We start from the raw sequence: 144,179 nt of genomic DNA, 5'->3' as shown, positions 1-144,179 counted from the left end.
TTGCAATTGAATCCACCATTTTAACCCAAATTTGAGGTTCAGAAAATTATCCCGTTCTTTTAAGGTAGAGAAATATAATTTCAATTCCCTCTTTGAATTGAACCAGCACCAATCAACAAACCATTCTGAAACAAACCAAACTCCCCTCGTTTCCAGAATCCAGACCTACAAACTGAGGTTTCAGAAACAGTGTAACTTTCCTCAATTCCTGAAAAGATCCATAATTTTTCGAAAGAGTCAAATTCCACCACTAAAATCCCATTTCAAGCTAAAGAAACGGAAACCCATTATTCCAGAAAGCAGAAAAGAATCAAAGAGCATCAACTTTCAGAATTCAACTCACGAAAGGAATCAAGAAATACTACAGTCTTCAAGTACGGAGGAAATCTAAATTACTAAAATCTAATTACAAAGATTTACAAGCAGTCTTGTTATAGATAATCTAAAACCGAAGCAAAGTAAAACGAAAGAAAAAAAAAAAAGAGAAAACTGAAAAGAGAAAGAACCTGAGAAGGAAGAGCCAAATCGAAGGATACAGAGATGAAGCGTTGTAGACGGCAAAGCGAAAGAAGGGAGAGAGATCAGATTCCAAAGGAAGACGAATGGATGAAATGTAACTGCGTGTGTGCGACTTTCTCTTTCTTTCTTTCTTTCTTTCTTTCTCTCTCTATTTCAAACAGCTCCTTCGAACAAATTCTTTTTGTGGCTTTCAAGTAAGTAACGTTGTAACTTGTAACCATAGACCAACCCCTCCCCTTAAAGACCTTTCCACCCGACCACCGGCACTGTCGCCGTACTGAACCGGCCGAAAATATTACGTGTCGGTCACGTCGGAATCAGAAATATGAAATGCCATTTATACCCCGTATGCTGTTCTTGGCAGTTGAATAATTATCACCTCCAATTTGCGGGCACCTCTAATTCGGACCCCACCTGGGGCAGGGTTTTCGGGCAGGGGGTAGAATGGTCATTTCCACCTCCATGTGAGGAATTGGAGGGGGCAGTGAATTGGAGGGGACTACGATTCAAAGGTGTTCGGGCAGGGGTAGGGTGGTCATTGCACCCTCCTTGTTAAGGGCACTGGGAACTGGGCCGGAACTGGAGGGGATAAAGATCCCTGTTTGGTAGGGTATGTGTTTCTTTTGGCTTTTAATAATTAGGCTGTGTTTGGTATGCATTTTCGAATGATAAAAACAACTGTTTTTAGTACCCAAGAATGCGAAATCGACTTGGAATGCATACCAAACACTAATTTTCTTGAAAAAGACTAAAAATTTAAAGGGAAAAGATCTCTGTTCGGGAGTGTGGCCTAAGCCAGTATTCCCATGAGTCTATCTCTCTCCTCCCCATATGAAAAGACACCTCTACCCCTTGTTTTAAGGAGGAGAGAGATAGACACATGGCCAGCACTCCCGTCCAGAAAACTGCTTTCCAAATTTAAATTCTCCTTCTTGGACCCTTCTTCAGTGTCTAAACTCTAAACAAAGTTGCAAGTCGGAAAAACTAACAGTTTGGTACTAGTTTCTCTCAATGGTTAGGGTGCCAAACAGTTGGTTTGATTCATTTTCAGCCGATCTTAATCGGGTTTATTGTATGGATCAATATAAACTGAAGCCAAACTATTAAGGTGAGATTCGATTTCAGTATGGTTTGGTTTCAAGTTTTATCAAGTTGATTTAGTAGGCTCTTATTGGTCCATTATCGGATTGTTACCCATTGGTTTTGATTTTTCATATACAAAAAATAATGCTAAATTTTTTTTTTTTTTTTTTTGGATGAATGAAAAATATATTAAAAAAGCAGAAAGAACCTTTCCTACCAAAAGAGAGAAAGAGCAAGAAAGAATACAAGGAGAAAGCTACACAGCAAAACAACCAACTACCCTACAAACAGATCAAACTGAAGGGAGACCACTCAAAGAGGAACAAAAATATTGAATCATAACCAAACAACCAATCACCTATGTAAAAAGTTAACCTTCTTCCCATTAGGATTATAGGGAGGAATGGGAGGAATCACCCACCTCCCACTTAAATTCCTAGAAACTAAGGAAGGACTCTCTCGATCTAGCTCTAAGACGAATTGAATATTTTCACCTCTCTCTCCAGGGGGGTCAGCCAAACATAGAGAGAAATCGCTCTCAGTCGTCTCTCTCACGTCACTTAGGACTTGGTCATTGACCATTGGTCGCTGAGCATTGCAAGAAAGAGGCAGCATGCCACTCTGACAGAGCCCTGCATCACAAGGCTGTTTACTAAGCAAAGAAGTAGGGACAATAGAGCTTTGGAGGACATGAGAAGCACGATCATTTCCGATAGGAGTGCCCAAGATGGAAGAGTCCACGTCGATGCTAACATCTGCATCATCCGCATCTAAATCCCTCGCCAAGGATATCGCCGAACGATTAGATCCACGAGCAACAGACCCAAGAGATAATCTTTCCACCTCATTGTCAATTTCCAAGACCACTTGAATGTCTCCACCTTTGGTGCACGGTAAGAGCGTAGAAGAGGGAACAATAGACTTCTTTTTTTTTCTATTACACTTCATAATTTTCTTTTTCCCATGATTCTTAGAAAACTTTGAATGAGACTTACTACCACTATTCCGTTGAGAAGAGTTCTCGAGCACATCTTGGGAGAGAGGTGAAGAGGGAAAAATCTGATAAAAAACCATTGGTACACCAGTAGGGACCACCTCAGAGATACAATCATCTGACATCAACGCCAAAGCGGAGGAACAATTAGAATAAAAAATGGGCTGCACGACAAGGCCTTGAATATCATTAGAAGCTGAACTTACACCAAAGAGGGAAGGGTCACTTTGTCTGGTCATATCACTAAAGACAAGGTGGTCTAGTGGAACAGGGTTGGTGAGGTTGATATCAAGGGATTGAGGGATGCAAGTAATTGGAGGGCCATCAGTTTGGGCTACGGTAGAACCATTCAAAACAATCTCCAACCAACTAAGGCCCTCAGAGATATTTGCATTGCCATTGGACGTGGCTTGACGAGGGAGCTCCATGGTATTCTCAGATAATATGGCAAACCTGTTAGTGGACACACAACATGTAGCATCGGGCAGAGGGGTATTATCATTGATATGGTAAGTATTGGTTTCCTCAACCTACAAGGAGCTCAAAATACTGGAAGGCTGCAATGTCTGAGGGGTGTGTGATGTCCCAGGAAAGGTGGAAAGCATGGATTGGGCAACGACCAAAGTGGTAGATAACACGTCAGAGGAGGGACCCACCCTCATATCTGAGTGGATCGTAGTTGAGGCAGGAACAGCAGCGGCTGTCTTCTCTGGCACCGATCTATGAGGAGCAATCTGAGAAGTCTGCAAAGGGTCCTTACCCTTCGTAGGAAAATCACGCTGAGGCACACTAGAGCTGGCATTTGTGGAGAACATACACTTTTTAGTGACATGTCCGAAAACCATGCAGTGATCACAACGAGGAGGAAGCCACTCATAAATAATCTCTTGCATGAAACAAACACCATTATCAAAGGTGATTTTGATTTCTCGAGGAGTGATCGAGGAAGCTGGGAGCTCAATACAAACCCTTGCAAAAGATAACCTATCCTTTGCCATGGTGCGCCGATTTGAGAATAAAGGTTTTCCCATGACAGTAGCGATGGTACTAAGGCATTCGCTGGACCAAAAATGGAAAGGGAGATCTACTAGTCGAACCCACATAGGGATAGAAGTAAGTTCCACTCTCTTGAGGGGCGTATCTGGACTCCAACGATGCAGAATAAGGTGGCTGCAAGAGAGGACCCAAGGACCTCCTTCAATAACTCGCAGCAAATCTTCTTCAAGGTGGAATCGGAACACAAACATACCATTCTTAAGCATAATCACTTCCAAATGACCAGAAGGCTTCCAGAGCCTCTCCTCAGAGGTTTTTACAGTGACAAAGCTTGGTCTACGCCCAATGAATTGTCCGATGCACGTGAACTTCCAAAGGGCCAGCTCTTCCTCAAGCACTGCTGAAGGGCAGTGAGCAATTGCTTGTCCCTCCACTCGCAAGGGTTCAAAAAACCGTAGTGCAAGACCTTCATCCTTGGAATGACCGGAACAGAAGAGAGAGGACCACGTAACCCCCTTCGAAGCAGGGGGAGCATCCAAAGAACCCAAATCCAGTGCTCCATCAACAGTAGTAGAGCACCAATGGTCTTTCAGAGGAGCCAAATTAGTACCGCAAAGGGAAGGGAAAACGGAGTCGATCAAGTTTGCATCAGACCCCACATCAGAAGGCGACAAGGTGGTAGGAGCTGAAGCAGGGTTAGGCAAACGATGTGCTCTCGAGCTAGAGGAAGATCCAGGGAAGGTAGAACCACGACCTTGAGAGCTGGGAGGGATCCCAACAGAAGAGAATCCTCGACCACCCATCTGATTTGGCCGGGGATCGTTAGTTTCTCATGGATCTTTTACATCTCGTTCAACAAAGTGGCAGTTAAATCTTGTTGGTTTAACTTAAACTTAGAAATGCAATCGCTAAAAAAAACAAAGAAAAAAAAAAGAAAAAAAAGATGGGTGGTCTATCTATGAGAAGATTTGACTGTAGTTTCTCATGGATCCCCGGCCAAATCAGCACTGGCTAAAAAAAAATTTAATCAGCTTTAATCATTGGGTGTAGTTCATTTTGATTTTGGTCTATCTAATCAATTTCGATTTCTACCATATGGTTTTTTGGGTTGGAATTTCACACTCCCAACCTGAATTTTTATCCTCCTGTTATAGCACAGTGCTGTACTGCATCGTGCGGCGGCTACAGAGGCCATGTGCACCATATGGGGCCTGCTGTGCCACATGGCCTCTGCAGCGCCGCACGATGCAATACAATACCGTGCTGTAACAGGAGAGGATAACGATTCCTCCCAACCCATGGTGAAGAGATCTAACCTTTTGATTGTGCTAGAGAAGGATATTTCAGACTTTAAAAAATAGGGACTGAAGTTAATGATGACATCCACTCTTCCCATACTCCAATTACTGTTAAGAAAAACAAAATCTAACAGTGAAAGATCATTTGAAAAACGTTGTGATTTTTTTGATAGATGTAAACAACTCATCTTGGTGAAGACTTCTTGTGGGGATTAGAAATTGATGAAATAAATAAGGCAAAAAGTTCATTGAGACACTAGGGTACGGTACGTTGTCACCTTGGGTGTCTGTTTCTCTCCTCTTAATATGAAACGACTTCACTTCCCTCCTATGTGCAATGCTATTTTGTCTCACCTCATTGGTTCACTCCCATATGCCGTTTGCTTATAGAACCCTTTCCCCTTGAATAAGAAGTTGTAATTTTACTTTGGGGTAGAGTGCTCTGTGGGGGAGCATGGTTCCTACATGTGCAAAGGGGCCGATGAGAGTATGCACGGATGCATCAACGGGGTGGCAATTATTGCCTTTCATAGGGGGTGGGACAGTCATTTCGCTCTCTCTGTGTCTAAGTGGAGAGCGCACATTCCCCATAGAAAACTTTGTTCATTTTATTTTTTAGCCCTTTAAGAAGACACTTTTTTTTTCCCAGCAAGAGTAGATCTTCTCATTTTACATCTACATTAAATACTGGATTATATAACTCTCAACTTTTTGAAAAGACCTTTTTTTTTTTTTTTTTTAATCCTTTCAACTTTGTGACAACAAATTGCACCCAAATTTAAATAACCAATTGAAGATTGTGACAACACAAATGCTTTACCATATCTTTCTTTACATATGTTTTTTCATATTTGGAGTTTTGGACTATTATTGGTTGGCAAGAACACTTCAATCTTCAATGCAACCCAAAATATTTCTATTGGAGTTGGATAAGGAAGGATTTAAGAGAGGCATGGAAAGTGCTAGGGGAGATTAGTGAATGCCTCCGTCCGAACATATAGATAAGGTTGCATCTTGTTGTCACCAAAATAGCAAATTGAGAATTGTTATATTCTTTTTATTGTCCCTTGTTTTATTTTTAAAAATAATTTAATATAAGGTAAAAAAAAAGGTTTTCAAAATAGTTTGAAACTTGTCATTATTAAAAACTGCATATTTTTCAAGTACACATGAAATAATATGATTTCTCCTTGTTGAAAAAGTAATCTTAAACATTTTTTTTTTCCCACAAGCTTTGGTTACATGTTACAACAAGGTTTTCTCCATAAATAAAAGAATTTTCTTATTGACACCCCTTAATATGTCAAATAGTTCGTAGCCTTAGTTTTTGGTTTTTAGTATAACACACTTTTTTTAATGAAGGTAAATATTATCATTTCACATATATAATAAAAAAATGTACAAAGACAATGATAATTTTTTATAATGATAAGTCATTTTCAAATTATTTAAAAAAATATTTTTTACAACAAGACAATGAGCAATAGAAAAAAATGAAAAATGTTATTAATTCTAAATAGACCTATAAAGGTGTCATTTAGATTTTAGACAATTCTATAGTTAAATACCACCTGTATTAAAAAAGATAAGTAAAAAATTGTGGTATTCAACTTGGAAGGTTTTTGCACCCCAAAAAAATAAAAAATTGGAAGGTTTGAAAAGGGGAAGAAAGTCATGTTTTGGCTAATCAAGTCATTTGTAGTTTTAAATGCAGATTTGTCCTTTCGTGGTTCATATTTACAAATGACAAATGACAATTGACAAATACTGAAGTAGACTACATTAAGTCATTAATTATTGGGTTTGTATTTCTCTGAAACGGGTCAAATCCTACATTTACTTTTGGTTGGGGGTGGGGAGATGCAAGCGTATTTAGAATTTAGATTATGGATTCAAGAATCGGGATTGAATCGGCCGAATTAGGATTAGAATTGGCCGGAGTTTCGACCAATTCACATTCCAAAACTAGGGTTAGGGGGTTGATTTCGATGAAATTATAATTTTACTATTTTGCCCTTTTGTTTTATTTTCAAAAATATTTAATGTAACAGGAGAGTTGATCCCATGACTTTCTGGATCTGCTATCTACCAGTAAGGATACAACCAAATGTATTAACAAAGTGAATACACATTTAACTATTTAAGCCACGGTTTGAGTAATCAGGATTGGATCGAACAGATCAGTCGATTTGGATTGAAATTGGTCATGGTCAATCCCAATTTTAACCGATCCATAATGGTATGGAAGCCAATGATAGGATGACTTGTGACCGATTTATAGAGTTTCCTTTACCGAGTCAGCCCAATTATTGGAAACAGAATTGATCGGAATCGGGTGGGGGGGGGGGATCAATTCATGTCCTGACTCCAAAAGTCTTTGATTCCTGACTCAAGCAGACACAAAAGGCCAAGATAACCACAAGTGGACCAAGATCCTCTGCAGTACCAGCGGGGCAGCAATGCACATACGATGGCACAGCAGAGGCCAGGTGGCACACATGGCACACATGGCCTCTGCTGTGCCATTTGATGTGCATTGCCACCCCGCTAGTGCTGCAGAAGATTTTAATACCAAGTAAAGTCAGCGGTGACGTGGTCACAAGTGGATCTTTTGAAATCCGTTTTTTGGTGGTTTGTGCGTGTTCGTGAAGAATTTCCATTTAAAAAAAAAAAAGAAAAAAAAAGAAGGAAAAGGCCATTGCAGATTCTTCTAGAACGGGTGATTCGACATTGATACAGCGGGGCCCAGCAGCGGTGAAATAATCTCGTTCATATCTTGAATGAATGAATGGGTAGGAATCGATCAAGGTCAGCTCCAAGGCCCACGGTACTAGATTACATCTCCATGAGCCTGGCCCAATTATTGATGAGCTCTAAACAGGTTCGGCCCAGTGACCCAATTAATGGGCTGGGTTCGGATATAAGGTCACAAGACCATGGGCTTGTGCACTCCTCCAAAGTCCAAACTCACTTTAGCTCAGATCGAATCCGGCTTCACTGTATTTATGCCATTATAGCCAGCCCTGCGCAAGCCCAGTTTTTCATGGCGAAGTTTGGGTTGTTTGTGTTTACCACCACTAAGGACAAACTTGAAATGTTGAAAAGTATGCTTAACGAGGGCAAGCTAGTGTTTACAATAAATATTTTAGTTTTAAGGTTGGTGTGAGAGAAACCTACACAGAACCCAAACATCTGCCATCCCAAATTGAACTCAAGCTCCAGGGTGCAGCTGGACCAGGACAGGCCCAGGTCCTTAAAGTCCCAAGCCCATCCCTGGGTAACTTAGCCTTGGCCTGGCCCAAACTCGGGTTGGGTCTTCTGGGTATGAGCCAGCTCAGGGTGATTCAGGCTGGGCCAAGCAAGAGCTTATAAAAAAAAAGGCTGGGCCAAGCAAGGCCCAAGTAAATGAAGATGTGCAGATTGAGTAGGAGGAGGTAGCTCGGAAGGGATACTTTGTGTAGTGTCTCTGAGCTTGAGTTCGTAGTGTCCAATTTGCCTCTTTTTTCTATTGGAAACAAATGCAAAACCATGAGGAAGAAACCAACCAAACAAGCAATCACACTCGATACAAGGAATTTAACGTGGTTCTCCATGAATGCCTACCTCCACTCGAGAGAATAAGAGAATTTTTCACTAACCAGAAAAAAGCTCTACACCATTCTCTACTTTACAATGTGTTCTTCCTTGCTTGTGTTTAGGATTTTCCCCGCATAGACAAATATATAACAAACCTAAAAACCCTAATCCCAACACAATTATAATTTTACCCATGTATATATAATGGACCTTAAAACTTGACCCAAACATATACAAACTCAATACTAATTAGGATTAAGTTTTCCTCCACCCATAGAGAACGGTTCACCCACCATCCTAGGGTTCACAAACCCTCCTATGGTTTAGTATGTTCCCAAAATGCCCTCCTGACACCTTTTTCTGTCGTCTCCTATCCCTCGGTGAATGGGAACCCATTCACAATGGGTGGAGGAAAACTCGATTCTAATAATTATGTGGACCACTACATAATACAAGACATAAAACCCAACACTTCCTCCTTACCTTTGTGTAAAAACTAAGACAGAAACCCAACTTCGGGGTTAACTAGTCATTAGTCTGTACTTTTCTTTTTAAACAAGCAAAGGAGATAAATTCTTCCCTCTCCATGGGTGAATTTTAACTTAATCATTTTAATGTAAAAATAAACAAAGCTGGAGATCCCTTCACATCTCTTAATGGAGCCACCCGGGCCAGAGTGTGTCAATAAAAATCTAGAGAGTTCACAGAAAGAAAGAAAGGGCTCTCTGAGCTATACCATGAGCACATCTCTTAGGACTAAGTCTATATCTACAGGGTCAAAATAGGGGAGTTGGGATCCAAAATAGCAAAGCACAATCGCTGCTTTAGTGAATAATTTAATTGTTCTCTTTTATATATTGATAGCTTATAGTTTGTCTATACTTGGACAGACGAGGAAAAAAGGTTGCTTATGATATCACAATTATTATTTTACCCAGGTTGGACTCCTGGGATAGAGAGTTTCATTATTAATTCTTACTCTCTATTTTGAAAATTTAAAGACATTTTCTGTTCGACTTCAAATCTCATGACTAAAGAGATTCTCCTTTCACTGTGTTGAAGGAAACTTGGTCCAAGTTTTATTGACTTCATTTATGATCAAAAGATTGGACCCAAAGTTGAGCCACAGGAAAGAAAAGTGTAACGATTCTTACATTAGATTTAAAGAATGATTTAATTAGTCTTAAATTATATTCAAATATAATCATATACTTTATTGACATGCACTCTCTTAATACTTTGGGCACCCTTTCTATGCGTTGGATTTTAAGAGTAATGATTTCCTACATGGTACACTTAAGAAGGGCTTCTCATGCGGCTAAAGATCTACCATATGACAGATCAGATGAAACCCAAATTTTGTGAATAGATAAAAAACCAAGGTTCTCTATGCCCCTAACAATTTTCATGCCATAAAGTAAAATCTTTAAAAATCCAAGACAATGAAGACTGTGTGTACTAATACAAGAATAGACTTCAATATGCATGAGAGGTTATTTGATTATGTTAAGCTCTAAAGCTTGATGTTATCATTTCTCATACCAAAATAGGAAAAAAAATATTTTCATTCCATGTTGGGAATTGTTCTTATAAGACATATGTGCATGTGAAGAGAGCAGTTTATATTTTACTAAGAAAAAAAAAGAAGAACAAAACAGTTTATATTGTATACAATCATGTGTCAAATGTGAGTATGTTTTAACATTATATAGTAAGGAAGGCCGATACTGGTATATATTAAAAACTCAGCTTGATAGGCTGGCCCATTTAGTAGAACCTAAGTGGAGCCCCCTTTTAAAAATGATATCCTCTAGAGTCCTTATAATGTTGAGGATTGATGTCTTGACTTCCGATGACTGGACTGTTGTGTGGAACCTCTATTGGAAAATTTTTAAGGACTATATGGGTATTTCGATAAATTTTCTATATAGGGTATCGGTATAAATTTGTAGCGAGAGTTCTTTCTCTGTAACGAAAATCTGAGAGAGGTGTGAGGACGAGCGATTATAACCCTATTTTCCATTGATAGTGAAACAGATTTCATCTCACCATGGACGTAGGCAACCTTATCGAACCACATAAATCCTTGTGCGTATTGTGTGATTGTTGTTTTGCGTTTTTTCCATTCTTCTCTTTATCGTGTTAGGTTTTGCATATAAGACTACCTTAAATATCTATCAAAGTAAATTTAGTTAATTGGAATATCTTGTTGTAATAAAGGTTGGGTACAAAAAGATTGTAACCTTATTTTGTTGTAATCAAGGTTGACATCTGTTCTTCGAGCTATTGAAGATAGTTTGGACCATTTAATTGTTGAATCTGTCAATAAAGTATTGATTTATCTTCTTATCGAAGAGCTATCCGACCGATCAAGCTAGTTTAGTGTTCCCTATCATCCATGATATCACTTATTTGGCATCGAGTTTAGAATCATGTACTTTTGCTTTCATCCCAAGGGAGAAAAACAGTTTGATCAACTCCCTTGCCAGGAAGGCCCAATCCTTGACATGTAGGACTGATTGACCATCGTCCACTCCATGACTTTTAGAAGGTTGGAATTCAGAATGACAGAATCCATGTATACTACACGTTCTTATAAGTAAGGCTTTGTTTACCAAAAAAAAAGGTTGGTTACAACAAGATTTTAATCTTAATTTTTTCGTTCTTTCCAAAAAGAAAAAATCTTATTTTAATATATATAACACATTTTTTTAATAAGGGTAAATTTTGTTATTCCACATATATATAAAAGACTATATTAAATAACTTTCAACTTTTTAAAAACTTTTTTTTATCCTATATTAAATATTGTATAAAATAACTTTAGAAATAAGACAAAGAACAATTAAATGCTGTATACATATTGCCTACATTACTATCTATACATATGGTGAGTTTCAATCCACATAGGTTTTCAACCGACAAAACAAAGCTTTTATAGATGATTGAAAATTCAATTTGGATATCATTAATTAATAGTTAAAAATATAAGGAGAAAATGTCAATACATGATGATTTTGAATCCTCTCACAAAATTAGAAAGTTCCCATGAGAGAAAGCAGGGGAAGAGGGGGTGTGGGTAGGGATGTAAATGTATAACTGGAATTCGTTTCCGTATCCGTTTAGCACTATCCGAATCTGTCCGAAAGCTAAACGGATATGGATAGGCTATAGCTATCCGAAAAGCTATATTTATATGTAAATTAATAAAATATTCGATCCGTATCCATATTCGTATCCATTTAGCACTATCCGAATTCGTCCGAAAGGTAATTGGATGTGGATGCAGATATAGCCCTATCCGAGCCAAATCCAATCCATTTACATCCCTAGGTGTAAGGCATTTTGAATGACTACAGCTCTTCTTTTGTTTCTTTTATTTGAGTTGTCTATAAAAGAAAGACCAACATTCAAAAATTCTTCAATATCAACGACGATTCTATTCTATTCTTCTTCTTCTTCTTTTTCCGTTCTTATCAAGTGACATTATCTATTTATTATTGTTTATATAAATAAATAAATAGCAATAGTAACCCTCGTAGGAATAAATGGAATAGTATACTCAATTATTTGTACCAATGCCTGTATAGAAATAAAATATTAATAATGGCTTCCTAATAATGGGATAATGGGAGAAAGAGAAACAAAAATTTTTTAAAAAATAATTTTTATTTATTTATCTTATCCAACTTGTTGTAGAAATATAATGGATCAACATTTGAATGAGGAGGACGAGAAAGTAGAGATCAGAGATGTCGTGCCCATGCAATGGAATGCCATATTTATTAAAACGAGATTCAAACTTAAAATGTGACTTTTTTTAAGATACATAAAATATGGCTAATTCACATTAAATGGTCCTTCACGTATCTCAATATGGTAGACTTGAATGAATCACAATTTCTCTTTTCAAAATAAGAATAGATTTTTCTTTAGTGTGGATGAGGCCTTATTTTTTTTTCCCTTTTAATTTATTAATACTTTTTAAAGCTTACCCTCTTGTTTGATCAATAACTTTGGTTTTGCCTTATTAAAATGAAAATGGAAAACTTTTATGGGTTAATAGAGAGAGGCTGATTGTTCATTTAGCTTTTATGAGTTAATTAATCCATTTAGCTTTTAGTGGTTAATAGAGAGAGAGAGGCTAATTCTTCATTTAGCTTAGAGATCCTATGTACTTGAGACACGACACTCCAAGCTCCTCTCTCTCTCTCTCTCTCTCGCCCGTGCGCATGTGTGTGCATGCACATGTAAAGAGACCCAATGAAAGGACCTGGTGCATTGTATTGGGAGTTTAGTCTCACATCGATTACTAATTAGCTCTCAACCCCCCTTATACACATGGGAGTTTCTCCACCTATCGATCAGTTCAAACTTTTGAGATGAGAAATTTTACATGGCTTCAGTGTAGGTTTACACTGTATCTACGTGTCTGCAGTACATACTACTACACGTGTAGAAGAATGTTGAGAATTTAATCTCACATCGCTACTAATTAGCCTAATCCCCTTGTACACTTGAGAGTCCCTCTACCTATCGATTCGAACTTTCGAGATGAAAACTTTACACATTGAGCACTAATAAACCCTGACACTCTCTTCATTAGTAATCCACACAATGCAAGTATATAGTACCTTCATTTGAGGACAACCCCACGAGTCCATGACACATATATGACCAACAGACCAAGGCAAGCCAGACATCTCCCAAGTCCCACTAGTATTGAGATTATTTTAGGCCAACAAGCGAGGTGGGCAAGTGGCTGGTGCCCATCTTACATTGATCACCTCTATTAAAGTTTGGTATCCTCTTCCAAGTAGCTTTAATTTGCCAATCTGGTTGCATGGCCTGAACTAGTAAGGTCATATGCATGGGACAGTTGAACTAGCTATCTTCCTTATGGACCCATTTTGATTCCAATGTCCAATCATACTTTACTCTTCACTGAGATCACCTTTAATTACTCATGGTTGAGCTACTGTTTTGTTCTAAAACTAGAAAAACCTAGTTTGAAGTATCTGTTGGGTTCATGATCTACTTCTTCCTCTCAAGGAAGGCCATATTAGATCTAGTATTCTATTCTAACTAGGGAGTGTTTCAAAACCTTTTTATTTTTCCTCTTTTAGTTTATCCAAGTTGCATTCAAGAGACAAGATGAATTAATCTGACAATTTATATATTTAAATTCACATGTTAAATGCTTTATTGATTACTATTTACTTGATCGCACATGCACAAAGAGAGATCACATGTACCTTCATACAAATATATGGTTAATTAGAAAATATTTGTACTTCTCATATGCCGTGTTTGAATTGCCTTTGTTAAGTAATCTTCCAAATGAAATCATCTATACATGAACCATTGCATTTAAAGATAGATGATATGTCCAATCATTTCTTATTTTCAAGCTGACTCTCTTCCAACCTACAGTTCTTGGCATTGGATGCTATGGAGGATTAAGATGTAGTGATAACTAACCCGAGGGGTAGCAGAATTGGCATGGGTGCTGGTCTAAATTGACAGGTGACTTGTGTTCGACTCCTCGTACTTGCTTGGGCCACTCACCTTGGATTTAATTGATTTTTCACTTAAATCCTTGAATGATCCGGATTTTTTCAAATTTTACAAAGCATATATTTTGTCATGTGGACAAATGATATGTCCATTCTAACCGTTGAAATAGAGAGGAAAGTGGTCTAGATTGGTCATGTGTCAAATTTTAGAGTCTAATTAATTCAATCAAATATCCTCTTTTGTATTGACACACATCTCGTATATGTCCATGTACGTGTATCGGCACTCTAGACATTACTGTACACTCTCCCAACTCTTAGTGGGAATAAACGATTTAAATTAAAAAAATATATAAAAAAATGAATGATTTAAATTTGTCTTATAATTTTCGCAAACATCTTCCGTTTTGTTACCAACTCTGGTTATACAAAGCAAGACCTTTTTAGAGCTTGAAGATGATTAAATTGGCATGCATTAGGAAGAGATTATGCAAAGGCAAACCAGTGGTGATCTTCACACCAAGTGGTTTTTTCTCTTTTGTTTTTTTATACTTTTGGTACAGTAACCCCAGTGTCGATGAGAAGTGTGAAAACTGAATCAAAAATCATTTGGCAACCGCGGTTCGGTATTAGGTGGGCCATGAAATTTCAATCCTTATATTTAAATGGGTTTTTGTCAAATGCTCCCCTGGAAATGCCCATTTCTGGAGACTATACGGAGAGTTCTTCAAGGGTTACATTTATTTCTGATGCAAGTCTTCAAGAACTATGAATGTGAAGTTAGAATACAACCTTAACAAAACCTATAGATGTGAATCAATGTATTGAAAGTCACCGTGTTTGGGACTTGCAGAAACTCAAACAATTGCAGCAAGCATTTGGAAATCATTCAAAAAATAGATGTAAAGTTTGGATTTGATCCCATTTTTCTTCGATTTTTCGATTTGCAAAAGAAATTACGATTGGAATGATGGGTGATTATAGGGTTTGATTTTAGGGTTCATCTTCCCCAAATAGTTTAGGGTTTGATTTTCAATTTCAAACTCTAAACCATTTGGGGAAGATGAGGGCAATTTGATCACTTTACTTTTTAATTTTCATTGGTTATTGTCACAAGGGCATTTTGATCATTACACTCCCTAAAACTAACGTCTATCGTCCCAAATTAACTAACTGGACAAAAATGCTATAATTTATTGAAAATAAAGGGGACTTTATAATTAGAAAAGTTGTAAGAGGGTATTTGACAAAAACCCAATTTAAATTATAAGAGTACTATCCGAAAAGGAGGACGGAGGACGGTTTAGAATGTAGGACCCACCATACACGGCTACAAAACGGTATAATGATAATGAATAAGACCTAACGGTAAAGGACTAGAAGACGATAGACCACTTTGGGATTTGGGACTCACTGGACGACGATAGACCACTTTAACTGTAAGCCAACCGACTTATCTTACGGTCTATAAAGCTCTGAACTCTGAAAACGGATTTTTTTACCATACCAAAAAAAATTAAAAAATAAAAATAAAAAAATCTTATAATGAATCAATCACGTTTGGAATGTGGGCGGATCCGTAAAAATGGAACAAAAAAGGAAGTTTGGAAGTGACGTACGTGTCCTTCTTTACCACTCTTTTTGGGTAGAATCCTTCTTTACCATTCACTTGATTTAAAAAGAAAAACACGACCCCCGCTTTCCCCCAACCCTTTGGTCGGATGGATTCACTTGGGTGCAAATTTTTTTAGGAGAAATTAAAATCGAATCATTTAATAAATGATTTCATATCAAAATCATTTATAAATGATTTTAGTTTAATTACTTTTAAATAGTTTTATAATGTTTTATTCAAAAGGTTATTTTTTATTAATTTTTTTATTGAAATGGAATTATGAATTAAATTTTTTTATATTATTTAAATAACTCTTTATTTGTACCATTACATATTTACTAATTATTGATTATTACCATTAATACATAATGTTGCAATTACATATTATTAATATATGTTTTGGTTTAAATGATTTTTTTAAAACAATTTATCATGGATTTAAACAATATTGTTTAAACGGTTCAACTAAACGGTCTCAATTTAACAAACTATTTATTAAATGATTTTACAATTTAAAGTAAAGAATTTTGACACCCTTATACCCAACCCGAATTTGTTCTAGATGATGACGAAGGCCCTCATCATCTCCTACCTTCATTTCATTTATTAATTTACATTAATTACCTAGACCCACAAAGGGAGATATGCCTACGGTCTACCCCACTCCCTGTGAAATAAAAAAATATTACCCCTCTTGAGTGCCCCCTATGCACTCTCATTGGCCCCACACTGATGCAAGTGTCAGGGAACCTTGTAGTGATCTTCCTCCCATATAATAATTAAAAAAAGAAAAAAATTTAGGCAAACCATTAGACATGTGCAAAACCAAATCCCACTAGAGACTCTGTTCCACTACATAACTAAATGACTAAATTGACCCTCACTTGATAAGAAACGCTTTAATCATTATATTAGATTTGGCTCAACTGATGCTAACCGACCTAGGGTCAATAGAATAAGGAATGTCAACGCATAAATGGGTGAAGCTAGAAGATTTGGATGGGTTTTTAGTTATTTTCTGTTTCGTTACTCTCTATATTGGCGTCCTTCGTATTTTCACATCACGGTTTTACATCAATTATACTTCCAACTAAATACCAAGCTGGATCCTCTACTGTCGAGTTGTTCGGTAGGATTGTGCTGCTCAGACACGATGTTTCGTGTAATGTCTGTCTTACCTTTGTTCAAATGCCTTGTCCAAGAGGGGGTAAGGCGATCATTAAACACAATATCATGTCTGGGCAGCACGGTCCTACCGGGTAGCTTGACAATAAAGGATCTGAATCCACCAAATACCTTAATAAAAATTTCTTTTGTAATTTTCTTTATATTTCATTCTCCTTTACTTTGCTAAGAAAATTTTATTTTACTTCATTTTTTTTTTCCAACAAAATAATTAGATTATTATTGAAAGGGGAAGGGTTTCCTATGAAGACAATGTAAGAAGGAATCTACATGCTACACCAATAAGAGATAGAAAAATAATATCATTCATATGGTGTCTATATAGGGCTCATATGATCATAATAGGAGAGAGTGTCCATGTGAGCCTAATTGTTTATTGGGGCGATGTTCTCTGTGCTGCAGCGCAGCTTGCGCCTAGGCACATGGGGGTGCAATGACCACCCTGCCCCCTTGCATAGGCTGCCCATGTGCCTGGGCGTAGGTTGCGCTGCGGCACAGAGAACATTCTCCCTTGTTTATTATGTGAGAAGGATATAAAGGAATCTGTATAAGAAGTAGAAGTCCGTTTAGCCAAAATGTGAACCTCTACATTAAAGTATCGGGAAACAAAACAGAAACACGACATGAGAAAATCCACAAGTAAGAGTAAGGGTGTTAAACGGTCTGATTTCGGTTAAACGGTTCGATTTTAATTGCTTGAGGGTAGAAACTGTAACCAGACCGTTTAACTAAACGGTCTCATAATCAAAACTTGGACCGTTTGATAAACAGTTTCAGTTAAATGGTTCTATACGATTTTATACGGTTTTGGTTAGACAGTTCTATATACATTTTCTAAGTTATTAGTTTTTTTTTTTAGGAAAAAGAAAATCATTAATGAAGAAACATGATTGCTTAGTACTTGTTAGGTTTTGACTTTTGTTTATAAAAAAAAAAATTTATTAAGTTTTTAAACGGTTTGTTTATAATCGATTTTAATTGGATTACATGATTTGAAACCGTTGGATTAATCGGCCTAAACCTAACCAAATCAATTAAATAAATGGTATCATTTCTAAAATCATAATCGGAGCATTTAACTAAACGGTTTATTGATTTTGGTTTAAACGGTTTCGGTTTAGTTTTGACACCCTTAAGTAAGAGGTAGTATGTCCTCAATGAATGAGAAAATAGTGAGATGTCCTATTTGTAAACTTTGAGTAAGAGGTAATCTGTCCCGAATCGCCTCCACTTCCATGAATGCAGTAGAGAAGCTCCTACAATGTTTGCATTTTGCCGCCACAAGACCATCTTTATGATCTTTTATCATAACACCCTTGTCATCAAATGAAGACGTAGATTTCCAAGCACCATGGAGAGCTTGGAATCGAAGTATTTAGATCAACTGAATAGTTGAAGGTCTGCATGTATTTTATTCTTCACATGTAACCAAACAGAGCATTAACAATATGTTGTGAACATGTCCAAATAGAACCTTACGGGTAGGCATGACCTGATTTGACCGGTTGAAACCTGAGATTGACTCGATTGATTACTAAATGTTTTGGGCTCAAGAACCAATCGATTAATAATTGGGTGGTCCTAGTGCAATCTAGTGCCCCGATGGTCACTCGACTTTATAGTCCAATTAACCCATTTAAGTCTATTTATCCTCGATTATAGTCTGTTTAAGAACTTTTTATAGTCCATTTATTCAATTAGCCCGATTATAGTTGGTTTAATTCAATTGGCTTGAGCCTGATTATGAACTGAAAATCAACTGGCGAATAGACAAGTGTCTATGCCCTAACTTACAAGGCCCAATTAACTAAAGGGGCAGAATCGATGTGGGGCCTTAAATTTGTGGAGAATGATATGATGAAGCCCAACCGAAATAGACCGGGTGGACCGATTCACAACCCTAGTCTACACCCCTAGTATTTCATGGTACCGAAAATGTCACTTACAATCTAAAAAACTTTGAACTCTGAAAATAAATCAAATCACGTTTGGAATGTGGGCGGATCTGTAAAAATATATTTCTTGTTTTTTTGGAAAATGACATTTCCTTTCACTTGATCCAAAAAGACACACACCATGCGTTATCAGGTTCTCCCCACCCTCACTTGGTTAATTTAGCCGGTTTTGTTTGGATGGTCCCCAATCTAAAACTCTCATTTAATTAATTAATTAATGGAAAAAAGAATGTTGTCGGATACTATAGCGCTTGCACTTAGACACATGAGCGGGTGAAAGCCGCCTTATCTCTATAAAATAAAAAATCGCATCCATGTTGACGTTATTACATGCACCTCATTAGCCTCATGCTGATGAAACAGTGCACGACCAGACAACAAGCTCTTACCCTATGTCGGCATTTGAATGAGAGTGCAAAACTAGACAAAGCCCTACGTCAAACCATACACCACCAAAGAGTATGTCGCAACACACCTCTAAATGACCAAATTGACCCTCTCTTCTAGATAAGAAATGGACCAGGATTCTCTACAGTACCGGTGGGGCGACAGTGCACATTTGACGGCACAGCAAAGGCCAAGTGGCACACATGGCAAACATGGCCTCTGTTGTGCCGCTGGATGTGCACCGCCACCCCGCCGATACTGCAAAAGATTTTAATACATAAGAAACACTTCAATTGAGTACTTGTCTACCAGACGTGGTCTAAATCTAAATACTTGGACCACTATATTGGAATTTGGGTCAAATTGGAATGCCAAACCGGTCTAATATGTCAATTAAATAAGGATTAATGCCAACGCATAAGTTAGGCGAAACAACTTAGCTTCTATATATGGGTTTTCGGTAATCGAGTGTGGGGGGTTATATTTATATACTTTTTTTAAAAAAAAGAAAAAGGTGGTTGGACCAATTCCATTCGTCCGGATACTTTAGATTTGAACCAGGTCAAAGGTAAAAACATTGATTTTGTTAGTTTAATTAAGATTGGTCGGGAGATATATCACGGCAAATACCATTTGCATGGCATGAATATGATATGATGATGATGATGATCAATGGGAATTCGAATAAAGCTAAGTGGAGGAAAAACGTTTCTGACGTTTTTTCTTTGCCTTTTGAATTACGACTTTGATTTTTGATCTTTGATCTTTGACCTTTGATTCCTTTACTTTCTATTTTTGACTAATACAAACACAGATTAACAAGAACTTGTCCATGATTCTCTATAATTGTTCCTAAAATTTCCAACCATTATTAGAAGTTAAAAGTATAAATAGAACTTGCGATCGAGTCTTTATTTTTATTTTTTCCAGCTAGGTTTGGAAATAATCTCTTTCAATGGTATTTATCCATCCAAAAATGCTTTCCACGATGTTAACTACATCAGCTCTTGCGTAAGATTCATAGAAATAATTTTCAAAAAGAATTTCTCAGTTACCATGGAAATCTAGTAGGACACACACGTCATTTAAAATGAAATCCAAGTCATAATTGTCACTTAAAAGCCCACACCTGACTGCAAAACAGTTAAAGTAGAGAAAAAGGAAACAACAAAGAAACAACAAGTTATAAAGAATTAAAATAAAAAAAAGAGAACAGAAGATAAGGAAAAAACATGCACAAGTGAAAGAAAGTTGATGAACTCGTTTCTTATAGTCAAATTCCGACATTCTTGAATCCCCCACCCCCCTCTTCTATCTATAAATACCCTTTTGTTTTCCTCAATATGATCAATCAACTCTGAAGTTGCACTTGCACATACAGAGATCAAAGAGAGAGAGAGAGAGAGAGAGATAGTAGAGACTATGGGGTTTTTTCAGTTCTTGCTAGCTCTTGGCTTAGGCATGGCAGCTCTTCTCATCTTTAAATGTTGGCTTTCGCCTATTCGAGCATATAAAAAGCTCCGAAAGAATGGTTTTGGAGGTCCAAATCCAAGTTTTCCTTTGGGAAACATCGATGAAATGAGAAAAAAAGAGAAGAGTGATTCTCCTTTGGGGGGTTCTGTAAATGTCACCCATAATATCCATTCAACTGTTTTCTCTTACTTTGCTCGGTGGAAGAAATTACATGGTAAGTAAAGTTTATAAGTTTCATTACAGCTTAATGGATTGATTGTGTTCTTGCTGCAAATATTTCTAACTGGAAATGGGTTTACAATGTTTTAATTTGCAGGAAAAGTATTTGTTTACTGGCTTGGCATAGAGCCTTTCTTATATGTTGCAGATCCTGAGTTTCTTAAACAGATGTCTTCAGGAGTGATGGCCAAGAGCTGGGGAAAGCCTAATGTGTTTAAATATGACAGAAAACCAATGTTTGGGAAAGGTCTAATAATGGTAGAAGGAGATAACTGGGTTCACCATCGTAATATCATTGCACCTGCACTTTCACCACCAAATCTCAAGGTCGATCTCCTTCTCTCTTTCTCTAATAGTTTTCATAACCGTTAGTTTTTTAAAGATGAGTTCTACCCGATCAAATTCCTAACAATTGATATCAAAGCAAAAGTTCCTTTATTCTTTACCACCCAACGCGTGTGGGTGAAAAGGAAGCAATGATTCTTCATCATCACTGAATCAAATGTGTGAACAATAATAGATCACATATTTAATATTTTTAATGTTTGTTTGGTACTCATGGCACGCACTGAACTGTACTTTACTTTTTTTGAACAAACAGGCCATGGCAAACTCAATGGTGGAATCTGCCAATAAGATGTTAGACCAGTGGGCTAACCTCATTGCTTTCAATGAGCCCACAATCGAAGTTGAGAGAGACATTACGAGTACCGCTGCAGAGATAATTGCAAAGACTGTGTTTGGCATTAACGATGAGTATGGCCGGAAAGTGTTTGAGAAATTGCGAGACATGCAGCTCTCACTATTCAAGTCTAATCGTTTGGTTGGTGTACCCTTCAGCAAGCTCATGTGCTTGAAGCAAACCTTAGAATCGAGAAGGTTAGGAGAAGAGATCGATGAACTCCTCTTATTGATCATAGCTTCTCGGAAGAGAAGGAATAACAGTTGTGGAGAAGACCAACATGACTTGCTAGGGTTTATGCTTTCAGATGAAGGGCAAGAAGAGAATAAGAAGAAGCTCACAGAGCATGAGCTGGTGGATGAGTGCAAGACTTTCTTCTTTGGTGGTCATGAGACCACAGCATTGGCTATTACTTGGACGTTATTGCTCTTGGCCTTGCACCCTGAATGGCAAAACTATCTCAGGGAAGAGATTAAAGAAGTGATTGGGGATGGGCCTTTAGATCCCACCATGCTTGCTAGACTAAAGAAGGTAAGGACTTCTTCTCTACGCTTCCATTGTTCTTGAATGTGATTCTTGTTGTCATGAATAGTGCAACGATAAAGATGATAGGGTAAGTGACAATTTGGAGTGAGTTGAGATCCCTACATGTATGTTCATCTACACGTACACTTTAGGTGTCAACACCTGTCTCATTTATTGCCATTTAAAGGCTGAAGAAGGGTATTTATGAAAACAAAAGGGACAGGTGTTGGCGTGTATAGTGAATATTCAGGTGAACATATGTGCCGAGGATCTGAACTCAACGATGAAGACTTTACAAGGGCAAGGGTGCGAGAATAATTCTCGTACGAGAACCTGAGCCAGCCTCAAAGCCATGTATTATGATTTTTACCCTTCTAACAAGGGGAAAAAATTTTGCTGCTATATTCTTGCTACAAGGTTAGCAACCAATGAAATGGAATAATTCATTTCCCTTTTGGGTTCATAAATACCCTCTTAGGTTTTAGTATTTTCTAAATTACCCTTTAAGATCTCATTTAGTTGGCTGCCAGCCTTGTAGCTGGAACATTCCTGCTACTAGTGTAGTAGCAAAATTTCATATCTAACAAGAAGGATACAATGACCACCCTATCCCTGACCCCACCCTCCCTTGTTATAGGGACTAAAGAACTGGGCCGGACAGAGACTGGAAGAGATAATTTTCCACGTGAAGCCTTCACATACAGGGAGTCAAGGACTTATCCGGGCTCAGCCCTTGGTGGCAGGTCAGGGTACCGCAGCCATTCGTTGACAATAGAGAATGAGTTTAGAGACTTTTTAACTTGAAATATTTTCCAATGCTCAAAAGGTCTACGCTATAAATCAACCACGAGCTCATGTCTCATGTTGAATATCTCAGTGGGCTCAGTCAAAGCAGTCAAAACTCCTCCTTGGTGATGTGATGATCTATGGGATTGTCTTAAAAAACAGTCAAACGAAGACAATAACCGGTTAAACCGGTAGATCAGATGGTCTAAGCCCCGCTGGATTGAGCAATCGGGCTGAACCCTAGAAAAAACCCGACTTCGAACCGTGATCTTACTTCCTTGCTAATTGCTACAATAGTACACTAACAAGTTTTTTTTTTGGCTTGTGTGACAGATGGGATGGGTGATGAACGAGGTGTTACGGTTATACCCGTCTGCACCGAATGCCCAGAGACAAGCAAGAGAAGACATTCGGGTCGGACAAACAGTCGTACCCAAGGGGACTAACATTTGGATCGATACAGTTGGAATACATCATGACCCGACTATATGGGGTGATGAAGTCCATGAGTTTAAACCCGAGAGGTTCAAGGAAGACCCGAATGGAGGATGTAAGCATCGGATGGGATATTTGCCTTTCGGGTTTGGAGGTAGAATCTGCGTTGGTAGGAACTTGACCATGATGGAATACAAGATTGTGTTAACCCTAATTCTTAGGAGGTTTTCTTTTTCTCTCTCTCCAAACTATTGTCATTCTCCTACCATTTTGCTCTCCTTAAGACCTAACCATGGTTTGCCCCTTGTATTTCAAACCCTTTAGAGAGAAGATTCTTTAAATATCATACCCAATATCTCATATTGTAAGTTGTAACATGGAAGAAATCAATTCATATAATAAAAAAAAAATAGCAATTTATTTTTGTTTTTGATTATAAGCATGGTTTCAAATATCAATATCTGATTGGCCGTATTGGCAGATCTGTAAGTATCGACTGATACTGACATCGACACTAAAACTTTTTTTTTTTCGGGTGAATGCAATACTGAAACTTGGCATAGGTTACACTCCCAGATAGAAAACTAATTCCCTTAATTTAATTATAAAAGATTTCAAAGTTTTCAATATGCCAATTTTTTAAAATAAACCTCCCTGCAAAAGTTGTCACTTTCCTAAGGACAGAGTTCCCTTCACCCTCTAGTGAAAAGAGACCTTCTTAATCCATGAAATATGATACTCATATTCAATTAAGAAAAGGTACTTCAAACCTTTGTAGATAGAGGACCAAAGTTAACATAGCATTCATTATTATAAGAGTTCAATCAAAACGTCAAATCTATTTGGATGAAGAAGCTCTCTTTTCATTCCTTGACACACGAACAATTGAAAGGTGTGATCATAATATGAAATGAAGGGCCCTGGCTCCAAATTCTTTCAACATAATGGCATTGAATTTCCCGACCCTTTCTCTGGATTAGTCAATTCTATATCTTGAATGGGGCAGAAAAAGGTATTGAGAAGTATAGAATGATCAAATCAATGTTCCACATGACAAAAATAGCTTCCAATAATGGAAACTTTTATTCAATACCCATCGAAGGAAATGATGATTCAGGTACACCAATTAGAGTAGTTATAAAGCAAATAAAAGTAGGAGTCCCTATTAAAAGATAAAAAAGGGTAGTGATAAAAGCATCGTGGGGACCTATTAGGCCATTTATCAACACTAGTGACATACTGACATGTGATCAATTTTCAATTTCTATAAGGTAGGGAGATCTATAAAGGCCTTGAGACACAAGTGATCAAGTCAAGACCTTTTTTGTTGTTTTTTTGGACAAGAGATCACTATTTGCTTGCATAATTCCTGCATCAGCATGGAGTCAATGAGAGTTCATGTAAAAACATTAATATGGATGTGATTTTTTTTTTCTTGGAGACAAAACAGATAATTTACTCTGCTCTTATGTTTGAGCACAAGGGCTATGCGACTAGACATCGTTTTTTCCCCTTTGTTATTGATACCTTATGTATTCTTTTTGTGTCTATGGAAAGTCATATTCCTAAATGATACATAAGAAAATGTTCTCTAAGCTGGTGGTGGAGGTTATTCCATCAATTTCTTTTTTCTCTTGACACACTCTTTCTTCTCTACTCTTTTTTTACAAACTTTCGCCCTTCTTATTGATAGGCAACCAGCTCTAAGTCAAGAATCATATCGAATAAAATATTTAAAAGAATTTTCATTCTTATTATTACGTGTTCCATATCTAGGGGTGTCAACCCGTCAGCCCTAGTCAATTTTTGTTGGGCCAAATCAATACCCATCAATTGTGTGGATAAATGATATCTTCACTTATCATTAATGAAATGAATTACAATATATATAGAGATTGTACAGAAGGCTATGTGAGCAGATGTGTACAGGTAAGGTTCTAGAACCGTATAGATACTGATAGTGACATGTAACAATAGGTCCTAATAGTCTAACTAACATTGGCACTCTTCTCCTTAACACGCCCCCGCAAGCGTAGCGGGTCTGTGACCGCAAGCTTGTCTCGAAGAGCGAAGAAGCGTGTGCGTTGGAGACATTTAGTTAGGATGTTAGCTACTTGATCAATAGTGGGCACATAGCGAACTGTAAGACGGCCAGCAGCCACCAATTCACGCACATAATGGAAGTCGATCTCAATGTGTTTGGTGTGAGAGTGAAAAATAGGGTTGGCAGTGAGGTATGTCGCGCCAACGTTGTCGCACCACAGTGTAGGAGGCTGAGAGAGAAATACCCCCAGCTCACCCAATAAGGATTGTATCCATACTAGTTCAGTGGCTGTACTAGCAACAGCCCGATACTCCGCCTCCATAGAGGAACGGGAAACAGTGCGTTGTTTACGAGCACCCCAAGAAATAAGGTGGGTGCCGAAGAAGATACCAAAGCCAGTAGTAGATCTCCGATCATCCGGGCAGCCAGCCCAATCCGCATCGGAGTATGCTGTGAGTGAAACAGAGGACTTTGAACCAAAGAATAAGCCCAAAGAGGGCGTGCCACATAGGTAACGTAAAATAAGTTTTACAGCGGACCAATGCACATCGGTTGGCGCATGCATGAACTGTGCTACACAGCTTATGGAGTAACCAATATCTGGTCTCGTAACCGCTAGATACTGTAGAGATCCAACCGTCTTTCGATAGAGTGTGCCATCGGATAAGGCTGTGCCATGAGTGATGGACAGTGTATCAGAGCCCAATGGAGTGGAGATGGGCTTGGCTGTAGACATGTTGGTTTCCTTGAGCAAGTCCATGATGTACTTTTGTTGAGACAAATGCATTCCTGTGGCCGTGCGTTGGACCTCAACACCAAGAAAAAAATGCAAGTCCCCAAGATCCTTGAGTGCAAAGGACCGAGATAGGGCTTGGATTAAAGCTGTGATGGCAGCATTGTTGTTCCCGGTGACCAATATATCGTTGATGTAGATAAGGAAGTATAAGACCAACGAGGCAGACCGATAGATGAAAAGAGATGTATCTGTTCGAGACGCCACGGAACCATGTGACAAGACAAAAGAACTAAGCTTGGTGTACCAAGCATGAGGGGCTTGACGTAGCCCATATAAGGATTTCCTGAGGTGGCACACATGCGAAGGAAAGGCAGCATCGACAAAACCCGACGGCTACATCATATACACGGACTCAACAAGGTCCCCGTGTAGAAAGGCATTCGATACATCCAATTGACGTACGGGCCAACCTTGAGTTACCGCAAGGGAAAGCACTATGCGAATCGTGGTTGGCTTAATCACGGGACTAAAAGTTTCATTGAAATCAAAGCCCGGACGTTGGTGAAAGCCTTTGGCCACTATACGGGCCTTGTAGCGTTCAATGGAGCCGTCGGGGCGCCGTTTGATTCGAAAGACCCATTTGCAGCCGATGACATTTTGGTGAGTGGTTGGTGGTACAAGGACCCATGTGCCATTTTTTATTAAGGCATTTGCTCATCGGCCATCGCAAAGCGCCAATGGGAAGATTTAGTAGCCTGACTGTAGCAAGTGGGAACATCATCTGAGGAGTCCACCACAGTAACTAAATTAAGTCGATTGGGTGCCTTTAGAGTACCAGTACAAGAGCGAGTCACCATGGGATGAGACCAGGAAGGCCTATGAGTAACAGAGGGCCCAACACCACAAGTATCTGCAATAGAAAGCCCATTAGGAGAAACATCATCATGATTAGACAAAGATATGTCATTGGCAACAGCTTGATCCAGCCCAGTAACAGGCTCAGAAGCAATGTCCAGCCCAGTAGGAGAATGAGAAGTAGAGCCATTGGCAGGCCCAGTAGTGTCAAGACAATATCCAACAGCAGGCTCATTTGGAGACCCATTAGCAGGCCCATTGGGAGAACCAGGTGTAGAGCAAGGAAGGATGACTTGGTCAGGTGGCAATGGAAACCAAGAGGAGTAGGATGGATATGCAGGCTGAGAGGAGATCAAGGAGACATAGGGAAAGACATGTTCATAAAAAATGACATGGAGCAAAATAAAAATTTTCTGACTCATTGAATCAAAACAGCGATAGCCCTTATGGGAAGGGGAGTACCCCAAAAAGACACAAGGCTTGGAATGAGGAGAGAGTTTTTGTGGAGAGTAAGGCCAAAGCCATGGGTAACACAAACAACCAAATACTCTCAAAGAGGAGTAATCTGGTGAGGTGCCAAAGAGGCATTCCCACTGAGAAATGTTCCCCAGAGAGGGAAGTGGAAGCCTATTAATCAGGTAAACACTTGTTTGAACAGCTGCTGTCCAAAACAGGGCCGGCATACCAGCCTGAAACAGAAGTGATAAGGCTGATTCGACAATATGTCGATGCTTTCGTTTAGCAAGGCCATTTTGGGCCTGGGTGTGAGGACATGAAAATCTATGTGAAATCCCATGAGTAGAGAGAAATGATGTAAGTTTGATGTACTCCCCACCCCCATCAGATTGAAAAACTTTAATAGAAGATTGAAAGTAATTTTCAACAAGGCATTTAAATTTGTAAAACACAGAAACAATGTCCAACTTATTAAAGATAGGATAAAGCCAACAATATCTGGTAAAATCATCTATGAAAATGATATAGTATCTAAGTTTGTCAAAGGAGACAACAGGGGCTGGGCCTCAAACATCACTGTGTATAAGCTGCAATGGTGCAGAAGTAGTAGATGTAGATGAAACAAAAGGCAATCTGTGTGACTTGGAGCAACTACAAGCATCACAGAATGGTACAGTACTAGAACTAGCATGTGGTAGCAAAGAAGTAGGTAAAATACGAGGCAACCGCTGAGCAGAGGGATGCCCCAATCGCCTTTGCCAATCAGTGGCACTCAAAGCAGAGCAGGAAACAGGTAGCTGAACAGAGGAGTTGGCGTGCACGGAGGGCAGTAACTGAAGCCAGAACAGCCCGTTGTCACTCAGGCCTTGAGACAGAATCTGATGAGTCTTGCAGTCCTTAATATAAAAGGAAGAGGCATAGAACTCAACGTAAACAACATTGTCATCACAGAATCGAGAAATAGAGAGCAAGTTACAATGTATGGTACGAACAACAAGAACATTTGTTAAACGAAATAAAGCATCAGAAGAAGACACAGTAGCAGAACCATGATAAGAAATATGCAAACCTTGGCCATTGCCAACAATGATGCTGTCAGATCCAGAATATGAGTCACAAATGGCTAAATTGGACATGTCTGCGGTAATGTGGTTGTTAGAACCACCATCAAGAAGCCAAAGATTGGGTGAAAATGAAGAGCCAAGTATAGCAGAGGAGCTAAACTTACCCAAATAAGCATGATTGAATTGTTGGGGACATTGTCCAGCAACATGACCCTCCATACGACAAATCTGACAGGTAGTGTGAGGAGAATTGAGAAAGGATGGCTCACCTGAAGCAGCAGAACCATTGGAGCCTTTGGAATTGCCTCTGTAACCAGTGTAAGGGCGATAACCATCAGAGGTACTAGAAGTCGAGCTTCGGTTATTGAAACCATTGCCTTTACTGGCAGGATAAGAACGATAACCATTGCCAGAGCCCCTGGGAGAATATTGGCGACCATTATTGCCATCATTGCGCCCTTGATTTGAGTAATACTATCGGCGACCGCGGAAGCGAGAATTACGATCATTATGTCCAGGACGATCAGATCCAAGATTGCAATCAGAACCGGTGGCAACATTTGCCGTCAAGATCCGGGCAGTTGCAGCGACTGCTGAAGAAGATAAGTAGAGTTCCTGAGTCACGAGAGGGCCACATAGATCTAGGAAGGTGATCGGTTAAGCACGGATGCGCACAGAAGTGGCAAAGTCACGAAAATCATCGCCAAGACCGCGCAAGGTTGCAAGAACCAGATCCTCATCGGATACTGGATTATTAATAACGGCAAGAGCATCAGCCACTGATCGTACTTCGAGAAGGAACTCAGGAACTGTAGAAGTGCCTTTCTGAAGGCACAAGAGTCGATTCTTGAGATCCATAACACGAGATCTGGAAGCTGGGGTGAAAACTCGATTGAGCGTATTCCATGCCTCAAACGAGGTTCTCGCACAGATGATGTGTGGCAAGGTCTCATCAGATAGTGAAGATATGATCCAGCTTAATATTAGCTGATCTTGGTGATCCCAGAGCTGTGACGAGTCTGCAATCGAGGAATTAGGTCTTGGAAATGTGCCATCGACATATCCAAGAAGGTTGTGACCTTGCAAGAGCGGAAGAAACTGAGCTCGCCAAAGTAAATAGTTGGCTGCCGTGAGTTTGAGTGGAATTGCAGTGGTGGCATTCAAGAAAACCAGCGAAGGCACGATGGTGGTGGCGCTGGGCGACAGATCGCCGAAGATTTCAGAGGACATTTTAAGAAGAAAGCAAAGTCACAATAGAGAAACTAACACTCGTAGGAGCATAAAATGCTTTGATACCATGTGGATAAATGATATCTTCACTTATCATTAATGAAATGAATTATAGTATATATAGAGATTGTACAAAAGGCTATATGAGCAGATGTGTACAGGTAAGGTTCTAGAACCATATAGATACTGATAGTGACATGTAAAAATAGATCCTAATAGTCTAACTAACATTGGCACTCTTCTCCTTAACAAATTGAACCTTATAAGCCGTGGATGCGCTTCTATTTAGTCAATGGAGTGTCATATCATCAAAATTAATGCATTTAATGAGATTGTTTGATAATTTTATCATCACTTTTATGATAGTCTACGAGGAACAAATACAAATTTTCCATCCTATTTTTCTCCATCAAACAGACAAGGTCTCGATGGGATGTCCATTTCCTCCACGGTCTACACAAGGTGAAGGAAAACTTTTTCCTAAGCCACGTGCATATTAATAAACATTTTGATGAGGGTAAAATAGTCATTGAGCACTTTTAAAATGGAAAAACAAACATAAAACATTTCTTCCCCATTGTGATGTACCGAGGGAAGAGGGGAAGAAATCACCGCTGCCGACACTGACCTTGCCGGAGATCACTCATTGCAACGCCAACCTCGACTGAGAACGTCGGAAAAAGATATGGATCTCCTCTATCTTAACTCCTATCTTCCCTCTCGTCTCTCTCAGATCTCAGTTGCGCCCACCACACTGGACAACCACTGGAGAATGCATCTCAATATCTTATTCGCTGTGAGTTACATGATGTATCATTTTGACACTACCTTATTGACACCAACACCTAAAAGTAAGAATGTTAATCGGTTCAGTTCCCATTTGGTTTAAGTGTTTAATGTATGAATTATGAAAAGTATAACTTAGTATCGATCCATTTAGTCATCGCTTCTAACATTCCAAATAGAAACTAGTTAATAAACATTTACAATTAAAAGGATTTATCAGTTTTAGTTTCGGCTTTGTTGTCAATTCAAGTTACCAATTTTAGGCTTATTTGGGAATGAATCTATTTTTACTGGTCTTGAATCAGGACATCTAGTCTCAAATTGTGACTTAAGAAATGGAAAAGAAAAAAAAAAAAAAAGATTAAAATAATGGGAAGTAGTTTTCTATTCGGGAGTGTGGCCTATATGCCAGCACTCCCATGTGTCTATCTCTCTCCTCCTCAAAACAAGAGGGTAGAGGTGTCTTTTCAAATTGGGAGGAGAGAGACAGACTCATGGGAGTGCTGGCATAGGCACACTCTCCAGACAAAGAACTTTCTCCCTAAAATAATTCACAAAGTGTAAATAAGTTAAGGGAGAATGTTCTCTACGCCGCAGCGTAGGCTGCGCCCAGGCACATGGGTGATGGGCCTCCCACTTAGGGGGGCAAGGTGGTCATTGTGCCCACCCCCATGTGCCTGGACGCAGCCTGTGTTGCGGCACAGAGAACAACGCTCCATAAGTAAATCCAATAGAAAACATATGTAAAATGTATGGACTAATCGGTTTAGTATGAATAATCATTTAAATAGTATATTAGTTCCAATCGTTTTAATCCATTTGAAACCAACAGTTTATCAATTTAAAACGAAACCAAATTGTTTAATAAATGGTTTATAATATGGGAGAATGTTCTCTGTGCTGCAGCGCAGGCTGCGCTCGGGCACATGGGCCTGCCACTCAGGGGGGCAGGATGGTCATTGCACCCACCCCATGTGCCTGGCGTAGCTTGCGCTATGACACAAAGAACACCGCCCCATATTTTTAATCCAAAATCAAACCTATAATATTAAATGAGAAAGAACACTATCCAGCTACATAGCGTACGCTAACACCTCCTCTCTCTCTCTCTCTCTCTCTCTCTCTCTCCTCCACATTGAGGGAAAGATATGTTGTTTCATAAGACTACAGGAGGGAAGAGAGATGGAAAACCACGCAGCCTAGTTGCGCTCTTTCTCCCTAAAATGATATGAATTCAATTTAAATGGTTTGATTCAATTTCGATTTACAATTGACACACTGGCGTAATTTTACTTCCCCAGTTCTCACCGGAAAGCCGTGATTCCAAGTCACGGTTTCATGCTGGTGTGCTCGTTCCCTTTTTGAGAAAACCATTTTCCCCAAAGGATAAATAGGTCTCTCGAACACCGCCCAGTTCCTCCCTTGTTCGTTGCTTTACAAAGCTGTTAGCTCCCACTGTCTGTGATAAACTAGTGCACATATGGATCCCAAAACCGACAAGCTGGTGAGAATATCTACAGTGGTTGCCACTATAACTGCTTCCTATTTTCTCCTCACTGCGGATTACGGTCCTGAACCAAACGTTCTCGATCCTGTAAGTATTCATTTGGGATTTTTCTTTTTTGAATCCCAACTTTGAATGGGAAGAAGAGGAACGATCAGTTTGCTTATTTATGATTGTTTTTTTTTTTTTTTAATAGTTTATTGGGATTTCTCATAATATGCCCCTTTGGAATTGCAGAAGAGGATAAGTTAGTTGGATTCGATTTCTCATCTCTTTCGATTTTGTGGTTCTCTTATGGGCGGTCTTCATTATTTCTGTCAATTAATCTTTTATTGGTTAGTTCTTATTTATTAGCTTCTTTCCTGAAAGTTTTCTTAAACATAGACTATATCTGTTCCTTCCAAGTTGCAGAGGTTTCCTCTAAAATTTCATTTAAGAAAAATAAAATTGCTCAGAGTTATGGAACATTACATTCATTAACCTAAAATTCCAATCATTAGAGAGTTTGGGTTGCTATCCTAGAGAGGCAAGGCAGACAAGAACGACAAAACTGAACTACAAATTTTTTTCTCTCTAATGTTCTAATAAAATGAAGCTTTTTAATGGCAGATCAAGAAGTCATTAAAATCAGCAGAACGTTCCATGAATAGGTTTTTCTTCGGCTCGGAGAAGGAATTTGAAGACAAACACAACTCCAATTCCGCAAAGGAACAGAAGCCATAGTACTTCGGATCACAAGAAGGATATATCAGGGCTCCTCCGTTCTTTAATGGATTTTGACCCTCCCCCCCCCCCCCAAAAAAAAAAAAAAAGATGAGTTAAGAGTTGTAAATCAAGCATATGTACTCAAGAACTTGAATACGGAGGCTTTCTAGCTCCTTTAGATTCCTTCAAATCCGAAATTATGTGGAATTTTTATGTGAGCATTGGAATTTCTGACAGCTTCACTGTTTTAAAATGTCAAAATCTGTAGCAGGCTTCAGCTCTTAAATCTGGTGTTAATTGGTTAACGATTAGTAGAAGCATTTTCACTCATTTGTTCTGGATGATCTTGTATACCATTGCTTCTCCATGGTGAAACTGTTAAATCTCTCTGCCCTTCCAGAAACACTTAAAATAAAAAGCAGTTTCACAGTCCACTGATTGAGTTTGGCTTCTCAAACTCAAAAGTGTCAACCCAAAAAAATGCAGAAAGAGATTATTCACATCAATTATTGGAACAGAAAGGATTTGATTGAACATTGCTGAGCTCCATGTGAATATTCAGGTCTGCCTCCGGTCACTCATACCGGTCACTCATATCGAGACCACAGTAGAAGATCCCCAATGGCAGCATGGTTTTGGGTATTGGTATCGTATTCGTATTGGTGTTGGCTGTGACCAATATCGATATCTGAGCGATACAGATTGGCTGGTACTGAATAGGCATCTATTTTTTGGTTGAAAAAAAGGATGTTTTGAACCCATATTGGTTCACTACGGCCAATAAGGATCAGTTTCACCGGCAATCGATACCGAGATGCTTACAGAAGTTCTTACTATTTTAAAATTCTTGTTGGCCGTGGAACTGTTTAAGTTATGCATGATATTCAGTTGTGTAGTTCTAGGCTTGAAAACTTTGTTATTAAAAAGTGACAGGTAAGTTGTGGAGTTTACTCACAATTTATCTACGAGAGGTAGGGTAGAAAGATGGAGGTATTAGGTGTCGCAGATTGTTTATGAATTTATATGTTCAGTAAGTTAAAATTTTTTTTTTTTTTTTTAATAAAAAAAAAAAAATTGAAACTTGTGAATAATGAAAAAACTTACTATCACTCTCTCAGTGGTAGATCGCATCACACGTATGGATATGTTTTTATAGGGTTTAATATTTTCTGTCCTCTAAACTTGACTTGTGCACTCAATTTGGACAGCACCTTGAGTCAAGTACTCGAATTCTGATCACAACTTCAATATAAACTTTTGAAGGGAAAAGCCCCGCAAATGAACTAAATCTCCATCGAAACTGATCAAAATCTTGGACAGCACCTTGAGTCAAGTTCTCGAATTCTAATCACAACTTCAATATAAACTTTTGAAGGGAAAAGCCCCACAAATGGAATTAAATCTCCATCGAAACTGATCAAAATCTCCAAATTGTCTAAGTTTCAAGCCCTGGTTGGAACAAAACTAAAAGAGATCCAGAGTCGAAACCGTTTTCAACCTGACCAAAACTGGTCTAGAAACCAAGATATAGAACCTTGCCCATAACCGTAGTGTTGGGAGAATCCATTAAGACCCACATGTTCAAGTTAAAGATGAGACGAAGATAAGCTGAGTTCACATACACATGGTAAAGAGATCAATATAAACTATAAACCATGAACTAATTAGCTAAATCTGAACCCCAAATGGGTAGTAGCTCAGTTGAAAGGACCTATACCTCACAATTAAGATACCGCAAGTTCAACTCTTCTTGGGGCCTACCTAACCCCAACCCCCCACCCAAATATTAAAAAAAAAGGGGGGCTAACTATGCACTGAAACTCAAAAACACGTCGAGCTCCCCAACTACCAGGAAAGAACATACAAGTGTGTGAATAGCTGTACAAAAAAAACACAACCTTTGAACAATAAAACCAACTAGCTGTACAAACTACAAACCATTGCTCCACTTTCTACACCGCATTGTTAGAAGTAGGCAAAGGATCTTCAGTTTTTGCCTTACCAAATGATTTCTGTGTTTGCAAGACGGGGATGTAAGGTGCAGTTATCTTCTTAAAAATATCGCTGTCCGGTTTCTCTGACTCACGGGGAGTAACCAGTTTTTTCTCAACATCTTCGAACTTCGCTGTGGCCCATGGTGCAGTGCCCACATTTCCAACTACACTTGCTGCTTCTATGGTCAGTGTAGAGACTTCATCTCGGAAAGCAAACCATGTGTTACCGCATGCAATACATTGCAACTGATGAGCAATAAAAAAGAATCATGGCCAGGATACAAAATCACAAGCAACATAAATAACCAGTTAGAAATCTATAATACTTCCATATTACAGGGGAATTGGAGAGAGCTTCAACTTCTCTTTCCACAGGACTACATTGGTACGTTTTAAATCCCATGAGAGCAGCATATCCAAGTAAATCAGCAAAACAGGATACCATACGAAATTACGAATTATTTGTTTATTGGACTTGGTTCTAGTTGATCTGTTAGAATGGACCAGTGTGGTTTTCTGGGATAAAAAACTGAAACCCCCCCCCCCCCCCAAGAAAATAATAATAATAATAATAATAAAAGACCAAAAATGCCAGCAGCAGTGTCTTTATTTTATTTTATTTTATTTTCTTTTCTGGGCAATAAGTGTCATTACGAGTGGCATTGTACAAATTCTGACCCAAAGATAATACAAACAGAAACTAAGACAAAGATGCAATAGAAAGTTTGACAACCTGATAGCGGTCACCACGTGCTCCTCGTATAATGTCTGTTAGACCCACTTTCTTCTCCATGCATCTTTTACATCGAGCATCTGTCATCTATTCCACATGCAAAGAGATATGCAAAGGCTACAGTTAATCTTTAAGAATCTAATGCACAAGTATATAATCTTTCTGGGCAAAGTTTATCTGGTTTCAGCCCAAAATATCTGCCATGTTGCATGTTGGATGGGGCCCAAATTTTGTTGTCAAATGTCAAATTCCAGCTGAATCGTACTTGGCAATGTGCAAAATAAAGCTTTTAAAATATAGGAATACAAACAAGGTGCACACCAAGTTATAGACAACGGGGACGGTGCATACCAATTGCCAATAAAATTATGCATTCCTAGACATGAGAGGGTATACAATTGATTGAGTCTAAAACTTGGCGTATGGTCCAGACAATGCCTTATCTAATGGTTGGCATTGCCCACATCATGTTATGTGGCACAACTAGGTGGACCGTAAGGAGAGTGGCCTTCTCTTGATAGGACCATATTTTGGCAGTTTCCAGTTTTTTTTTTTAAATAAAAAGACGGAAAAATTATGACCTGCATGCGTTCGGATTCTTCAGGCTCCTCCTTAGGAGTTTCTTCTTCTGTAAGAGCATCCTGAAATTTAGCAAATTAGGTAGGATTAGTTTCTTTCATACAACAGGGAAAAGAAGCATCAATCAGTGAAACCCCCAAAGTTCCCTCAAATGTATTATTATTCCAACATTCATAGTCTTGCCACTTATCCATCTGAGCATCCTAATCTCAGCTATACCCATTTTATGCATGTTTTGTTCCTTTGTTGCCCACATTTAGCACATACAGCATTGCTGGCATTACAGCCATCTCACAAAATTCACTTGTCAGTTTTAATGGGATGCATCATTCACACAACACTCCAGAAGCTCCACCTTACTCATTAGTTATATAAAGAGTATCAATCGCTCAAAAGTTTGAATATCTCCCTTGCTGTTCCGGGGATGGGTGATGAGATGGTAATCTGTTGTATGGTGGGTCTTTTGGGTCTTCATTTTGTCTAGGTTCCCCAACTCCTTGCTGGGGGTCTTCTTGTCGTATCATTACATTTTAACCTTTTAGCTAATATTAATTTTTGCTTATCAAAAGCTATAGAAGAGACCTGATGCTGGCCTGTAGGTTACAAACATGTTATAAAAGGACATCACATTCAAGAAGTTTTCGACCGTTGTGTAAGATTAACATATTTGTCTTGATAGTCATTAGTACTAATTTAAACAACTGGCTAACTGAGATCAGAAAGAAACAAAAGACTGGCATTGGAGGCTCATTGATGACTTCAACCATGAATCAAGCCACAAAAATCCAGGTTAATCTATTCTAGAAACACAGTGGATTTCCATGAGCAACAAAGAAATTCAGAAAAATGCAAAGGAAGGTATATTAACAGAACAGACAGCCAGGACATAATATTCCATACCTTTAGTTCATTAGGTGACATGTTAAGAATTCTTGAAGGTTCCAACTCTCTTTTTACTAGACGTCTGGCTAGCATCGCATTGCTCTGTTACAAGTTATTCAATACTAAAAATCTTTAGGACAGGTGTCATACTACTTTTAAAAGGAACAAAGATAGCAATTGCTAAAACGTCAGCAACATGGTAGTTGTCAAACAAGATGACATCCATTTACAGTTTAAAAATTTCTAATACAGAAAAGCACATTTTGTTCACTAACTAGTCTTTCTTTTCCAAGCATAGTTGTCATGGCGCCTACATAATCCAAATTGGTGGCAGGGCACCATGACGCCTAGGCAGGTACCTAGATGTCGCCTAGTCGAGCAAAGCAGTTGTATGTGTGCCTGTCTTACATAATAATTTCCCAAATAAAATAAACTTCCTAAAATCCTACTAGACCCAAGACTCAAACTGAACCCGGTTTATCTTAATCTGGATACCCAACTAGGTTTGGGTAGATCCAAGGTAGTGCACCTGCAACAATTCACAATTCCCCCGGTGTTGAGGAAAACTCGCACTCGAATTTTGTACAATGAGAGAATCAGCATCACTCGATCAGCATCCACAAACATCGTCTTTGATGGACCGAAGATCCAGCGCATCTCATGATCAACCATCACGATCTTCTGATGGTCGTTAGAAAACGACATCTCTTTGATGGGAATCTAATCGCGGGGTTTCACAACTGAAATCAGACCATCGATCAATTCTTCAACTTCAATCCTGATCGGAACGTGTACTTCAGTTTGATCGTCCCTTTCATTGTCCGCATTTTCTTCCACATCTGATCCGCCTTTTGAAGATTGTATCATGCTTGACATCTTATTATAGAAATTGTGGTTAATATTGGCAAGCTCCTAAAAACCTGTCGTCAAATTAGAAAGTTATGTTTGCAATTTATGGAACCCATTGCTAATCGAAAGGAGTAAATCGTGGCGATCAACCTCCATGATGTAGTGGGTTTATGATACTAATGGCAGAATCGTAATTTTTTGGACTGCAAACTAAAGAGAAGAAAAAGAATGGTGGTATAACGTATTGACGAGGAAAGGGTAAATGTGGAAACTAATAAAACAAAAAGACTTGATAAAAATAGGAGGGGCAATTATGGAAAAAATGTGACACTGAAAAGCAGTATAGGATGAGAGGATGGGGGTAAGATGGGAATAATTGGGTTTTACAAAAGAGAACTTATCTCGTTGGCAAAGTCTGGGTTGTATTCGACCTTTAGATACGAGAATGGCATTGGAAGAGTTCGACTCCTACAACGGGTGGAGGAGTTCGACTGGGACTTGAAAATCGGCGAGGATGGACCAGGTACGTCCGATTGCTCTACTTCCTTTTTCTATTTTTTATTTTTCCTGTCTCTCACTATCTCTTCTGTTCTCGCATTTCTCTCTCTTTTATTTATTTATTTATTTTTTGTGTGGAAGCAGAACCTTAAAGGGTTGTCTGCGAAACAAGGTAGAGGGGTATCGAGAAGGTTACGGAGGGAATGGGAGGAGATGGGTGAGGATTTTGATACAACTTCTCTGTCTTGCAACAAAGACGGTTTTTATTTTTTTGGATTGGTAGAAATAGGAAGATGGGGGATGTTGCAACATTCGGATGGATGGGTTTTAGCGGATGGTGTGGGTTGTTGTTCGTTGTGAAAGAACAGTAACACAGTAAAGATATAGGGGGGGGGGGAGCTTATTAGAAGGAAGAAATCGATGGGTAAGGATGTGGATCCTTCGGTTCTGATACCAAATTGGTGGATGGCCGGTAGGGAGTGGGAAGAAATCTGAGAGGGGCCTCAGAGTTGCAGGAGAGGAGAGAAAATCGCGTAGGAAGAAGAAGAGAGGGGGGGGGGGGGGGAAGAAGAGTGCACAGTCACAGTCACATTGGCTTCAAACCATAACTCAACTGTTCCATAATCAATCTGTTCTCACGTTGGTTAGAATGCAAGTATTTAAAGGAGAAAACAAAGACAAAAACAAAATACTCAACAACTCCTAGTTAGACTCTAAAACTGAAACTGAAATAACTTGCTCTCTCTCTCTCTCTCTCTCTCCTGTACCCTACCCAAATTAAAAGATTATATAATACTTTCCCAAATAAAATAAACAATCCTACTAGACCCAAGACTCAAACTGGACCCGGTTTATCTCCATCTGGATACCCAACTAGGTTTGGGTCGATCCAAGGTAGTGCACCTGCATCACTTAATTAATTGCCTATTAGAGAAGGTGCATGACCCAAGACTTCTAAAATCCTACTAGACCCAAGACTTTATTTTTATTTTTATTTCCTCCCTCTCTCTCTCTCTCTCCCTCTCCCCCTCTAACAGTCATTTTCGCTCGGAAAGAATTCAGGCGAGATCAGGGCTTTAGGTGACCTCCTCGCTCACTTTGAAGGCCCACACCACTACTGTTCCCCTTCGATTATCCCACCAGCAGGTTCTAGCCAGGTCTACGAAGCCTGGGTTTACGGTGAAAACCTTGTACGAAGGTCCTACTCCGGTCTACGAAAACACCACACCAGCTTTCGTGAACCTCCCGCCTACTCACGGTCCCTGAAAACACGCAGAAAAACAGAGATTGAAGGTGCTGAATCCTTCGATTATATCGTTATCCTTCGAAAGTGCAGAAAAAAAAGAGGGGGGGTTTACCGAATTCATACCTTCTAAGTCACCTACACCTCCAGCCCCAAGTTACCACTACCCTCCCCCTTCTAAAGCAACCACCACGACCAGTGGCCTGCAAGAGTGGCTGCGGTCTGACTTGCACAGCTCAACAGTAAAATACTCAAGCATACTGGTCGGCTCCACCTTGCCACTCTGGTAAACCACACTTGACTCTGTACTAGTTGAACTCTGGTAACTGCTGGCCCTGTTACAGCTGTGAAGGGTTCCTGTTTTCCTGCCGTGTTAATGCAAGAGACGACCTCGAACCAGTGAGAGATCGATTGCAGCCAGGATCAACATGATAAGGATCTATTAATGGTGTGCAACAGCAGCAACCTTGAAGATAATTGGAAATTGAATTTAGTCTTCAAAGGGTATCTTCACAATAGTTTATTGCAGTCACAGAAACAGCACAGCAGTGTATGTTGAACAGGAAAAGGAGAAGAAGATAAAGAAGAGAACCGGGGTAGGGGAATGACTCTCTGAGCCTGGGTCTCTCACCCACAGCTATGAGCTATCCCAGCTGTTGAAGCATGGAATTTCTCCCATAAGATAGCAACAAGGCCTGAAAATTCTTTTCTCCAAATCTGATCATTCCTTACAATAGGGGGCCTATTAATAGCTTAGGCAAGCTTACAAAATAGAAGGAAGAAAATAAAAACTAATGAAAAATAGAAACTAGATGAAAATAGAAACTACTAAGGCTTTATAGGCCTTCAAAACAAGCAAGGAAACAAAAATAGAAACTAATAGATTTAGTACCTAGGTACTACTAAGAGAATAGTAACAAAATAAAATCAGATCTTCACACCAGCTGTCCATATCAGCCCCCAAATTACTGTTCACGCGAACAGTAATTCGGATACTGTTCATGTGAACAGTAACTTTTTTTAAAAATTTCTATCTTGGTCTCTTTTCTTCTTCTTCATGCTTCTCTCTGGGCTGGGGCTGCCTTAGGTGATGCTCCATCAAACCAACGAAAACTTAACCACATCATCAGACCAGGCTGCTTCTCACAGCAGTCGAATCCACAACCTTGCTGGGCTGGTTTTGGGGCTTGTTCCTGCGGGTACATATGGACTTGTGATCTACATCACGTGTATTGCTCTATTATACCGTTTTGCTGTTTTTTGTTCTAATATACTGTTTATTCTATTACTCTGTTGCCTTACCTCTTCCCTCCTTGCTTGCTGCACCTTTGTATTACCTCGTCACTTCTTGCCTTATCTTACTTATTGTTAGAGCATTATTATTGACTTATTGTGTATTGCTCTATTATCAATGCTTGACCTGTATATAGCCTCATCATTGCTTGCTTTTATTGTGTTTGGCTGCCATACATTGCTCTAATATCATTGCCTGACCCTGTTTTATTGCGTATTGTTAGTGCATTATATTCTAACACACTGCTTGCTTTTTATTCCTTATTGTTAGTACATTATGTGCTTTTTATGTACCTTTATATTGCTTTTTTAGTATCAGCGTAGTAGTGCTTTCATTTGTTTCATTTTGTTGTGCTTGACCTATTGTGGGTCTGCTTGCATTATATATTTCATCTGTTTTATTTTTGCATTCATTTGTTTTATTATTTTTTCCATCTGTTTCATTTGTCATTTTGCCGGGCTGTTCTGTTAGCTGCTTTCTGAGTTACCTGCCTGGAAGTTTTGATATATCCTTCAGTTTTTTTGTCTTGTACTATGTGTGTGGCTTCCATTATCTGATGCCTAACATTTTGTTTGGTTGCGTAAATTGCTGGAGGCCTACATTGATTCAGATGTTACATCTATAGATCAGAGTATCTGTGGATTTGAAATTCTGACAGAATAACTGTTTGGTTACTCTGATTCTGAAACCTGAATCTACCTAAAAAACTGAAGCGGCAATGGCGGTTTGCAAGAGTGACGTTCAAGGAGCTAAGGCAGATCCGGTGAGGTTTGGAGAAATATCAATGGGGATTGGGTATAGGGATATAGTTTCCATTGAAGATAGCCTTCGAATAAGGCTATGAAATGAACTATATTGCAATGAAAGCAGGTACAGGGATGGTGTTGTATCAATATTCCATTTCAGTAGCAAGATGAATCTAACATTAAAAGAGAAAATAATACACCAAAATGATATTCCCAGAAGCTGTTTATAGCTTGTTCAGACAAAAGTTCATCAATCAAATTCAAGAATCTAAAAATAAAATATAAAATCTCATGGCATCAGGAAAAGAAAATTGTAAAAATATTTATAGGGGTGGGGATCATGATTCCTAAAATGGATTATGGAGATTAAAAAAAAACTTGGAGATGCTTACCATTAAATCTGCAATGATAACCAATCGGGATTATAGGAGCAAGGAAGTGAGTTTTCTTTTCTTTGAATCCGAGTCATTCGAATACACAATGAGAAGTCTTGAAGATCCTTCTCCTCTTGCTTGCTGGATTCCTTTCAATCTTCAAGAAAACCCCCGAAAATAGGATCAGGATTACCGATCAAATCAAAAGAAAAATCCTTTTTTTTCGTTCTTGCTCTTTCCCCCTCTTTTTTTAATTTTCTCTCCCCTTTCCCATTTCCCAAACCGTGGATCGGGATTACCGATCAAATCAAAAGATAAAACCTCCCTGATTTCTCTCCCATTCCTTCTAATCTTGACGAATTTTCTCTCTTCCCTTCTGAGAAGTCTCCAAAAAATCTAGAACCAAAACCCCAAATCTCACTCGTGATTTGCAGAGGAGCGCCAGCGAGGATGGAGCTCCGCGATTTGTAGAGGAGCGCCAGCAGATCCAGCGAGGATGGAGCTCCGCGATTTGCAGAGAAGCGTCGACGATATTATAGGTACTCGAAGCGGCAATGACGGTTTTTCGATGGAGCTCTGCGATTTGGTCTCCCCTCTCTCGATAATATGTGAATCTCAAGAAACGAAAAAACGTAAATCTCTGGATTTTACCTCATGAGGTAAAATCTTGAGATTCAGCCTTTTAGGCTAAAATATTGAATCTTAAGATTTGGTGAATCTTAGGATGTCAATCCGTTTTTCCAACCAAACGGTTAAAAAAGTTGAGATTCATGCATCCATAGATGTAAAACCCACAGATTTACGCAACCAAACGCAATGTAAGTGATTCTATTGGTTTTAGTCTTAACCCTATATCTAATGCTTGGAAACTCATTTTTTATACTTTTCTATTAATTAAACCTATTTCCTATAGTGGTGCATTAGGTTGGCAGCCGGCACTTGCTATATTCGGCCAATCACCTTTGCATGGATCCTTTAGTTTTTCTGATCTTTTTCTTGATCTCATGTCTTTCCGGACTCTTTCTTCTAGGACATCCCCTGTACGCGATATGTCGCATCGTCGCCCGGATGCGATGATAAGTAGGTAAGGGCAAGTGAGAGGAACTTTGCCAGCCCAGAATCGTAGGATTAGATTAGCTTCCTAGAATATTGGATCCTTAACGGGTAAGAGCCTGGAGTTGATAGATGTTATGAGGAGACGAAGGATTAATATAGGTTGTATCCAAGAGACAAGATGGAAGGGTAACAAAGCTAAAGTGTTAGACGACTTCAAACTTTGGTATGTGGGAGACCAAAGTAATAGAAACGGAATGGGGAAAATTGTGAATAAAGGTCTAAAGAATGATGTAGTGGAGGACAAAAGAATGGGTGATTGGATTAAATCCATTAAACTAGTGTTGGAGAAAGAGGTTGTCAATATTGTTTGCGCTTATGCACCCCAGATAGGATTGGATGAAAGCAGTAAGAGCCAATTTTGGGACCGTATGGATGATTTATTGCATGGTTTTGGTCAGGATGAATCAATTATTATTGGAGGTAACCTGAACGGCCACATTGGGAGAGATTGTAGAGGCTATGAAGGTGTCAATGGAGGCTTTGGGGCATAGCCACATAGTTCAAGATCTTGGCGAGATCTCGCTTTTATCTCAATTTCATAGCATCTCGAGTCAAGATTACAGGCTATATAGAATTAATACCATATCTCGACCTACATCACAGTATCTCGCCGAGATCTCAGGCTATTTTTTGTTTCGGTTCGACTCGGTCGAACCAGACCTTATTAAAGCTCATAAAACACCATAACTCGATGAGATCTCGACTCTCTCTCGCCTGTCTCGCCTCTGTGAAGGGGAAACTCCATTTTTGGGTGTTTTTTTTTATTTCTTTTGGCAAATCACACCTCCAACACCTCATCAAAGCTTGATTCATTGAAGATTGAAGTTGTTAATCTCCGCCAAACTGCATCTCAAGAACCTAAGGTAACTATTCATCTCAAAAACTATATTTTTCATAGAAACATGATCTAAAATTGTTTGTTGACTATGAATTTATTATATATTATACATTGTCCACCGATCTATGGAATGACGAAGGCGAATTTTTTTTTTTGTTTTTAAATTATTTATTTATTTATTTGTAAAATTAAATGATTTTCTTGTACAAAATTTGAAAAAAATATGGTTTATAATCATTGTTTGGAACTCAATTAAATATATGTTGGACACCGTTGGACAATCTATGGCTTCTCGGTGTCACTTTTTTTTCAGCTAGTAAATTAATTATTTTAATTTCTGAAATGTCTCTTGGGTCTGGCGGAAGATTTTAGCCACTCGTCCCCTTGTTCAAGGAGCTATATGCTCCCGCATTGGTGATGGTTCTACTACTTCCCTCTGGCTGGATTATTGGCATCCTATGGGCATCCTTCTCCACCTTGTTAGCCCCAGAGTTATCTACAGTTCAGGCATCCCCAGAAATGCTCAGGTGGCTGATATCCTCGACCCCTCTGGTTGGAACTCGCCTCCTTCTTCGCATCAGACTCTCTCCAACATTTGGTCTACTCTTCCAAACATCAATCTTGGGAGAGCTGAATGTGTCATGTGGTCGCCTTCCAAGACGGGTTCCTTCTCCGCCAAAGCTGCCTGGGATCATATTCGCATCAAAAGTTCTCCTACTCCATGGAGAAAGCTTCTTTGGTTCAAGCATTACATCCCCCGTCACTGCTTCACTGCCTGGAGAGCGCTCTCCAACTGCCTTCCAACTCAGTCCTTCTTTCGTCATTGCCAGATTGCTGCTTCTCCTTCATGCTGCCTTTGCTGGAACAATGTGGAAGACACTGAGCACCTTTTCTTTGCTTGCCCCTTCTCCTTAGCTATTTGGGAGGGGATCTTAGCAAAATATTGGCCTAGACGTCGTAGAATTTTGCCGTTCACTAGAGAGTGGCTTTGGATTGTGAAGACTTTTGCTGGTTCTTCTAGTTGCGAAAAGTAGGTAAATTAGCTTTTTGTGCCACAATCAATCACATCTAGATGGAGCGAAACCTAAGGAAATGGACCACCAAATCTCGTACTCAGCAGCAGAATTGGGATTCCATTTCTTTTGAAATCAAAGCTCGTTTATCTTTGCCCCCCCCCTTTCTTTTTGTAATGACAGCCCAAGGAACAGGCTTATTGTTGTCTCCTGGGGTCTGTCCTCTACTTCTCTCCAGCCCTCTCCTGCTTGAGGAGCTGGTTCTTCTTTTCTTTCTTCTCGCTCCCTAAGGGAGCTGCTGTATCTTTTCTCCTTGGTAATGAATTTTTTTATTCACCCAAAAAATATATATATATATTTTAAAAAATTACAGAAAATTCCCAAAAAATAGTGAAAAATATCTATTTTGTTTTGAAAATTATTTAAAATTAATGAAAGCATTGCTAATGCATTTAAATATGGAAAGTGATGATTCTTATTTCATCCATTATAATTTTGTACCATAGTTGTCAAGGCGTCGCCTAGGTGTCCAGGCGCCTTGATCGACTTGGACGCCTTAACTGCCTAGTTGGTGTCACCTTGATTTTTTACCCTCTCCGACGCCTTAGATCGCCTATCCGCCGTGACAACTATGTTTTGTATTACTTACGGTATGATTATTTATGAAAAAAATTACAGAACTTATTTTTAATTAAGAAAAAAATACAAGAGGTAAGGGGGAAATAGGAAATAGCTATATGATTAACTTAGGACTTTGAAATGATGCTGAATACATCAATAATGCATGCATTGTTGATTTAACAGTGTGCCAAGGTTTAAAACTACTGAACAATGGCTGAGGGTGGAGGTGGAGATATAGCATGGTTGCATGAAGAGCCAATGTCAAATGACAAGAAAAAGTCAAGATGTGACTACTGCAGAAAAATTCTGAATTCTGAATTCTGGAGGGGCTATAAGATTAAAGCAGCATTTGGATGGTAGGTATAAGGATGTGGCCACATGCAGACAAGTTCCCAAAGTAGTGCAACAAAACATGTCTAAACTATTGAAGGGAGGAAGATTAAAAAAGGCAGAAAGGCAAAGGGTGGAGGAAGAGTTTCATGAGGCAGTCCTAGAGAGACACCCACAGCCACAAGATGACGCGTACATGGATAGGCGGGATGATTTTGAGACACAGGCAGAGTGGAGAGAGTACCAAAGAGTGTTGGCAGATAGCCGAATGACAGCTGAGATGGAAAGGATTAGGGCTACAGAGATGTGTAGAGGAGCAAGTGGCTCTCGTTCTAGACCAGCTGTTTCAGATGCGCGATCGGCAAGGGATAGGAGGAAGAAGCAGAGACAGGGGGATTTGCCTTTTAGGAGAACCCAGAGTGTGAGGGGAGCTGCATCCCCATCCCCACCCCCACCCTTCAATCCTGATGATCCCATTGAGATTCTTTCAAAGGATCCTTATATACAGACAGCAGGACACCAAACAAAGAACTATAAAGCAATCATGGGGTTGTTGGAAAGCGAAAGTTGGTGATGCAATGTCCAAGTTTTTCTTCTATCATAGCATCCCAGCTAATGCTGCTCAGGGAACATATTATCAGGCTATGATTGACACTACTGAAAGGGCTGGCAAGGGAGTGAAGGGGCCCACTCCATGGGAAATGATGAATGTTCATTTGCCTAAGCAAAAGTAATGTAGTCCTAGAATAGGTGATAATCCTACTAGGAGCCAATTGGAATCAAGCTTTGATCAAGCCTGCTGTTTAGGGTTGATTTGGGGCTGTTTTAGGGCAAAATTAGGGTTTAGGATGGGAATTTGGGAATGGGGTTTATAGGGTTTTAATCTACAGGTTTAGAGGGTCATTATGGTATAAAAATATCTGAATTTGAATCAGTTTTAATTTCCTGCAGAAATTAGGGTAAGGGTTTCGGGTTCTAAAACTAAGGAAAATAGCCAAAACTAGGGTTTTTAATGGGGGTTTAGGGCTAGGCTTGGGATCGAGTTTAGGGCACTGTGGGAGGGAGGTCCGATCCTAATATGGGCCTGTTTTGATGGTCCGAAGTGGGAGATCTGTAATTTTAGGGTTTAATGGCTAATGGAACTTTTTACAGAAATTAGGGTTGGAGTGATGGGAAAGGGCAGCAACTTGGGTCAAGTAGGGATGGTGTTGAGGGGAGGCTATGGTCAGAATTTGGATGGCTTCTGATAGGTAAGCAGATCTGGGCAGAATGTAGCAGTCTAGGGTTTATGAGAAATAGGACAGAAAAGAAAGGGGATCGATTGGGGAAGGAAAGAAAGGATAAAACAGAAAATTAAAACCCAACCTTACTCTGGATTCCTCCGGCAGCAGCTTGGATTGTTGAAGGATGAAACCACCTTCGAAATAGGGATCCTCCCAGCCGTCACGGCGTAAGGAGTCGCAGGATTCCACCCACCCTTCCACCTTGATAAACTCACAAGGATGCACAGAACCGTACGAGGAGAGAACCTATACACCCTAAGATAAGGTGGTGGAGATTAAAAGCGGAATACCCAAAGACTTTTACTGATAATGTGGTCAAACAAGGAAAGTGGGACTTTGACGGAAACACCAATGCGATGTGGCACGAAATGATGATTTGTAATAAGAGGGTTGCCAAAGATGTGCTAGGGGAAGCAAAGGGTGGTCGTCAGGCCCATAGGGAGACTTGATGGTGGAACATTGAGGTCCAAGCAGCCATTAAGAATAAGAAAGTTTATTTTAAGACATGGCAAAAGACTAACGAAACTAAGGATAAAAAGAGGTATTATGATGCCAAAACAAAGCTAGGAAGATTGTGGGAATGGCTAGGGAGAAGAAGTATGAGAATCTTGATACCAACCTAAACACTAAAGAAGGAGAAAAAGCTATATATAAGATAGCTAAGATGAGAGAAAAGAAGAGTAGAGATTTTGACCAGGTGAGGTGCATCAAGAGTGATGATGGAAGAGTGTTGGTAAGGGAAGAGGACATCATGAAGAGATGGGATGAGTATTGTGACCCACTAAATGGAGATAGGTCGAGTGGAAATGAACTGAACGATTGCTTTATTCGACAAGGCACCACACGCCATAAATATGTAAGAAAAGTTAGTGTGGCAGAAGTTAAAGAAGCCTTGAGAAAGATGAAAGCAGGCAAAACTCCAGGCCCAGATGAGATTCCAATAGAAGTATGGAAAACCCTTGGAGGTTGTGGGATCTATTGGTTAACCAACTTGTTCAACAAGATTATGAACACAAAGAGGATACCAGATGAATGGAGGCGAAGCATTGTTCTCCCGATCTACAAAAATAAAGGTGATATCCAAAGCTGCAATAACTATAGAAGCATAAAGCTAATGAGTCACACTATGAAACTGTGGGAAAAGGTTATTGAAGCACATTTGAGAAGAGAGACTCATATCTCGATAAGAACCAATTTGGCTTTATGCCATGTAAATCCACGACAGAAGCTATCTAATTATTGAGGAGCCTTATGGAAAGATATAGAGATAGCAAGAAGAACCTCCTTATGGTCTTTATTGACCTGAAAAAAGCCTATGACCGAGTCCCTAGAGATCTAAGCCAACATGTTCTAGTGAAGAGGGGGGTGTCAAGTAAATATGTGGATGTCATTAAAGATATGTATGAGGGCGTGGTGACTAGTGTGAGATCTGTGGGAGGTCAGGGCAAGGAATTCCCAATTACTATTGGATTACATCAAGGTTCAGCCTTAAGTCCTTACCTCTTTACGCTTATCATGGACGATATAACCAATAGCATTCAAGACGAGGTCCCATGGTGTATGCTCTTCGCCAATGATATCGTTTTAGTGGATGAGACAAAAGAAGGGATTAACTCTAGGTTAGAGCTTTGGAGGCCAACCTTGGAAACAAGAGGCTTTAAGATTAGTAGAACGAAGACGAAGTATATGATGTGTAATTTTAGTCACACTTTGATGGAGACTGATATGGTGCAAATTGAGGAAAGAGAGATACCGCAAAGTGACTATTTTAGATATCTGGGGTTAATCATAAATAAAGAAGATTACATAGAGGATGATGTTTCATAGAGAATTAAAGTAGGATGGATTTAGTGGAGAGGTGCATCCGGAGTACTGTGTGATCGACGCATTCCTTTAAAGCTTAAAGGAAAGTTCTATATGATTGTTGTTCGACCGGCCATGATGTATGTGGTGGAATGTTGGGCAATTAAGAAGTGTCATATTGATAAGTTTTGTGTAGCAGAGATGAGGATGTTAAGATAGATGCATAGTTGTCATGGCGTCATGGCGATCCAAGTCGGTGGAGGGGTGTCTAATTGATATATCGACACGTCGCCCGCCATGGCGATCATGTCGACCATGGCAGAATTGTAATTAAATCCAAAGTTGAATGGCAAACGAGTAGATAAATCAAGATTTATAAGAGCAATGGCAGAATTGTAATTAATCTGAAGTTGTAAAGGAGTGGCAGAACTGTAATTTAATGGAGTTACAAAGAAAACTGAAGGGGTTAAACAGAATAGAAATAGAGAATATAAGGGGTTTTATATAAATAATATAAATTGTTCTTACTTGCAATTTTAAAGACTTAATGTCTTTTTCAACCTTGCAATAACACGATAGAAAGAGAGGCAGAGAGACGGTGAACTGGAGTAGTTCCAGCAGAGGAAACTCCTTATGAAGATGATTCTCCCTGCAATTTCTGGAACAAATTTGCAGCACCAAAGTCTGCCGATCCCAACGAGAAATAGCCCAAAATTCTACTGGCAACCGAATGGTGAGATCAGAAATCAGATCTGGCGGATGTCTTAGTTGCAGGTTACTAAACCAAGGCTAAAATAGGAGATTTTGGGAAGCAGGGAGTGGGTCTAAGGTTGGGGAAGAAACAAAAAATTAAAGAAGAAGAAATCGAAGAGGGAAAGAGAGACAGGACGCCATGGCGTAGGTCGATATGCACAGACCTCCAGCGCCAGGACGCCATGGCGACGATATAGCGACGCCATGACAACTATGGATGGATGTGTTGAAAAACAAGGATAAAGTACGAAATGAACATATAAGAGCGGACTTGGAGTTGCCCCGATCAGTGATAAGCTTCGAGAGAGTCGTTTACGGTGGTATGGTCATATTCAACAGAGGCCTAGGACGCCGCCCCATTAAGGAGGAGTAATATGATTCCGATTGAAGGAGCTAAAAGAGCCAGGGGCAAATCCAAAATGACATAGGAAAAGTGGTAAGGAAAGACATGCATAGTCTATATCTTGTACCAAGTATGACCTCAGACATAGCCTATTGGAGGGCAAGGATCAATGTCCCAGACCCCATGTAGCTGAGAATCTCCTAACATGTTGGGTTGTGCCTCTTTCCTCTTACTATCTTTCATCTTTCCATTTATATTTTATCTTTCATTAGTCTTTCTCTTTTCTTCATTTCTCACCTCTTTCCCCATCTCTCTTTTCCATACTTTCTTCCCCTTTTAGGTTTGAACTCTGTTTTCCCTACTTTGGTTTATTTGGATCCATGTAGCCGACCCCATTAAGTAGGGATAAGGCTGAGTTTGTTGTTATTGTAGACAAGGTGCATGAAACATTATACTTTTTTTTTCTTGGTAAACGAAGAATCCAAGTGAAACCATAAAGTTTTTATGATGATCTAACCCAGGCCAAATGGTTCAGCCATCTGAGTCAAGCGGTTCACCATAAAAATGGACAGTTTAGATAGCCTGTGATGTAGATCGAAGCACGAAGAAGAAAATTGTGAAAAAATAAAATTCAGAAGTTACTGTTCACGTGAACAGTGCTGTGGCCCACCTTGACAGCTGGCTTAGAGGAGGATTTCTAAGATTCTTTTCAGTCTTCTAATTTGATTAGTTTCTAATTTCAGTTTAGGAAGTAGGCTTAGTTTTTATTTAGAAGTTTCTATTTCAGTCCTTTGTTTCCTTTCAGTTAGATTTAGTTTCTATTTTCGTTTGGTTTCTATTTTGTAATCCTCCCAATAGTCAAAAGGGAGTTACAATTTTGTAACCATGATTTAATTATAAATAAGTGTATGAGGCTGAGCAAAGGAGGACAGAGATTGAAGAGAAAAGAGTTATGGTTGAAGCTGTGAGACGTGGCAACGGTGAGAGGATGATGGGCTGAGAGAGCTGATCCTCTCCCCCCTTCTATATCCCTTTCTTCTTCTTTTTCTTATCCTTCTGTGTTCTCCTTCATATGTAAACAGAACATTAGCAATAAAAAAAAGAGTTTCAGTTTTGTTCCTTTTATTGTACTGATCCAGCTGCAATCGATCTCCCTCTGGTTTCCCTGGTTCGAGATCGAGTTTGCATTAGCCTGTCAATTCTCATAGCTCTTCATGTCAATATGGAAAGTGACTCAAAAGCTCATCCATTGATGGTCTAATCAGTTCAACCATTCATTCTAAAACAGGTTTCAAAACATCAACCGGAAGACATCCAAAGACCAAGTTCTAAAGAAATATGAAAACCCCACCAATTGTAATGTATAATCCTTATGATGGAGACATGGGCAAACGATAAGTATGAACTATGAAGAAGATCATCAGCTACAGTTGCAAATCCCTATGACACTCAACAACTACTTAATAGGATAATCAAGATACGATTAGTGTTCTCTTACGTGTATTTTAATTTGTACAGTATCATAATAAAAAGTCCAACTAATAGAACATTGCAATATGAACGTGCACCATGGCATACATATTCTTTATAAGACTATACTATATCAACAGATCATGACACCAAGTCACCAAGAGTGCAAAGTAAAAGGTAAACATCAAAAACCTTGAGGTTGAATACTAGCTGTCTCATCTTCTGGTTATACTTCGTAAAATCAAAGGCAAGAGTTTCATGTGAGACCCTCTCAAGAGAAGTTACTGCTGCAACAGCAGCATCTGGCCAGTGGATTGCTTCATCACCCTGCGGAATCCAACAAGTTACTACAACAACTAAAACATCATAAAATTTTAAGAAGTTGAAAATTACAAAAAAAATTACAAAGACTGTGTAAACACACAGTTGTGGATTTATACCAATAATATCCCAGATTCATCAAATTTTATATGATCATCCATATTCAACTCCAGGTTTGCATTATGCAATCCATAGTACATAGAACAATGGTACCATATTTGCACTCCGAAACACAACACCTCTTCTATATCAGAATAATATCATAATCATATTTAATTTGTTATTACTACTGCAACTATTGTAGTTTCTATTCTCTTTGATTCTATTGAATACTGATATTTCCAATTCTCTTCTATATCCTAACTTTATAAATCAACTTTAATTGGAGCCAAAATACATTCTTATCCATGACTACCTTCCTCCTTTCTGTCCAGATTCTCCCAAATAAAAAACCCTCTAATCAATTGGAGAGTTTCAATTTACTAGTATCTAACCACTGCCCTAGTTTGCCTACTTCAAATTTAATCCAAATCTCAGAACCCCAACCCAGCTTCTTAGTTTCTTAATAGAAACTTTTATTTCAAACCCTCCTACCAAAACCCTAATCAATCCTTAACCCTTTCACATGTTTCTTCCTAATAGTACAGCCTTAGATCCTCAAAGCCTGAAGCTGTCATAGATAAATATGACACAATAAAGCGAAGACATCTCCACAATTCTGCCCTATAAAAGATTCCTGCTTCATTACTATCCCTATGAAGTCGAACCCCAGTAATTAGTAAGTTGGGATATAAATCTCTTCTCCATAATCTGCACTTAGGTTTCTATTTCCTAAAAAAGCTTATTTGAATCGTTTGATAGTATAATTCATAGTTCGAGGTCTCGGAATTTGTCTCGGTTTCGACAGCTACTGAATCAAAAACACTACCGAAATTGAAAATATACAAAGTTTCAGCTGAAATTTCTGTTTAAATACCCAATCTCGACGAGACTGGGTTGAAATTTTGTCCTGTATCACCCTGGCTTCTCAAAAATTCCAGAATCATTCCCTTATTTATGCCAAACATTGTTTAAGTAATTTTTATATTTGTTATTTCATTTACTTAAGATATTATTCATAAATAAGCAAATACCGCCAATTTGAATCCAATAAAAATAGTTAAAAAAATCAAATTCCAACAAGGTAACAAGCCAACCCCCCTAGTTAAAGAACAAAAACTAGATTTTTGGTCGTAGGGGCGATTTTCAACTTTCAAATGCTGGGTTTTTCTCCAATCTAAAAAATCCATAAATCTTATTGTGATAGAACATTGCTAAAAACCAAAAGAGCGGCAAATAATCCTTTGTTTTGATATCTAAAAATTTATATTCATTCAGAGCAATTTTTAACAACATTCGTGCAAACAAAATAAAGTTTGACCAAAACATAAATCTGTAAACATAATTAGATTTGAACAATTTTACACTCGTTAGAAAACTGGTTTTGTGCTCTACCCAAGCAAATCCAAGATTACTTAAATCTGATTTATTTTGAAGGAATTATGTTCCGGTCAAACCTTGTTTGGTGTGCGCGAATGCTGTTTAAATTGCTTTGAATGGAAATAAAGGTTTAGACCTAAAAACAAAAAGAGATTATTTTGACACTCTTTTGGTTTTTAGTGATGTTCTATCACAATAAGATTTATGGAGGTTTTAGATTGGAGAAAAACCCCAGGCATTTGAAAGTTGAAAATCGCCCCTACCGCCGAAAATCACATTTTTGTTTTTAAACTGGGGGGTTGACTTGTTATCCTATTGGAATTTGTTTTTTTTTTTAACTATTTTTATTGGATTCAAATAAGGGATATTTGCTTATTTATGAATAAAATCATTTACTGAAATGATATTTGACATAAATAAGGGATGATTCTGGAATCTCAGCGAAACTTTGAACTATGACTACCAACCTAGGGTCTGAAGTCAAAATACCATTTTGGTATGATTTAAAAAAAAAAACTTAAGGGTTCCACCATGTTTATAGGGACTAAAATAGGCTGTACTACAAGTTTCATGACCTAATTAGGTCATATGGCCCCTGAAACCAAGGGGCAAAATTTGAAGGAAAAAAATGCATGGTTTCAGCCGAGACAACGCGGTTTTTTGCCTTACTGAAACAATGCCCGAGACCTCAACCTCGAACCATGGTATAACTTTCTCAGCCTACAAGCAAGCTACCCAAATGTTGCCCTACTTATTGAACAACTGTATTCCCAATAAGGATAATCCAATGAAATTGTGAGGCTACTAATTAAATTTGGTTAACGGTTATTTACATGCCCAATCCTTTTGAGTAATGGAACGAGGATTCAAAACTTATACAATGAATGAAGGGAAATGTTCATTGCGCACCTTCATACTCTCTTGACAGCCATTGTTTCCACTTGCAGCACCATCAATGCATGCAGATCCAACTTTATCTTTATCATCAGCCTGCACATAGTCCTTTGAGATGCATGCATACTGAATTGCTTGAAGAAGTCTCCCCAAACATTTGTCACGATATGAATCTCCAGTTAAAGCCTTGAAGTTTGCTAATATTGAATAAAACTCGGAAGCATCATTGGAACCACTTCCTGGTGTTTCTGCTTTTAGATCAGGCCTGGTGGCATCGTCTTCCCTTGACACATCAAGAGGAGATATATTTTTCCTTCTGAGGTAACGCTTATTCTTCAATGTCTCTTCCTGTTCAACAGGAGGATCTTCAGGCTCAATATCTGGAAGTTCTCCTAGACGCTCTCGAGTTTTCTGAACTAGAAGATCAATTTCATGTTGCTTCTTGTCCTCATAATCTTTATCTGTTAATTTCCAAAGTTTTCTCTCTACAGTATCATACACTTTTTGGACAATAAAACCAGGATTCTGTGAGCGTTGTGGAAGCTGCTTCTGTAAAGGGACAAAATGCACTACACATTTGTGCATTACAGATTCTGCTGGAACCTCATCATGGTGGAAACTGTAGAACAGCTCTCTAGTATCATGTGTTTCCCAGCTTCCTCCACCCTTTTTTTCTGCTTCCTCAGGACGATAGAACCACTGCCCAGTAACCATCACACTCCCATCACTGGTTTGTGCAATATCCTGCAAACAAAAAAATCAGAACCTATCCATGAGAAGAATACCCAATTAAACTGTAAGACAAGATTGTTGAGTTATTTGTGTTTGACTGTTTTCCCTTCTACCGGTAGGGATAGTTAGGGGCTTGGTTGTTATGTTTTTAACTGAGGGTATAGTTGTCCTATTTATACTAATATAGGGTAGTTAGTCTTTGCATTTATTTGTTTTTCACCTCATATAATAATATAGTGGCTAACGGTAGGAGGTAATTCCAAACCTAACCGTGAGTCTCCTCCTTTCCCCCATCGTTCTCTTTTTTTCTCTTCTTCCTTCCTTCATCTATTGATTGTTTGAATGACCTAATACTGCTACATGGTAACAGAGAATAAACAATCAATAGTTTCATCCCCACCTTTGTTTTGAGAGTCTTTTTTGTCCATTCTTCCCTATGGTTCACAGAACCTATGCTATTCTTTGATTTGTCTGAAACCCTAATTTATGAAACATGACAACTACTATTTCTAATGCCAATGAAGACTACTACAAGAGTGCATCATCATGCGCATGAAGACTTGTTATTGCTGCTGTCTCCTACAACCTATGCTTACCCTGTTTTTTGGATCTTTGACTGAACCTATCAATCAAGGATATCTCCCTATCAACCCATCAATTGGTTGAGACTTTTTGGGGTCTATTTCTATGGCCAAAGGTCTCCCATTGCTCCAAGCTTGATGCTGATCAGATGAGTTGACTGTTGGTTGTTCTTGCAAAGTTACTAATCCTGAAATTTTATAAGTTTCTATTTTGGTGCACCTGCTAATTATCCACTTCCAGCCACTGGGTTGCCTTCATATTTTTGGCATCTTTTCTATTTGTTGTATCCCCTACTTGATTTGCTGCTAGCAATTTTCCCCCTTGTTGGTGCTTGGTTGCTCTTGTGGTTTTGGTTCTTGGTGGCTGGTTTATCTTTTATTGCGGTGATGTGGCTGTCATCTGGAAGTGATACATGCTGGTTTTGTGATTATGGTGGTTCTCTAACTGGTATTTGCTGAATTGCATTGGTTTGTGCACTCTCCTGAGATCCTTGATTGGTGTTGGCTAGTTTCTCTTATGTTTGCTGCTGTTCTCTATTTTTTTATATCATGGGTAACTAGAAACCTCCTACGGATAGTGTTAATGTCCAGATTACTTCCATTAAGCTCAGTGGAACTTCTAATTACTTGCTTTGGGCCCACGTTATTAAGGTGTACATCCATGTAAAAAAGAAATTGGCATATTTGATTTCCTTTCCACCTTCCTCCACTGATACAATGTTCAATGACTGGATTTGGATGCGAGAAAATAACACACCTTGTGTGGCTATAGAACAGTATGGAGCCAGCCGTTGCTGCCAAAGTTCTGTTCTACACTACAGCCAAAGGTGTGTGGGATGATTTGAAGGAAATCTTTTCCCAAGACAAGAATCTGTCTCGTGTTCATGATTTGTATGAAAAAAAAATTCACTTTTAGACAAGGAGACTAGTCTTTTAGCCAGTGAATATTCGGGCTAAAAAAAAAAAAGTTTGTTTCCATTTCTCACCTTCCGTTTTCTTTACATTTGCTTTATCATTATCTTTCCATACTATATCATCCACATATCATCAAGCGTTGTCTCATCCTGGATGGAAGTCTGCTATGGATGTGAAAATCGATGCCTTGCTTTCTCACCAGAATTGGACTTTGGTAGATCTACCTTTACGTAAGGACCTCATAAAGTGTTTTGGGTTTACACTATTAAGTATAACCTTGATGGTATTGTTGAACGGCTCAAAGCTTGTTTGGTTGCCAAGGGATACACGCATACCTATGATGTGGACTATTTTGTGACCTTTTCACCTATTGCTCATCTCAATTCAGTTTTTGTGCTCATCTCTTTAGCAGTTAATTTTGACTGGCCATTGTATCAGTTGGATATCAAAAATACTTTTTATATGGTGATTTGCATGAGAAAGTGTACATGGAACAACATCGTAGGTATGTTGCTCGGGGGGAGAATGCTTGTAAATTCCGTCGACTTCATAAGGCAATATACGGGTTGAAACAGTCACCTAAAACCTGGTTTGACAAGTTTAGCTTCATTGTTATTCTATCACTCTGTATTTGATTGTCACCTTGATTGTGTTGATTTTAAATGTTGATGACATTGTTATATCTAGTAATGACACACTTGGTATTGCAGAGGTGAAGTCCTATTTACAGCAGCACTTTCAGATGAAAGACTTGGGTCTTCTCAGGTATTTTCTTGGTATTAAGGTTGTTTGTAGTAAGAAAGGGGGTTAGTCTCTCTCAAAGAAAGCATGTGCATGATCTTTTGGCTGGAAACTGATACGTTAGCATCCAAACCTGTTCACCCCTATGAATCCACATCAAAAGTTTGGGGCTAATGACGGTGAAAAAGCTTGCTAAAACATCAGTGCAGGAGGTTGTTAGTAAGCTCATTTATCTTACAGTTACTAGGTGTCTAGACCGAACAGATCTTTTGATGTGGGTGTTATAAGCCAATTTATAGAAGGCTCACTGGGAGGCTTCTTGTCAGATTCTAAGGTATCTTAAGGGTGCTCTAGGAAAGGGAGACGTAATAAGCATATTGAGTTGCTCTAGGAAAGGGTCTTGTTTATAGACCTAATAAGCATATTGAGTTGGTTGGTTATTCAGATGCAGATTGGGCTGGCACTAAAGGTGATAAGAGGTATACTACTGGGTATTGCACATTGGTTGGAAGTAACATTGTTACATGGAGAAGTAAAAAGCAAACTATGTAACAAGGTCTAGTGTTGAGGCCGAGTATAAGGCTATTACTCATATTGCAGCTGAGTTGATGTGGCTAAAATCACTCCAAGAGCTTGGTTTTTTCATTACTAAGCCTATAAATATGTTTTGTGACAATCAAGCTGCCATCTACATTGCCAGTAACCCAGTTTTTGTGAGTGCACAAGGTGGACTGTCATTTTGTACGAGATGCTGTGATGAGCAAATTGATCTCCACTCCGTTAGTTACTTCTGGAAATCAGCTTGGTGATATGTTCACTAAAGCCTTGTTTCATCCGGATTTTCTTGATGGTTGTTTCAAGATGGGAATGGCGATGTGTATGCTCCAGCTTGAGAGGGAGTGTTGAGTTATTAGTGTTTTCCCTCCTACCGAAAGGGGTGTCGTATACATCAATCAGCAGGGATAGTTTGGGGCTTGATTGTTTATGTTTTTAACTAAGGAAACATCAAAGCTTTAGAATCTCGCATGGCTTCCTTCCTTTGGAAAGGGGCTGAAACCACTAGATTCCTCCACCCCACCAGCTGGGCTTCTGTTTGCCTCCCCAAGGAAGAGGGGGGGCTTGGGTCTCCGTCATATTAAAGATGTGAATTCTGCAGGCATCATTAAGCTGATTTGGAAGATAGCCTCTAAAGAAAACAGCATTTGGGTTTACTGGATCTACTCTGGAGTTATTCGGTCTGATTCTATTTGGACAGTCACTTCCTCATCAGATGCTTCTTGGGTTTGGCGCAAAATGCTTTCTCTCAGGCCGACGGCTCTCAAAGCAATTCTTTCCAAGATTGGAGATGATTCCTCTACTGCTCTTTGGTCGGAGCATTGCCACCCTAAGGGTATTCTCATTCACTCGATCAGCAACAGAGCTATTTACAATTGTGGCCTAAGTAGGCAATCTAGGGTTGCTGATATAATATCCAATGGTGACTGGAGCCCTCCCACCACCATCCACCCGGGTCTTATTGAAGTCTAGGATGCTTTGCCCTCTATCCCTAGAAGGCCTTCAGGGAGGTGTGATTATGTATATTGGACTCCTTCCTCGGGTGTGTTTAAATCAAAAGATGCCTAGAACCTAGTTCGGATTAGAAGTGATCTAGCTCCTTGAGAAAGCTTGTCTGGTCCAAAGGCCACATTCCCCGGCATAACTTCACTGTGAGGCGCGTCTTCACCAACTGCCTCCCAACGCAGTCCTTCCTTCGCCTTCGTCAGATCCCAGTTTTCCCTTCTTGTAGTCTTTGCTGGAACGCTACGGAAGATGCAGCCCACCTCTTCTTTAATTGCCCGCTTTCCTCGGCTATTTGGAAGGGAATCCTTGGCAAATGCTGGCCTCGCAAACGAAGAATCCTCCCCTTCTCTAGGGAATGGTTGTGGGTTGATATGACTTTCTTGGGCTCTTCGTTATGCAACACAGTTGGTAAACTAGGTTTTTGTGCTACCATCAACCAGATTTGGATGGAGCATAACATTAGGAAATGGACTTCCAACTCCAGGACTGTTGGCCAGATTTGAGACTCCATCTCCTTCGACATCAAGGCAAAGCTCGTAAATGTAACTTCCCATTGTATTGATTTCCCAAGGAACACGCATATTGTTGTCTCCTGGGATCTCCCCCTCTCCTCCCTCCAACTGACCTCCTCCTCTGTTTGAGGCTGTGTTAGCTTGTATTTTTGTTTCTCTCCCCACCCCTTTTGGGGTCTCTGTTGTTTCTTTCTCTTTGGTAATGAAATTCTTTATTCACCCAAAAAAAAGGGTATACAAGTCCTATTTTAAACTAAATTGGGGTAGTTTAGTATTTTTATTTATTTGTTTTACACCTCGTATAAGAATATAAAGACTCACAGTAGGAGTTAATTCCAAACCTAACCGTGAGTCTCCTTTCCCCGCCCCCCATCGCTCTCCTCTTCTCTTCCTCTTTCTCCTCTCTTTTCTTTTTCCTTCCTTCATCTATTGATTGTTTGATTGATCTAATACAGCTACAATGATCAATTGAAAATAATGTAGAGGGCCAAGAGGAAAAATATAAAAAAGAACTACATAAAAAATTATTCTGCAGGAATCATGCAGTTGTTCATACAGACAAGGCTGATGTGGCTCACCTTGAAACCTTTCTTAACTTTGACCTTGGCTCTTTCTATGCACAGAATAGGCATTTGCATGTGTTTGAATATTACTATCCGGATAGGACAGGATGACCACCAAACTACTTTGGCAGATCAGGCAACTTATGACATGGTTCCATTGAAAAGATTTTTATAAGAGATATGGTTGAGGTTCAAATTTCAATATACTGCTGTCTGACAATAATTTTCATTATAAATATATATTTATCAAAGGTCCAGTACAACTTACTATAGATATGACAGGCATTCAGATGTCCAAAATATCAATTAAGAGTCAAAAACAGAGAATACGAAAAAAATTAGGAACTTATGAAGTATCTGACTGATGTTAAATGAAATAAATAACCCAGTTACCTTGATGATAGCAACATAAGGCTTCTGATCTGGATCCTCAGGTGTTAAAAGTACCGGATCTTCCTGCAGAACAACCATGGCCAAATGCAAACTTATATCAGTTATATGAGAAGTAAATAAGGCTACTAAACGAAACCATTTTTACTAGCAGTAAGTCAAAATTCTAGGCGAAGGAACATATTCTCAAACTCCAGCATCCAAGGACAAGGAAAGGTACCGAATATACCTCAAATCAGGCATCTCAGAGACCCTATGATTGAGACACGTAACTTAGACTCCGAGTCTCATAAATAAAAGAGGATAAAAGAATCCTGTCCAGCTTTCCCCTCTCTTCCACCCTAATACTCTACTTAGAAATGCTAAATTTCAATCATAAATTCAAATACTAATCAGCGAAACAAATGAAGAGAATGTGTCAAGTATATGAACTTCAAGAACACTTGAGTAAAACGATTCAGCCGCACGCGAACACTTTTAAGGAATATTTTCAGCACTTCTAAATGAAAACGTCACACTCCAACAGAAATAGAGTTCAGAAATTACTACATATTTTCGAAACTGAGTATTAAAGAGAAAAATTAACAACAATATCAACTAAAACGAAGAAACATCATGTCTCTACTCAGAAATTATAATGAATTCAGACACTCAAAAATCACATGACGAAAATGTGGACGTAATACCCTAACAAACTTCAACAAGCGCCAAAAAAAAAAATTTGAAGACGAACAAATGGAAAAAGAAAAAACCGAGAACAATCAAAACTAACCAACTCGAATCGATTCCCATCGTACTCGAAAGCATTATGGTGAGTTCGCCGCCCTCTTCCTTTACCAGTAGTCTTGATTACTTCTCCAATCGGCTTCGCGTCCTCTACCACCGCTTCATCTTCGTTTTCACTGCTCTCAGATTCTTCTTCCTCAAGCTTAACCTTCTTTTTCTTGTGATTTTCCGACTGTGAAGAAGAAGAAGAAGGACGCCGTGAAGAAGGACCTGGAACTTCTTCCTCATCTTCTTCGTCGCTGGTTGAAACCTGTTTGAACCTCCTCTTCCCCATTGTTATTTGTTGCTCCGATAAATTGGATTTTGCCCGCCAAGTGCCAGAAGAAACTTGGTCATTATATAGAATTAGGAGAGGTACCGAAAATAGACCACGTTTTTTAAGGTAAATAACATATCTGCCACCGTTCCTTGGCGCGGCTATTTGTCGTTGTGCATCCGTTACACGTATAGATAGTTCACTTCACTCTGTTTTGTTGTTTTCCCTTCTGGAACCTTTACCTCGCATGGTACACATGGCCTTTGTTGTATTGTCGGATCTGTAATGTCTTTTTCGCTCGCTTTAATAGAGTAGCCATTTATATTACCTTTTCGCTGCCAACCTATCGTCTTTTGGTACACGAAGCTATGTGAGGTTCGTTTTCTCACAGCGATGAGTTAGGTGCACGACAGGACTGCCTCACTATTTGTATATAGAAGGACCCACGGAGGAAAGAAAGGAAAAGAAAATGTAGGAGGGCGTGTAAATGATACTGTACCTCATTTTCTCCTAAATTGATAGAGAAAAAGAGACAACATAATAAATAGGAAAAGAATGAGGAAAACACCCCGTTTCGATAAATGTGTGCACTAAGGAGTTCACGATATTAATGATTAAAGAGGAGATAGATTATATTTGAGGGATATATTTTAATGCATGTGTGTCGTTTTTTTTTCTTAATAAAAAATTAATGATAAGATATCGTAGTCTGAAGTCACACTTTGGAAAATAAATAATCACTTCATTCCCTATTGACGGAGTTGATATGCCCTTTTCAAATCTTATTAAATATTGTGATTACTTTTCTTTTTAAAATCGACAGCCAAAGAATCTCTTCCCAATAAAAAAGGAAAAAAAATTCCCCACGTACAAACCAAAATTCAAGAGGAAATATGTACAAACCAAAATCAACTAATTTTCAAAAAATCATACCGAATTTATTCAGTTTATTTTAATGAGTAATGAGGAAAGAGGAATATGTATAAGGGTGCCCACCTATATCTCATCTTCATCAATTTCTCGAGTGGTGGAAATGGTGGTCCATGAACCCCCTTGTATTGCTTGGACTATTTGGGAAGTCAGGATGGTTTCTTTTCCTCTGAGAAAGTTGTTTTAACACAATTAAAGTTTTGAGGTGAGCTCAGCCTAGGACTTCCACTTAACTATAAGGGTGGCAAGAACACTTCTTGTTTCAATAATATTATTGATATTATACTGGGGTAACGGTTATCCAAACTAGTGGTGGAGGAGGAATCTCCTTTGCAACACTAGTACCAAAAAGCAAATAAGTCAAAACTACCCCTTCTATTTGAAATGTCCAAAATGCCATCCACACTCTCGTGATGGTCATTGTCAACACGTTTTAGGTCTGATCCAGTCATGATGAGCCAGTCCTCACGGCAGGTCATTGTAAGCCCTTGGAAGGCAATGTTTAAAGCCAGACCAAATTTAGTGGTGAGTTCCTATCTTACTTTCTCCAGCAAGCCTAAGCCTAGTTGACTTAACGAAGAGTCCTGTCTGGATGATCAACCAGAATTAGACCATGGTATCTTTTAGGATAAATTACACGATATCCCTTGAAAATTGAATGATACTCAACTCACCCCCTTTTTTTTTTGAAAATACTCACCCGTCTCCCTTTATAAGAGCACTATATTATAACTTAATCCTCATCGTTAGTTTTATGCAGTTAAATTATGATGTCAACAAGTTAAATATTTTTAAATCCCTAAAAATAAGAAAAAGTTTTCTTCCACCATGGAAGGTTCACCCACCATCATTGGGTCTTAATTACTTTTCTCACCAAAAGTACGGGATGGAAAATGTCCCTGGGTCCCATTGAGCACCCTCAAGCCACGCAGTGAAAGGAGTACATTTCTTGAATTAGTAAGACTTATCAGTCCACATTATTTCCCTTAAGAGGGTTTCCCCATATCAAGCATTTCCTCATTAGGATGTTATCCACTTGAATATGTGCACTGAATGATTGTGATTGAGGCTCCTTTATGTATGCCATGATATGTAGTTGTCCAGTTTGTGCATAAATTCAATGAACATATTATTCAGTCAGAATGTCATTTTTCTATGAAAAATTGTGTGAAAGAGAGTTGGAATATCAAAGACTGTTGATTTTTCACGGGGAAAATCGAATAACTGTTAGGCCCATACAATTGAGATGGCCCACCAAATCAATACTATACCATTTCTCATGAAAAAGACAAAAAAAAAAAAAAAATCGTTTCTCACATCCTATCTTCCATTTTAGTATTTCTTTCTTCCTTAATGAGACTGTAAAGGAAACCTCTACAGGTGTATTCAAAGCTTGTAATCTTCTTTTGATTGCCCTTGAAGTTCTGCAAGTCAGGATTCTCCTTCATAATAATTTGAAAGTGTCTTATCATTACATCATTATCAAAAGTGGTCATTGTCTTGCACATTTTTCGAGTAGACATGTCATCTTCTTTTCAAATAAAAAACTATACTAAAATGGGCAAAAGAATAAGATCAAAATTTTCTTCTCCTTTATTTTCTCTTGCAATTAGAAAACTGTGGTCCCCAAGACATAACTGCAATATGCTTTACCATTAAAAAAAATAAAACCTGCAATATGAGAAAAGATAACCATAATGCACTACTGAATAAATGCTATTGTGATTGAAACATAGTACCATGAAAAAGTGTTTAAGGGCAAGCCCCTTACAATGCAACAGTGATCATCATACAAATGAACTTTCAAAACAGAGGCAAACTTGCAGGGAAGCGTAAATGCATCCACTGCCTCTCGTAAGATGCCACATGGTCCCAGCCAATTTCATCAAGTAAAGAGAGCTTTGTATCATACAGTTTCTTCTTCAATGGCTCCCCATCATCTTGAATTATTTCATTCAGCACCTGGTCAAATATACGACAATGTTAGCATATAAGATTAATCACACTGCCTAACCTAGTGTGGTTCTACCAGATTGATCTTAATGCCCATTGTCATTACATTTTGGGATTCAGTCACAACCATGGTGTTTGGGCTTATTTCAATCATACAAGTGTAAAGTCATGTTTCAACCCCCGAGTTAATGTCCTGTTATCCAGAGTTTCTACTTCTCAGGCTACATGCCAAAATAAGTGAACCCAAGTAAATGCGTGCATGCACTGTTGGTTACACAGTTGTTGAAGTTAACAAAAAAGAGGCCTACTGCATGGCACCTAAAACTTTCTGTCCACTATGGCAGCTTTTAAGTCAAATTAAGCGAAAAAACTACTTTAAAGCACAGGTAGCGGAAGTAGAACCATGAAAGAACATGAAATAAAGCCTACTCTGTCTCATTTTCAATGTCATGATCTAATGGTGGGCATTGGACTCCACATTGTTCAGAGAGAAATTGGGGGGAGGGGGGAAATCATTTCGACAATGGTTATAGATGCCAGCCTGCATTTCTAATTTTTGTTTTATCTGTTTCAGTAATAAAGGAAACAAAAAGGTGAATTTCTTTGCATCTTGAAACATTTGTAGATCTATTTTTCTCATGACAAAGTCAAGGTTTCGTCAATAATGTGGCAAATAATTAGCCAAATCACAATGGTCAGCAACTGTTGAAACCAAAAGAATCAAATAAGCTGCGATTGAATAAACATGATGAAACAATGCCACAACCCACAGAAATAATGGGTTAGCAGCTCTGATTGAATAAAGATCAAAGGGGGGGTGGGTCTTGCACTTTCATGACTGAATGAGAGAAATGTTAACAGCTTAAAAGCTACACCACAATAGAGAACCTTTAGTACTTCCTCCTCCATTTCACAAGTCAGAGACTAGGCCCTAACTCTGTCTGGGAGGCAAGTTTTGGACAAATACAATTTTCAGATGCTAACCTTGCAAAAACAGCCATAACCATGGCAGTTGGTTACAGCTCAGTGGATATGTTGTCTATGTCATCATTTAGTCACTGTTTAGTTTTCAGACCAATGGGACTTCTTCATGTGTCAATATAATGTTTTGATAGCTGTTCCAAGAATCAAATTTGTTTGGGACTCTGTTAGGACCAAGGGCCAGTGAAAAAACAAAAAAGGAAAGCCCCATAGATGGTGCAACATATGGTCAAGATGGGCCACCAAATTTGACATGCGGCTCTAGAGATTTTCCCATCCACCCTATAATCAGACAACTGCCAGATACTACCACATAGGCAGTTATATCTGTACATGTGGGATTGGTTTCCAACATTGAATGCTCTGGGAGCCTTTTTCGTTTTCTTTTTCCTATTATAAAAAACAACCTAGAAAAGGACCACTCACTGGTTTTAGTGTTTTACTTACTATTCATTTGTAATTTCAATCGCCAATGCGATGCTTGAACCTCTTAATGGATGTGGTTAAGGAGATTACCTTTAATGCTGTCCCAAGCCTTCCAGCAAGTCTTTCACGTACAACTAAAAGTTTTTTGTACTTGGAGGACTTTACATCCATCCATCTCGTAAGTTCTTTGAAGTTCTCTTCAAACAAATCTGGCTGGTTGCCAGAGTCTGCCTCAAATTCCTTCATTGCCTCACCGGAGTCTTCGGTGCTTGCTGTGGTTCCTGGTGGTGCTTTCATACCCTGCCACAAAATTGAAAAGCTTGGAACTCAAAACAACCCTTCAAGACTCATAAACATAGAACATAGTCAAAAAATTCTTATCCAGAAAAAATAAGCTATGAATCAGTAAGCTATTGTCAGGATAGAGAATCAATTGTTATTATTGGCATGACAATTGTTTGTATAGAGAATCTATTGTTGGCATGACACTAAATGTCTTCAGTTGCTTCATTACCCAATGGCCGACCCTTAAATTTGAAACCCCATTATATTCTAAAATCCAAAATGGCCGAACCTGAAATTTGAAACCCCATCATATTCCAAAATCCAAAATTTCACAAACACTGGCATTTCAGTACTTTCTGGAAACAGAGATAAATTGAGGTTCGCAAAAGAATAACAAAATCTAAAACCACTATTACTGGTCAGCAGATTTTTTTAGGTTAAAGGAAACGTGAAATTCCATATCCAACGTATCCTAGTTTCATAAATTATCAGGATGTCAGTATGTTAGTTTGAAAAGAAATTTTCAAGTCTAGCAAATTTTAAAACTGCCTTTGATGTTAAGTATATTTTGCAGGTTAATTGGTAGATGCACGACTCAATCTCAGTTGATGCATTAGATGGTAAGTATATTTTGCAAGTTAGTGGGATAACTGCGCTCATGCAAAGTTCAATATGTTCTACAAGAATGGAATTTCTGTTCTCTGATTTGATATGCTCACTATGAAGCTATCGACTACCACTAAGAAATGCTGTAGCAGCACTAAAGAAGTATATGACAAAACTCAAAAACTGGCTTTCTTACAATGTGGATTTCTGAAGATAGGAAATACAATATTGTGTATATGGAAACTTTGAATTAGATAAAAATTGAAATTTTAATTTCTACAATCTCTCAGACTGAGATGTGGACATTCAACGGCAGTAACATATTGGCTTACCATGTGGTCATACTTAAATACTATAAAGACAAAATTTAAGATTATATCAGCAAAAGAATGAAACTCTGGAAACATAAAAAACATAGAAGGCAGATGAAATAATTCATACCCTGCAATGTTCAATCTCTGCAAGTGCAAATCCCTTTTGGTACAATGCCTCTACTAACTGGTCATGGGTGACCTCCATTTTCTTCTTGATTTTCTACAAAAGAAAAGAAAGAAAATCACAACGTATAAGACATATAGAAATGTGATCTCCCCATAAAATAGCCTAAAATGCAAATCATAAAATAAACTCAAAACTCAGCCTTAGCACCAACTAAATGGGGTCGGCTACATGGATCCTCTTTCGCCAATCAACTCTATTCAATGCCATACTTGTTACCGGTCCTAAGCTGTTGCATGTCTTTCTTCACCTCTTCTCCTATAGTCATTTTAGGCTTACCCCTGGCTCTTTTAATTCCTCCAATCTGAATCATATCACTCCTTATCGGAGCATTTAAAGGTGTTCATTGCACATCATCATACCACCTCAAATAACTCTCTCTCAATTTATCATGTATCGGAGCTACTCCTAAATTAGCTCTAATTCATCCATTCTTTTTTCTCTTTCTAGTTTTAACACTCATCCATCTCTGCTACACTAAGTTTGTTTATATGTTATTTCGTCACTGCTCAACATTCAGCTCCATACATCGACTGTTGAAAAATTTAGGAAAAGAAGATATATAGGGAAAAAACTGCCAAAACCTTAAACAAAAACCTCCCATGTGCTGAAATTCATGGTGCTCCTGAATTTTACCTAAAGTTGGCAGTCATGGCAGGACATCAGAACTCCAAATTCATGGAGTTATGATTGGATAACACGCAGGCCTTCTCAAATAACTTGGGACATATTATTATTATTATTATTAGTATTATTTCCTGTTAAGATAGTAATGGCAATAGATATTCACCTCCCCCTCATCATCTTCAGGATCACTTTTCACTGAAAAATATTTAGCCAGCTCATCTTTGTCAATACTGTCAATCACATCATTCGCTGCTTTAATAACCTGCAAAGTGGCAGTTCACAATTATAACAAGCCTACAAAAAGTTAAATGTGCCTCTATTGAGTGTCAATAAAGCTCAAGTTGGAATTATAAATTACGACAGATTTAACAATATCAAGAAATCCAAAGTACATCCAGACCAGCAAAATTTCCATGGTACAGCAAGAGAAGATACATGCTTTACTAGAAATTAAGAATTTCCAAAAAATTGCAACCTGATTGAAAAAAAAAAAAAATTTATTGGGGGGGGGGGGGTGTTGAGTGAATTTGATGGGTGACGATGTGGATAGGTCACAAAATGGGTTCAATCTGGATCAGATTCATGCTTATCTGGTTATAATGGTGGGGCGTGGGTGGAGGGGGGGGAAGCCATGCCCCCTCCTAAGTTTTGAGGAGTCTATGAAGATAGAGTTATAGGGTTGGCCCTCTCTGTGAATAAAAGGTATGGCACCCCTAAAATTTGGAGATTTTATATTATACATAGTAGTTGAGCCGTAGCATGTGTTCACATTTAAAAGGAATTTTTTTTTTATGTAGTTTATAGATTTTAAGGTGGGCCTCCTCTTGCGAAAGGGTTAAAAAAAAACCTTTTGTTGGCTACTCAAATACTAATATAGCTATCATGCATTAAATATACTGTAGTTTCTCTAGGTGAGCACTTGCCACTTGGATGTTTAGTGGTGTTTAAAGTTTCTTAGTTTTATTTCCACATTGCACAATTTACATGTTAATTTTGAACCAGATTTAGACAATAATTATTTACATAAGGGCAAGGTTCAATACAAAGTGGGTATATGATTGGCTTTGGCTTCAAGATTTGCTACGACTTATCAACAAGGCCTTCGATATATCGAATGGTCAAAACTACCATGCTTCATCCATCAATTAGTTGTAAATACAATAGGAAAGAACCCTCTAGATAGTGGACCATTTGGTCAAGATGGACCAAGACATTTGGCACATGGATAATCTAAGGGGCACTCTTTGAACCAAGGTTCTAAAAATCAGGATCAGATCAGGCGTATCAGCCAATCATATTGGGAATACTGATCACTAATCTAGCTAATAGGCCTAATACTGATTGATAACTAGCTGGATAAGCTGATCCACAACGGGATCACCAATTGCCAATTCGACCTCTAGTACTGTCTTTTACATTCTTCGCTCCATCTTTCCAACGGTCAGATTGGTTACATCAGCCCTTTGAAGGAGAAGAGAACATATTTCAAAATCACAACTAAAGATAACAGCAAACATCGACTCCAATTGAACTCTGAACCAGATATGAATTGGGGTCCTAAACCAATAAAAATCAACGTTGAACCCAACCCCCCCCCCCCCCCCCAACCCCCAAAAAACAACTCCTTGGCTCGTCATTGGTTCTGGACCCAACCTCACACAAGGCAATCCATAACTAGATCCATCTCAGATTTTCTTTTGAACCTACAGCAACTCCAAATTCTAACAGTTCACTATGACAAACTTTAAATTCCCATTGCGGCCGTTGTATCTTTTCCCCATCACATATACCAAGGATCTAATTTGATTCAAGCCTTCAACCACCAGCTCAAACTCATTGTAAGCAAATCAATCATAAGTCTAATTCCAACCCATATTTTAAGTCAAAATTTATTGGCCAAGTTGATTTTAATTTGATTCCCAATTTGAACTTCAATTTGTAGAATGCTTATTGTAAGCTTTTGAAAATTTTGCAAAACACCCTTTCACTTGGGTAAGTAAATAAGATAGAGGGAAAATCAAGATTTCTTTAATTTCACAAAAATGGTAATCAATTGCTGAAATTGCAAGAAGTCAAATTTCAATAATGTTCATGAAAATTCCACATTCTGATTTTTCAATTTTTGAGAAATCAATACAGATAAAGAAAAGCTCCAGACCTGAAAAGTTGAAGCATGCAATTACCTTGAAATCTCAAACTGTGAAACAAGGGTTGGTCAGAGAAAAAAGAAGAGGGAGAAAACCATCTTTCATAACATGATGAATTTTGTCCTGTAGATATGCAGCTTGTATTATGACAGCCAGCTTAGGATAAAAAAAAGAATTTGAACATGGCCTGTTTGAACATAATCTTAGTCCCATTTTTGGATTCACCTAGGGTTCATGCTCCTTTATGGTTCCAATTTAAGTTTAGATGCGTCCTTTACTCCCCAAGGTTTTCAGTACTCCAGGGTAAAATAACCACCAAAAGTGCCTATGTCTACCATTTATTGGCTAACTCAGCCGGATACTGATGACTTGCCCATTTTCCAGACATATTCCCACAGAGAGCCAGAGCTTTTATAATTGCCATTCCAATTAAAACATTTCCATCCTTTCTATCCAAGTTAACTAACTTGACAGTAGATGAACTTGAAAAAAATGAGGATCTGTCGTCCTTGCATATATCCTGATCTCTCTCTCTCTCTCTCTCTCTCTCTCTCCCCAGTACCTGCTGTACCACCAGATCCCCTGGGCTTCTTTCTTAACAGAGGCTGTGGAGGGGAAGAAACAGAAAAAGAAAAGCCAAAATGAAGGCATTCAATTAAGATTCAGGGTGAGAAGAATAGCATCAAACCTCAGATCTGAAGTTTCAAACACTCCAATCCATTCCTTCAATGTGGAAAATTAAGAAAATGCATGGAGACCACATAAGTGGGACAGTTCACTCTATCTCAAAGAAAGAAACAAGTAGGTGAATCGCCTAACCGCAAAACAGTGAAATGGTAGTATGGAACTAGAATATTCAGCTTTCACATTCTCAATGATGAAAAGATAAAAATGCAAAGTCATCCAAACTCTTCAGCCCACCACTTATTAATGACTCCAAAAAATTGTTCCATTGTGAAATATTTCTGAACATGTTCAATTCAAAATCAGATGTTCATGTTTCCGTTTTAAACATGCTCATTTCAAAATTAGATGTTCTTTCCTTTTTATACCCGCTCATTTCAAAATCAGACACACCAAATTAAATGTCTCAAAGAAAAATAGAAAACTACCTCCTCATTAAAGTGAATTTTGTCTGCATCACTACTTTGAGAGACCAAGCTCTCCAAGATTTTGGCAAGCAATGGCGTGTATTTTGGGTATTGATCCTGCAAAATGCAAAATTGAGACGAGTCATTAACTAAAACAGGTTGTGGAGCTCATGCCAAAACCAATGGGAGAAACTTATGGGCCCAAGAGATGTAATTTCAGCCCAGATATTGTCCTTTAAATATAATAAAATCTTAAGACATTTTTTTTGACAGTCAATGGATTATGTAGTAAAAGAAAGAAAAATGAGCACGGTACCCATCAAACATAAAGGGAGCTACAAAACCCAAGAATATGCAGAAAATAAGATACACAACCCTTCGATAATAAAAAAACCCAACATACCCATTAGCATTAGATCCAGCCCCATATAAAATTTCTACAATCCTGATATTACTACCAGTGGTAGTGGACATGGTTCTGTGTTCCTTGGACGTGGTCATGATTCAGGGGGAGGTAGAGGACATGGTGATAGTCGTGGAGGACAATAGTCTGTGTTCCTTGGACTGCACCCACTGTGGCAAACCCAATTATACTATTGACATATGTGGGGTAAAATATGGTACCCCTGAGTGGACATAACAAATGGCTAATTCAGCATTAACTGCTGGAAATTCTGTTTTGGTATCATCTACTAACACCACCCTTGCTTCTTCATCTGGAGCTAGTTCATCATACTCGTTACTATCAGATTTTGAAATGTCTTCAGCAGCCGGAATCTTCCACCAACTCATCCACTGCCACTCTTGATCATACAAGTAATGCTACACGTTTTGCCTCTTTGTCTTCCTCCAGCTGGATCATTGATTCTAGTGCTTTTAGTCATATGACTGGCAAGTCTGATATGTTTTCTTCCTTAAATAAAACTAGTCACTCATCTCGCGTTGTTCTCGTTGATGGTTCCTCCACCCACATAACTAGTCATGGTACAATTTCTCCTCATTATTCTCTTCCTTTGTCCTCTGTTCTTTGTGTACCTAACTTATCTTTAAATCTTTTGTCTGTTAGTTAGATTATTGTCTCTGAATTGTTTTGTATAGTTTTATCCTTCTTGTTGTGTTCTTTAGGATCTTCAGACAAAGAAGAAGATTGGTGGAGGGCGTGAGAAGGATGACTTGTATTATCTTGATGATGCTTTGTCTTTTAGTATTGCAACTAAATCTTCTAATGTTATCTCTCCACTTTGCTGGCATTATCATTTGTGCCACTTATCTTACTCAAAACTTCAAAAAATGGTGTGAAGCTTGTCAAACATCATCGTACTTCCTTCCCGTCTCGTGATGTTTCCAAGAGTCAGTCTTTTGGTTTGTTAGTTCACTCTGATATTTGGGGTCCCTGTTGTGTCATAAGTCAGTCGAGTTTTTCTTATTTTGTTATTTTTGTGGACGATCATTCCCGGTTAAGTTGGTTGTACTTAATGAAAGATTGTTCCGAATTTTTATATGTTTTCCAAAACTTCTAAACAATGAAATAAAAACTCAATTTGGTGCTTGCATTAAAATTTTCCATTTTAATAATACACTTGAGCAAACTCAAAATGCAATTTCCTTGTCTTGTTCTGAGAATGGAATTATTCATCAATCTAGTCTCAATAAAATGGTGTGGTAGAGAGAAAACATCAGCATGTGTTTGAAATTTCTCGTTCAGTAATGTTTTATATGCATGTTCTAAACACTTTGAGAGGATGTTGTTTTAACTGCTTATAACTTATCAATCGGATGTCTTCTACTGTTTTGAATAATTGATCTCCTGTTTCAATCCTTTCCTTCTTCCCCATTGTTCTCTTTGACACCTTGTGTATTTGGTTGTACTTGTTTTGTTCAAATTTTGCATCCAGCCCTTGATAAATTGTCTCCCCGTGTTGTCAAGTGTATTTTTCTTGGATATTTGCCTACTCAACGGGAGTATCATTGCAATGATCACGTTACTACTTACTCATCAGTAAATTTTCAGTGCTGAAGTTACAATTTTTTAGAGCACTTTGTACTTCTCTGTTGAGGGCCGTCCCCTGGCCACGGAGCCAGCCGCATCCCCACCTATTCCTACTCTTCCTCTTGTACATCCTCCTATTATGCGTTCTCTTACGGCACTACAAGTGAATCGTCACCGTCAGAAACCAGCTTCACTGGACGATGACCAACCTCCCTCACTACCATCTCCACCGTCTGATCCTGTGTTTGAAGAACCTACTCCCTCATTGTCACCTCATGAGTTACCTATTGCTCTCTGTAAAGGTACTCATTCTTATACTCACAAGTCCATGGTTGTTTATCTTATTGATAAATTTGTTTCCATTTCACATCTTACTCCTTCACTATATTGCTTTGCAGTGTCTTTGTCCACTCAATCTGTGCATGCTATCTACCATAATGCATTGTTTGACCCTGGTTGGAAATCAGCTATGGATGTGGAAGTGGATGCTCTTCTTTCTTGTCAGACATGGACTCTGGTTGATCTAGCTCCAGGAAAGGTTCTTGTGTGGTGCCATTGGGTGTATACTATCAAGTAGAACCCTAATGGCTCAGTTGAGAGGCTTAAAGCTCGATTGGTGGCCAAGGGGTATAGACCCAAACCTATGGGGTGGATTATTTTGAGACCTTTTCTCTTGTTAATCGTTTAAATTTCAGCTGGGTGCTTATTTCTTTAGCTGTTAATATTAATTGGCCTCTATATCAACTTGATATCAAAATGTTTTTCTATACGGTGACTTGCATGAAGATTTGTATTTGGAGAAACCTCTTGGGTATGTTGCTCTGAGGGAGAATGTACAGAAAGTATATAAACTACACAAGTTTATTTATTGGCTGAAAAATCACCATGAGCTTGATAGGTTAAGTTGCCACTAGCTATGGATTTCTGCAATGTCACTCTAAGCATTCTTTGTTTGTCCGTCGTCAGAATTCAAAGGTGGTTTGTATTAGTTGTTTATGTTGATGATATGATTATCTCTGGTAATGACTTGCCTGGTATTGACCACGACAAGTCCTACCCACACCAACACTATCAGATGAAAGATTTGTGGATTCTCAGATATTTTCTTAGCATTGAAGTTGTTTGAAGCAAGAAGGGTGTTAGCTTGTCTCAAAGGAAATATGTACTTGGTCTTCTGTGTTAGACCGGTATTTTAGGTTGTAAACCAGTTGATATCCCCATGGATCCTCAAGTAAAATTTGGAGTGGGTGATGACAATGACTTTTCTGACAAACTTCGGTATAGGAAATATCTCATTTACAGTTGGGGTTATTAGAAATTCATGGAGAATCCCAAGCAGGTTCACTGAGAGGAAGTGCATCGTATTCTGAAGTATCTCAGAGGTGCTCCAGGAAAAGGACTTGTTTATAATCGTCATGGTCAACTGATGTTGTTGATTATTCTAATGCTGATTGGGCAGGTGCTGATGCTGATCATAGATCTACTAGTAGGTATTGTACATTTGTTGGTGGCTACCTGGTTACATGAAGGAGTAGAAAACAGATTACAGTGGCTAGACCTAGTGTAGAGGCTGAGGCGCTGAGCACCAGGCTACTGCACACACTACAACTGAGTTAATGTGGTTGAAGTTTCTTGTTCAAGAGTTTGATTTTCTTGTCAATAAGCCTATGAAGATGTTTTGTGAAAACAAGGCTGCTATATATATTGCTAATAATCTGGTCTTTCATGAGTAGACTAAACATAAAGAGGTCGACTGTTATTTTATGAGAGATATTGTAATAAAAAAATTCAATCTTTACTCCTTTTGTTCGTTCTAGAGAGAGCGAGTGATAGGTTCACAAAAGCTCAAATTCATCTTGCCTTCCTTGACTTTGTTCCAAACTGGTCATGGGTGGTATTTATGCTCCAGCTGGAGGGGGAGTGTTAAAGTTGTTATAATATTTTTTCTTGTTGTCTATAATATTGCTTTCTTTTAGTCTACCATAGTTCTTACTTAATAGGGGCTTATGTGTAATAACACATAAATCTAGCAGGCCCTTCTTGTAATTACACCACCAAAGAAAAAGGGTGTACCCAATGCACGAGGCTCCCACCACTGCGGGGTTTGCAGAGGGTCATAATGTACGCAGCCTTACCCCTAGCTTTTGCAAAGAGGTTGTTTTCAGAATAAACTGCTGGCTCACGATTTGGAGGCATTCTATTCTCAGTCTTCTCCTCTTCTGCCTCTCTCTCTCTCTCTCTCTCTCTCTCTCTCTCTCGGTTTCTATTCTCTTCTCCTTTCTTCTTTCCTTTCTTTATTGTAGTTGGTGGTTATTGATCTGATATTGTCACATAAGTCAAGGGTCATACTCCACTGCTAATTGCAGAAAGGAAATGAAAACATATAACTCTGTTGGTCCAATGGAGTGTGTGAAATGTTGTTGTCATTGCTGGCAACATATTTGGTCATAGTAGAATTGTGGCAGTAGCTATTGGTGGTTTGGTAGAGCTGGAATGGTCAAACGGGCTTCTACACAAAATCAAGGGCAGTTTGGTCATTTGGCAGAGTTACAGCGGCATCCGAGCATGGAGGATGACTATTGGCAATTTATTGGGTCCCTAAGAAGTGTTTGTCAAAGGCCCGAAGCAACAGGTGAAGGCTTACATCAAAAGCTGCAATTTCATAGGATCGCGCAGTGAGGTCCACTTTGAATCTATTTTTGGAAGTCTTAATGGCCGAGCTGGGCGAAACACTCTTCACAAGAAATGTAGCTCGGTGAATCGTGGTTACAAGTTACAACACAATTTGTTTCACCTCTTTTCGATGTCATACGAAGAAGTTATGGAGGTTTTCGTGCAATCGCGCGAAAATGGAGCGATTTGAGAAAAGGGTTGAATGGCTTTGAACGGATTTGGGGAGTATTCTGTTGTTTATTTATGCAACTGGCCTGTAATCACGTTTTTGTGGTTACAGAGGTCTTTTTCAAATTTGTTTGGGTCGATTTGGGTATAAAATGAGTGCTTTATGAGAAAGATTCCATTTCGTGAGTTCTGGTCGGCCAGAAGGATGGTGTTTAATGTGTTATGGTGTGCACCATATCATTAAACAACGGCTGAGATTAAAACATTCCAGTTAAACAAATTCTGTGAAGCCACACAAAGGCATCCACGTTAGATTCTTGCGCGAGATTTTTAATAGGTGCGGTGCACCGTGCATCACATGGACGCGCTACATGGAAGTAAATTTCTGTTCTGGTGTATGACACATATATGGTACCATAGAGAAATATTCTGTTTTGTTGGCTGCTAGCAAACCCTCTTTGCTTAAGGTGGAATCAACAAGATCTAGTGGTTTTTAATCAACCCGAAAATATAAGCTTATCGGACGGTTTAGAACAGACCCGCTCTATGTTGTGACGCGCGGAACGCCACGCCGCCGCCCTGGTGAGTGACGAACTGTCACGAAACATTTCTGAAATGACTGATATGCCCCCAAATCGCAGGGTTTTAGTAAAACAGAGATATCTCCCTTGTTTTAGATCAGAATTGAGCTCCGTGAAGTGCTGCGCGTTCACAGAGACGAGACATCTTTCTGAAGAATAGAAAACGTGAAAAACCTTTTGCAGAACACAATTTTGCACAGGAGACTTATTTTGGTGGTTTTCTCGATTCGTGTGCACATGGGGATGCGTGCACTGCACTGACCGTGCGTCAAAGATACAGTGGAGTGTGGAAATACCCAAGGAGAGGTATTTTAGAATTGAAAAACCCATGTCTCATGGTGTTGAAGGTTTTTCGTTCTTGAGGAGATTGAATACATTGTTTGAGCGTGTTCAAGGTTGCAAGTGCACGTCAAGCAATTGGTCAACGGCGGGAATACACGGGCAGAGGTATTCCGCAACTGAAAAATCCCTTTATTATTTTTTTTGGGTTTGTTGAATGTTGTGAAACCCTAGGTTGCTGATGTAATGGGAGGGACTTAATCTTTGAATTCATATTGTATTTCCTAGCAAGTTGGGGCATGTCTAGGGTTTGGGGTTGTTGCCCTTGTCTGAGTTGCACCTCAGACTACAGCAAGGATTGGAGTTCCTGGGCTGTTGTTGCAGTCAAAATTTTGAGTAGTGTATCGAACAATATACGAAACCTGGGTAGGGTATTGCTCCGTGGACGTAGGCAATTTGGCCGAACCACGTAAATTTGGTGTCTTCTCTGCTTTACTTTCCATTGCATATATTGGAGAGTGTTTGATCTGCAGAGTGGGGTGCACTATCTGGTAGACCTAGCCACACAGTGGTTGCAAGGTGGACGTGCATGTGTTTTGCGGGATTGGTAATTACGGGATTGCCCTAGCCAATCAGGTTTGCTTGAAGTCTTTTCCATCGACGTCAACACAGGGTTGGGATTTATGGATTATTTTTTAAGAACACTGATTCACCACCCCCCCCCCTCTCAATGACAACCTGGGATCAACAAACTCAGTCAGGATTCTCCCTAGAGCAGAGAAAATTTGGAATCACAAGTAGGAATATGAAAAGAAAAGCATGAAAAAGAGATCCTCCTACACCCAGATATACATGTAAAAATAAAAAATGAGACACATGTATAAAAGTTCCAACAGGTGTTAGAAGTGTTGACATTCCAATTTCAGAAATTATAAACAAAAAATCCCATACAAATCTCAAAGGAATAAACCAGAATCATACTAATAGATGCCTCAGCTTCACATTCATGGCTGGCTGAAAGAACCAATACCTGGAGGGAATTGCATAACCGCTTCCATTCTGTGCGCTCTTCTTCAGTGCCTTGCTTCAGGCTCACCAAAAATTTTATCTTTGCATCTCTAAGCTGATTAGCCAATAACAAATATATACTATGAGTTTCTCAAATGTAGAAGTTTTTTAATTATTATACGCCAGAATGACACATCAAATATGGGCAAGGAACTTGAGATGAACAGGTTATTTACAAATAAATTGAAGGGCCTTCAAAGTACTTCAATCTCAATCAAAACTGGAAATCTTTCTATGGCTTCAAGATTGCAATCCTCATGCTGCAGTCATTGACAATTCTGTTCTGTATTCCTTTTTGGATTTGAACACATTAAATTCACAGTTGGTATTCACTAAATTAACTATTTGCAATACAGCCTGAGAATAAAGGGCATACCCAGTGCACGAGGCTCCCACCATTGCGGGGTATGAGGAGGGTCATAATGTACGCAGCCTTACCCCCACTTCGCGGACAGGCTGTTTCCCGACTCGAACCCGCGACCACTAAATCACAATGGAGCAACCTCACCATTGCGCCAAGGCCCGCCCTCATGCAATATAGCTTGAGCATATCCTTCTTAATTTTACTGGCAATTTTAAGGTGAAAAGGTGGGTTTCTACTGATTCAAGACCACGGGAAATTGTTCTTTCCATAGAGAAGCAAATCACTTGCTGCCTTTCATTCTTTTGTCACCTTATTATTTAAGGCAACCACAAAAGAAAGATTTTATTGATCAGCATAGCTACATGTGGTGGCAATTTATCTGCTATTTGGCAGCTTAATTGGTGCTTAAATTTTGTGTAACAGGTTGTCTCCATCATCCTTGACTCATAAGTTTCAGCAAAAAGCATTACACATACGGCAAAATCAACTTATCAATTTAGGTCAAGATTTGGATGTTTGACGATACCAGGGGGAACGGTTCAGTGCTATAGTTTAAGGTTTAGTGTCATGGTTAAGTTTGGCTTAAAAAATTGATAAATGGCCAAACACACAATCCCCTACTTATTAAACAGTCAGGATTGCCATATCAGCCTTTCATTGGTTTGCCAGCCGAAAATACAAGAGAAAATCCACTAGATCTAGATCATACGGTTGATCCAAAGGGCAATGAAATTTGGCATATAGATGATCCAAGAAATGCTCTATCCTTCCAATGGTTGAATTGGCCATGACACCACTCCACATGGCTGAAATAGCAGTCACCTAGAGGTTCTTATCCAAGTATGGTCACCTAGAGAATCTTTTCCATTATTAATATATTGAAAAGATGTACAAGTATTCTCTTTACATTACAAAAGCAAACCACAACCAAAACTAGAACCCTAATAAATCAAAAGTCCCAATCATTCCAAATAGCCAGCCAATCTATCCACTCAAACCCTTAAGCGAATCTCCTGTTTTGGGAAAAAAGTGCTAGGAAAACTAGAATAGCTCAAATGCATCCAAAATAGGAACAAATTGGTTTGCAAGTTAAATGTAGGTTGTAAGGAGGAACCATCCAAGAAATGAATAGAAATTATTGGATTCTCTAACAATAAAATGCAATTTTACATTGGTTTTTCAAACACAAGCCAAAGTAAACCTTACAGTCAACCACACATGAGCGCCATAGTTTAAGGTTTTAGTGTCACGGTTCTGTATAGCTCTCCCCCCACCTTTCTTTTCCCTCTGTGTATTCCTCCCTTCCCCCCCCCCCCCTCTTTTCCCCTCCCCTTTTCGGGGTTTTGGTAATGAATTATTTATTCACCCAAAAAAAAGAAAAAATAAAGATGTTATTCCCCAGCTCCTTTTGCACTCCACATGCCATCATAATACAGACTAAATGTTCTGAAACTTTAAGACAATAGCAAGTGTGCTTGCAAATGCTTTTAACAAGTAGTGACTCAGGTCCACATGTACATTTTATGAACAAGCAACATAGCCAAGCAATAATGTCCTAACCCCAAATTTCAAAATATGATCACCCAGCTTGGCGGTCAAGGAGGAAGGTATGACCAATTTCCATTTCATAGCCTGGACTCTATTCTATGTGCCCATACAGAAGTTTAGGGCACAATCATACTGGAACCAACTCAGAAGGAGTGAAAATGATTTCCATCCACTGAATATGACAAAAATTAAACAATCACCTTTACAGTTGAAATACTGCAGAAAAAACACCACCTGTATGACCTGGAAACAGAGGCAGCCCATCGAAACCACTACATGTGCTTCATACTAAGCAAAGAGCCCCCAAGCATTTGAACAGCTTCCGAAACAGGGTAGCTCAGATTTAAGCCCAAAATGATACAAAGTTACTAACAGAGTCAGGTAAATATGTAAGGGGAAGGGTTTTGTGTACGATCACTTTCGGAAATCGAAAGCCTCATATACAGGGGGGGTTTGGGTTTTGGTATTGTAAAAGGGGTTTATCCGCATCCAAGGGTTTCAAGTACGACCATGCACCCATGCACGGCTGTACATGAAGGCTTTTGCTAATATATAAAGAGATTCAGAAATATGAATAAGATAGATGCAGTCAAATATAAACAAACCTACCCAACAAACATACTACTAAGAAAAATTATCTTGTATAATCCACAAGGTTCAAGGTCTCGGTATCTTAGCTGATTTCGGTCAGACAAAAAACCGAGTTGTCTCGGTAACTCGGCGAGAACTCGGCCGAGTTGGTGCTTTTTTATGTCAAATTTTGGCCCTTGGTTTCGGTGGCCATATGAGCTTTTTAGGTCATGAAACTTGCAGGACAGCCTATTTTAAGCCCTATAAACATGGCGGAACCCTTAGTTTTAAAGAATCACAACAAAATTTTGACTTAGGACCCTAGGTTGGTAGTGTAGTATATATATATGACCAATTCAACACAAGATTTAGTGTTTGAACACATATAATTCAAGTAAAACAGCTTAAATAAGAAATAGGAATGAAATTTCTATAATTCAAGTAAAACCCTTAGTTTTTTAAAAATCCACTTGTTCCAAGCTTGGTTGTGTAAGATTTGGTCAAAAAATCAGTCCAGGGGGGTGGGGGGTTAGTGCATTCATAGTCGAAACCCAGAGAGACAGACGAGACTGTTCGAAATTTCAACCAAGTCTTATTAAGTTGAGGTTTTTATATCAAGTGGATGGTAACAGTTTCGACCGATATGAGATTTCGGACAGAAATCTCGGCGAGATGCCGAAATTTCTACCAAAACCTTGTTGATTCCCTAACTTGCCTGTGGTTTCGACTCGGTAACACACCAAAAAAAAAAAAAAAGGGGGATAAAAACCGATCTCAGCAAGACCTTAAACCATGATAATCCTAAGTAGCAAATCAAATACCTCTTCTTCCAAACGCTCAGACACACTTTTAGTGCTGACTGAAGAAGAATCCTTTCCTTTTTCCTCATCAACCTACAGCCACAAAAAAAAAAAAAAAAAAGGAATAGTTTAAACATAAGGTCCCCAGAAGTTACAGTGTTAATATGCAACTTAAGGTCCTGAGCAAATTGCTTCAGCACATAGGAACTCAATCACCTAGTTGATGTTGTGTAGGACTAGTATAGTAGAAAGCCAAAAGGTGAAGACACAAATATACCAACCTTATTTGGAGGTACTACATAGGAGATCTGATAGGATACTGGTTGTTTTTTGGGATTTCCTGCATCTTCTTGTACTTCAAGAGAGAGCTTCCCATACGAAATTTTCCCAAGCAACACGGATCCTGCCGGACAATTCTGCACAACATTTGGATAAGTTTACACAAGGTATGCAGTACAAAATAAAATAATGCTTCTTCAAATGGAATACCTTTGGAAGCTTGTCTTTTGTTGGCGGGCCCACATAAAATGCTTCTACGGATCTGTAGTAAGAAAAACACAAGATATGAAATGTATGGCACATGGAACTTAAGAATGATTAGATATTAGATGTATGGCACATGGAACTTTGGCCAAAGAAATGGATAAAAAATAGAGTACAAAGGAAATTTTACATACCCAGGGACTAACACTGAGGGGCTAAAGTTACCATTGCCCATCACAGGCCCATCTGGTTGAGAAAAAAAGCTGAGATGGATAAACTCCTGGAATCATAAAAGTAGATCTTAGTTATCACATTATTGTTTTAGCTGTCCAAAAATATGAAGTCATGACATTTTAAACTTGAATTCCATCATCACTGAAATAGGTGTCATAGATTTAACTTTCATGTTACGAGAACGTAAGAGATAATTATTTTCATAATTTGACAGTCATGATAGATCATCACAAGCTGATGCTACACATTTGATTAGGGGGCCTACTGAATAAAAGAAACTCTAAATTTAAATCTCCACTTGTATCCGAGTATTATTATTACTCTTAGGACTGGATTCAATCTTGTGGTGAAAAGTTAGCTAAAGAAGCCAAATCCAGCTGACTAACTTAAGTTTCCTGCTCCAAATATTATTTTAACATAACAACATTCCCAATCATTTGAGTCCACCATACAATAAGATGAATGTAGGATTACAGCTTCATTAATGAATATCATGTACCAATTAAAGACTTAATAGGCCATCAAACAAATGTAATACACAGAAAGAACATGTTCAGAAAGTGAAGTTTATGCCAGTGAACAAGATGCAGTATTTTTCACTATAAAACCAGTAAAAGGATAGCAAAATCACAAAACTGGGGTCCTTTTTTTTGGTCTGCCTATCTGACTGCCCCATGGGACTTTAACTACAGCTACAAGAGAGAGGGGAGAAGTGGTGGTGGGATGCAGGAAGAAGAAGTGGGTGCCTTAAGGCACAGGTGAAGACTGAAGAGTCAAACCCGTGACCTCCTGGGAGCCTGCATTCTACTGGCAAGGCACTAACCAACTATGCTAGCAGTATAAACCAGGAACCTATTGTGAAAGTAATGTTGCAGAATGATTTAAATGGAGAGTTTGTCAAGCAATCAGGCAGCTATAAAATAATCACAATAATTGCTTCAAATGTGTAAAGAATGCAATGACCAGATCATCATAAGGTTTAGAATGCAGTGATTCAATAAAGGTTCATAAATATTGGTAAATTCTACCATCATGAGAATCAATTCGTCATGGACACTTCAGCTAAATCTATGACTTGAAGGAGCAACTTATGCAGGAAATAGTTAATTCAGTATTACAGAAGATAGAGGTGCACAAGAACCATAGCACCATTTTCTGAATATCTTTAGATTTATTCCTTCTGACATCACTAGACTTCTAGGGCATTACTAGAGAGCTCCTACAAGCAACTATGATTTGAAGAAACATGCAGAGTTTTGGTTTGAGCACGGTTATTCCTTCCAACATCGCTTATTTGTTGTTCATATAGAGATCCTACTGATAAGAAGGGCAATCTTTTGCTCAGGAACGTGCTGATTCAAGGTCTTTCAAGTGTTATAGTGATGGAGAACCACAAATCCTAATCCTAAACAAAGGAATTAGGGCCAAATCAAGGAAATAAAACCAGTGCTAGCGTAGGACAGAGTAAGGAGAAAATTGAATTCTCAATAGGCTAATCTGTTGGCCTCCAAATTAGGGTCAAGTGGCCCTCTAAATATGTTCAATGAGACCCCAAAATATCTTAGAAAACCTCTGAGACCTTAAGGGTTCGATTAAGGTTTTTAATAATCTTAGACAGAACAGGGGTGATTTATGGTAGGCTTTGAAAATAGGTCTGGAGCTAGGATTGATCTGCAGAATTAAAATAGGGCTATCTGCAATGGGGGTGAAATTGATCTGCAGAATTAAAAATTTAAGAACCAATGAACAGGAACAGAGTTGAGGAGAGAGATGTGCAAAAAAACTTTTGAAAAACAGCAACGATTAAGAACAGTTATCAACCAGGCAGTGACCCAGGGTATCTTACCACAAAAACTAATCAATATATATCTTGCAAGCTGCAACCCCTTTAATTCTCATTCATTCAATCAAATGACTGCATTACATTTTTAATAAGACTCCATATTTAAGACTAACTAACCTCAAAACCTTCTATTCTTAGCATTGACACAATTCTGTAGACTTTACAAAATTCCTAGGTGTTAGAGTGCGTCTCTGTTTTGGAGCTCCACCGACCTTGTACCATGGGATCATGTCCAAGTAACTTAGCTAGTTTATGTTTTATCTTTCCTTTTGTAATTAGACTTACTAGGCTTCGTTAAATGCTTTATTTCTATTTAACTTTGGTTGTAATAGGTCTTTGACTCTTAGTAGACTAACTACTAAGAGTTGACTCTGATTAATATAAATAAGAGGCTGGTCACGATAGAGGGTTACTACTTCTTCCGCCTCTCCACTTTAGTGGCATTACCGGTTGGAACATCTTTCTCTTTACAAGCTACAACAGATGGTTCCTAGTTGCAAGAAGATCTCATCTTGAATGTGAAGCATGTGAGCTTGGAAAGTATTAGCGTACCTCGTTCCCGCCTTGTGATGCTTTCCGTAGTTCTTTGTTTTCCTTGGTTCATTCTGATGTGTGGGGTCCGTATCATCTCAAGGGTCAATTAGGATGTCAATTTTGCTGCTTTTGTTGATAATCATTCTCGAATGGTGTGGTTATATCTATTCGATATACCCAACATCAAATATCTGACTTTTGTTCTGCTCACAGTATGATACATCATACATCAAACTAGTCTCTCTTATACTACCCAACAGAATGGTGTTGCTGAACGGAAAAACCGGCACTTGCTAGAGGTTGCTTATTCCTTAATGTTTAACATGCATGTCTCAAATATTCTTGAAGTGTTGCATTTCTTACTACTTGTTAATTTAATAAATCATATGCCATTTGTTGTTCCCAACAATAAATCTACCTTTTCTAGTGTTTCCCTATGCCTTTCTGTTTGGTTTACTCCCACATGTGTTTGGGTGTATATGTTTTGTTCATAACCTTTGCTCTAGCATTGATAAGTTATCCCCATGTTCTACCAAGTGTGTGTTTCTTGGCTATACTTGCATTCAGAAATATTATAAATGTTATGTTCCTATTACACGTCAACACTTTGTCAATGCTGATGTTATCTTCTTTGAAACTACACCATATTTGGCCGTCAGATGCATGTGGATGTTCTGATCTCTTCACCTATCCCTGCTCTTATTCACCAAACTAACTCTCCCATTATTAGTTCTCCACCTAAGCAGTTGCAGGTCTACAAGCGTCGACCTAAGTTAACTTGGAAGGACCAAGCTGCTCGTTCCCCTCTACTTCATCCGACCCTTTGCCTGGAGATCTCCCTTCTCTTGACATGCCAGTTGCTTTTCGTAAAGGTACACGTACTTGTACTCAACAATCTCATAATGCTTATCCTGTTTCTCAATTTTTTACTGTGTCTCATCTTTCACCTTTACTATGCAACTTTGCATTGTCTTTATCTATTTATCCATACCTACCAAGTATCAAGAAGCCTTGTGGCATCCCGGTTGGAAACATGCTATGGATGTTGAGATGGGTACCTTGTTGGATTGTCAGACTTGGTCTCTTACTAACCTACCCTCAGGAAAAGAGCTCGTGAAGTGTCATTGGGCATACACAGTTAAGTACCTTCCAAATGGTTCAGTTCAGCGGTTGAAAGCTCGCTTGGTTGCTAAAGGATTCACTCAGACACATCACACATGGTGTCGACTATTCTGAGACCTCCCCAATGGCCCGGAAAAATCCTATTCATGTTCTTATCTCCTTGACTATGAATCTTGATTGGCCTTTGTTTCAGCTAGATATTAAGAATGCCTTTCTTTATGGTGATTTTAAGGAAGAAGTATATATGGAGCAACCTCCAGGATATGTTGCTCAAGGGGGAGAATGCATCCAAGGTATGTCATCTTCACATGGCAATTTATGGATTGAACCAGCCTCCTCGTGCCTCGTTTGATAAGTTCAGCAAAGTTGTTGGTGGTTATGGATTCATTTAGTGCTTCTCAGACCACTTTGTGTCCATTAACTCCATTCGTCTTCATGGGGACAAGGTTGTCATTCTTATTGTGTAAGTTGATGATATTATAATTTCAAGTAATGATTCTTCTGGCATTGGAGATGTCAAGGTATATATCCAATGGAATTTTCAAATGGACTTAAGGATGCTCAAGTAATTTTTAGGGAATTGAAGTCGTTTGTTGCAAAAAGGTGTCAGTTTGTCTCAGAGGAAATATGTTCTACAAATTCTATCTGAGACTGGTGTGTTGGGTTGTAAGCTTGTTGATAACCTTATGGATCCTAATCTGGAACTCGAGGTATGTGATGACAAAGACTTTGTGGATGAACGTACTGAAGACTCGTTGGAAAACTAATTTATTTGACTGTTACTCGTCCAAATATTTCCTTTTGTTGTTGGAGTTATCAGTCAATTTATAGTGAGTCCCAAACATGCCCACTGGGATGCTGCTTGTTGCATTCTGAGATACCTTATAGGTGCTCCTAGCAAAAGTCTTATTTATCGCCGTCGTACTAACACTGATGTTGTGGGTTGCTCTTATGTTGGTACTGGCAACGATCATAGATCGACTGCTGGACATTTTACGTTTGTTGGTGGTAAACTTGTGTCTTGGAGGAGTAAGAAGCAGACTACTATGGCTTGTATGTAGTGGAGTTGATGTGGTTGAAGTCCCTCCTACAAGAATCAGGGTACTCAATTCCTAAACCAACAAAGATGTATTGTGATAATCAAGTTGCAATTTATATTTCTAGTAATCCAGTTTTTCATGAGAGGACCAAGCATATTGAGGTCGATTGTCACTATGTGAGAAATGCAGTTACGTAAAAGCTTATTTCGACTCCAATTGTCAACTCCGGCAATCAACTCGGTAATATGTTCACAAAGGCGCTATTCTGGCCTGCGTTTCTTAATGGTTGTTCCAAGCTGAGTAAAAAAGGGCATACCAGTACACAAGGCTCCCGCCACTGCGGGATCTGGGGAGGGTCATAGTGTACGCAGCCTTACCCCTGCTTTCACAGAAAGGTTGTTTCCAGACTCAAACCCGTGACCACTTGGTCACAATGGAGCAACCTTACTGTCACAATGGAGCACCCTTTCACAGAGAGGTTGTTCCAAGCTGGGTATAGGAAATACATATACTCCAGCTTGAGGGGGAGTGTTTGAGTGCGTCTCGTCTTGGGGGACCATGGATATCCATGGACCTTGTACCATGGGATCATGCTAAGTTACTAAACTAGTTTATGTTTTATCTTTCCTTTTGTAATTAGACTTACTAGGCTCAGTCAAGTGTTTTGTTTCTATTTAACATTGGTTGTAATAGGTTTTTGACCCTTAGTAGACTAACTACTAAGAGTCGACTCTGATTAATACAAAAAAGGAGCTGGTCATGATAAAGGGTTATTCACTCCATCGTCCAGTCTTCTCCTCCATCGTGATTCTCTCCATCTTCTTCTTCTCTTCTCCTCTTCTTTATCTCTCGTTATTTTAGGCTTTGGTATCATTTCACTAGGCTTGAAGACTAAGTAAAACAGAAAATAGAAACTACTTGGACTGAAAAATGGAAACAAAATAATGACCCAAATCTTCTAAAAAACCAAAAGCAGAAAGTCAAGCTAGCACCTAATCCCGATTCAAATCCCTAGTATTTAGGCTCAAAAAATTGGCCCATTACAATAAATAAATAAAAAAACCCAAGATTGCTTAGCACATAACCCATATAACCCACTGGGGCTTTGAGTTTAGACTTAATCAAGCCCAATCGATTGGATTTGCCTCCTTTGCCTGCATCATATAGAGGTGTGCAACTCAACAGAATTCAAGGACAAAATCCACTCCAGTAGTTTCATGATGGATTTAGTCACCATCAGACTAACCTATTGGCAACTACAGTAGGCCTTTTCTCAGGTGGAACTACTGATTCTGTTAGTGGTGCTGGCATGAGATTGCAGATTCCCCATCCTATGTAGATCCAGTTGTCAGGAATCAGGATATTTGTAGCCCTTCTACCTGTGAATTTTATCAAAACAAACTTTGGCTGATGCTTAATAGAGAATTTGAGTTCATATCATGGTGGCATATTCAAGGAGAACTTATGGACAGTGATTTGGTGCTTATCAGCCTCGGCTTTTGATCGTAACTGTTCTAGAGAGGTAAATTCTTAGTCGTAGTGAATTAGATAATATTTTTTAATACGTAAATAGGTTGAGAGTTGCAGTGATGTACAGCTGTAGACTCGGTCATTCGATTGGGTTCTAAGATGGGCATGTACCTGGCCCATATCCAGGGTATATTCAAACCCATATTGAGCACATATACCATCAAGCTTGCAGATTTTTAAGGAGGATATGTTACAGATTCTTTCCAGGTTTGAGTAGGGCCCATGTCAGCTGGATGAGATCGAGAATGAAATTGAGGACTAATATGCAGCGACCAGCCTTTAGTTTAGGATTAAGTTGTTTCCTTTAATGTTTTGTTTTCTTAACAGCTAATAGGATTTGATTTCCTAGATAATATAGGACTGTTTTAGTTTTTCTTTTATATAATTGGCCTAGGGACACGATTGATGAAGTTTAATGAATTTGGCTTTCATGCCTTTACTGCTGAGAGAATCAGTGATCTGTGAGAGACAGTGAGGGCATGAGAAACTCTGTCCAATTGGATAGAATCTGACCCAGGCCTTTGGTGGGAGATCAAGGTCATATCCCCATTTTTATTGCACTGTTTTAATGCATGTAAGTTTCTGTTAACCTCTAACATCAATTGGCACTGCTGTATTGTGATAGGATCTGTAATTTGATAGATTAATCCTCAAGTTATCAATTGATATTCACAGCAGATCCATAAGTGACTGCCATATATCAGAAACTCTATAAAAATACCCAGCGGATGCTCTGTTTTGGGGCATATGTGAGCAGAATCGATATTCATCACAGAGAGAGATCCACCTATCAGATATGGGAGATATTTTAGGGCAACAAAGTACTGCCCTAGACTGACTTTGGACCAGGGTGTTGAGCAGATCAAAGCTACTGATCTGGTGCTACACAAAATCACTTAAATCTGGAATTTTATTTGTTTAACGCTGAAGATTAAATTATAGTTTCAAATCCAGCCATTGGATTTGTATCAGACTCTGGGATTTGTTTTAAGCTGCTTAAAGGGGAATTCGATTCAAGTCTCAACCAGATCTGATTTTCTGATTGGGATTAATTAGAGGTTCTCTATTTTCTAGGTTTCAATTTCAGAATTCAATATTCTTCTAATTACTTTTAATCTGACCAATCCTATCTTTTGAAGGACTCCTATTCTATATATTGGTGACTGATTCTTAGAATTTGACCTTCATCTGAGAAGCTATTGACTTTTCTATTGACTTTTGGTTAGAGTGTTTTGGGGATCCTGTCTGGGAGGGCTTTAGGGTTCATCCTACCCACCCCCACCCCCATCATGCAGAGGGCAATAATTTTAATTATACTGTTGTTGAAAGTGATGCAAGCAATTTCATAGGATCGGTAGGTAGTGAACAAACAAATTTAATGGCTCTCATCTTAATCAACAATTGCAACCCCCCCCCCCACCTAGAAAGTAGCATCCAAAATGACTGCCTAATAAAGTTGGATGCCAAGACATATTCCCTTGGTGATATATTAGATTGAGGTTTTGGGTCTTTTTTTTGTGACAAGGTACACCTTGAGTCCTTGACCCTCTCAGTTCCTTTTGTTTTTGTCTTGACAGTGTCCGATGGTCTTTTTTAATGCTTCATTGGTACAATTTCCTTAGTTCTTTAGTTGCAATCACCCATAAGAGAGAGAGAGAGAGAGAGACAGAGAGTAGTATTCTACCTTTTCTTCCAAGTTTCTCTCAATGAATAAGACTAACTGCTTCATTTTCTCCAAATACTGTATGTTATCATGCCTGTAAAATAAATAAGTACTGTGAGGAAAAGGAACTCTAACCTGTAAAGGAAAGATAAGGCCATTCTGTTGACATCAAATTCTGAAACCAAGTTTACTCAGTTTCAACTTCAATTGTGGTTCAAATAACATACGAATTAATATCTTTTGAAATGTAGTTGACCACATCAGATTGGATAGACTCAAGATAAGTAGTATAGCCCTATAGGCAGATCTCTTGAGTCATGTTAGGTGGTTTCTTCTATTGTTTAGCTTCTCTGATCCCAAATGGAATTCATAGAGGCAAATCAACATAAGACTGCTTCAAATATGTACTATTAATATTCATAAATATCCTAGAAGTTCAGTAACTTTGAATCGTTAAACAATCAGACAAGGGTAAAGTAGTTTTTTTAAATAATTTACAAAGTATCAAATCATCAATGTCATAAGCATAGCAATCTTAATGCAATAGAATATGGTGAATAAAGACAACTAGTCCTTCATAGCAAAATGATCCATACCTTAAATAGAGCTGTAGAGTGTATTCTCCCTTGGGAAGTTTTATGGAATTTGGATAGACATCTCCCATAGAGTAAACACGCTATAGTTGAAAAAATAAAGGAAAAGAAGAAATAAGCTCATCGGGGTTTATGGGGGAAAAGAATCTCCTCTTGGATTAATTAATACTATTAAGCATGCAAACATCAGATAATCCAAGACAAGCAAACACGAGAAGAGAGAACAAAGAAAACAGAACCAATAAATAATATTTCATTATAAAGAAGTAAACAACCGAAAATATATACAGTGCATGTAATGCAACTATGCAAGAACTGTCCCATGTTCAGTACTTTATCTTGAATCTTTACCTGGAAAAAAAATACATATAGATTTACTTCCGCAAGTTCTGCAAAAAGGGAAGGCCCAACACCACTCACGGTTGCAATGCAGGAAATAAACAAATTGAGGGTCCAAACTTAAATACCTACCAAGTGCATTTGTTTGAGCATATAGGTAGCTTACCTCCAATTGCCACACTAACATACATCTTACAGATAAACAGTTGGCATATAGACCATTGTTTGCATCATCACTGTACACAAAATTTGTCAACTTAACAAATGATTCTATGATAAAGGGTCATAACCTTTAAAGATCCATAGCTACAGGGTCTTCTCCAAATTCTTCCAGCGTTCTATAATGGTAATGGACTTGTCTCAACATACATGAATCATGACTCATGCCTACATAGTCTATAGTATAAAACCTCCACCAAAGTATTCTAATTATCGGTTAAGCCACATGAAACCTGTGCTGCCATTCCACTACGTCTTCCTTTGAATCATAACCATCCATACCTTCCCTCAGTAATTCATCCAAAGCATATCATTCCTTCACCTAGTCCTTTAACCAATATCAGTTTGTACCTAATAATTCCTCTCTAGTGCAGCCACTGGCCTTTGTTGCACATGAACAAACACTCTTAACAAATTCTCAAACCTCCCCATCCCTCAACTCATTTTATAACTGGCCCAGCCTGACACTGCTGAATTCATTCAAAATTTTGTTTGACCTAAGCTATTGGTGTCGATCCATCCATTTAGTTGACCATGTCACTAGGTAAACTTCACGACCGTGGCCTGGCCTTGACACATTGCTCCATAGTTGACATCCCCTTGTGTAGTCAAAAATATTGCTCCAAGCCCATAATTGCCTATGCATTCATTTCAACTTCTGTCCCTTCTAGTCATGCTACTCATCCATCTCAACATATGCATCTCATCTATATGCAATTACGTATGTGTTCTTTCTTGGATGGAAGTTGGAACATTCACTCCACAAAGCATTTCACCTTTGTTTTAGTGCAATGTGCTGATCACAAAGTATTTCAAAAGCAACTCTAATGTAGTTCTAGATAGGGTAAAGCCCTACCAGAAGCCAATTAAACCAGGACCAATAACAAGGAACTAAGGGGCTGTTGGTTCTGCAGTTTCAATAGGACAGAATTGCAGTTTTAGGTCAAATCTAGGGCTTAGGTTAGGATAATGGAAGGGGGGCTTAGGGGGTATGGCTAGGCAGGTTTATAGGAATCTAATAATGTAGGTATTATATAGAGTTTTAAGTGTTTTGAAAATTCTGTAAAACTGGGCAGTAAGTCAGGATCGACTATGGGTTTGGGGGAAATTAATGAAGGATGAGGGGATTACGATTTTGATGGACAAATATGGCTGAGCAACAAGATCTAGAGTTTAATGGAATTAGGGTTTAATGGAATTCAAGCAAAAATAAAGGGGGATCAATTGGGGAAGGGAGTAGAGGATTAGAAGAAGAAATTAATGAACAAGTTGCAGCAGAAATCCACTAGCAGTAGCTTGGACAGAAGTGAAGGATAGAACCACCTTCAAATTGGGATCCTCCCAGCCGTCACGGTGCAAGGAGTCGATCGGATTCCACCAATCCCTTTCCACCTTGATAGAACCACAAGGATGCACACTCACAAGGAGCACAGGAGCAGCAACAATGGCAGCCAACAAGCAAAAGCTTTTTTCATTAATCAAATTCGTATTCAAGGCTTTGCTCCCTTACAACCTTATATAAAAGACTCAAAAATAGACTTCTACTCTAAAAAGGAAAGGCCTAACACAATCCTTAACCTATTAGGTAACTTAAACTGACTAGGAAACTAAAATACTAAAAGAAATAGACTAAAACCTGGCTGGACTTATAGAATTCTAATCCAACCCAACTTACATCACATGACCACTTAAGTTGTCACATGACCACTTAGACAAGTCACATGATCACTTAAGTGATCACATGACCACTAATTACATAAAAATCAAAACTAAGGAATTAAAACAGCTAATCCCGTATGCAACTTAATTACCCATATTTAGGTCCATAAAAGTAGCCTATTACATAGAAAACCGATGGGATTAAAGGCCCAACATACATATAACCCAACCCTAGACTTATTTCTAACGAAATACGCCCATTTCGGTGATGAATCTGCATCAAACTCTCTATTCATCATCCACCATACTAATTCTATAGTCATCTCTCCCTTGTCATGGATGATAGATGGGCATCCTGGGTTATTTCCTAGTCATCAATCTTAACAATTCCCTTGTTTCAACTCCTACTCTTCTAAAATAGCCCTCCATATGTATGTATATATATTTGGTCAAGCTTGTTTTAAAATTGCAATCCATATAAATGAAAACCTCAAAGTGATTTTTTCAGATACCTTAGCTCTATCGTAAATAAAGAAGGTGATATAGAGGATGATGTTTCCCAGAGAATTAAAAAAGAATGGTTTTAGTGGAGAGGGGCAAGTGGCACTCTGTGTGATCGGTGTATTCCTTTAAAGCTGAATTTTATAGGACTGCCATTTAACCAGCCATTATGTATGGTGCGGAATGTTGGGCAGTGAAGAAGTGGCATGTAGATAAAATAAGAGTGACGGAGATGAGGATGTTAAGATGGATGTGTGGCAAGACTAGGAAGGTTAAGGTTAGGAATGACCATATTAGAGCTGAAATGGGAGTAGCCCCTATCAATGAGAAGCTACGAGAGAGTTGTTTGAGGTGGCATGGTCTTGATCAATGGAGGCCTCGGGATGCACCAGTGCGGAGGAGTGACCTGATTCAGATTGAAGGATCTAAAAGAGCTAGGGGCAGGCCTAAAATGGCCCTAGGAGAAGTAGTGAAGAAAGACATGCATAGTTTAGGCCTTGTCTCAAGCATGGCCTCGAATAGAGATGTTGGGAGGACAACGATCCATATTGCCAACCCCATTTAGGTGGGTTTTCCTGAATTTCTGCCGATGTTGTTGTATTTCTTTTTTTTCCTTTTCCCAGTCTTTGCAAGGATCAATGTAGCCGACCCCATTTAGTCGAGATAAGGCTGAGTCGTTGTTTTAAGACCATTAATTGCAAAACATCTTCCATAACCAACTTGGCACTTAGTCCCTTTTTAGTCATAACAACCAAGCATAGTTCAAAAACTCGCCGAGATCTCGAGAAACTTGAGCTGGTCGAGATGAGATAGCATGTGAAATATGAAAATCCAATGTTCCGAAAAACTCGACCGAGATTTCGAATATTTCAAGAATCTCGACCTCCTCAATACTTCTAGAGTCATAGTATTGTATAGTTGGGACTTGGAACTATGTAATATGCATTGTGAACTATGTATTATTCATTGTACTTGGGTTGGGTGTCTATATAGTACGCGTTGTGAACACTTCATTGTATCTTGTTGTTTGTAGACTTGTAGTAGAAACTTTAAGTCTGTAACTATTTCTTAAATAATTATTCAAAATTATGTGTCTTCATCCATTATTGCATAATTTACTTGTTTTACTTGCCAATTATGTCTCATATCATTCAAACAATGTGTAGAATAGGAAATATGACAGTAAGGATTCGGCCTTTACTGCCAACCAAGGGTGCAACTCCAAAACATCAAATTTGGTGTTTTTTTTTTCCCAAGTTGAAGCTGTAAATATGTTTATTAAGACTAAAACAAGCTTCCCTTAAAGTTTCGGAGCCAATTGTGGTCATTTGCCCACCGAAACATAGTTCAGAAAGAAAAAAAAAATACACAACCTCGCCGAGATCTCGAAATTTTAAATGCCTTGGTCGAGATGGCTGTTCGAGACGAGTTTTTGAACCATGCAACCAAGACAATATCATCAGCAAACTAAACCATGGACCATTCCTATATATTTCTAATGAACTCATCTATAACCAAGGAACTAGAACTCGTCTCGAGTACAGGTTTCGACCAGTCAAAAATAGCGAGTTGGGTCAAGATCCCGACGAGTTGGGGTAATTTTTTTTTCCCAACTCGATGGCTGGTTTCGATGGGTTTTAGACCTATTTTGGGGTGAAACTTGGTATTCAGCCTATTTTAGGCCATTTAAACACAGTGGCACTATCAAATTTTGCAAAAACAAAGTCCAAATAGGAGTTTCACTTCGAGCCCTAGGTTGGTAGGCGACGACGTACTAACAGGCCCTAGTCTACACATAATTTAGTAATTAAAAGCAATCAAATGATACAAGTAATATAAAACAACTTAAATAAACATTACAAATGTTAAAGTGTACAATACATTAATCTGTTTAACATATTACATCTATCATCCCATAAAATGTGACCGAATCACTCATTCAGAACGATTCGGACCACATATTCTTCCCATATCATAATGTTGTTGTAGTGTTGCACATAGTTTGCCACAGAACTTATATGAGTGTTGTCATCAACATATTCCAAGCCCCCTATCTTAGAGTATAGAAGAATCGGTTGCCATGAGACATGAGATCCACTTCTATTGTCATACTGAGGCAGGTATGGGTATGGCTGGTTTGGGACTGGGAATATGTCCACAAAACCTGACCCAGTGCTTTGATTGTCAAACTCAAGTGTTGACTGCACAAACTGACCATAGCTACTATATTCGGAACCGGTGCTCTCCTGGTCATAGTCAAAAAAATAGATTTGGGGAAAAATTGTTTACCTTTCCAAAATTCTTCAAATTTGAGATGAAGAATCACAAATATGATCCATATCCTTCAATTTTGTAGCTGAATGTAGTCTCCGGCAGGTTGTACGTTGAAATCCAAGTGCAAAATGAGGCAGTAATAGCTCACAGGGGAAAAAATGGCAGGTCCAGAGAACTCGCAAGATTTGTCGAGTTCTAGAAGTCTTTGAAGGAAAAAGGGGCGAAATCTCGGTCGAGTCGAGATCTCGACTCGACCGAGATTTCACCGGAGATGGTCTATTTTTTCAACTCGTGTCGCATCTCATCTCGACTAATTCAAAAAGCGAGAAACTCGTCGAGATCTCTCGCGAGTTCTTCTTCCATGTGTAAAACTAACGGCCGCTAAAGCATATACATTCCTAAGCGCCCTAGTATAAACTTTCTCAATGGAATCAAATTTAAAACACGATTAGGTGATATTCTCTAACAATGGAACTTTTTTAGGGGGGGTTGGGGGACGTAAAAAAAATTCACATAACAAATCCCAAATTTTGATCATTCCAGCTATGATCACCATAATAAATGCATGAAGTTACTTGTTTATGATCCATTATGGTCAAAAGTTCATTTTGACCAAAAACACCCCATATTGATCACAAGCCCCCATAAACCAATTCTTGTCATTAAAATCCCCCCTTCCAGAAAAGGATATCAATATTTTTTTTATCATTGAGTCGGACTTGTAGAATACGATCTCATGTGTTTCCTTTTAGGCATTGACAGTTCGCCCACCACTTGCATATTGAACATATGAAAACTTCTTTCTCTTTTCCTTATTGAGATGGAACGGCAACTGGGATTAAAATTCATCAGCTAAAACCAATGTAGAAACAGGTTTTTCTAAATGAAGATCAGATCATCAAGCACATTTGTTTTGGTTTAATTATATCTTACTCATTATCCCAACCGATGTCACTAATTAAAAAAGAAGATGATATTAGAAAGTAGAATCGAAGATAATAATTATTGCTCGCAACTATATATCAGGAAGTCTTTAATAAAGGATAGAGAACTGGAAAACAAAACTCGAAGAGAAAGAACAAAAAACAAATAAAAATCTAATGAAAAATGATACAGTTGTTAAAAAACTTGTAGTGAGTTTTAATATTACAATAGAAATATTAAACCTCTAACAAGGCCAACAAACATTACTCAACAAATTGTTAAATTACAACTCACATCACCATCGCTTTTGCAATGCACTTTTTTTTTCATTATCTTGTAAACAGAGTGGAAATATAGAAAATGTGATTTTACAACAGTCAAGGTAATGTAGAGCTGGATCACAAAGGACCAAGCCCCAAGCAGGATCTTCTTGAATAAAGTTTAATGCTGATTTGATCTTCAAAATACTAAGCAACAATTGAAGAGCTTGTAGCAGATCACACAATGAAATTTATTGAAATAGAAACAAAGAAGAAAATAGAAAAGGATAGGATTGGATTGGGTATCCCACTCTCCCAGGTCTCTCACCCACGGCCTCTCACCGTATTTTGGTCTCTAACCAATCGCATCTCACCATACTCTCTCACAGAGCAAAGCACAAGGCTATATTTTTTTTTCTCAATCTCATTAATCAAATTAGCTTACAAGGCTGTAGACCCTTATAAACTTACATAGAAGACTCAAAAACCCACTCAAACACTAAAAAGGAAAGGCAAACACAATCCTTAACTAATAAGGTAACATAAACTGACTAGAAAAATAAAATAACGAAAGAAACAAACTCAGAACAGGACCCTAGCTTAACTGATGAAGTAAATCCCGTTTTCCTACTTTCTACTCATATTTTAGGCTCATTAAATTGGCCAATTACAAAGTAAACCCATGGGATCAAAAGCCCAACACCTACATAACCCAACCCAAAGCTTATTTTCAATAAAATAAGCCCTTTAGGTGACTTATCTGGATCAATTCTCCCTTGTTTGAAAAAAAAAAAAACTCGTCCACGAGTTTGATAGAGATGCTCCATCAAACCAACAAAAACCTGCCACATCATCAGACCAGGCTGCCTCCCACAACAGTACTGGGCTGGTTTTGGGGCCTTGTTCCTGCGACTACACACGGAACTTTGATCTACAACACAAGGTTCCCCCCCCCCACCCTTAGAGAGCAGATACTCAAATCTGATGACCACCCATTACAACAATACAATTATCTATTTACCATTTTTTGGGGAAGGAAAATCAAAGGACAAAAGGTGCGGCAACATAATAAATAGTTTGGAGCCACATGGTGGATGTTGAGGCCAATTCCAACTATTGGAATGGGTAGGGTGTCCCCTGAATTAGTTTTTTTTTTTTTTTTGAGTAAAAACAACCAAGCCATTAGCTTCGTAGGACAGGAAGGCCAGCCTTGTCCTCACGGAGAATGGCCTGAAAGGGACTACCCGGCAAGCTCTCCGGTTGATAAACAATAGAAGTCATCGCAAGACGAGTGCTTGGCCAACCAATCAGCCTCTCTGTTGCTCTCCCGGTAGGCAAAAGTAATGTTGGCCCGAGTACAAGCTAATAATTCATGAATCTCCTTGTAGTGATACCATCCTTCCCATAAGTTACCCCTCCTCTGATTGACTGCTCTAACCGTTGCCTCTGAGTCACAGTTAATCACAACATCCGTGAACCCCAAATCCTTACACAACCTTAGGCCATCCCTCAGCGCCTTGAGTTCCGCCAGAGAGCTGGTACTCGACCCATAAAAATTAGAGAAGGCTGCCAGCGCTTTCCCATTCCGGTCTCTAATGATCCCACCTCCTCCACCCAGGCTAGGGTTACCAGAACAAGCTCCGTCAACGTTCAACTTTACCGAGTAGAAGGGGGGGCACCAGTATACTGGGATGGGCCGTTTGCACTTTACGATGGGAGCTGCAAGACCCAGACACTGTAAGATCAAGGTTTCCCTAGCAGATCCGTGGGTGCCTACCTTGTTCGGGTAGGGCACCTCCCTCACCCAGGCTTTGATGCAAGCAATAATGGAGTTGGCTGTCCGCCTCCTGTCATCATGTCTTCTAGAGTTTCTCTCCCTCCATAGCTCCCAAATGATCAGGGATGGCAGAATCCCAGTAATAACAGCACTAAGACCATGTCCACCTGCTAAACTCTGCCACAGTAAGACACTGCTCCTCGCATCCTGAGTGGGAAGAAGGGTGATGTCAAACAAACTGGAGAAGTGGCCCCACACTCTAGTCGTCGTGCCTCCGGAAATAAGACAGTGGTCCGTAGTCTCCCTCCGAGGCCTACCACAACAACAACATTTCGAGGCAAGTGGAATACCTATTGCCATCAAAGAGTCATCTGTAGGTATCCTTCCATTCAGCAGCAGCCAAGAAAAGAAGCCCATCTTCACCGGGAGTGTGCTATTCCATATCCACTTCGCATAGGAGACTGTTGGCGACTGACCCCGCACCACATCCCACACCGCCTTGGTAGAGAACAAGCCATTACTAGAGAGAGCCCAAACCAGCACATCTTCACCTCCCGACAAAAAAAAAGAACCTGACGAAATATACTCTCTTATGGCCTCTGAATCAATGCTGTCCAACACTTCTTGCTTCCAAGTGCCATCCTCGCAAAAGGCATCCTTCACCCTTAGCCCCATATCAACCCCAAGACCATTGTCTACAGTGTCCATTAGGGGACCAAAACCCGTCCAGTTGTCCAGCCAGAAGAGAATATTACCTGCCCCCAGCAGCCACCTGGAATTCGATAACAGGACCTCCTTGTGCTCCAAAGTGTGCCTCCAAGACTTAGAGCCTGTTCTGTTTGCCTCTGATAGAACAACATGCTGATTTTTAAAGAACCTAACTTTGAAAAAATCACTCCAAATGGAGCGCTCCCCTAGCGCCCTCCACAGGCCTTTGAGCCTAAGCGAGAGTCCAACATCCTCCAGCAGTCTGATCCCTAGCCCTCCCTCCCCAACTGGCCTACAAACTTTATGCCATCCAACCCAATGTTTTCTCTTCCCCCACTCTGAGCAGCCCCATAGAAAGTCAACAAAAATCCCATAGACCCTCCTAGACACCGCCTTGGGTGGTGCCAGTGTCGCAAGAACATGAATTGGAATTGAGGAAAGGATATGCTTTATAAGAGTAATCCTGCCTCCTGCAATAAGCAGCCTTCCTTGCCAACCTGCCACCTTGCATCTAATCTTCTCAATCAACCCATCAAACAAGCAAATCTTCATCCTCCTTGAATGGAGGGGTGCTCCTAGGTAAGTAATAGGGAGAGATTTCCTAGGAAAACCAGTTCTCTCACCAACCAAGCGGCCTCTAGCCGGTGTGGCCAAACCACTCAACACAAAGCAGCTTTTCTGTCTATTAACCAGCTGACCTGAGAAGCCTTCATACCTGCTGAGGAGACCCATGATCTGTTTAAGTGAATCCTTGAGCGCCCTACAGAAGATAATAGTGTCATCTGCAAACAGGTAATGAGAAATCCCCGGACACCCTCTTGGAAGCTTGTAAAAGGAAGCATGCCCTTCCACAAACAAGTTTTTAATTCCCCTGTTCAGCACCTCCTCAGCGATGATAAAAAGAGCTGGAGAGAGGGGGTCACCTTGCCGCACCCCTCTAGAAGATTTGAAAAAGCCCGATTGTTTGCCCCCTAGCATTGTAGAGAACCAACAGTTGTCAACCATTTTCTTAATCAAGCTGATCCAGGCGTCACTAAAACCAAATTTGGTGAGGACCTGCCAGAGAAAGTCCCACTCCAGGCGATCATAAGCCTTCGCCATGTCCAGCTTAAGAATAACATTGCCCCCCCTGGTTTTCCGGTTAATGTCCTGGGCCATTTCTTGCACAATGGATATGGAGTCATGAATACTTCTGCCTTGCACAAACGCTCCTTGCTCCTCTGCAATTAATGAAGGGAGGATACCTGCCAGCCTGGAAGCAAAGATCTTAGCAATAATCTTGTAAGAAAAATTACAGAGGCTAATAGGACGAAGATCCGACATTACCTCGGGGTTGTCCTTCTTAGGGATGAGGACCAGGTTTGCAAAGGTGAAGCTCCTGGGAAGCTCCCCTCCCGCAAAGAAATCTTGGACCGCAGCCCAAACCTCCTCACCCACGATATCCCAGCACGAGGTAAAAAAATAGCCAGTAAAGCCATCTGGACCCGGTGCGCTCTCGCAAGACAGAGAGAAAACAGCCCCCTTAACCTCTTCCTTCGTGGGCCACACAAGGAGACTAGCGTTATCAACCTTAGAGACAGCCTTTGGAACCACAGAGAGCAGTTCAACATCCACCACACAACCTTGAGACGAAAAGATGTCAGAGAAATGCCGCACCGCCTCCGCCTCCGCCTGAATTAGTTACTTTCCAAATTTGGTGGTCCAAGTCAAACAAATGGCTCGCCTTGTTTTGGATTATTTGTGTATTTTCAACGCTGAATTTTTGCTCCTGCCCAAACTTTTAACCATTTTTTACCCTCTTTTTTGCTATGTGGAAGACTTGAGAAAAAAGTTTTTCTTTTTAAAAGATAAATCAATTGGGATGAAATTTTACAGGTGGATGCACCAGGAGAGCTGCCACATGGCAGTTATACTGGCCAGTCGCCAGGCCTGGCACAACAGTTGTTGCGCTATCACCTTTCCATATTAGAAACAAAAAATTGAACTCATTTGCTAAATTCTGAATAAAAACTCTTCTTATAAACAGCATATTTAGATTTTTCCTTTTCTTAACAGTCTTCCAACTTAACCAGAGTGAAGAAAAAAAACACAAAAAATGGCATGAAAATGGGGTGATAGAACAAGGACAGAGAATCACCAACAATAAAGGATACAATTTTAATCCATGAATAACTTTAATCAAGCTGTAGGGATGACTAGTACCTTGTTTGAATCAGAAATCATATAAAACTGGGATTCAAATTTTGTATCATATACGCGATTGTTAAGTAATGGAACTTGAGGCTTTATTGCAGCACTTTCTTCCAATTTGATCTTGTAACTGCAGAACCATGAAGATACTAGTGGAATAAGGCAAGACAGAAGATGAAGTCCAACAAATTGAAGCATGGAAACAACACACGGGCACTAGAACCTACGTTAATGTTAGTGCAAGAATTTGCTTGCCAGAAGGCAATTTGTCACGGCAAGAGAGAGCATTAAGTTTAGCATCAACAGGCCTGTAAGGAATTCTTATCTGCAAAAAACAGCAAAATTTAGAGGGAAAAAGAACTAAATATACAAAACCAAATGACTGCCACCAAATAAAAAGAAAATAAAATTTCCCTTTGAAAGAATTATAATGCCAGGCTTTACCTTATCCAAGATAGCAGCAGGAGCAAGTTTCTCCGATGATAGTAAAGTTTTGGCATCAATTCTGATGGGTGCTTCACTTCCATAAAAAACAATTGACTCCTTATTGATGCTTATCCCATGAAATTCAACCTAAGAAATTTTAGCAAGAAGTCAAGACTTCTCCACCCAAGCATTCAGTAATCATTCCTCCTAAATCTTTGATTTATGAACTACCCTTTTTTTTGTGGGTGGGGAGTGGATATCCACATTGTATGTTATAAAGTCATCAAATGCCAAGAAAACCGGCAACGAAAGCATATCATATCCATAAATGAATTAGATTAAACTGAATTCAGCATGCAGAAATGTTAAGGAACAAGTGAATATAACAGAAAAGTGGTGATTACAAATAAAACAACAAATGTTAGTTATTAAAATATTAAGTGTTAAGTCCGTGTCACAGGGATGTTTTAGTCCTTACAATTTATTTTTTTTATCAATAAACCAAGGGTATATTTGTAATCTCATTATCTCAACAGGTCCTTATTTATTTTAAATACAGTGGCAATCGGTGGGAGAGCTTACACTCTCTTTTTCTCCAAGCCGATAGTCTCCTTCTCTTCTTCTTCTTCTTGCTAGTTTCTTTTATTTTGTGTTGTCACATGGTATCAGAGCAGGTTTAACTTAGTTTAGAGGACCTAATAGGGATTAGCATTTTTTTGTCAAGGACATATTTGGAAGCAAATATAAGACATGGGATAGACACAGAATTATCTAAAAGATAAAGGAAAAAGTGAGTTGATGCAGATTCATCACCAAATAGGGCTTGTTTCATTGGGAATAAGTCTAGGGTTGGGTTACATATATGTTGGGCCTTTGATCCCATGGGTTTCTAATGTAATAGACCACTTTTATGGGCCTAAAATATGGGTATATAGGTTGCATACAGGATTAGCCTAATACTTAGTTTATTTTTATGTTTTTTAATTGAACCGGTTCAAATTGGTTGCATCCAATTGGTTCAATTTAACTGATCATGTGACTTGGTTAAGTGGTCATGTGACAACTTAAGTGGTCATTGTGATGTAAGTTGGGCTGGATTAGGACTCTATAAGTCCAGCCATGTTTTGAGTCTATTTCCTTTAGTATTCTAGTTTCCCAGTCAGTTTAAGTTACCTAATAGGTTAGGGATAGGGCTAGGCCATTCCTTTTTAGTGTCTAAGTCTATTTTTGAGTCTTCTATATAAGTTTGTAAGGGAGGCCAGCATTACAAACGAATTTTTTGATTAATAAAAATTAGCTTTATGCTTGCTGCCATTGCTGCTGCTCTTTGTGAATGTATATCCTTGTTGACTCAAGGTGGTGAAGGGTGGGTGGACTCCTGCGACTCCTTGCACTGTGAAGGTCAGGAGGCTCTATCAATCTTCAAGCTGCTGCCTTATCTCTACATTACAGTAAGTTAACCTGCTGCACTTTGTTTTCTCCTATATAAACCTGATCTATACCCCTTCTCCCATCAACATTCGACCTCCATTAAACCTGCAACTTAATTCTGCCCCCTACAGCAGAATTTGAAAACCTATCCAAACCCTAACCTCTTTACTTCATTAGGATCACCTAAACCTTCATATTAAAACCCTATAAGCCCCTTCCCTAAAATCTGCCCGTAAACCCTAGATCTCACAAACAGTCCATTTTCATAAGGCATCCTACCCGAAACCCTAGATTTCCAACCTCATCCAAATTCGATCCAACTTATACCATTAGACTTCTAGAAACCTGCACTTCAATACCAAATAAACCCTAGTTCGAAACCCTAACCCTAACCCTAGTTTTTGGCCTAATTACTTAAATCTGTCCATTCGGCCAGCCCTATTACATAACCCTGTTTCCCCTAGTTCCTAGTGGGCTTTGTCCTCCCTAGGCTACATTAGGGAAACAAAGTTAGAAATAAAGGTTACTAAAATCGTGAAGTGGGGTGAAGGTTGTCTTCTTCAACCTCACGATACAAACAGAAAACCAGCGATAAAAACAGAGTTGTTTGAGATTAGCTGTTCTCACTCACAACGCCACGGCTTGACCTGAGGTTTCAGATAATGAATCGCAACAATAGGCCTGCTGCTATAAATCCAGCACCAGCAAGCATCAACAACCCAGAATCCGAGATGTTTCAGACCCTGCAACTGGATCTGGTGGTAGGGTAAAAGTTCAGATGCGGGTGAGCGTTCGCCACACTTCAGAAGATGACTAAGGGGAAAAGATTCATACGGTAAGGTTGCATATGGCAGGCCTTCCTTCACTGCAAACCCTAGACTCAATGAACAGCTTGTGAGAGAGTTCAATCGAGTCTCTTACCGTTCAATAGGTTAGACAGCAACAGAGTGAACAGAACCAGGAGTAGCAGCAATGATGTAGAAGGAATAACTAAGAGAGAAGCTAATAAAAGGCCAAGAGAGGGCCTACTGTCACCGCCAGAAACAGAGAAGAAGCAGTAAATCGCTAGGGAGGAAAGAAAGAAGAAGAAAACGAGGAAGGAGGTCACAGGACCATTGATATGTACCAACCGGCACCATAAATAACTCGATCAAATCCCATTCTCAAATCTGCTTCAATTGGTAGTTATACATCTATTTATAAGACTCCTAATTACTAACTAAAACCTAGACTAATAAAAATAGAAACTAAATAAAACTCAAATTGGAAACTTCTCAACATGTCTAATAGCTACCCCAAAATAAAAGATTACATATATTTTCCATATAAAATAATTCCTAAATATCCTACTGAACCTAAAAACCCTCTTGGACCCGGTTCGTCTTCATATGGGTCCCCCAACGGGTTTAACCTGGTCCAAGAAATTGCTCCTGCATCATTAACATTTTAAAAAAATGAAAAAAATGGGGAAATTTTCTGTTTTGGTTTGAAAATCGTGAAATTTACATATCATGTTGTGTTGGACTTCGAGCGCTGCTTCAGGCATACTATAACATGGCCTTTTTTGTGATTTAGTCATAGGAACGATTTTGTCGGCAACAAAAATTTCTACAGGTTTTTGAGGCCCATCCAGAACTCTTATGAAGTACTGACATAGAATCGGAGGATCAGTTGTACTTGGCTACTTGTAAATATACTGTTAAATGGTTTTTTTTTTCATTCATAATGCATACTTGAGTTATTTAATTGAATTTTGTGTGTTCTAGTACTAAATTATGTTTATAATAGGTTATATTAAAGAAAGTATACAGCAGGGTACGGCATACACTAGCAACCTAGGGTAATGTAAGACTAGAACCAGAATAGGCCTAATCCCAGGCAGGATCAAATAGAAAACCCTCCAATAAACAAGAAACCATATGAGGGAACCAAGAGAACAATGGGAACTAAAATTATATGAGGAAACCAAGAGAACAATGGGCACTAAAAGTATATGAGGAAACCAAGAGAACAGTGGGAACTAAAATCATATGAGGGACACTTCCTTGGTTGAAATAACAAATAAAAACCAACAAATTTGTAACCTGTTGAAGCAGCAATGATCTTGATGTAATAATCTTCAAGAAATCAATGTGACAATCAATTGAAAGAAATCCCAGCAGCTTGTAGCACTCTTGAACTCAATTTAACAGAAATTAGGGTTTGGAATCAAGAACCGATGGAAGGGGATGGGGAAGGGAATGGCTATCTCAGCCTGGACATCTCACTGTGGGCATCTCACCCAACCTATCTCAGGATTTTCACAAAAGCTAAAGTCAATATTTCATTATTCAAATTCGTGTACAATGCTGGCCTCCCTTACAAACTTAAATAGAAGACTCAAAAATAGACTTAGACACTCAAAAGGAAAGGCCAAACCCAATCATTAACTAACAAGGTAATCTAAATTGACTAAGAAAGCGAAATAATAAAGAAAACAGACTCAAAATAGGGCTCTTAACTAAACTAATGAAGCAAATCCCGTTTTCCTACTTTCTACCCTTATTTTAGGCTCATTAAATTGGCCAATTACAAAATAAACCCATGGGATCAAAATCCCAATACATATATGACCCAACCCAAAGCTTATTTCCACAAAATAAGCCCCAAGTAACTTATCTACATCATAGGATCCAAAACCAAGCTACCATTTTGAGTACTTTTTTTACAATCTAACGGTTCTAATATGTTTAGAGATGTTTAATTAGGGTTCCCTGAAGTTTCGGGACAAAATATAGCCATTTAATCACCGAAATGGCACATGTTTTGGTCGAAATCTGACTGAAACCCGAAAAATTTTGGTTTCAATTGTCAAAACAGACTTCTCGAACCTTGTTGGAGACTAAGAGATCCCTTTTCTTACAACAAGTGATGCTCCAGACATAGCAACTGAAAATGACAAATCGCAACTCAAATTATAGCCAAATGGAGGCGAGTGATACGTACTGACAAGTCAACACACAAAATTCAAATCCTAAAACAGAATAAGGGAAAACAACTACATAAAAGACCATGACATCCATTAAGAAGAGATGGTTCAGTGTCATCTAAACAAATGAAATTAACCAAAACTATGTGATTAATTGATATATTTCAAGCAAACTGAAAAATGAAGAAAGACAGGCAAACAAGAATAGGAAAAAAAATAAGTCATCTAATCAAATTAGAAAGAGTACCTCAAAATCCACAATGGTGGTTTCATGACTTCCAATGCCACTTGACCAAAACTGAGCAATAGCTAACTCCATTGTCTGTCCACTTTCCACAGGAAAGGAAAAACTTTTGGCAGCAGGAGATGAAAACATCACAACATTCCCCCATTTAATAGGCCTCCTCAACGGGCAAATCTGCATAAAACAAGAATGATAAGCAATGCTGGAAAACATGATGTAGGCTTTTGCAGCATGCTGTACCTGAACAGCGTGAATGAAAAATCTTCTAGCTGTATCAAACCCTGATGTTCGCATGGTTGCCTCAACCCAAGTAGCCCCAAGTGGTACTTCAATAAATCTCCTTTCAATATGACCTAGTCATAGTTATAAAAGATTAAAAAAAAAAACCATAAACAGCAAACTCAAAAAAGTAAACCTCTAACATGTTATACAAGCAGTAATTAATTCTACCAACACGCAGTGTAAATAGATCCTCATAAACAGTGTTATTGAGCTAAGAGAATAGAAACAGTGTAAAGACTAAACCACTAAAAATGTTATCTGAGCAAGCCGTTGTTTCAGAGACAAAGAAGGTACAACAATCAGCTTGAAGCGAAGTAAAAGTTGAAATCAACAAGACAATGCTACTTGACTGTTTATCAATTCTCAAGAATTAAGGTATCGGTCTTTTGTTTTGACGGCCCAGTAACCCCATACACATAAATTATGTAAGCATCAAAAGTACAGATAGAAAAAACTACGGAGGCTCAAGCCTTTAAAGAAAAAAATATCTAACTGAAAGGAAATATAACAAAAACCACCACACCAATACAAATAAGCGTGATCAGAATAAACTTAATCCATCTCAAGACATCTGTCTAAGTACACAAATAATATAATCCCAGACAACTAATCTTATTCATCATGACTCTGCAATCTAACTAGGGAATTTAATCAAGAATGTTCACCCAAAAAAAAATTAATCAAGAACAAATAGTTTTCAATTAAAAAGGTGAACAACTTAGTAACAATGAACATGCTATCAATTAAAAAGGTGAAAGACTTAGTTACAATGAACATGCTACTATTTTCACAAACTTACTACAGTTACTAATCTTAGTCTAAGAAAAAAAACCAACTATCTGCAGTCTTAACCTAAAGTAAAAAAACTACTGTTTGCATTATTATGGAGTTCTTTTTTTTCCTTTTAGTTCAAGCAGGATCTTCTTTCTTTACTTATTTGTATAATCCAGCTTGAGGGGGAGTGTTGAAGTACTGTTCATGTGACACTGTTCACGTGAACAGTGATTTGGTTGATATGTGTATCTTCTATTTTCCTAGTCCTAGTTGGAGTCCTAGGTTCTAATTATGTCAAGTCCTAATTCTACTCTGAGTTGTTAGTCTTAGTTTCAGTTTGAGTTGTTAGTTCTAATTCTTTTCCTATTGTAACTTGGAATCCTATCATGATTAGGAATTCCTAATCTGATTAGGAGTTCCCCTTTCTATTGTAATTTTAGATTATAAATACAAGCATTATGAGGGAGACTGATAAGTTTAACAGTTCTCTCCTCTTCCTCATCTTTTCTTCTCTCTCAAGTTACTGGTTACAGGTCCTAGGTTTTCGACATGGTATCAGAGCTAGGCAACCAGTGATTGATTCTCTCCAAGATTGCCGGTTTGAGAGTCGTTTCAAAGTTCTCCAATTTATGGAGAAACCCTAGTTCATAAAAGAAGGAGAACAAGGGTTTAGTTTCGGTTTCGTTTCAGTTTCGTATTGGCTTCTTCTTCTGATTGTTTCAACACCGCAGACTATCATTCTTGGTCTACATCTACTGCTATTGCTGCTCTGTGCTACCTGCAATAGCCTTATTGACTTGCTGCTATGTTTTAAAACCATCGTCTTCGGCTGGTTCGAAAACCCTTCCTCAACGGCTTTGAAACTTGGAGTCGCTGATGCTTTTGTTTTTTGGAATTTTTCATGGAGTCGTTTTGCTCGATTTCTGTTGCTGCCCTAAGCGATGACTCCATCAATGGCTTCTATTAGGCAGCGATTTGTTCTTGAAGTTCAGTGAGGGTTGAAGAAGATTTCCGCGAGCTAACGTTTCCTGTTGGATGCGTGATTTCCGTGGGATAAAGTTTCGAGAAATTCTTCTTCCTGTATTCTCGGTTGCGAGATTGGTACTTGCTTGGTTCTGCTCCTGCAACTTGGTGCTAGAGATGGCTTGATCTGGAGGTGTTTACAAATAGAATTTCTGCATCTGGTATGTCGTTTTTTTTAATTCCTGAATACCAGCATACCTTTGTTTTTCTATTGTTGAAGGCAACACCGCCAAGAAGGCCTGGTTATCCCCTTGGTTTCGCCTCTGGTTCACGCTGGAGTGATCTGGTTCTGAGCCCTACCGCCAGATTGGAGTTGCAGGATTTTTGTTTCTTTTGCAAATATTGCTGGTTTGGTAGAGTATTAGTTGGGTTTGGAGGGCTGTGAGTTACAAAATTAAATCTGAGACTTTGCGAAGTTTGAATGTGAATCATGGGTGCTGACTCGATCTGAAGAGGCACAACTCCACCGCCTTGGTTCTGGTTTCGTGGAAGGAAGAAGAAGAACTCCTCTTTTCGTTACTTCACCTTTTCTTTCTTATTCCCGATATTACCCCTTTAATTTAAGTATTACTTCATTCATTACCTACCTCCTCTTTACGTACCAACTTTACCCTTTTACCCACTGCTTCTTCAAATTGCCTATATCCCCCTTGAAAATTCTGGTGTATTACCATATTGCCCCTCCTCCCTTAAATTTGGCCTTGCTTATACGTATATATGGATTTCACTTAATTTAGAATTCTGCCATCCTCTTATAAACTTCAACTTAATTGCAATTCTGCCATTCTCCTATTTGACTACCTAATTGACCCTTGAAAGTTCTGATTAATTACCAGTTTGCCCTTTGGCTTGGACTGTATTTAAAAATAGATTTCACCCAATTTACAGCCATGCCATCCTTTTTTCCAATTCCATTCCCTTTCAATAATTCTAATTCCCTTCATATCCCATACCATTGGTATTTGCCCATAACACCTTTGGAAACTTCTAGTAAATTACAATTTTACCATTCCTTCCTTTTTTCATACCCATAGCACTTTTGGAGAATTCTGAAAGTTTATACTTTTGCACTATCTCTAACATAATCTCCGTTATTTGTCCATTTGTACTACTACACGTGAGGGGGGGATTATGTACAATACACCTGCAGACATTGCAGAACACAAAACTTGCAGGAACATTGGTGCAAAACATAATAGATCAATTTTCTCCACCATTGCCATTGGGTATCCTTCATTTTTGGGTTGAGTTTGCCGTAAGGGGGAGATTGAAGTATTGAAGAGTACTGAAGATAATTGGTTGTTGCCTATTTGAGGACTTTCAGTTGGGTTGATACTGTGTTTTTCCGCTGCCTAATTCAGCTCGTTTCCGCTACTTGCTGCTCTAGTTATTGAACTTCAAGATTTTATGTCAATATGACAATCTGAGATTCATCACTGGTTAACTATTGAAGATCGTTAAAAGCTGCCTTTTTTTGGAAGAAATTTTAGTTCCGGTTTGCTGATCATGTCTATCCAGGTTTTGAAGATCAATTATTTCAAGTTCTTGAAGGTTTATTTGGGAGCTACATTCATCTGTCAAGCTGGATTCTGCTGCAACTTAGTTTCTTCTCATTTTGTTCAAGTTGGGCATTAATACCTTGTATGCGCCAACTTGAGGGGGAGTGTTTGCATTATTATGGAGTTCTTTTTTTTCCTTTTAGTTCAAGCTGGATCTTCTTTCTTTACTTATTTGTATAATCCAGCTTGAGGGGGAGTGTTGAAGTACTGTTCATGTGACACTGTTCACGTGAACAGTGATTTGGTTGATATGTGTATCTTTTATTTTCCTAGTCCTAGTTGGAGTCCTAGGTTCTAATTATGTCAAGTCCTAATTCTACTGTGAGTTGTTAGCCTTAGTTTCAGTTTGAGTTGTTAGTTCTAATTCTTTTCCTATTGTAACTTGGAATCCTATCATGATTAGGAATTTCTAATCTGATTAGGAGTTCCCCTTTCTATTGTAATTTTAGATTATAAATACAAGCATTATGAGGGAGACTGATAAGTTTAACAGTTCTCTCCTCTTCCTCATCTTTTCTTCTCTCTCAAGTTACTGGTTACAGGTCCTAGGTTTTCTACAACTACCAACTAGTTTCTGACCACTTCTAGTAAAACTTTCACTCCGACAGCTACACACATACACTTAAGCATCAGAAGCTGTCACTTGTCCTCCTCAGAAAACTGATTATTAAACTTGCAATCTCCATAGGAAGGATAAGGAGCAGAAAGGCAGATAGATCTACGAGTTGGAACAACGGTACTGAAATGAGACTTCATACCAATGTGGAAGTGTAGAAGAAATTAACCGATTCTGTAAAACAAAGAGAGAAGAGAAGACCTGCCCTAAATGGCACTACAGATCAGGTAGGTAAACATTCCACTAACACATATAGTAAGAACTTGGCAGAATATGAAAATAAATGTTTGAGATCTGGGTATGATTTGACAGGCTGGCCTAGAAAACCTACTAAAAGCACTGGGAAGGTCTAGATGTGGTGCTTGTGGGCCAGGCCGGACAACAGATACCTATTGACCCCAGCACAAAATCAGCAAGATATATGAGCTAGGTGTAAAATGACTAACCAGTAGCACGTGGGAAAAACCAGACTTCTTTTATCTTTACATGTTGCTCACCATATAAAAGGACTCACCATGTGCACAGGTTGAAGGACAATTAGTCAAATTGATGGAATACATTGTGAAGTCTCCAAAGATATATGCAGTGGAAAGTACATATGTATGCGAATATGATAACATATAGATGGATGGAAGTTCATTCTTTTAACTAGTCACATATAAAAATCAAATTCATATTGGAAGTAAATCTGAAGCATCTGAAGGTGACACTTAAATCAGATGTTACTGCTTTGGGGATCAGTAGACTGAACTTTGCAGGCAATGGAGATCAGTGAACAGCATGCAAGAGATTTCAAAAATCTGATTGTGGCAAGAAGGGAGCATGTATACTGTATAGAATGAACTGGTGTGGGTTTCTTTGGGGAAAGGAAAACCAATTCTTGTCCTTAATTCCCAATGGAAAATGACATGAAAAAGTAGCAAGGATGTACTCCAAGTCTGCAACAAATGTATGATTTCCCCATTGCATGTCAGAAAGAAAAGGAGAATATGAATAGTGTATACTAAACAGAGACAAGATAGCGGGATGCACCTGTATCCAAAAGAAAAGAGATACAAAATTTGAGGAGAAAATAAGAACAATAATTGAGATGATTGAAAATAAAATTAGAGGAAATAACCTGGAAAACAGAAGCAACAAAGTGGAATAAGATGAACCATGAAATCAAGAAAGTTCATTTTGATATAAAATTCAATTCAAAGAAAGCAAAGAACAGAGAATGATGGAAGAGGATAAGAGAAGACCATCGAGGAGGCAAGTGTAACTTCTGTCTGATGGGTTAGGAGCGACGGAGTCTACAGAAAAACAAGAATAATAATAGCTAATCCATACAATGTTAACAATACCATTTGATGGCAAAATGACAGAAAATTCATAGTTGAACCTGTGGGGGAAAAAAAAGGCATAAATAACACAAATAATTCATAGGACCAATTTCGTGGCAAGACAACCATCAAAACGACAAAACCTACATTTCCTATCAGAAATAATATACCAGTTATGAAATGATTTTATTTGCATAGAGCACCTTGTTAACCTATAAATGATGAGACAGGTATCCAGCAGCATTAACTTCTAAACACACTACTGGTTTGCAATATTCTTTGGATAGATAATAGTAAGTAATACAATTCTCCACGTCATGGAAAAAGTTGGAAAATACACCTGGTAAAAACTGCATCCCTGCAAATGAAGTCAGTGGAGGCGACTGTTTTAAAACCATAGGTTTTGTTATAGTAATCGGCACCCTGAAAAGAGGACCACGCCAAGGAGCTTTGCAATCTATTCCATAGAGCTCATAATAGTGTACACCATCACTGAGTTTGGTGGGGTCCACAACTACACTGGAAAAAAGAAACACACAAGGCAAAGATATTGTTAACAGTGAAGGATAAAAGGTAGTTAATTGTTTACAATTATAGCCATCTCAATATATAGGAGAAATGAAAAGATGGATAAATGGAATAAGCATAACCATCAAAGTTATTTTAGTAGCATAGACAAAATCATGAAAATAACTAAACAGGAAGAAAAAGAACAAGCTAGATATCGGGAGGCAATATCGAGAGGAAATTGGTTTCTTCGGCAAATGGATCAGGCTGAAGCACCATGGTTGCTTTCATGCTTTGCATAGGAATATTCGAGCCATTAACTTCCACTCATAGAAATAACATAATAATGGATTTACAGGGTTTTTTTAGTTTATAGCAATATGATACAATCATACTCTTTCCCCAGAAAAGACAAAATTCATTTGTACATGCTTTGCCCAGAAACTTCAAGCCATTGTTTTTACAGTCACTGAAATGATATGCTAGCACGAGGACCAACTTAAATAAATTATTTTTTGTCATATTCTACAAGTGGAGTTGAGGAAAGATAAATTACAGAATAAACTAATTTGAAGCTATGTTATCAAGGGGCAACTGCGTGCTTAACTATAAAATGATTCATAAGATGAAAAGGATTACTGGAGTTATGCAAACTAACTTGAAGCTACGCCCGTTATGTGTAAGGAGAAGATACTCAGGAGCCCGGACAACTGCATTTTCACTGGTATGTAACTGAATACATTCCTCAAAAGGAACCAATTGTTCTAAGTTACTTGCATCCTCATGGAACTTTGGTTCAACTTCCACAGTCCACTGTTAAGAAGAAATTTGTCAAATAAGCTTCTGAAATTAAAAACACACACACAGAGAATGAGTGAAGGACATTCGAAGGTAGACACAGAAATTGCTAATGCTTCATACCATTGAAAGTGATAAAATCAGAATGCTAATTTATTGCACTGAAAACATACTGGCATATCTTGTACATCAAAAGCAGTTTCTGACTTCCTTTTCCACTTCATGATACAAGTTCATTATGGAAAAGAAAGGGAATTATTGGTACAGTATCCAACAAATACAAAGGACACATCAGCAGGTAAAACTACAAAATCCTTGAATCACCTAGAAAAGGTAAAAAAATCATAAGAGAAAGGGTATCCTAGATTCTCCACCTCCTATTTCTTCAGCTGCTTGAGTTCCAAATGACAAAGTATGACTGTCCACGGATTTTTTCACTAATGCATTGCAACTCCGTCCGCCTCCAAGGACTTTTCAAACTACAACTCTTTGAAGCATTGAGGCAGCAGTAGATTTGGCTAACAAATTCCTAGCTAATTGGTTCTATCTACTAAGTTCTAAGTATCTTAATTCTTAACAGATGAATGCTGTCTAGGCTTCACAAGCTTATTAGTTTTACTTAAATGATTTACCCTTAGGCTTCAGTGCATTAATTTGGAGCCTAGTTTACGGATTCCCTTTTCCTTTAATAAGTCAAGAAAAATATATTTAGCTGCAAATGGGAAAAAAAGGCCCATCATGCTTTACAAGCCTCTAAAAAGAAGAGAAGGGAGGGGGGGAGAAGACAAGCTAGACAAAAGATGATCAGGACCAATACAGAAAACATCTTTCCACGCCTTCAAATATACAAGCCCTATAAACTCCTCGGATCCCTTGTGTCCAAGGCTCAAAAGCAACTTTCTTTAGCTCTTCTTGAAACCATAATATGTAGTTCAGCATTTCCCTTGAAAGCTCTCTTGTTCTTCTGATTCCAGTAACTCCCAGCCATGGCAGCTGGAGTGACATTTCAAATCGGCCTCCCTCTCCCTGGGAATTCTTTCAGTTGATAAAGACTAGATATGTCTTCAGTCATCAGCCAAATCATACCGACCTCCTCAAGAGTCAAAACGCTGCTCCAGACATTAATCACAATAGGGTTATCCACTATGCAAGGTTTTAAGTATCCTACCGTATCTGTCGATACTAACCGATACCTATCATATCTTTAAAGCACCGATACGATACCTAAAAAAAATTGGATCAACAGTATTGGGTTGATTCATGACATGATATGGTTGATAACTAACGATATGCTTGATACATCTCTAATAAATTGCAGAACACGATCCAAGATTGTAGAACACTTGCTGAGAGCTCCTGTAAGACATTCTTCTTCTCCTTTTTTTTCTTTTTTTTTTGGGGGGGGGGGGGGAGAGGAAATCAACTTGACTCCTTACTTCTACTGCAAAAAGTGATTTTAGTAGTACTGACTTCAGTATCATTTGGGGATTAAACAACTTGCAATCAAGGATCAAAACAAGATTTACGTAAGAATAGTTATTTATCAAAACTTTGAATTTTATGCTCAAACATTGATTTTTACTGTCGTTTTTTGCAATAGATCACTAGATAAGTGAAAAGCAACCTAAATGATTGCATCAAACTAGATTTTTTTTTTTTTGGGCAAGATGTGTGTACCTAAACCCTAAATCTTCCCCAAATTGGAAATACTAGTACATGTAAGAAACATCATCCTTTATACATAACCCCTTTTTTTTTTTTTTTAAACCCGAACTTCTCTGGGACCCGGGCCAGCCCCTAAACTTTATTAAGACAAAAAAGAATAAAGAATACAGGGGGGGACGTCCCTCCTAACCCCAGCCCAAAGCAAACCAGCTCACAAGAAACAAACCAAGCCCTAAGCTCTTAGGACCGGCAGGCCCTCTCTATCCTCCCTCACTATACATCGAAAGCTGCCAAGCGGCAAGTTATCCAGCTGAAAGGTTAGGGAGCATTGCGAGGCACAAGCCTGCTTGGCCAGCCAGTCAGCAGCCCTGTTGCTCTCCCTGTAAGCAAAGGCCACAGTCGCCCTAGTCGCTTCAATCAGATGTAGGATCTCATCGAACCAGTACCATCCCTACCACAGGTTACACCTCTTTTGATTTATCTGTCTAACTGTGGTCTCCGAGTCCGAGTGAACAATCACATCCAAGTACCCCAGATCATGGCATAAGCGAAGGCCGTCCCACAAAGCTCTCAGCTCTGCAATAGCATTAGTGCACCTCCCATAGCTGTTGGAAAAAGCTGCCAGGATTGCTTCCTCATTATTCCGGATGACCCCCCCCCTCCCCCTCCATCCCCTGGATTGCCCCGACAGGCTCCATCAACATTTAGCTTGACCGCGACCGGAGGGGGACACCAAAAGACCGGGATAGGGCGAGTGGCCTTGGCCGGAGCAACCACTAGCTCGAACCACTGTTGAATCAGCACATCCCTTGCAGAACCATGTTTGCCAACCTTTGAGGGGAGCGGGAGCTCTTTCACCCACCTTCTAATGCGTTCAATGATTGTGGCAGCAGTACGCCTAGACTCCCCATGCCTCCTGTTATTCCTTTCTTTCCATAGCTCTCACACGATCAGAGCCGACAGAAGCCCAACAATGTAATCACTGATGCACCTGTAGCTCGCCAACCCATGCCAAAGCGCTATCCGACTCCTAACATCCTGACCAGGGTGAGGCACCATGTCAAATAGGCGAGAAAAGAAACCCCACACATTAGCCGCCGTAACACCATCTACTAGGCAGTGATCTGTAGTTTCCCTCTGAGGGCTTCCACAGTAGTAACAACGAGAAGCCAATGGGATCCCTACCGTCATTAAGGTAACTTCTGTAGGTATCTTGCCATTCTACAGTTGCCAAGAGAAGAAAGCCATCTTAGTTGGGAGAGAGGGGTTCCATATCCACTTTGCAAAGGGAGCAACAGGCCCCACCGCCCTGATCTCATTCTAAACTGATTTGGTCGAAAAACAGCCATCACTAGCCGATGTCCACACTAGAACATCTGGCCTATCAGAGATGTGAAATTTTCCAAAGACAATTCCCTGCCGAATGGCCTCATCATCAATGTGATCCAAGATGTCTTGCCTCCAAGAGCCATCCCTCTCAACGGCATCTTTCACCCGCAGGTCTACATCAACCAGGAGGGCATTGTCCACTGCATCAATCAAAGGGCCCGCCCCAGACCAGTTATCCAGCCAAAACAGGACATTCCCAGTGCCAACCAGCCACCGAGACCTCTCCAGGATCAATCCCCTAAACGCCAACGCTTTCCTCCAAGACCTAGAGCTCACCCCCTGTGGCTCTACCAGCACCACATGGAGACCCTTGAAGAACTTGGCCTTGGAAAAGCTGCTCCATAGAGAATGCTCCGTCAGAACACGCCAAAACCAATTGAATGTACTTGTCTTGTCGTACTTTGTTCTCATTTTTATATATGAAATATGTAAAATATGTTACATATTACCTATTTATAGTGTTTTACGCTGCAAAACTGTATTTTGCATGTATCCTAAGCATTTCCATACGTTTCTTGACCATTTCCATGCGTATTTTTAGTATATCTTGTCACTCCGATACAATAAAATACGTCTCTTAAAACCACCCTTCCGATACGATACCCAATATCGATACTTCAATCCTTGCCACTATGAGCCTTTGGATAACAAACCTGTAATCATTTCAGGACTTTCTGTTTCTATGAGAAGTCCAAGCAATTGTATCACACACACCTGCTAATCAGAGCTAAGGGTATAAATTAACAGAAACATAGACCATTCAAACCTAAGTGTGACAGGCAGCCACCCCTTATATCACTGACTAATAACATCATAACCGGTAGCAGTCAATGTGCTAGGAGAATGGTTACCTGGATCAATTACAAAAACATAGAACAGATATGCTCCAACATCAAACTATTAAGCAATTTTTTTAGGAGAAAAGTGAAAAGGGCAAAAGGAAAGCTACAATTGACCAAGGAACTCAGAATGTATAAGAAAAAAACACATTAATGTAATTATGAGTTATGCAAACAGGCTGAGTTGCTTAGACCAAGCCCATTCATCTGGCTTGGGTTGCCAACCCATCTCATCCCATCCTAGGCTGCACCTCTTTAATAATCACCCTCCCATTAATCCAGCCTCCCCCTCACTACGACCTCAACCCACCACTCTTCTGGGCTGCCCTATGTTGTCTCTCAACCCCCCCCCCTTGTGTCTACCGTCGGCACATCATAAGTTCCCCTCCTTATCCCAAGAAGCGGTCCCTCTTGGACTATTCCTTACCCAGCAATGAGAAGAGATTGCCTCTAAGTAGGATATCAGAGGCCATGCCCTTTGCCGAGATAACTTGTTGGGATAAGGTAGGATATCCTGCATTCATTGCAGCTCCTTCAATTCCTGGTTCGTGCACTTTCTTTAAAGATGGGTCTGTTTGTCGAGTTGTGGTTATGCCTTTGCTTGCTGTGGCCTCCTCCCGGTGCGCACCTCTCTAATTTTTGTTTGTTGTGGTTTCTTGGGGTTCTTCCCGTTCTCTTTACAGGCTCATGCTTCTCCCTTTGTAAAGGCAGGGTCTTGTAATTTGTTTGTTGTTTCGTTTGTTCTCCCCTCCCCCCCTCCCCCCTTTCTCTCCTTTGGTAATGAATTTTTTAGTCATCCAAAAAAAAATCATAATGAACAAAACCCACATAATCTCACCTCAGTAGTTTGTTGGCAAGCACTAGCCTCCCTTAAATAAATGCCTCGTGAAGTAGGTTCTGCAACCAATAATACATGATGCAACAGGTACAAGTGAATTTATTGTTCAATATTTCAAAAAGGAACTGAAAACTGCAAAGCTAGAAGATAATGTTAGAGGCCTTATACTGGAGCTTCATATTGCAGATTTACAACCCTTTTTTTCCCTTTTCATTTTTGATAATCATTGCAAAGAAGAATTACACTTCGAAACCCTGAGTTCAGACACGTTCATATAATAAAAAAATTTCAACTCTAAAATGTACTCTCAATGGCATATCCAATTGTGTATTAAGAATATTGAAAGCCTTTTAATAGGGCCCCCCATGAGGAGCAATTTTGGTTGATTGAGGTGTATTTTTCTTTTATGCACTTCTATATCTTGGATAAGATGTGAATAGCCAGGTCAAGTAGCTATATGGTAAAGACAACAAGATACACCTCTGACAGTAAAGAAAATATTAACGGTTAGAAGCTAGTATGGTTCACAAATAAAATAAGTAAGAAGAACAAGAAAAGGAAAAAAAAAAAAAAACATATAGCAATCAAGGACTAGAGCCGCAGTCTAAGATCTATTATGTCTACAAATTCAAAGGAGTTCATGATATTCATCAGCCTTGGATGTAGAATGTAAGTTTTTTCTTTTATCAATCTGTATGATCTGCTTCATTCCAACCAATAATCTTTCTAAAACCTCACCCTTCTGCTGTTGCTCGTCAAACTTTTCAAGAAGCTTTTCTTCGATGCCGATTGATTAAAGAAAAAACTTTCATTCTACAAATTCGTAGTTGTGGATAAATAAAGATTCAATGGTTAGGCAATGGTATGAAATCTTGAATGGCAAAGGTGATGCAAACCCGATAGGGTAAGCAAGCCAAGATCGAATCTGGAAGAGAATAGGGTAGGTGTTGGACAGCTTGGGTCAGATTTGGTTTAGTTCTGGTCCTACTGTGTTGGTGTTTGAATGATGAAGGTAGTAATGGTGCAAATAGTGATGGATGATGAATGCTGAATGTTGAAGATAAATAAGTTATAGATGAAGATAGGTAGGTGGCAGCCTAGAGTCCCACTAGTTGCCCAACCGTCGGAGTCCCACTGAGGTCATGATCGAAGGAGTCCCACCTAGATCCCACTTGAGTCTCACAAGCAAAAGTTCTCAAAGAGAGCAATTTGTTTTCAATTCATGATTACAAACTTTTTACCTTGAAGCCCTGAGGATGGTCTGTCTATTTTGTTGAGATCCTTCCAGATAGACACCAGAATCCCTCTAAAAGGGCTACCAGAAATCCAACATAAGCAAAGCAAGCTTCAATTCCCTCTCCCAAGAAAATATTTGAATGAGATAAAAGGACAGACCAGAAATCCAACGTAGGCAAAGCAAGCTTCAATCGGCATACAAACTTTTTCCCTTGGAGCCCCGAGGATGGTCTGTCTATTTTATTGAGATTTTTCCAGATAGACAACAGAATCCCTCTAAAAGGGCTACCAGAAATCCAACGTAAGCAAAGCAAGCTTCAATTCCCTCTCCCAAGATATATTGACCCATACAAAATTTTTATCTTTGACACTGATGCTTACTTTTGCTTTTGGAATGTTATTGGCATGTCATATGAATATCATATATGAAGTTTTAGAAATTTTTTATCACTGAAGAAAAGAAGGGAAAAATCAGGAGTACTTTAAGATGAACACCAAATATTCATGGTTGTACGAAAAGTTAGATGCTAAGAGACCAAAAATAAAGAGAGAAAAATGTAGATCCTAGCTGCCAAGAACTTACTTGATTTTCCAGCTCGATTAATCTTTATTTTATACCAAACACACGGAAAGTTCTTAGATTTCTGAATATACTCATGTGCTCTGTCAGGTAAACAAATGCCAATAGTTATTTAGACAGTCAACAGGGAATGGTTTATTCTTGCATCTAAAGAACCATGACCAATGCATAATTAGCAAAACTGACTTGTCAACTTGCATAAGCCCTTGTCCAGAGGATAATTTATCTTCTGGAAGACTGCCCACAGAAATTGCTGTATTTTCAATTGCCTTACGCACACTGTATGGACTGACAGGAATACCTTCAGCCTGCAGAGACATAAGGTATGTGCAAAAACCTCTAAGCAATCAACATATACAATCCAGGTGAGACTAAAAGCAAAAGGCGAATGGTTTCACATCACAAGAACCTTCATTGCACTGATAAGTAAAGCAACTCCTCCACAAGCCGATGGAGATGCCATGGAAGTACCATTCATAAGCATGCGACGTTGGAGAGTCCATGTGGGGACAGGAGCGACTGCCCCACCAGGGGCACTTACAGAGACTCCAAGATCCCCATCAGCTGTTGGACCTCGACTAGACCTGCACCACATGTTCCCAAGAATTACTTAATTCATTTGCATAACAGCACAAACACGGACATGCTCACATGTATGGGAAAGAAAAAAGAAGCTGACAGAGGCTTATACAAGAGAGTGCATTTTATGCCAAAATGGAAAGTACTAAAAGAGGCCGTACCCAGTGCACAAGGCTCCCACATTTAGCAGGGTCTGGGGAGGGTCAAATGTACGCAGCCTTACCCCTGTTTCCAGAGAGGCTGTTTCCAGGACTTGAACCCATGACCAACGCACCAAGCACGACCTTCAATAAAAAATTAATAAACCATAAATAGAACATACCAAGTGTATTCTTGCCCTTCAGACGGAGGTTCAACAACACAATGAGCTCCAGCAGCCATGGCAGGAGACACATATGCACCAACTCCTATTATGCTTGAAGTGGTGCCACCAGGTGCGCCTACAGTGCTCAATGCAGGTCCACTGTTGCCAGCACTGCTGATGAATATCAGGCGGTGTTTATCGACCACCTAAATGATAAAACTATAATTCAAGGTCATTGCAATTTTAAACAAAAATAAAATAGTATTTAAACAGCAGATAAGGGAACAGGGAAAAAAAAGAATAAATTTTTTGCAGAAAGCAGAAGCTACAAAGTTTGAAAGACATTACTTCATTAACAAGGTCAACAAAACGCCCATAATCTGGCAACAGTGTAGGCTCTCCATAACTCATGTTGATAAGATCACACTTGTGCTGCGAATAACATGGAAATGGCTTGGTCAGAGCAATTATATACCATAGTGAAACCATGATCTTAGCTTTGGAAATTGTAACTTGTGTCAGAGAGACACAGCCCACTCTTTATTTATAGTAATAAGATATGGAGTACAATGACATTAAAGACCCTAGGGCAACACAAGATAAAACCCTATGGAAAATTATACCCCTGAACCCCATATTACAACACATAAAGAGAAAACACTTTATATATCTATTTTTGGTTGATTCAGTGGATTACATATCCAAAGGATATTTCCTCTTGAGCGTTGTAAAAAAGGAAAAGATGAATCATTCGAGCACCTCTCCTGGTGAGAAGAGAAAAATCAACACTGTTGTAAATGCCCTAAATGGGAATCTCTGTCATGAGAAGTACGGATCCACAAAGTGCAAAACAATCTCCAAAGGTAGAAGACAGGAGGAAATGAGTTCACGTGACAGATATACTGGAAGTAAAGAACAAACTCAACCTGGTAAACTACAAGAATCCTGAAACTTATTGTTTTAACCTAATGCCACACTCCTTAGAAGCCACTGGCTTTACTATCACCCAGCAGCAGTGAGACAAATGCAGACCAGGGAATCCTAACTCAACTAAGATTGAGACTCCAATTTCATTAGATCTAGGGGATCAATTGATTCAATTCCCATTGATGAAAGGACTAGTGCATTACTATACTAACAGGCAACAGTAACACAATTTGGAAAACAAAAATGGAGAAACCCACAGAAGTTAAAATTTTCAGAAAACCATCATCTTGAACGAATGGTAGAAATTCAGTATCTTTCAAATAACTCAGAATGGCCTGATATTATAGCAAGTTCATGGCAGGTCTAAGAACACCTCGCAGCTGTAAGAAGATAGAGGTGCAATTGGTCCAAAAGCTATAGGGCAAGACTTATAGCTTGGGAAGAGTAATGACCACAAAATTTAAAGAGAATAGATAGGTAATAATAATAAGGTAATTGAGTAGTATGCAACAGAACCGAAAGAAAAATCAAAACAGATTTTAAGAGACAATATCTTAATGTGCTGGTCACTCTCTTCCATCAATTTCACTTCCATTGCTACAAGTTCTCTCTTCAAGTTATGCTATTGCAGTTCAGAACCTATCCCCTCTCACAAACATGTCATAACCATAGTTAACAAATTCAGATTCGGGAATAAATTGAAACACAAAAAGTCCTGGCTTAATTTAAACTACAATTTGTAAAAGAAAAAGAAAAAAAAAAACTGAAGAAATTTAGTCTGCAAAATGGATTAGGGAAAAAGGGCTGGATCAGATTAATTCAGGTCTTAACTGTCTATAATTCAGTCCCGGTTATATTCATTTCCTAAATTATTCACAAAAAAAAATTTCTAAGAGCCAGAGTTTTCTGGCATATTAGTTTGTGCGCGGACCTACACGTACAGGTAGCGAGGAGGTCAGGTGTTCAATCCTTGGTATGTGCGACGGGTTTGTGCTGTGTGTTGTTCTCCCCCCTACACCTTGTAACCTCAGTGCCACATACCACACAATTGTGTCACGTGCAGAGCCGTGTGGGGGGGGGTGGGAGGATCCTGCACGAGCTTTGCAGTAAGCAGTTGTAAAAGTTTGTTTCTTGAATTAATCATGAAACCCTAAAAAGACGGGTATTGTCCCAAACCTTTCAGAAATATTTGAATTTGGGCTAATCCAGGGATACTAGGTCCCCTATCGAGCTCTTACTTGGCTCTTCTTCTTTTATTGTTCCCCCTAAGGTGTTTGGCTACTCTCTCTTTTATTATTATAAATAGAGAGCTTGACTGATCTCATCGATCATTCAAGCATTCTCCAATTTTCTGTTTTGTTAACAGGAATATACGAGGCAGAGTGAATAAAGGAAAAGATAATAAGTGGAGGGAAAAACAGGAAAGATAACATAGTTTTCATAGTGAGGGCCTATGGCTTCTACCTCTGCCACGACCCCTTCAGCCTCTGTTCCCAAGGCCCAAACCATTTTACTAAGTTATGAGGTCACCAGGGGACCTAGTATCCCTGGCATTACAAACGCAGCCAAACACCTTGGGGGAACAATAAAAGAAGAAGAGCCAAGTAAGAGCTCGACAAGGGAGTTCGAGTCAAGAACCCGACTGGGCAGCCTACTAATCAAATAGGCTGCAGTGAAGACAGCATCTCCCCAATAAAAGAAAGGAACATTACGATCAAACATAAGGGCTCTAGCCACCTCTAAGAGATGGCGGTTTTTCATCTCAGCCACACCATGTTGGGCTGGAGTATCAACTCAGCTGGTCTGATGTAAGATACCATGGGCAGCAAGGTATCTTTGGAACTGACCTTCCATATACTCTTAATGTAGTCCTAGATAGGTAGGAGACCTACTAGGAGCCAAACAACAGGATCAAATAACAAAAGGGGCTGCTGGTTCGAATGGACAGCACTAGGATTTAGGTCAATTCCTAGGGTTTGGGTTGGATATTGGGAAAGGGATTTATAGGGTATTAATGGGCAGGTCTAGGGGGTCAATATGGTATAAAAAGGTTAGGATTTGGATGAGTTTTGAAATTCTGTAATTTTGGGCAGAATTGAATTTTAGGGTTTTGGGTTTGGGTTTTAATGGAGCAAGGAGATGAAGGGGTTAGAGTGGGAGTTTGGGGCTGAAACTTGGATCGAGTGTCAACAATGATGTAAGGGATGTATGTTGAAAGTTCGGTTTGAAACTGATGGACAGATTTGGAGTTATGGAGGTTTCCTAGTAGACGTAGGAGAGAGGGGTAAAACTGTAATTTCAAACAATCGGCTGGGTGGATGGAGCTGAAATTTGAATCGAGTCTCTCTTAGGGTTTGAGGAAGACTTGATCAAATTTTTAGCAAATTCTAATGGTTAGATTTGGCTGGGCAGAATTCTCACGAAAATCACCTTATATGTGACCTTCTAGAAGGAAGAAGAATAGTTGCAGAATTTCTTACTTGTTGCAGGTCTTCAATGGCAGCAGCTTTGAAGAAACTTGATTGAAGAAGGACCTCCCGATCTACAAGATGCAAGGAGTCGCCGGAGTCCACCAGCCCTAACCCTTGATATGACTCACAAGGGGTCTTGATATGACACACAAGACAGTCTTTGAAGAGAGAAGCAGCAGCAATGGCAGCAAGCATAAAGCTAATTTTTATTAATCAAATTCGTGTTCAATACATGGCCCCTTTAAAACCTTATATAAAAGACTCAAAATTAGACTTAGACACTAAAAAGGAATGGCCTAACCCAATTCTTAACCTATTAGCTAACTTAAACTGACTAGGAAACTGAAATAGACTCAAAATACAGTCCTAATGACTTAAAAACAACTTAAACTACTTAAAATAAAGAAGATTCCCTAGTAGCCAATAGGATATAAGAACCTCTTAGCCAATAGGATCACTTCACTTAAATTAGACCAATTGAACCAATTGGATGCAACCAATTTAAACCGGTTCAATTAAAAACACACAATAAAATCTAAGTATTGGGCTAATCCCGTATGCAACCTATGTACCCCTATTTTAGGCCCAAAAAAGTGGCCTATTACATTAGAAACCCATGGGATCAAAGGCCCAACATGTATGTCACACCCAACCCTAGACTTATTTCTAATGAAACAAGCCCTATTTGGTGATGAATCTGCATCACTCTATCCCATTGTCACTTCTCAAGACCTGGAGAGTGGCATTAAATTGAGTCTGGACCAGCTTGTGAAAATGCTGGAAACAGCAAAAAACTTCATTTTTATTGTGCATGAGGTAGACCCAACTGAATCGTGAATAATAATCTATAAAAGTGACATACCACCGATGGCTAGAGAGAGAAGCTTTTCTATTAGGACCCCACACATCAGTATGAACCAAATGAAATAAGGAAGAAGATCTGTTATTAGAAACCGGATAGTTTGAACGTGTCTGTTTGGCCAAAACACAAGGCTCACAAAAAAAATCTCCCTTAGTACAACTTTTAACTAATGCTGGAAACAAATGAGATAGAGTTCCTAATGGGGGATGTCCTAGTCTAGAATGCCATCGGTGTAATGCAGAGGAGAAAGATGCAGGTTGACAAAGCCGAGAAGGTAATGCTTGTGTAACAAGAGGTTCGCCATCAAGCAGATACAATCCACCATGCACTTTACCCGATCCAATCGTCTTCCCCGAGTCCAGTTCCTGAAAGACACAATGGGTAGGAAAAAATGTCACTTTACAATTCAGATTTTTTGTAATACTACTAATGGAAAGAAGATTAGCAGTAAAATTGGGAATATGCAAACAGAAGACAAGGTAAGAGATGGGGAACAGCTAATGGACCCTTTCCCTGAAATGGAGGAGAGGGATCCATCAGCGATTTTTACTTTGTCCTTGCCAGAAGTAGGGGAATAGGTGTGAAAAAGGCTGGAAGAACCTGTCACGTGATCAATGGCACCGGAGTCTATAATCCATGGAGTGGAGACAACCGATGCACAATGACAAGCAAAGGAGATACCTGAACGGGCAAAGTAGGAATCTGAAGGATTAGAGTAACCGGCAGCAGATGTAGTAGAGGCAGCGGATGTCTGTAATATACGCCGGAGAGCCTGAAATTCTTCCTTGGAAAAAATATTGTCAGCAGTGGGGGCTGGAGCTACACTTTCAGTGTGATTAGCCTTGGTTTTAGTTTTAGCACAACCACGTTTGGCCTCAAAATCAGCGGACTTCCCATGTAATTTCCAGCATTGAGCCTTAGTGTGATAAAGTTTGTTGCAATGTTCACACTTCATAGGGTCTTTTGCTGATGTAGCAGAAGCCGAAACAATACTCTCAGAAGGAGGAATAGGTTTGGAGCCAGTAGCAGCCTGTAAAGCTGACCTCTCAACTGTAGGAGTCAACATCATAGCAGCCCGACGTGTTTCTTCACTGTGAACATAAGAAAAGGTCTCCTCCAAAGTGGGGAAAGGGACCCTACCAAGAACTTGCACACGACTGGGATCATAATCAACATTAAGGCCAGCCAAAAAATCATACACCCGAAACTGGTCCACATAAGTATGATAGGTAGTGATGTCGGCAGCAGTGGAGGGCTGAAATCAAGCATAGTTTATCTAGTTGCTGCCATAAACTTTTGAGGGCAGCAAAATATTTAGTGACAAACAACTCCTTTTGAGTAGTATTTTGGAGTGTTTTCCTTACCTCATAAACATGTGCACCATTACCCGATCGACCATAGGTTCCTTTGACAGCAGTCCATATTTGTGTGGCAGTGTCAAGGAGAAGGTACTGACTAGAGAGGTCAGGTTGCATAGAATTGAGGACGAAGGACATGACCATAGCATCATTGGCATTCCATCAAGCTCTAGAGGGACCCTCTTCAGTTGGCTGTGTAGTGGTGCCAGTAAGATGGCCAGTAAGTCCTCTACCAGCCACAGTTAGAGAAAGTGACCTAGCCCACATGAGATAATTTGATCCATCAAGTTTAATGGCAGCAGCATAGGGGAGGAACTCATCCCGGGACTGATTATCTCCTCCAGAAGTAGTCGTAGTAACTTCAGAGTCCGGCATGATGATGGCAAAAAGTGACAGAAAAATTCAGAAGTAGAAGCTGAATTGTAGGTCTAATAACTCCTCTGGCAGTAGCAACTTGCTTGAAGAAGAAAAGGTAGAAGCAAAACAGCCCTAACCCAAATATCGATAAGGCTCAGGGTTTTGAAGAAAACCCTGAAAGAGGAGATCGATTAGGGTTAGGGGTCTTCAAAAAATTCTAAAAGTGGCTGAAAGTACTGTCGAGTGTTCCTTGAAGTAGAGTGAAGAAGATCTCCAAAGGGCAGCCAAAGCAAAGAGAAGAAAAACCAAAAATCGATAAAAGTCAGGGTTTTGAAAAACCCTGAGGTGAGATCGACAATTGGAATAGCCTTCAAAAAACTTGAAATTCATGTGATAGTAGCTGTTCAATACTGCTATCCAGGATGTCCAATAGAGAAAATCAGCTTCCAATGCAAAAGAGAGCTCGATCTTCAAGAAGGAGAGGACTCCAAAAAAAATTCGTAGAGATGCAAGGCCGCAACTATCGAGAATGATATGTGATTAAACCATGGATTGAAGAGGTTGAATTGAGGGCAGCATCTAGATCGTGGGATCACCTCATTAGTGCTGCCCTAGTGAATGAAGAGGACCAAGAAGAAAAAGAAGGGAGAAAGAGAAGATTGAGTGAAAGGAGGTGGAAGAGAAAACGATGGAGGGGATGGTGTTTTGAAAAACTAGGTCAGAGAATTTGGCTCTGATGCCATGTTAACAAAACAGAAAATTGGAGAATGCTTGAATGATCAAGCTCTCTATTTATAATAATAAAGGAGATTACAATGGTAAACACTGTTCACGACACTGTTCACGTGAACGGTGTCACAGCCCTAATTACATCTCTACCCTTGCTCATAAATACATAAGTAAAGAATAAATAAAACACCAAAAGATCAGAATACCCCCACAATATTCTGGTGTACATTATTCAACAATTCCTTTCTTTTAAAATATGGCGGTAGTTGTAGGAGCCTGCCATAGGGTTCTGTTGGTCATCTGCAGCAATAAAGAAGGGATTCTCTCGGGAAACAGTATATGTCATTGCACTTACTGTAAAGCGTGGTTTAGAGTGTAGTAGTTTCTAAACTCAGGGTTACTTTATCTTATATATCTTTAGATTGTATTAGTTACCTTGTACTTTTTGAATTACTACAATTCTATGTTTCTGATAAAAAAAAATATAAAAACATTTTTATACACTTCAATTTATAGTTATTAGACGAGGAAGGAATTGGTAAAAATTCCTACACCGCTGTTGTGGGAATTCTTTACCAAATTCCCTCTATTCTTTTTCCATGCATAGAAGGTTATTCACTTTCTGACTGCTTAATTGAAGGGGAATACCCTGGATAAGCCACATGCCGAATTTTTCTCAACAACATGGCCCAACATGTTCCCCTTGTTTTCTCAATAGGTCAATAGCACCTTAAAAGGTTCCAAAAGGAATTGACTTCTCCAAACAACTTTGAAAGCATTTAATGACATGGAGAAAAGTCAAACTGGTCAGTAAAGTGAACAAATGATTAGGTGATTACATAAGCAACACATCCACTGAATTTGGGCGCCAACCCAGCTGCCACATAGCAGTTATAGCTGTCATGTGGTACATGATTCCCAAAACCAGTACAGAGAGTATAGTTGTAAGTTTTATAAAACATGTTCATATATGTCCTACCTTGCATCTAAAATGTCTCGGAGAGGCTAAACCTATAGGGAGCCAGGGTCATATATCATAGCCTATAGCCAATAAAGGCAACACGGTATCAGTGCATATACCCCATGAAGTCTAAACTCTAAACAAAATACAAACTCTAGATTTTCAAGATTTGTTTGGATCAAACATGTGGATAACTAGAGTTCTAGATCAAAGAAGTCAGAGTCTCAAACATACCTGAACTGCAGCTATCAAAGCTCGAGTCAAACCAGTTCCTGTTTCCATTGAACCCAAGCGTGAATCTCCAATTTTACAAGATATTAGTTGTGCCCCAGGTGCAACTCCATTTAGCAAAGGTTCCTACATGGTGATAGCGTAGTCCAAAAACTGACTTTTATGTAGCAATAATGCAGCAAAAGGAATATTTTACTCGCAGAGGATATATTTAAAATACCTTCTCATGGAAAGCAGTAGCAATACCGGCAACATGAGTTCCATGGGGGGAGCTATCCGTTACAATACTCAAGATTTTTCCCTCATCATAAACATTTGTAACAAAGGAGCATGCGTCTAGTTTGCTGAATATCCCAAACTTCCGTTCAATCCTGCAGGTATACCCATTTTTTTAAGTTTAATAAATGCTCTTTTTTAATTGGCAGTAACAAAAAGAAGTATAATAATATCAAAAAAGAGATAGAAGCAAAGAAAAAGGAATTGCCAACCCCAACCCGCCCCCCCCCCCCTCACAAAAAAAAAAAAAGCGCCATAAGCCACAATCCAGGCTCCTCCTTCCAGCAAAGAGCCCACATCCAAACCCAATGTCCTCCACTTGTATCCTTGAGTGCTAAGGAGAGTTGGAGATAGGAACCTAAGTCTGGCTGACGAATTCAATGACTATCATAACACTGATGCCATCATAATGTAACTAACAACCAGAGTTCCACTGTGGGAATCCACCTGGCTGTAGAGGATTGCTCTCAGTCAGGCATCAACTGCCTGAGAAATTGTCATGTGATCGTCTGACAGACCCCACAATGGAGAAGGGAAGCGAAGACCACAAAAACATAGAACATGAGTTTGACCTACTGTTTCATGTTACCAGGACAAAAGTGAGCACTGAGATAAGTGTAAACAATCAGGAATGAGCAATGCTTTAGCATATTATCAAGATTCAAGCAATCGAGGGTGGACCTTGGTGCAACAATAAAGGTTGCTCCATTGTGACCAAGTGGTCACGGGTTCGAGTCTGGACGAAAGCAGGGGTAAGGGTGAGTACATTATGACCCTCCCTAGACCCCGCAGTGGCGGGAGCCTCGTGCACTGGATACACCCTTTTTCAAGATTCAAGCAATCAAAAAGAAAAAATAACATACATGCTAAAATGCTAACTTCTACAATGCTGTACCTAAGTCCACTCCCAATTGGTCACATGTACATAAATGTGACTATACACTAGAACGGTAGTGACAACCACCAAGTCACTAACCACATGAAACAATCTGTATACTTCACGAATCACATTTGCTGCCAACACACAAGCAAGGCCATGTCAAGTAAAAGGGATTATCTGTTAGAGTTTATGGAGGAAGGATATTGTCGGTACTTAGTTAAATAAGCTTGTATTTTTACCTCCCTAGGCATTCTTATGTTAGTGTGGGGCCATTGATGTAATCTTACTGGTATTGACAAGTTAGTAAATATAGGGGAGAGAAATCGATTATCTCCCCTAGCACTGTTGTGTTTCTCCTTCCTCTTCGCTTCTCTCATCTTATTTCCTTTTATTACTTTGAACTGGGTATCATAGCAGGTTTGAGAGTCGACCAGCAACTTCTCTCCATTGTGCCACTAGTTTTTTGGAAACCTAAAAGAGTAGAGGGCTCCAACAGAGGCTGCACCATGAAAGAAGAGTTGTTTAAGTTGTTCACCCATCAACTAGAAGACATATTGATGAAGATTTGAAGCTATGAAGACAAGTTAATGAGCAAAGGCAGAAAAATAGGGGTACCGCCAGTCCTGTAGTTCCTGCTCTCTTTCTCTCTCCTCAGGGATCAGTTGAAGTTGGGACCAGGTTCATTGGAGTCTCCCAAGGCCCCATGACCTTGGTAGTAAAGTAGGTGATGATTGAATTGGTCTGCTCTGGGACGGAAGGAGAATAGGGATACCGCCAGCCCTGTAGTTCCTGCTCTCTTTCTCTCTCCTCAGGGATCAGTTGAAGTTGGGACCAGGTTCATTGGAGTCGCCCAAGGCCCCATGTGTAGAGTTATTAGAATTTATGTTCTAAGGGTACTTTAGGAACTACTCTTTTGTCTAGTTGCCTTATAATGTATTTTCCTCTTTTTTATCTTTTTTACCTTTTACATCCCCAGGGAGGTGGATGTATCTTTATTATTATCAATGAAGTAATATAGCTGTGTGGAGAATACTCTCACACACAACACATTACCACCGAAACATCTTCTCTTCTTTCCTCTTGTCTTCTTCTTCCTTTCTTCCTTCCCTCTTCCTCCTTCAACTTCTTCTTTTTCTCTTACTTGTATTCCTAACCTAAAATCCAACTTGGTATCAGAGCCAAGAGGTTTGAGAGTCATATTCATCATCTTGCTCCTATTTTTTTCTTCTCTTTGGAATCCTAGGACACAAGGGATGTCAAGAAGGAGGCTCCTATGTAAAAAACTTGTTGAAGAAGTATGAAATAGGTTCTATATAACCTATGTAGATGTTTGAAGATGATATTTGAGTTGTATTGAATCTCCTTTGAAGGTTTGAAGCTCACCAAGCTACTGCTAAGGTTACCGCCAGCTTCTAGTTGCAGGCCATGTTTCTCTCTCTCTCTCAGCATGTGTTTGAGCTTTGGAATGGGTCAATAGAAACGCCCAAGGGTGCTTATTATGCCCCATATTTTCCTCCTTGTTGATTGAAGAACCTGTTTGAGCATAGCTCATTCTCGTGGGATCTCATTTTTTGCCAAGGTAAAACCGATACTACCTGTTTCCTTTTTTTTCTTGCATTTGGAATGCAATGTGTTACTCCCTTGGTTGAGAAATGATTATGGACAGCTTTGTTTGAGGTCTTTGAGCTTGTTTAAGTTGGTGCTACTCCTTGGAGAGTGTTAGGGTTGAGTTTAGTCAAGTTTGTACTTGTTTTCTTCTTCGCTGGAATTCCTTTCTTGTGTTGGATTCCATATTTGGGTTGAGTGTGTACTCCCCACTTGTTTGGATACCCTTGTTTATGGTCAAATGCCATTTCCCCTACAATATGGTTGATTTAGATGTCTTTCGGCTTGGTTCGCCTGATTCACACCCCACTCCAACAGCCTCTCAGTTTGTTTTTGAGAACCCACATTCACAAATCTCCATTGTGAAGCTTGATAACACCAACTACTTGGACTGGTCTCACTCAGTGAAGCTTTCCCTTAGGAGCAAAGGGAAACTTGGGTATATTAAAGGTACTATTACAGCCCCTAAGCCTGGCTCTCCTGCCTATCCGAAATAGAAGACCGAAAATTCCAGAGTCATGACATGGCTGATTTTCTCCATGAAGCCCGATATTGGGAGAAGGTTTATGCGAAAAGAAACTGCCAAGGCAATGGGACAGTGTCTCCCAGACCATTGACAGGGTGGCTGAATCCTAGTTATAAATTTCATTTTGGTGACCATTTCGGTCCACTAACAAAAATGACGTGCAAAAATATCAGACACACACACACACACAATATATATATATCTATATATAAGGATCAATTCTTTGAGCCTGGCCAAGAGAGAACTTCAAAAAGGGGCTTAGAAAATTAGGATTGCAACCCAGGCCCAAAAAAACCATGACCAAAAATTCACAATTTTCAGAAAACATCGAAATACCCCAAATTTTTTCGTTTTTCAAAAATAAAATGGAGATCCCCCCCCCCCCCCCCATAAACATATTGGTCAGGTGACTGAATAAAATTTTGGGCCAAAATTGAAACAAATTTGACTACTAAGCTTCAAAATCACAAAGCATCATACCCAAGTAGAAATTTCTTCAACAAATAATATCATCCATGGTAAACCATACACACCTATAGTTTGTTAATGGGACAAAGCTAGCCAGTTTTCCACATTCAGGGTCATCCTCCAGACTCTGTGTGTCAAGAGCGACTCTCCAAACTACACCATCATTCCATACAACAGCATCTACGATAGGCCCCTTGTCGTCGTAGCTCTGAAACAATAAGCACGAGTACTTCAAATAAGAACAGAAACAGTTCTTGAAACCTTAAGTAAAGATAAACCACAGTTGCAACTCACATCAGCTTGTTTTTGAAGAAGATCAACTCTACTTTGGAGGTCTTCCCGAGTCTTCTTCAAGTTGACATCTTCCACTTTAATGTGTTTCTGCAAAAAGTCCAGTCATAGCAAATTTAACACAAAACCCATTATCAATAACAGTGCATGCAAGGATATTGTAATAAGATCACCTCTGCAAGACCCTAATGTGGAGCAAGATATACAGAAATATAATATGCATATATATCCGCAAGTGGACTACACTGAGATTAGTAACAGAGGTTCATCACAAGTTGAAAACACATTCCCCAAAACATAATTTGCCCATCCTGAATCAGTGAGTTTTCTGTCGGGAGGATGAGAAGAATGTCAAACACCAATAGTTGATTTCTCATTGGAACTTCCCAATGTTGGTTTGGAGATTGTACTCATTTTCCCTTGACAAACCACCCCCATTACTTGAGATAATGCTTCATTGATCAATTTTCACAAGGCATAAAGTGTTCCAATGAAAAGAGGGGGGGGGGGGATGTAAGCGATTGGGTAAGATCCATTGAGGTTTGAATCCTGTTAAGGTATTCTGAAAGAGTGGAACAGGAAAATATTCAAATATGAAAAATTGGCCATATATATTCGTCTGCAGGGAAATTTCGGAGCTGTTGAAAAAAAAGTGGGATCATATTATTGACGAATTCAAGGACCATCAAAGTGAAAGATTTCAAAAAAATATTTTAACCATTGGAATCTGAAAGTAGTGAATGTTGAACACAGGATACAAAAATAGATATATAACCAATTAACTAAGATGGTGCCAAATAACATCATTAACAACCTGATCAAATTCATTCAGAAGCTTTAAAGCCTCAGCAACTGCTTCCTGGTTTTTCTCATCCCACTTTTTCTTCCTTTCACCCTGTCAAAACATGTTTATAAGCTGGTATATGGTCGCCTCAAGAATTCAAATCCATCAGGAAGTGCAGATGATGGATTGAAAGTAAAATACCTTCAAACGAGAAGTCAAAGTGTCAGTGAAAAGCTCATAAACTAGCTTGCAACCAACATGCCACTCCCCAGAAGGGTTCTTCCATGAAGGATTTACAACCAGTGATGCTCCTAAAAAAAATTTATATTAAACAGGGGATTAATAGAAGAGAAATAAGTAAGCATGGGGTCTGCACAAGAAAAACTAAACATCCTGAAGATAATATTAATGTTCAGCAAGGCAATTTGAACTCAAAGTTTGAAGAGAAAAAGATAAAAGAGGGGGGAAAAAAGGCAAAAGTGGGGTAACAAAAGCGTGTAGGAGTACAGGACTAAGAATGGCAACAGAATGGCTTAAACTGGAGCTTGCCCCAGCACATGGTAAGAACCTAAAACCCTGGGGCCCTGCTCCAGTTGCCTCATAAAATCAGTGAGGCACATGCATGTCCCACGTTGCAGGCGGATTAGGGTTGATAAATATTTTAACAGGACTAGTTATGGTATCAGCAACCCTAACCCCACACAGGTGCCATCCCTACACAGAGCAAATCTAAGATCAGTGTCATGTACTCCAACAGGCATCCATGATTGATGCAGATCGAAGCATGAAGAAGAGAAGGACCAAAATAAAAGTCAGAAAAAGTTACTGTTCACGAGTTATTGTCCATGTGAACAGTACCCAATGTACTATTCATGTGTTACTGTTCACGTGAACAGTACCACAACCATATTCCCTTATTGGGAATGTTACTAGAAGATCCTGTGGGGCCCAAAACCAGATTGCATGGAAGCTTTATTAGAAGATTCAATTTTGTCTATGCGTGGGGGATTTAGGAGTTCAGTTTTGTTTCTGTTTTTAGTTGACTTGGGTAATCTGGGTTCCACTGTTTTGTGGGTAATTATGGGGTTAGTTTACTTGTAAATTAGCTTACATTAATGATCCTTAAAACTATAAATTGTTGAATGTGCCAGCTGGGGAGACACACTGCCTAGCAGAACTCCTCGACAACTCTTAACCATCTGAGTACAGGATTTTCTCTAATTTGTTTCCAATAATTATCCTATATTTTCTGACAGTGACAAAGAGAAGAGGAAATATCTACTAAACTCTTCCTAAGGATATTTTGGAGATTAAAGAAGAAGAACAGCCAATAACTAAATATTGGTTATCTCCCTTCGGACAGACACACTACAGGAACAAAGGCTCTCAAAACAGCAAACATGAAATGCTACAGACACACAGTCATGAATCTTGCACGTCATCACCAGAACAGGACAACCCTTGATTAAATTGTAACAACTGCTTATCCCAAAAGCTCGAGCTGTTAAGGGCCACAACAATGTATATCAACAACAACCCCCCCACACACATATGTAGGCCCACATACACGTGCGCGCACGCATACACACACGGCTCTGCACGTGACACCATCATGTAGTGGCGCCATCACATGGCAGCGAAGGGACAAGGCAAAGGAGCACAACACACAACACAAAGCCCCCGCACATACCAGGGATCAAACACCCGACCTCCTGCCTCCTGACTCTGATACCATGTTACAACCTCTTATGCCAAAAGCTCAAGCTGTTAAGGGCTACAAAAATGTATATCAACATAAACCACATGAAACCAACCATTAAAGAAAGGGAGTTTTGTACAAGGACAACAAACTATTAAATTTCCTTGCAGCAGCAGAAGGGTTCCTCTTATCTTCTTACGCATATCCTACTAATCCTCCAACATTTTTTTTAACCATGGATTTATTGATCGGGATTTGTTAGGTCATAGCATCCAAAATCAGGATCACACATAGTCTGATCTCAGCTGACTCGGTGATCCCACCCCCCAAAACTTGGTTCTATCAGGCCTGGATAAAACCTGTAGTGACAAACTTGGCCAAGTCAAGCAAATATCGGCTGAATTGACATGGACCAGATCAGGATAGGCAGTGGGGGATTCAATACACAAGTCTGCTCCCCAAATCCTTGTTCACATATTTCTTTCTCTTTGCCTTTATTTCCTTCTTCTCTTTTCTTTTTTCTTTTTGTCCCAGATGCCGAATCAAGCATGACCATGGTCTAGAGTGTAGCTTCAGCTTGCATTCAAAGACTCAACTGCTCACAGGATTTGTAGTTTCAACCAATTGTCACATTTAGTGACGTTCTTAAGATTTTGGAAATGGTTTGTAGCCCTAACCACCATAATTGTTATACTACCTGGCAATAGGTAGTTAAAGTTAACAAAGAAACAAAAGAACCAAGAGAAGTTTCTTGCTTTTTTTTTAACTCATTTTATTTTTAAATTCAGAAAATTGTTTGAAAAAAAAAAAAAACAAGGAGCTCCCCTTCGTGAAACGCCAACACAGTGAGAAGTGTTTAACTCTTACAACTTCGTGCAATTTTTATGATTTGGACTACCAAACAATACATATCTTGCCAACCTGAAGCGCCAGTGATATAACCATCTGCATCAGCCTTCACCACTTTTGAGGTATCAATATCTCCACTTCCCGTGCTACAAGAAGGAGAGTTTCTCCAGTTAGGAAAAAATAAAGCCAATAAAAGTTCCTAAGTTATCCACAGTAAAAAAGTCTCCAGCATACCAATCCACAACATCTAGGATTTTTGGTTTGCCATCTGAGGTAACTTGTAAACCAGCAGCAGCCGGGTCTACACCAGAATCTGAAAGTAATAAATTAAGGTTAGAACAACCATGACAAAAAAAAATATTACTGATAGAACCACACCACATTATATTCAAAATAAGCCATGCAATTTCTAGGCTAGGTTTCAGGCAGAAATATTTCATGTTATTACTTTGTCACACATGAAAACTGTCTGTTCAATGAACATACATGCATAGATCTGATCATGATGCATTGACTTGCTTAGTTGCACTCAAACAGATGCATGTACAGGTAACAGGTGAAGTTCATGCATGAAAAAAGGGGAAAAGCATACAGATGTACACAATACTAATGACAACAAACACGTCAACCACCTGAAAGCATCTTTTGTTGGGTGAAAATTGGAAACATAAAATAACTAAGCAGCAAACCTATGTACTGACAATACATGCAATCACTAGGTAGTTGCAATATTTGAATGACTTATAGCGACAGGTCCGGATAGTATACTCAACATTACATTCTACGTGTACTTCTTCACCTCCCTTGAAATGTAGTCCACTTGATCCACCCAAGGATCCATTTGTACTTCTTCACACCCCCTCCCGAACCCAAATCTCTCTGGAACGAAACTGAACTCAACCATAGTCGATCGTGTAGTTCCATAAGCAAGTTGGACTTGTACATAATTGTCTTCAAAGTGGAGTTCCATGTCTGTGAGAGGTCTCCAGAACTTTCCAAGTAGACTATACTATGATCTCTTCTTCCAACGCCCAACTCCCCGAGTGGAAAAGGAAATCTATACATACTGGTGCAGAATTAACTGACCCACCTCCCTTTGAAGCCCATGAATCTGGAGACCCTCTTCTCACTTGATAACCTCATTTGTGCAGCATACAATACCAACAAATTGAAACTAGGAGCATTCAACCTAAAAAATTAAAAGTTAATCACCAAAAAAGATTGGGGGAGGGGCGAAACCATGATTAAGCCTATCAGAGAAACAATGGGGGTAACCCTCCTTAACTGATATGTCCTGGTTGACATCCACATGTCATAGCTTACGAAAGGAACACGAAATCAAAAAGTATAACCAGTTCATCGTCCACTGTTTTACTTAAATCTCCTCCATCAATCAATTTAAAACGAAACTAAACGATTATATAGTAAAAAAAAATTAATTTCAAGGTCGAAATTATTGTCAGTTCCACCAGAATAAAAAACTAACGTATAAAAGAGAAAGCAACATCTTATTGATTACTTAAGACATCATCAAAACCACTAATCGAACCCCTCCGATTTTCCAATCCAAACCACTTTTCAAAAACTAATCAATCATTTCGATGCATATTACTTCCGGACTCCGATTTAACAAATCTCCGAAACAAGAACAGCATACAAATTACCAAAGACACAAGTACCAGAATTTGGATTTTCTCCAGTCAGAGTCAAAACCAATTAGAAATCACTAAATTGACCTTCGAAGAAATAAGGAGTTACCAAAAATCGCAATAATAACACCCCGCCCATCGTACTGTGGATGAGCTTCGACGAATCTATCAGCGCCGATCTCCTTCTTAGGCATCAGAGAAGCTAAGAAAGTAGGCTCGTTCAGTTTGAAAGAACGAAGAGCTCCACTTTCTTCAACAGAAGAAGCGTGAGAAGACAGAGGCATTGCCCTGATTGTGAACTCTCCTCGTCTCCTTCTTCTCCGCTTTTGGGGCTCTAGCGATAGTGTCGAAGTAGCAGAGAGAAATGAAAGATGGATTACTAGTTGTCCACATAGACAAAAAGGTTTAAATAGCGGTCTTAGCATTTCCGATTTATTTTTATTTATCTTTATTTATTTCTTTTTTTTTTTGGGGGGGGAAAACCGAGTTTTTAGTAAGAAATGACTATTCCGGCCGCCGTGTAGCTGGTGGCTTGTCGGGCGTAACTGACTTTCACGGCTAAGTTCAGGCAATGAGTTGGCATCTCCCGAGCGGAGGACGCCACTTAGCCAGAAGCCTGGCGTGTCGTTGCAGTGTAAGCGATTGGTTCTCTTTCTATATGCGTTTTTCCCGTTTCCTCGTGGCTGTTACATTACATGTCGTCCTTGTTCTTCTTCTTTGGATATGCTTATTGGCATTTTTTTGAAAAAAGATTTCCATACCGCCAGTGTACAGTTTTCTTCACACAATCTTTTTTGGGCAATTACCATTACTGCCCTTTATTCAAAGTCTCTATTCTAAATTTCTTTTCTTAATCCCCTTAAACTAAAACGCAAAGTTCCACCTCTCCATCTCCCTGATATTCTAAAATCCTGAGGTTACCTTTCTCTTCTAATAACCGCACTCCCTCTCCTACCATAGACACCTGACACCCACCTTCTTCCCCGACTCCTCTCTAATTCAAGATGTTATGCCCCAGTAAGATTAGCTGCAGAAAATAGAAGTTATATTGAGAGTTTCTAAATGACACATCTATAGTTCCATTTAGAACTTGATACTTTCTTTTAATTGCCCCTTATTATATTTCCAAAAATTCTTTAAGATCATATAGATACTAAATTTTGCTGTCCTAGAGGATCTTCTGGATGATTAGGTGTTATACAAAGCATATACTGTAAGACAAATCAGGTATACAGAAATAGAGAAAATACTTGTTATCGCACAACAGTTGCAGAGTGAAACGAACCAAAAAGGAAGAAGCACAAACAACCGAGTTGAGTCGTATCTGAAAGATACTTTCCTTAAGGATTTAGATGCCCCCTCTTCTGCAACGAGATTGACCTTGCACCGTACCCTCCAAGATAAATACAACTCCTAAACGTATAGGTTGTAGAACCTAATATGAGTACTGTGGATACCAAACGGCTATACAAGCCTCTTATTACTTAAATGAAAATACAGTAAGTACCTGTCTCTGGAACGGACTGTTGCAGAGACAATACGTTTCTGTTGTGTACTCTTACAAGGGAGATGTGACCGTATATATACCTCCACGTATAAGGACGAGGTGTAACTATTCATATACATGTACGAATAGACAAGTATGGTTCAACCGTATAGATGAACCACGAAAGTGCAAAACTCCTATAAGGTTTTGCCCACACCCACACCCACACCCCGACCCCGACTTCGGCCACGGCCCTACCTGGCGAGCGCGCGATTCAAAAGCACTCCAAGGACCCCCCCCACACACTAGAGAGTAGGGTGACCACCTCTCCAAATGGCTCACACCTTAAGGAAACAATCCTATATATATACCCCTCAAATAACTCTCCCACAACCAATGTGGGACTATTCTTGAGCTCAAAATTGTCTCTTGCATACAAGAGAGCATAATGAGTTCCAACAAAATAGTGGAGGGAAATAAAAAGGAGGGAATGAAACAAAACACAAATTTTGAAACTTTGACACATATGAAAAAGTGTTTTTTGAAACAAGTAATTTGACTTTGACTCAAAAAGTACTTTTTATAAAATAATAATACAACATTAGGAATTTTATTTAAAATGAGTGGTGCAAGTGCAGCTTTTAACGATCGTATGGCAAGAAATGACCGTTACGCTTAGAAAATATTTCAGACAATTTAACTTTTTTAGAATTGGCTAAAAATCTTAGAATAGGTCAATTTTATCATTTTAAAAGACCATGTCTATGCTCTAGTATGGATACTACGTCATTTTTGCCACCATATTATCAGAATTAGAGTTTCAAAGAACCCCATGTTTGAGCACAATTTTGACCCTGTTCTTAAAAAAATCGACAGCATATCTTTGTATCATTGAATAGCACTCAAAAAAATCTTTCTAACGATACATGAATTGTTGAAATTCAAAGGTCGGATCTGCACATATCTCTTTCGGAAGTTTACCAAAAAAAAGGCGATGAAATGCACTAAAATGAGCCGTATATGCTACTGATGATTTTGCAAGGGATCATCTGCAAACTACGTGTTTGTGCGCCAACAAATATGTTCACCGGCGTTTTGTCATGTAACGGTGTTGGCAAAAATATTCACTGTGAGATAGGCTTTAATGCATTGGCAAAATAAATACCTATTTCGCCAGCGGCTTTGCCGAAGGGGATAGGCTATAGATAACCCTCTCCATAATAGAAAAAAACGAGGATCCAGATAAAATATGGATCAAAAAAGATTCAGAGAAGGTTTTCCAAATCCAGAATATAGAGAGAATGGGAAAAACATTATTGTAAATTTCCAAAAAAAAAGTCAGAAAAGGGAAAAACAATCGGAGCGCCCTTAGGCTCAAAATTTTGCAAGAAGATCAGAAAGAACGCCAAAACTATGTAAAATTGAGTCTAAGAGCCTTCTCTAACCAAAAGAGGTAATTTTCTTACCCCTTGTTTTATTTAAATTATTTAGTTAATATTTCATTTTATGCCATCATAATGCCATGTTATAATATATTGCATTTTACACTGTAATAATGTCGTGGATTCTGTAAATATTTTAGAACTCAGTATAATTACAACATTATAATGGCAAATTTACCAAAATGGCTTTCTAAGTAAAATCCTTTTTTTAGGCCATCTTAGTGCCAAAATTAAAGTTCTTCAAAATGAATAAATATCCATTTGTTAGGACGTCATAATGCCGGCATTTTCAAAAAATTAAATAAATCTTTTATGTCATTATATATGTCATTTTTGCTACAAAAATGATTCTCATGTTTGCATGCATATTACATAATTTTCATAATTGGTCTAGATAGATAGAGACTAATCATTTCATCGGGCAAATTGAGTGTCTAACCTCTTCCCAACTTGTAACTTGACCTGAGTCCAGCCTTTGGACAAGATCTAAAGCCTTATTCATTCAAGTCATGATGTCATAAACCCTTATCTAGATGATAACTCTAAAAGATAAAAGAAACTTTTTTCACCCCTCTCCAGCCATGGTTTGAGGAATCGGTATCGGTGGAGACCGATACTGATTCTTGGCCAATCCCTTATCGGTGGATTGGTATGGACAAGAGTAAAATACATAAAAAAAAAATCTAATATTTTTAAGAAAATAGGGATAAATCTGACCGATCCCGATCGATACAAACACCAATTACTAAAACCCTGCTCTCAACGGCAAGCACCAATTGTCCCTTGAAAAATAGAAGGGAGAGGAGGAGTGATCCTTGCAGGTGCAAAAGCCAACCCAAGAGTCCTACAAATAGGGGTATAAAATGGTTTATAAAAATAATTTGAAAGTGACATATCATTATGTCATTATTGAATGGTATTGTTGTCATGCACATTTTTTTAGTATACATGTAAAATGACATTATGACCCTCATTAAAAATTATTTTTTTCTTTTACTAAAAGAAAAAAAGTGAGGTTACAATAATTCAACGCCTTGACGGGTGTCAAGAAGAAAATCACATACTTAAATGGATAAATTGAAGTTCATAGATAAAGTTGTAGAGTACTATTCATAAAACCATTATTTTGGAAACTTTGATAATTGTTATAGGATTGAATTTCCCTCCACCCACGGTGAAGGGTGGGAGAGGGTATTTTGGAACATACTAAAATCGTAAGAAGGGTTTGTGAACCCTATGATGGTAGTTGAACTTTGTCCATTATTATATATGTACTTAGATTATATAACTCCATGTCAATATAATATATGCTATCAACATAAATAAAATAAACTGGGCCAATGATATTCACATGGAAAACTATCATTCTTCATCATAAATGCAACATCCTAACTTTCATCACAAAAAAATAAAAATAAAAAAGCCTAACTATCTATGATGTGATTCTAGGGTTTTTTTCTCCAAAGAAATAAAAATAAAGATTCAAGGGTTTTTTTATGATTCTAATTTTGTCTTTTGTTATTGTTCAATTTGTAATATTAACTATTTGTCAAATTATGGGGCTTAGTTTATCTGATAATAATTTTTAATTTGTGCTTTTTCTTATAAAGTTTAATGTTGCATTCACAACAAGGGATAGAAAAAATGGAACAAGTTAGAGCGGGTACTTGATCTGCCTTCCCCTTAATAGTTAGGTTACGGTATGAGCTATACCGAGTATGTGTTTAGTCATGGTTTTTGAAAACCTAGGTATTCACCCCACCCTATATCTCCTTCCGAGTAACTACCTTGGTTACCTCCTATAAGACCTCTTACCAAAAAAAAAAAAAAAAAAAGAAGTAAAACCTAAGTGTATGTATACCAAAGAATGGTTGGTTAAGGATTCACAGTATTTTAGCTGATTATTTTATGTTGAAATGGTTAGATTTTAAAGAAATTAAGAATCAAATAATCTCTTGGTAAAGGAAAAGGATGCATTGCTCTTATACTCTTTCCACCTTGACCATGTGAGCCCTCTATATAGGGAGGCACCCCTTTTGTGTGTCCATTGACTTCGTTTGGGAGACGTAAATCCCTTATCCATTATTTAATTAAATCGCAATCTTTTGCATTCAATTATAACTGGATCATAGAAAAAAATGTTTTTTTGGTAAATAATCATAGAATATTTGCTACATACACAAATAGCAAGAGTATTTTTTGCTGGCCAATCGCTCTAACGTCAAATTAGACGATTCGGATCGAAATTGGATGTGATTGATATCAATTCTATACATTTCGATCCAACCAATTTTAAGTTTTTTTTTTTTTTTTTTTAATTTCTTTTTTATCATCAGATCGTTGGGTTTTCAGATTTGAAGGACCCATTTTAAGGTTTTTGAAAATGATTCTAATCTAACTCGGATCGAATCGACCACTGATACTGGTTTTTATGACCATAGTCTAACAAAAACCGCTAAGATACTCTCTGGACATATGAGATAACTAGAAAAAAAAACACACACACACAATGAGGTGGGAAGTGTGATGGCCCTTCTTGATTTGTTTGATAAAAAGGTGTCTCACGGAGCTTGATTCACCAGCACAGGACACACTGCATGTATGGCATTTGCTTGACACTGTGCCAGATAAAGGCATTTATGTCAACAAATAGGACAAATGTAGGAAAAACATAATACTTGTATAGTTGTATGCATGTGAGCCAGACTTGTCGTGCGTCGGCCACCAACCACATCTTGGATATGATCAAATTGTGCATCTTCGTTCTCTCTGTTGGGATATACATTTCTGTTTTGTTTACGGAGAAACTAACAGCACAACAGACCTTTTTATCAAGACTGCTTTCCAATGTTAGGGAGCAGTCTTTTGACATCAGTGATTTACCTAAAGAACTCAGCAGAAGTGTGGCAAACACGGTTTTAGAGTGGGAGAATCGTAGGAGGTTAAGGTAATGAATTTTTAATTATAATTGGGCAACATCAAGGATCAGCTTTAAATCCTAATTTATTTGTATTTTTCATGGATGATTTAATCAGGGACATTCAAGATGAGATTTCTTCGTGTATGTTTTTACCAATATTATTGTTTTGGTGGAGAAGTCAAAAGTAAGGATTGACACTAAATTGGAGTTATGAAGATTAACTTTGGAATTAAAAACTTTTAAAATAAGTAAAACAAAAAAGAACAGAGTATACGGTGTGTAACTCTAGTCACACTAAGATGAATAACATGATGGTGAAAATTGATGAGAGAGAAATTTTACGGAATGATTATTTTACGTATCTGGGCTCAATCATAAATAAGGAATATAATATAGAAGATGATGTTTCATAAAGAATTAAAATATGATGAATAAAGTGGAGAGGTGTGTCTGAAGTATTGTGTGATCAACGTATTCCTTTAAAACATAAAAGAAACTTTTCTGAGACAGTCATGCGACAGACTATGGTGTGTGGAGCGGATTGTTGAGCAGTTAAGAAACGTCGTATAGATAAACTTCGTGTAGTGGAGATCGATGGGGATGTTGAGATAGATGTGTGACAAAACTATGAATGATAAAGTAAGGAATGATCATATTAGAGCTAATTTGGGAGTTGCCCCGATACAGTATAAACTATGAGAAGATCGTTTGAGGTAGCATGACCATGTTTAAACGAGGCATTGACATTCTTCAGTATGGAGGACTGGTTTGATTCAGATTGAAATAAATAACTGAGTTTGGGGCAAACCTAAAATGACCATAGGAAAAGTGGTGGGCAAAGACATGCATGGTTTAGGCCTTGTTTCATGTATGACCTTAAATAAAGACACTTGGAATGCTAAGATCCATGTAGTTGACCCCATTTAATTTGGGATAAGGAGGTTGATGTTGAAGATGTTTTTCATAATGTTGAGTTTTATTATTTGTATCGATGCCAAAGCCAACTGGAGAGCAAGGATTTATGTAGCCAACCTTATTTAGTTTGGATAAGACTGAATTATTGTTGTTGTTGTTGTATTATGTGTTGATCAATCAATATGAATTGGCTAAGAATCGGATCGGGGCCCCCGATACCAATCCCTGAAACATGGTGGTAAGAGATTTTTTAGGATATTTGTTTCTAAGGATGTAATCCTAAAGATTTTTTTTTGGTAAAGATATAATCCTAAAGATCACGAGGGCATTTACGTCAAATACACGGTGATGAAATAATGGAAAATCTGAATCTTTTTTTTGGTAGAAAGGATATCTATTGATTAAAACGGGTTACACACCTGGGACCTGTGTTACACAGCACAGAGAAACAGGGATGGGGATCAGAATTGGGCCAAACAGTCCTACCTGCTATAGACTGAGCCCTCTTAGCCAAGG

General features: G+C 39.0%; 5 protein-coding genes and 1 long non-coding RNA gene across 7 annotated transcripts in view; 3 read left to right on the top strand and 3 right to left on the bottom strand.

Moving 5' to 3' along the window:
* LOC122664955 (5-amino-6-(5-phospho-D-ribitylamino)uracil phosphatase, chloroplastic-like) overlaps window positions 1-241 on the bottom strand; it is a 1,650-nt gene extending 1,409 nt beyond the window's left edge. Inside the window, exon 1 of the mRNA XM_043861002.1 lies at window positions 1-241. This exon is cut by the window's left edge and continues 1,409 nt beyond it. Within this exon, the coding sequence (XP_043716937.1) occupies window positions 1-19 (19 nt within the window). The 5' untranslated portion in view covers window positions 20-241.
* A 20,251-nt stretch (window positions 242-20,492) lies between these two features.
* LOC122664954 (cytochrome P450 714C2-like) lies at window positions 20,493-23,608 on the top strand. Its single transcript, XM_043861001.1, has 4 exons — window positions 20,493-20,811; window positions 20,914-21,143; window positions 21,418-22,029; window positions 23,143-23,608. Exons 1-4 carry the CDS (start codon window positions 20,547-20,549, stop codon window positions 23,566-23,568), a joined length of 1,533 nt encoding a protein of 510 aa, XP_043716936.1. The 5' UTR covers window positions 20,493-20,546; the 3' UTR covers window positions 23,569-23,608.
* An 8,230-nt stretch (window positions 23,609-31,838) lies between these two features.
* LOC122665055 lies at window positions 31,839-32,693 on the top strand. The gene is made up of 2 exons (XM_043861110.1): window positions 31,839-32,009; window positions 32,529-32,693. The coding sequence occupies exons 1-2, from the start codon at window positions 31,896-31,898 to the stop codon at window positions 32,640-32,642; spliced, it is 228 nt and encodes a 75-aa protein (XP_043717045.1). The 5' UTR covers window positions 31,839-31,895; the 3' UTR covers window positions 32,643-32,693.
* Window positions 32,694-34,505: 1,812 nt separating this feature from the next.
* On the bottom strand, window positions 34,506-61,169 carry LOC122666165. Of its 2 annotated transcripts, XM_043862296.1 has the most exons (8): window positions 60,847-61,168; window positions 60,078-60,140; window positions 54,096-54,824; window positions 51,579-51,713; window positions 36,831-36,914; window positions 35,933-35,992; window positions 35,352-35,438; window positions 34,506-34,864 (listed from the first exon to the last, which is right to left on the bottom strand). In XM_043862296.1, the coding sequence occupies exons 1-8, from the start codon at window positions 61,132-61,134 to the stop codon at window positions 34,577-34,579; spliced, it is 1,734 nt and encodes a 577-aa protein (XP_043718231.1). In that variant the 5' UTR covers window positions 61,135-61,168; the 3' UTR covers window positions 34,506-34,576. The 2 variants fall into 2 exon arrangements, with proteins under 2 accessions (XP_043718231.1, XP_043718232.1); XM_043862297.1 differs by lacking the exon at window positions 60,078-60,140 and having other exon boundaries at window positions 60,847-61,169.
* A 2,556-nt stretch (window positions 61,170-63,725) lies between these two features.
* LOC122666164 (tripeptidyl-peptidase 2) lies at window positions 63,726-137,489 on the bottom strand. Its single transcript, XM_043862295.1, has 34 exons — window positions 137,010-137,489; window positions 135,486-135,564; window positions 135,324-135,397; window positions 132,905-133,014; window positions 132,734-132,814; window positions 131,923-132,009; window positions 131,694-131,836; window positions 128,094-128,244; window positions 127,877-127,999; window positions 120,326-120,409; window positions 119,996-120,183; window positions 119,504-119,678; window positions 119,281-119,402; window positions 119,098-119,177; window positions 117,279-117,337; window positions 112,408-112,562; window positions 111,583-111,761; window positions 105,904-106,016; window positions 105,667-105,837; window positions 101,039-101,167; window positions 100,822-100,919; window positions 100,607-100,724; window positions 89,747-89,826; window positions 89,172-89,244; window positions 81,379-81,464; window positions 81,191-81,242; window positions 80,983-81,117; window positions 80,723-80,794; window positions 77,382-77,474; window positions 70,682-70,777; window positions 67,586-67,684; window positions 66,739-66,831; window positions 65,497-65,706; window positions 63,726-64,008 (listed from the first exon to the last, which is right to left on the bottom strand). The coding sequence occupies exons 1-34, from the start codon at window positions 137,323-137,325 to the stop codon at window positions 63,850-63,852; spliced, it is 4,083 nt and encodes a 1,360-aa protein (XP_043718230.1). The 5' UTR covers window positions 137,326-137,489; the 3' UTR covers window positions 63,726-63,849.
* Window positions 102,967-123,724, top strand: LOC122666166. The gene is made up of 3 exons (XR_006333502.1): window positions 102,967-103,217; window positions 111,169-111,175; window positions 123,714-123,724. It is a non-coding gene; the product is annotated as an uncharacterized LOC122666166 (long non-coding RNA).
* Window positions 137,490-144,179: the final 6,690 nt, after the last annotated feature.

The sequence above is a fragment of the Telopea speciosissima genome, chromosome 6 (assembly GCF_018873765.1).
Source record: "Telopea speciosissima isolate NSW1024214 ecotype Mountain lineage chromosome 6, Tspe_v1, whole genome shotgun sequence".
In the NCBI taxonomy this organism is placed as follows: Eukaryota; Viridiplantae; Streptophyta; class Magnoliopsida; order Proteales; family Proteaceae; genus Telopea; species Telopea speciosissima.
The sequence above is the reverse complement of the archived record's forward strand: the minus strand, read 5'-3'. Positions and strand labels throughout refer to the sequence as shown.

Coding starts and splice junctions, on each gene's coding strand:
- LOC122664954 (XM_043861001.1), top strand. CDS start 20,547: ATGGGGTTTTTTCAGTTCTTGCTAGCTCTTGGCTTAGGCATGGCAGCT. Junction 20,812..20,913: donor TCGGTGGAAGAAATTACATG/GTAAGTAAAGTT, acceptor TTTAATTTGCAG/GAAAAGTATTTGTTTACTGG. Junction 21,144..21,417: donor TTTCACCACCAAATCTCAAG/GTCGATCTCCTT, acceptor TTGAACAAACAG/GCCATGGCAAACTCAATGGT.
- LOC122665055 (XM_043861110.1), top strand. CDS start 31,896: ATGGATCCCAAAACCGACAAGCTGGTGAGAATATCTACAGTGGTTGCC. Junction 32,010..32,528: donor AACCAAACGTTCTCGATCCT/GTAAGTATTCAT, acceptor TTTTAATGGCAG/ATCAAGAAGTCATTAAAATC.
- LOC122666164 (XM_043862295.1), bottom strand. CDS start 137,325: ATGCTAAGACCGCTATTTAAACCTTTTTGTCTATGTGGACAACTAGTA. Junction 119,403..119,503: donor TACTTATCAGTGCAATGAAG/GTTCTTGTGATG, acceptor ATGTCTCTGCAG/GCTGAAGGTATTCCTGTCAG. Junction 64,009..65,496: donor GGCTTGGGACAGCATTAAAG/GTAATCTCCTTA, acceptor ATATTTGACCAG/GTGCTGAATGAAATAATTCA.
- LOC122666165 (XM_043862296.1), bottom strand. CDS start 61,134: ATGGGGAAGAGGAGGTTCAAACAGGTTTCAACCAGCGACGAAGAAGAT. Junction 54,825..60,077: donor CTTATGTTGCTATCATCAAG/GTAACTGGGTTA, acceptor TTTTGTTTGCAG/GATATTGCACAAACCAGTGA. Junction 36,915..51,578: donor AGCTAGTATTCAACCTCAAG/GTTTTTGATGTT, acceptor AACTTGTAACAG/AGCAATGCGATGCTAGCCAG.